Consider the following 144,179-nt stretch of genomic DNA (forward strand, 5'->3'; position numbering starts at 1 on the left):
CAAACCTGAATATAATTGAAAATCTGTGGTGTGAATTAAAGAGAGCTGTCCATGCTTGGAAGCCATCAAACCTGAATTAACTAGAGATGTTTTGTAAAGAGGAATGGTTCAAAATACCTTCAACCAGAATCCAGACTCTCATTGGAACCTACAGGAAGTTTTTAGAGGCTGTAATTTCTGCAAAAGGAGGATCTACTAAATATTGATTTCATTTCTTTGTTGTGGTGCCCAAATGTAAGCACCTGCCTAATTTTGTTTAAACAATTATTGCACACTTTCTGTAAATCCAATAAAGTTAATTTCACTTCTCAAATATCACTGTGTGTGTCTCCTATATGATATATTTAACTGACATTTTTTATCGTAACAACCAACGATTTATACAGAAAAAAATCATGACAATTAACAAGGTTGCTCAAACTTTTGCATCCCACTGTATATATATATTTGTAGTAACTTTGCTTGTTACTGACATTTGTTGGAAAGGGGTTATACTGAACCAGTTAGCTATAGGAGGAGAGAGGAGTCAGGGATTGTTTTATAGGCCACACTTTGCTACAGGGAGTGGGTGTTCTGGCTTTGCTTTCTTTGGAGAGTGGGGGGAGGTGATGGAGGCGTACCATGCTGGACATACTTGATATTGGGGATGGGTGGCTGGATGGGACACCTTTGCTAAGAGGTGAATAGGGGATGTTAAGTTGGAATCACGTGGCCCAGGGCCTCTGATCTCTTTTATCAGCTCAACATGGTGCAGCAAGAAGGAAGAAAAGCAGGAGGGAGAAGTACATCAGGCAATATAGTTACATAGCAGTACTCCATTCTCCCTTAGTTTGGAGCTTGGTGTCACCCCCTCTGCTTGTGACACCTGGTGCAGTCCACACCTATCACACCCCCCTAGTGGCACCCCCCCTAGGGACGTCACTGTTGACAGCAGATCAATAGCAGATAGAAGATAAGCTAGTTTGAGAATGTAATTAGTACATACAAGGATATCCGCATCTCTAAAGTTACATTCCACAATGTACAGCTCACTTGCTGACACTGGAGAGCCATGACACAGCAAATCCTGTGTTAATTATAAACATCAATGATGCAAATCAATGGTTCTGTTTTGACAATAGTGTATGCAAAAGATCAGTTCTCTTCTGTTTAAATGACTGTGTGTGAATTGAAACAGGAAAAACTAGAACACTCACTTGCTACATATTAACCACTTAAGGACTGCAGTCATAAAACCCCTTAACCACTTAACGACCAGCTAACGCCCATAGGCGTCAGCAGGTCTTAAGTAGTTTACCATGGAAACGGCCGCTCGATCGAGCGGCCTTTTCATGTCAGTTCAGGGAGGGTGTCTTCGTGAACAGCCGGAGAGCCGCCGATCGCGGCTCGCCGGCAAAATGTAAACATGCGGGGAAGAAATCCCTGCTGTTTACATCATACAGCGCTGCTGCGCAGCAGCGCCGTAAGGCAGATCGGCATTCCCCGGCCTCTGATTGGCCAGGGATCGCCGGCATCTGATAGGCGGTAGCCTATCCTTCAATGCGCAGCAAGGAATTCCGTCCTGCACATTACGTAGGAAGAGGGAGAGGGAGGTAAGGAGCGTGAGGGCGGAAATGGCTGCAGAGGGGGGCTTTGAGGAGCCCCCCCCCCCCCCCGCAAAACGCAGATGGCCGGCGGCGGTCAGACCCCCCCGGCAGGACATCCCCCTAGTGGGGAAAAAAGGGGGGAAGTCTGGTCGCCCTGGCTTCAAAGTGATCTGTGCTGTGGGCTGGAGAGCCCACACAGCACAGATCGGACCAGCATAGGCTGGTCCTTAAGGACCAGACACTTTTTTTCCATTCAGACCACTGCACCTTTGACGGTTTATTGCTCGGTCATACAACCTACTATCTAAATGAATTTTACCTCCTTTTCTTGTCACTAATACAGATTTCTTTTGGTGCTATTTGATTGCTGCTGTGATTTTTAGTTTTTATTATATTTATCAAAAAAGACATGAATTTTGTCAAAAAAATTATTTTTTTTTTAACTTTCTGTGCTGACATTTTTCAAATAAAGTAAAATTTCTATATACATTTTTGTCCAAATTTATTGTGCTACATGTCTTTGATAAAAAAAAATCCAATAAGTGTATATTTATTGGTTTGGGTAAAAGTTATAGCGTTTACAAACTATGGTGCAAAAAGTGAATTTTCCCATTTTGAAGCATCTCTGACTTTTCTGAGCACCTGTCATATTTCATGAGGTGCTAGAATTCCAGGATAGTATAAATACCCCCCAAATGACCCCATTTTGGAAAGAAGACAGCCCAAAGTATTCACTAAGAGGCATAGTGAGTACCTAGAAGATTTTATTTTTTGTCACAAGTTAGTGGAAAATGACACTTTGTGACAAAAAAAACTAGTGACAAAAAAAAAAGAAATCTGCCACGGACTCACCATGCCCCTCTCTGAATACTTTGGGATGTCTACTTTCCAAAATGGGGTCATTTGTGGGGTGTGTTTACTGTCCTGGCATTTTGGGGGGTGCTAAATTGTAAGCAACCCTGTAAAGCCTAACGGTGCTCATAGGACTTTGGGCCTCTTAGCGCACCTAGGCTGCAAAAAAGTGTCACACATGTGGTATCGCCATACTCAGAGAAAATAGTGTAATGTGTTTTGCGCTGTATTTTTACACATACCCATGCTGGGTATGTGATTGGGTGGGTGATTGGATGCCCGCAAGGGGCAGATGAGGGTCTGATCTGAGGAAATATGGAGAATTGCCCATGAGGAGATGGACGAGTACAAAACTTGTCAGATGTTTCAGATTTTTATTTCTCACTGTAAGCGGCAGCAAGATAGGAGAAAAGCTGCTTTGACCTAGGGGATTTGAAATATAACAGTGTGGCCATTTACTGGTCATAGGATAGGGTGAGTTTTGCCCTAGAGTGGGGTGATGTGACAATAACAGGACTGTGGAGTCGGAGTTGAGGAGTTGGAGCAATTTTGGGTACCTGGAGTTGGAGTCGGTGGTTTCATAAACTGAGGAGTCGGAGTCGGATGATTTTTGTACCAAATCCACAACCCTGGTGATTATTAGACTAAGTAGTCGAGGAGTTGGAGATGGAGCCATTTTGGGTGCCTGGAGTCGGAGTTGGAGTCGGAGTCAGTGGTTTCATAAATTGAGTCGGAGTTGGATGATTTTTGTACCGACTACACAGCCCTGGACAATAAGGTTGATTCACTATTCATAATGTGCTGAAACAGCACGAGTTATATCCCCTTCTGTGTGCTAATAAAGTAGCGCAACTTAATGACACTGCTGAGCGCGCTAGTAGCAGCGTACCATGCATACCTGCTTTCTTTAGCCTTGCGGAAGTGACATATTAACGCGATACTTCACTAGTGCGACCGCTACCAGGTTAATTAATATGATTAGTGAATCAAACCTCAATGCCTCCAGGAACTGGAGTTAATTTGTGGAAAAAGAAGAGACTTTTGAGTCTGAAACGCCAGACTGTTCTACATATTCATTTTTAATTACTTGATGACTTGTAATTACAATTAATTACAAGTCACTTGTGTATCATTGTTGCATTTCTGCATGAATTTTTAGAGAGATATAATTTCACTTTAATACTAAACTGTTACCAGTTGATATGATATTGTTTAGTTATGGAAGTTCAGTAAATAAATCAATGTATAGCTCAAAAGATGAGCCATGGCCGTTTTACTCCAAAGTTGGTGTTGTGTCTTTCTTTTTTCATTTTCAGGTTTAATGTGTAGAGTACAGTCTAATGTAACTTCTCTGTAAAGTATGTCCTCTCTCTAATAATAATGGTGGATATACATTATCATCCTATTAGACTCATTCAGGGCAGTTTCTAGGCTAAATTGCACCCAGGACAAGGGTGTAAAAATTGTGCTCTGCCCCCCCCCCCCTCCCCCAGTGGACAGGTCACACAGCCACAGGTCACAAGTAGATCTGCCTACTTATTAGTGACTAGCTGCTCACCCAGGAGGAAGCAGGAATCAGGAAAACACACAGGCGAAGAGAGCAGACTGCTCCATGGGCGCTGCGCACTGACAGCCTGCAGTACCGCTACAGGACATCAGGTGTCATAACGGGGTGGTAATGTGATGATGACTTGATTTGTAACGAAGGCAGTCTAGGAGGAGTCAAGGAAGGTGATCGCACTGGGAATCTTCTTTCTTCTTCCATTTGGCTGCACCGTACATCACCAGCTCCCTAGCGGTTATGTCCTTCTGCCTGCGCCCCCCTTCTTCTACTACTTACCAGTCTGCGACCAGGGCGGTCGCCATATCTGCACTGCCCAAGAAACAGCCCTGGACTCATTTATTGGTTTTATTTATTTTTACATGAACGAAGATTGACTCAGGCATTTCTGCACGCCACTGATGTGTAACCCAGAGATTTCCAGATACCCAGTTGCCTCATAGAATTCAGATGACTAGTAGTTGTGTAACCGGTCGTTACATGTGACCTTCTGTGTTAAAAAAATATTACTGAACTCCGCCACCTTTGTGTAACCAGTCGTTACATGTGACCTTTTGTGTTAAAAAAATATCACTGAACTCCACGAGCTTTAACACTTCAGCTATGTTGTCAGTGTTAGATGAAAGAGGAAATATACCATTATGAAGAAACATTTTCAAACACTTCTTAAAATGCAGTGTCATACAAAGCAATTTGCAAGCCTATGTGCAAAAAAGCTTTGCATGCAAAAGATGGTAAGCCAACTCCTTCATGGAGCAACTTCCTTTTTCCATGTGTTACTTCCCATGTGCAACCTCCCTCTTCTATTTTTCAGCCTCCTTTCCAGAAGCAGAGAGTGAGACCTCTCCCCCATGGGCAGCAGCCGCCCTAAGTCTTGGCCTTTGTGGCCTTACCAGCAATTTTACCTGAAGGCAGGGGCAAATCCAGGATTTCCAAGGGGGGGATTCATGGTGCAATTCTCCTGTGACAGCCTCTCTAGCTGTGGGAAAATTCCATGGCACAAGTGTGAAACTGGCCTCAAGGACACTGCACTGTAGGGCTGATTTAGGAAGCTGATTTCAAGTAAAACTAGAGCAAAAGAATAGTGATTGCATAGAAAATTAGGTTTTCACATTTTTTTTTTTAACAAAACATGAATTCTGATAAAATAGTTTAGTAATTTATTGGACCCTATAAAGTAATATGAATTTTTAAAGGGGTAGGAATATGTGTGTATTTCTGTGTGTCTCAGAAGAAGCCTGGCACACACCTTCCATTTTGATCGTCCATTCCAATGATGGACCACCTCCATGTACTATGCGGGCCAACAGATTTTGAAAACTATAAACAGATTGTGTAGGTAAGCTCTCATACTACGTAGAAGTGGTGACATTGGCCAATGTTTTGCCAACCAAAGCTGGGTGTGTGTACCAGGCTTTAATTATCGAATGTATGAGTATATAGTTATAGTAAAAGCATTAAAAGTTTTCAAGGCATTTAATAGGAAACAGTGATGCTGATCCAGATTCCAGATACCTGAACTATCCAGATATCAGAACTTTTTCTGGTATCCGAACTCTGATACGGATTCCAGATACCTGGATAAATCCGGAATGCACTATCCGAGCTAACTCAGATACCGATTAGGTATTCGGAAATCAGTACAGATACCTAGTTCGGGTACCCGCATCCGGATAGCGTAACCACGAAGATGACGTCCATGACGTCATTGAGCCAATCAGAGGGCTCCCAGCCGAAGCCCTGGCAACCAATCACAGAGGGGAACCCTAGCCAGCCCCTCCAGTATATAAGGCGGGCGCCATGATGAGAATCTTGTCCTTGCTTGTGACTGCTCACTGAGAGACATCTCCAGTACTGTTGGCTAAGCAAATGCTGTATTACTGAGTTAATGAGTATTAAACTGAGTTACTGAGTATTTTATTGGTTTTTAGTTAGCTAGCTTGTATTTTTATTTTAGTCAGTGTGACAGTCAGACTCAGTGCTGCAGCTGCTAGGCTAGGTTAGGGCCTGCTGTGTGCACAGGCTAGGCCTGCTGCCAGCCTTAGCTACAGTATAGCTTGTAGGTTATTAGGGATTAGATTACTGTACTACTACTAGTCTTATATTGTGTGTAGTTAGTTGTTAGAGAGCGTACTACTACTGTGTTAGCTTCATTTACTACAGATAGTTACTGGCTGCAGTGCTGCTGTTAGTCAGTCAGTGTGTGACAGATAGACAGTTAGGGCTGGAACCCACAGGAGCGCTTTTGGCAGCGTTTTGGCAGCACTGCGATACGCTAGCAGTTTGCCAAAACGCTGGGCTAATGTTAATGGATGGGGCAACTTCCACAGGAGCGTTTGCGTTTCTCAGAAACGCAAACGCAGGACCTGCAGCATTTTGGGAGCGTTAGCGCTTCAATGTAAAGTATTGAACCGCTAGCGGAAATGCTCAGCAAAACCTAAACTGAGCGGTTTTGCTAGCGTTTTGCGGTTCAGCACACTGTAACAAAATGAAAAATAATTCACAGGACCAATCAGGATAAAAACGCAAAACGCTACGCACCCGCTGGGAAAAAAAATACAATGTTGCAAAACATGACCAAAAACGCACATGAATCCGCTTGCAAACCGCTCAGACAAAACGCTAGCGGTTGCGTTTTGCGTTTGCTGATTTCAGTGGGTTCCAGGCCTGAGTGTGTGCTTCTGTCACTCCGTCAGTTGAAGTTCTACTAGTACTACTACAACTAGTCTACTACTACCAGTTATATATAGTTAATTTGTATTGAGTTAGCTTACTTTAAATGCAGTGCTGTTACAGTGTGACCGATATACAGACAGTTAGGGTGTCAGTGTGCGCTACTCTGCTGTCACTCCATTAGTTGAAGTTCTACTACTGCTACTATCTACTAGTACTACTGATTTGAATAAAGTACAAGTACCCCACTTCATTTGGACACATATAAAGTTGTACTATGTCTGCTGGCACTGGCAGCCGGGGGACGGGCCGCATGAAAAGCAAGGGCAAGAAGAGAGAGAGCAGCATTGTCGCCACCGTCGGCAATTCTGCCACATCACTTTCCATTTCGCTGCTAGCCACTGGCCGTGGACGCACTAGGCGCCCAGCTGTTAGGGGGAGTCACACTGCAGAGGTACAGCAGCATGTAGCGGCCATTTTCCAGCAGGGTCATCGGCGCACGTCGGAGATGAAAGACACCGAGCCTGTGATGGAGCTGATGGTGGATGAGCAGGCCACCACCAGCTCTACAACAGAGATCTCTACCCACCACACAGAACAAATCTTCTGCTTCCAGCCTGCCACTGTCACCAGCTATTACGCTACTACAATAGCTGTATTTTGTTGAAAAAAAAAACTGTTTAATTTTTTGAGATGTCTGGGCTGAAAACTGTGATGTCCCAGTTGTGCATTGGACACAATGTGGGCTGCACGACTGCTGTCTGGAACCTCCTGATGTTAATTTACAGCCATTTTGGTTCGAATCCAGATATCTGGATTTATCCAGATTTTTTTACTATCTGGATTCGGAACAACCCAGATATCAAAAAGAGGTATCTGAGCACCACACACGCACAAACTTGAATACATATCGTCCTGGCTTGCTGAATGCACACTGAGAGACATGCTCCAGTGCTGGTGGCCTACAAAGGTCTGTACACAGTTATAAACCTAAAGCTGTTCATTGATTAACCCCTTCACTACTCTATAGTTAAATTGTTAATTAGCTTGATTGATGTCTCATAGTGTGACAGTTAGAGTGTGTGCTGCTGGGCCAAGGGCTGTACACAGTGATAAGCTGTTCAGTGATTAACCCCTTCACTATCACTACACTATAGTTAAATCTTTCATTAGCTTGATTGATGTCATAGTGTGACATTTAGAGTGTTTGCTGCAGTGCTGCTGCAGCTGCTACGTGTTTGTGTGTGTGCTGTGCACACACCAGGCCAGCTGCTGCCTGCCACGTGCAAAGTGCCACGTGCAAACACGTGCAAAGTGCCACGTGCAAAGTGTCAAGTGCAAAGTGTCAAGTGCAAAGTGTCAAGTGCAAACACGTGCAAAGTGCCACGTGCAAACACGTGCAAAGTGCAAAATACCATGTGCAAAGTGCCATGTGCAAAGTGCAAACACGTGCAAAGTGCAAAGTGCCACGTGCAAACACGTGCAAAGTGCATACACGTGCAAAGTGCCACAGGCCATGTGCAAAGTGCCATGTGCAAAGTGCCTTGTGCCACTTTGCACGTGGCACTTTGCACATGTTTGCACGTGGCACTTGGCACGTTTTTGCACGTGGCACTTTGCACATGGCACTTTGCACGTGGCACTTTGCACCTTGCACTTGGCACTTTGCACGTGGCACTTTTCACTTTGCACATGTTTGCACGTGGCACTTTGCATGTGTTTGCACTTTGCACATGGCACTTTGCACGTGTTTGCACGTGGCACTTTGCCTGTGTTTGCACGTGGCACTTTCCACTTTGCACTTGCCACTTTGCACGTGTTTGCACTTGGCACTTTGCACATGGCATTTTGGACTTTGGACATAATGTGGGCTGCACGACCGCTGTCTGGAACCTAGGCCTGATGTTAATTTACAGCCATTTTTTTTTGGGGGGGGGGGGGGGGGGGGGAGTTAAATCCCCAGATCATCAATTAGTGTTCCCCTTCGCAAAATAATGATGATACATGCCTCACTGACCCTAAAAACCCTTTTTAAAGCAATGTAAAGGACACTTCCGGCTTTTCTATACAGATATCCGAATCCGGCCAGATTGGAGTCAGATATCCGACCCGGATTCAGATTGGAAAATTTTTGATCCAGATATCCGACCCGGATCAGATAGAGGGGTATCCGGATCCAAATTAGTTCCAGATAGAGATGAGCGTAATGACGTAATTACGATTTTGCGAAATTTCGCGTAATTAGTGTAATTACGATTATGGCCGTAAGTACATAATCGTAATGAAGAAGGATCTCGCAAAATTTCACGTAAGCGTAATTTTTCGCGTAATTTTCGCATTACAGTGGGTATTACGAAATTAATGCGTATGGTCATGCTCCCAAGCGGAAAAGTTGACGCATGGATCAATGTTAGGTAGCCGCCGACTTTAAGGGTTAATAGCAAAGCCCCCTTAAATGCTAAGAGCCTCAAATTTGGAGAATATATTAAGGAGATCAGGAGGAATAAGAGGAAAAAACATTTTTTCAAAAAGACATTATAGTTTTTGAGAAAATCGATGTTAAAGTTTCAAAGTAAAAATGTATACATTTAAAAACCCGCCGACTTTAACGGTTAATAGCAAAGCCTGCTTAAAGTTTAGGAACACCAAATTCCTAGGGTATATTAAGGGGATCAGTGGGAATAAGAGGAAAAAAGACCTTATAGTTTTTGAGAAAATCGATTTTTAAGTTTCAAAGGCAAAAATGTCTTTTAAATGCGGAAAATGTCAGTTTTTTTTGCACAGGTAACAATAGTGTATTATTTTCATAGATTCCCCCAAGTGGGAAGAGTTTTACTTACTTCGTTCTGAGTGTGGGAAATTAAAAAAAAAAACGACGTGGGGTCCCCCCTCCCAGACCTCTTTAACCCCTTGTCCCCCATGCAGGCTGGGATAGCCAGAATGCGGAGCACCGGCCGCGTGGGGCTCCGCACCCTGACTATACCAGCCCGCATGGTCCATGGATTGGGGGGTCTCGGAAGGGGAGGGGCAGCCAAGCTTTCCCCTCCCCCTCCGAGCCCTTGTCCAATCCAAGGACAAGGGGCTCTTCTCCACCTCCGATGGGCGGTGGAGGTGGAGGCCGCGATTTCCTGGGGGGGGGGGGGGTTTCATGGTGGAATCTGGGAGTCCCCTTTAAAAAGGGGTCCCTGAGAAGCCCACCCCCCCTCCCAGGAGAAATGATCTGATTTGAAGGAACCCCATTGGTCTGCTAAGGACCAATGGGGCTCCTTGGAGCCCAAATACAAAGATGCTTAGAGAGCTCTGAGCTATATAGCTCAGAGCTCTGTCGGGTCTGTGCGGCGGCTGAGCGGCGAGTGACGTCGGGTGCGGCGTAGTTACAATGCAACAAAGTTGTTACATTGTAATAACTTTGTTACATTGTAACTGATAGAACATTTCCGAGGATATTGCGTGGGATCATTTATTTAAAGGGACAGGTAAGTATTAATGGTTAATTAAGAATATTAAAGGACTTTTTTCGTGGTTATGTTTTTTGTTCAATTAAAATACTTTTTCTAAGTGTTTGTGTGTTTATTTACTTTTAACTCTTAAAGGAAATGGGTAAGGGGTACAAGTACCTCTATACTCATTTCTCCTGGGAGGGGGGGTGGGCATCTGGTTGACCCCTTTTTAAAGGGGACTCCCAGATTCCACCATGAAACCCCCCCCCAGGAAATCGCGGCCTCCACCTCCACCGCCCATCGGAGGTGGAGAAGAGCCCCTTGTCCTTGGATTGGACAAGGGCTCGGAGGGGGAGGGGAAAGCTTGGCTGCCCCTCCCCTTCCGAGACCCCCCAATCCATGGACCATGCGGGCTGGTATAGTCAGGGTGCGGAGCCCCACGCGGCCGGTGCTCCGCATTCTGGCTATCCCAGCCTGCATGGGGGACAAGGGGTTAAAGAGGTCTGGGAGGGGGGACCGATTCGGTGTTTCAACCATTGGCAATTATGTTGGACCGGGTGTTTCGTCCCAAGGTAGCCAGTATGCCCTCTTTTTTATTGGACACAACTTCTTTTCTGGCCAAAATTGCCTTGATTGGGGACATCCACAGGCCCATTTTCTTGTGCACTATGGATGTATCAAGTTTATATACATCTATCCCTCATGAGGCGGGTCTCGAGGTGATTAGAGAGATATTGGATTCTATGTCTCTTTCAATCCCTTTGAGGAAATTTCTGCTGGATGTTCTGGAGATTGTCCTTACTCGTAATTATTTTTCGTTTGAAGGAACATTTTACCAACAATGCCAAGGTACAGCAATGGGGAGCAATATGGCTCCTGGATATGCAAACCTCTTTATGGGGAATTTTGAACAACAATTTGTATATACTCACCCGCTATATATGTCAGAGGTCTTAGTGTATCTTAGGTATATTGACGACATCTTTTTTATTTGGCAAGGATCTGAAGAACAGTTACAACTGTTTACACGAGATTTGAACCAGGCACTCCCTACCATCAAGTTTACCCTTGAGTACAGCCCCACAGAGATCCATTTTCTGGATGTCTTGATATCCCTGAAAGATGGCATTCTACAGACTGGACCCTTTAGGAAAGCGACCGACAAGAATACATACCTTGCTGCAAATAGCTATCATCCACGACGTTTAAAGGCAGGTCTTCCATACAGTCAATTTGTAAGAATTCGCAGGATCTCATCACAGGATGAGGTATTCTATCGGGAGGCAGGGGCGATGTATGAAAACTTTAAACAAAGGGGTTATGGGGATGATGTCCTCAGGAGTGCTCTGGATAGGGCATCTCAATTGGATAGATCTGATTTATTGGCATTTAGACCTAAAGATGATGCATCTAAGATACCTATGGTACTTACCTTCTCTCCGTTATCCCAACAGGCAGCCACGATTGTGCACCGCCATTGGCATATTTTGAATAGTGACCCCACACTGGGCAACACCTTCCGTGATCCTCCTACTTGTGCCTATCGTAGAGCTAGGAACTTCCGGGACTCCTTGGTGCATGCACAGAATACTCCTCAACCACGTGCCACAGGTAATTGGCTTACGCAATCTGCAAAACCACAGGGAATGTATCCTTGTGGTCACTGTATGCAATGCAATTTTGTGAGCCGTGGGGAGTATTTCTCGCATCCCCGTAGGGGTACCCGGATTTATTTGAAAGCTTTTGCCAACTGCTCCACAAAAGGTGTTGTCTATTTGATTACCTGCCCCTGTGGTCTGGCCTATGTTGGACAGACGTCACGAGAAATTAGACGTAGAATCTCTGAACATCGGAGTAACATACGCTGTGTCAATGTGGATGAACCTTTGGTTAGACATTTTTGGGAAGCTGGGCATCAGGTTTCTCAACTGCGATTTAGAGTCATAGAAATTGTCCATCCCTCTCGTAGGGGGGGTAATTTTGAACAAAAACTGCTTCAGCGTGAGATGTTTTGGATTTATAAACTATGCACTAAACATCCCAATGGTTTGAATGAGGATGTGGATCTAAGATGTTTTTTGTAGTTTGCTGTATCATACTGTCATGGTGGTGTTGTTACCACTTTAAGATTAATTGAATCTGCTAATTCTTTTGATTCTGTGAATCAATATTTGTTTTGACTTTTCTTGATTAAATTAATATGTGCTTTCTTTTCATATTTGTCTACAGGCAATGTTATGGTCCTCACACCGATCTGCTATCAGATTACTTGTACAGCAAGTCACTAGGATCATTGGATGTTATATATCATGAAGCTTTTTCTTATGTCTGCCGCCATATAGATCCTGATAATATGCTGTTTCATTGGTCCCCATGACAACGACAGCGTGTGGGCTAGATACGTCGCTCTGTTAGCTACGCTGCCCACCGCTGCTATGGAGACGCTTTGGACTAAGCATGTGACGCGATTGCGCGGCGGCGTAAGCCGCCTGACGTCATCGCGTCACTGGGCCGGCCCCGGTGTGACGACTTGCCTCCGCCCCTTGCCTCTTTACACTGCCCCTGTATTTAAAGTGTGCGGGACGCCATGGCGGTCAGGACGCTGCCTCTCACCCGCTCTGCTGCTGTTGCTTATTCCGCTGCGCACCCATTGAGGAAGGAATCCAATTCCGAAACGCCGACGTCTGGGTAAACAAGTTGAGGGTGACAGCACCTCATCTCACACTGTTTGTGGAACTGTTTTATGCGCATCTTAAGATTGGGACTCTGTTCCTGGACTCTATCATAGGGGATTTGATCCTCTCTAGTACCCATTTATGCTATATGTTATAAGCTGATGATATACATTGGACTGTGTTCTTATATAGTCACATGTTTGCTACTTGCATATTTCCCTAGCTAATAATGGGCTACTCTATGCACCATATGTATCTTATGTACTGTATGTAAACATTTTTGTATGCACTTTTCATTGGTACTGAGGTTTCAGACCAGTTAATGATATTTCTCTCATATTGATTATCAATACACTTTTCTAAGCATTTGAACTGGCTTGGTGTGCGTGTTTTTAGTGTATCAATGGATGTTTATTTCTTAACACAGCACCCCGCTGTAATTTGAGCTATTTGTGCAAATATTATCTTTATTATAGGTGTGCAATACCTAATCTATTGTGTATGGTCTGGGAGGGGGGACCCCACGTCGTTTTTTTTTTTAATTTCCCACACTCAGAACGAAGTAAGTAAAACTCTTCCCACTTGGGGGAATCTATGAAATAATACACTATTGTTACCTGTGCAAAAAAACTGACATTTTCCGCATTTAAAAGACATTTTTGCCCTTGAAACTTAAAAATCGATTTTCTCAAAAACTATAAGGTCTTTTTGAAAAAAAATTTTTTCCTCTTATTCCCACTGATCCCCTTAATATACCCTGGGAATTTGGTGTTCCTAAACCTTAAGCAGGCTTTGCTATTAACCGTTAAAGTCGGCGGGTTTTTAAATGTATACATTTTTACTTTGAAACTTTAACATCGATTTTCTCAAAAACTATAAGGTCTTTTTGAAAAAAAAATTTTTTCCTCTTATTCCTCCTGATCTCCTTAATATATTCTCCAAATTTGAGGCTCTTAGCATTTAAGGGGGCTTTGCTATTAACCTTTAAAGTCGGCCGCTTTTTTATATTTTACGGAGCGTTACGGTTTAACGCGAAATTACGGTAGCGTTTAATGCGAAATTACGGCATGAACGAAACGCGAAATTACGCGTTGATAATTACGCTTACGGTATTTTCAATTACGATTTTAATGGCAATTACGCTACCGTAATTTAGCATCGTAATCGCAAATTTCGCATGCGTAATTATAGTAATGCGAAATTACGAAAATTTCGGCTCAACTCTAGTTCCAGATAGTGAAAAATGGTATCTGAGCAGCACTGCTCCTGTAACCCTCTCTTTCTTACACCATCTGCGACACTTCCAGCTTTCACACTCACTCGGTCACCAGCTCCTCCAGCATAAACTCCAAGTGGACTGAATGGGATGACACTCAGGCCTTCTGTGTTTTGAAGCTTTATTGAGGTGGAGTGCACTTGGCTGGAGCCTGTAAGACAATAGGGAAACACTGCCACTATCTGGGATACTGCCAGGCCACCAGCCCGGGAACAGTAAATTCGGGCGCCTGAGGCAAGTGGACAAATCGGGCGCCGCCATTCACTCCCATAATAAATATCGTTTAATGGGCGCCCGACAGGAAAAAAGGGCGCCGGAGAAAAATAACGTTTTATAAGCGGCGCCCGGAGACTTTTACTGTTTTATAACTGCTTCTCATGATTACACATTATTTTATGATTTATAATTTTTTAAACATTATTTTTAAACGAAAAACAGTACAATCTTTTTTAAAACATTATTTTTAAACGAATAACAGCACAATATTTTTTTCACACGTTATTAATGCTTATCACAGGGGGGTCTTAGGTTTAGGCACCACCAGGGGGGTCTTAGGTTTAGGCATCAACAGGGGGGTCTTAGGTTTAGGCACCACCAGGGGAGTCTTAGGTTTAGGCACCACCAGGGGAGTCTTAGGTTTAGGCACCACCAGGGGAGTCTTAGGTTTAGGCACCATCAGGGGAGTCTTAGGTTTAGGCACCACCAGGGGGGTCTTAGGTTTAGGCACCAACACGGGGGTCTAGGGGTTAGGGGTAGGTACAGGGAGGGTTACTTACTATTTTTTTTTAAACGTTATTATACGTTTCACTTTTTAAACGGAAGATTAACGTTTTCACAATTGCCAATTTCATGCACATTATTTAATGATTTATAACTTTATAAAACATTATTTTTAAACGAAATATAGTACATTATATTTTTAAACGTTATCCATGTTTATCGTTTAAAACCCGGCGCCCTTTTTTCCCAGCGCCCCTTTTTAACGTACGCCACCAGCCCACCTCTTCCACAGTCAATCTTTGCACTCATAAAATATCATAAAACAGTGATCGTATAGTGCATTTTCCATAGAACAATAATATGAACATAACAGCAACATACCTGTAAGACAACGGGGAAACACTGCCACTATCTGGGATACTGCCAGGCCACCAGCCCACCTATATCATAACAGGCAGTTATTATATTACATTCCCACATACATTTTACAGGATATATATAACAAAGCATACATGAAAATGAACAATAGAAAACATTTTACAGAGATATTGCAGCAGGTTGATGTGAAACACTGCATGTCTCATACAGCAGCCATCTCAGGAAGAGCACATGGCTCTATAACTTACATCATCTACTCAGCCTAGCATGTACTGCAGGGCCTACAGGCTGCTAAAAAGCACACATATAACTCTTTACATTCTACAGAACTAGTATGGATATAGATCATAACTTTTTACAGCAGATAGATTAACTTTAGCTCCAGAGAATATAGACAGAGATCCTACATCTTCCACAGTCAATCTTTGCACTAGTGTTGTCCGGATCATGAACGATTCGGATCTTTGATCCGAATCTATTTTATGAGTCGATCATCCGAATCATCAAAATGAACGATTCGGATCGCAAAAGGGGCGGGGTCAGGAACGACACGCCCCCTCTCAGCGGGCAGTGGGGTCCTGGAAGCAGAGCTGAGATGGATCGCTCTGTTGGATGGGAGGCAGCCTTGCAGGGAGACAGGTAGATGAGAGAGAGGGGACATGGGTGCCACTGCCAGATATGTGTAGAGCACACATACTGGCTATAACGTGCTGCGTGCTCATTACAGGCTGTCTGTTCCGTAGTGCTGCACAGTGATCACATGGGAAGCTTTTGGCTCAGCACAGCTCAGTAACTTTGCAGACACTGTGATTGAATGGCAATATAATCCTCCTGCACTCGGCACTAAACAGCTGCACTTATCTTCTGGGAATGCTTTCTTTCACTGTGCGACCTTTTCTTTCAAAGTGTACAGATGAACATATAGGTAAAATATATGTAAAGCATATGACTTCAGCATGTGGGTATTACGTGCAAACATTTCTGCTCTCTGCTCGTCCCTCCTCCCTTCTCTGTCCACTCCCTGCCCTCTGTCCATCTTCTCCCCTTCTCTGTGTGTCCACCCCCCTCCCCTTCTCCTGTCCACAGACCTGTCCTGCTGTTCATTTCACCCCCGAATGCTTCCTGTAGTAAAATGATCCGAGATTCGGATCAAAGATCCGGATCTCTTCAATGATCCGATTCGAATCATCCGGATCATTGAAAAGATCCGAACTTCCCATCTCTACTTTGCACTGAGGAGACCAAACCAACAGGTGGAATACACAGGGGGCTTTCTGGAAGAGTCCATTGCTAAGATTCAGCCTGTTAACACTTTCCTCAGTTTTAGCTAATGACACATTTAAAGAGGTTTATTTTGCCTGTCCTGACACTCTGTTAACAGCTTTTGAACAAATTAAACTATATTTAACAAATGTACATTTCTGCAGCTCCTGTATGTTAGTATGACCCTCTTGCAAACCTGCAGACTGGATATTTGGTGAAACTTCATGTGCCTAAAAATCACTGTGCTACACTCCTGCGCACCAAAATATGGCCACATGAACGCACTTGCTTAATAGTGAATCTTTACTCAGTAAAAGTTATTAAAAAAAGTGAAAATTAATGTGAAATGAATGGCAGAAGGTGCAGTACACTCACTAGCAGAAAAACTTCCATGCAGATGCAGGTACTTATGCCACTGATGAAGCGTGCAATTAGCATGACCCATGTTGCTTAGGTAATGCCCACATTGCTACACGCTTACGCTGCTTACATTGACAATGAAGGCATTACTTATGTAACACGTTTCACACTATGAAACGAAAAAGTTATTCCTGTCTGCATCAATAATGACACAGCTGAAATGTTAACATTGCCAGGAACCTGAACTGGTTGAAGAATATGCCCATCTTAGCTAATGGGATGTAAAATAAGCTGAATACCTATAGATACACATAAAATTCATGTAGAATCTCGCTAATTTGACACTAATATTGCATGGTGACAGAGTATTGATAGGCAGCTGTGTTAACAGGGTTGGTGTCACCCTGGCCCATATGCAATTCACTTTTTCTCCTGTGTTTTCTCCTCAGTGAGATTTTCAAAGTTGTCAATAAAATACCCTTTAACCTGCTGGGCGGTCTGGACGAGCTCAGCTCGTCCAGTACCGCCGGAGCCTGCCGCTCAGGCCCTGCTGGGCCGATTTGGCTCAAATAAAAAGCAGCACACGCAGCCGGCACTTTGCCAGCCGCGTGTGCTGCCTGATCGCCGCCGCTCTGCGGCGATCCGCCGCGAGCAGCGGCGAAAGAGGGTCCCCCCAGCCGCCTAAGCCCAGCGTAGCCGGAACAAAAAGTTCCGGCCAGCGCTAAGGGCTGGATCGGAGGCGGCTGACGTCAGGACGTCGGCTGACGTCGATGACGTCACTCCGCTCGTCGCTATGGCGACGATGTAAGCAAAACAAGGAAGGCCGCTCATTGCGGCCTTCCTTGTTTATTCTGGGCGCCGGAGGCGATCGGAAGAACGCCTCCGGAGCGCCCTCTAGTGGGCTTTCATGCAGCCAACTTTCAGTTGGCTGCATGAAATAGTTTTTTTTTTATTAAAAAAAAACCCTCCCGCAGCCTGCCTGGCGATCTTAATAGAACGCCAGGCAGGTTAGATCACCTGCAAGCAAGGAAATACTTTAAATAGTTTTAATAGTGCATTTTCTCATGCCTTTTGGTATTTTTTCAATTACAAACTGCTGAAAAGTTATTCTAAATAGAAGATAAAAATTACAGAATATAAAATAAATTATAACATGCGCTAAAAAGCAGAATTATTTCACTATTTATTCAAATATTATAAAAATCTTAAAAGGAAGATAAAAATTATTTCCTAGGAGAAGAAGTGAATTGCATATGGGCCCCAGAAACTCATGGTGTAACCCCTCTTTTACTTCATGAACCTCCAACCTCACCAGGCTAAACAAATATATATATATATATATATATATATATATATATATATATATATATATATGTAGTTTTGTATATATATATATATATATACATATAGTATATGTATATAGTATATGCCATGGGATGCGAAAGTTTGGGCAACCATGTAAATCGTCATGATTTTCTTGTATAAATCATTGGTTGTTACGATAAAAAATGTCAGTTAAATATATCATATAGGTGACACACACAGTGATATCTGAGAAGTGAAATGAAGTTTATTGCATTTACAGAAAGTGCACAGTAATTGTTTAAATAAAATTAGGCAGGTGCATACATTTAGGCACTGTTGTCATTTTATTGATTCCAAAACCTTTATAACTAATTATTGGAACTCAAATTAGCTTGGTAAGCTCAGTGACCCCTGCCCTGACCTACATACACAGGTGAATCCAATTTTGAGAAAGAGTATTTAAGGAGGTCAATTGTAAGTTTCCCTCCTCTTTTTTAATTTTCTCCGAAGAGTAGCAACATGGGGGTCTCAAAACAAATCTGAAATGATATGAAGACAAATATTGTTCACCATCATGGTTTAGGGGAAGGATACAGAAAGCTATCTCAGAGATTTCAGCTGTTTCCACAGTTAGGAACATATTGAGGAAATGGAAGACCACAGGCTCAGTTCAAGTTTAGACTCGAAGTGGTAGACCAAGAAAAATCTCAGATAAACAGAAGCTACGAATGGTGAGTCAACCCACAGACTGCAGATGGAGTCACTGTGCATCATTCAACCATCGGCGCACTTTACACAAGGAGATGCTGTATGCGAGAGTGATGCAGAAGAAGCCTTTTCTACGCCCACAGCACAAACAGAGCCGCTTGAGGTATGCTAAAGCACATTTCGACAAGCCAGCTTAATTTTTAAATAAGGTGCTGTGGACTGATGAAACTAAAATTGAGCTATTTGGGCATAAACAAGGGCGTTATGCATGGAGGAAAAACAACACAGCATTTCAAGAAAAACACCTGCTACCTTTTTTCAAACTTATCTGACGCTCCTGCCAGCGGCTCCTCTAGCGCTTCTGGGCAGCAGCGGAAGCCGCTTACTTCATCCTCCTCTGGCGGGATCCCTGGCTCCCCTGTGGATGTGAGTCAGCGCAGAGATTCCGGCTGTGTATCTGGGCGGGCACGCGCAGTTCAGAACAGCCTTTATAGGCTGAGGAGGCGGGTGTGAATTGTGTCAGCTGACGTAGTGGTCAGCTGATACTGACTCCCGCAGGAGCACTGCTGATTTGCTGGAGGTCCCAGGGGTGTGGTTATGCACCTCACCTCGGTACTTAAGTCCTGACTTTTTAGTTGTCCAGTGTCCGTTATAGCTATTAGTTCACTGAGCGCTGGAATTTGCCTTATTGTTGAGCCTAGTCTAGCTAGTTTTCAGAGCTATATATATATATATATATATATATATATATATATATACAGACACTGCCGAATTATACTGTATGTACTCTAGTTAGATCAGTATTGTATATTGTATATTGTATATTCTTCTGCTATTCTACTTGTGTATAACCCGGCGTGCCCCTCACTTTGATTCTGCCTCATCCTTCCTGTACTACAGTCATCTGATACTCGGTTTTGACCTCGGCTTGTTAACGGCTTTGTCTTTGCCTCAACCTTCCTGTACTGCAGTCATCTGATATCCGGTTTTGACCTCGGCCTGTTAACGACTCTGTTTCTGCCTTACTCTTGGTACCTCAGTTTCTGATAAGTGTATGACCTTTAGCTATCCCAGACGTCTCAATATATGTGTATGTTTATGCTAAGTATCTAGTACCCAGGCATTACATACCTACAGTAAAATATGGTGGTGGTTCCATCATGCTGTGGGGCTGTGGGGCTAGTGCAGGGACTGGGAATCTTGTCAAAGTTGAGGAACGCATGGATTCCACTCAGTATCAGCAGATTCTGAAGACCAATGTCCAGGAATCAGTGACAAAGCTGAAGCTGCGCTGGGGCTGGATCTTTCAACAAGGCAACAACCCTAAACACTGCTCAAAATCCACTAAGGCATTCATGCAGAGGAACAAGTACAATGTTCTGGAATGGCCATCTCAGTCCCCAAACCTAAATATAATTGAAAATCTGTGGTGTGAATTAAAGAGAGCTGTCCGTGCTTGGAAGCCATCAAACCTGAATTAACTAGAGATGTTTTGTAAAGAGGAATGGTCCAAAATACCTTCAACCAGAATCCAGACTCTCATTGGAACCTACAGGAAGTTTTTAGAGGCTATAATTTCTGCAAAAGGAGGACCTACTAAATATTGATTTAATTTCTTTGTTGTGGTGCCCAAATGTAAGCACCTGCCGAATTTTGTTTAAACAATTATTGCACACTTTCTGTAAATCCAATAAAGTTAATTTCACTTCTCAAATATCACTGTGTGTGTCTCCTATATGATATATTTAACTGACATTTTTTATCGTAACAACCAACGATTTATACAGAAAAAAATCATGACAATTAACAAGGTTGCCCAAACTTTTGCATCCCACTGTATATATATTTGTAGTAACTTTTCTTGTTACTGACATTTGTTGGAAAGGGGTTATACTGAACCTGTTAGCTATAGGAGAAGAGAGGAGTCAGGGATTGTTTTACAGGCCACACTTTGCTACAGGGAGTGGGTGTTCCGGCTTTGCTTTCTTTGGAGAGTGGGGGGAGGTGATGGAGGCGTACCATGCTGGACACACTTGATATTGGGGATGGGTGGCTGGATGGGACACCTTTGCTAAGAGGTGAATAGGGGATGTTAAGTTGGAATCACGTGGCCCAGGGCCTCTGATCTCTTTTATCAGCTCAACATGGTGCAGCAAGAAGGAAGAAAAGCAGGAGGGAGAAGTACATCAGGCAATATAGTTACATAGCAGTACTCCATTCTCCCTTAGTTTGGAGCTTGGTGTCACCCCCTCTGCTTGTGACACCTGGTGCAGTCCACACCTATCACACCCCCCTAGTGGCACCCCCCTAGGGACATCACTGTTGACAGCAGATCAATAGCAGATAGAAGACAAGCTAGTTTGCGAATGTAATTAGTACATACAAGGATATCCGCATCTCTAAAGTTACATTCCACAATGTACAGCTCACTTGCTGACACTGGAGAGCCATGACACAGCAAATCCTGTGTTAATTATAAACATCAATGATGCAAATCAATGGCTCTGTTTTGACAATAGTGTATGCAAAAGATCAGTTCTCTTCTGTTTAAATGAATGTGTGTGAATTGAAACAGGAAAAACTAGAACACTGACTTGCTACATATTAAAGCACACCTGAACAGGATTAAAAATGTGGTAGTAATACAGGTGCAGGGTGTTCCTCTCACATGGGAAGTGGGGTCCCTTCTTACTGTAAAGAGAGGGAAGCACTGGCGTAGCTAAGAAGCTGTGGGCCCCGGTGCAAGTTTTACATGGGGCCCCCCAAGTACTCTTTAAAAGACAATTGATACGGCGCACCAAAACCTGCCAAGGACAACCACAGTGTTTGAGGTACAAGAAGGGGATGGGGAACAGTTTGTTAATGATTATTATAATTGAAAGCATCTACACAAGTAATTATTACCAGCACAGGACCAATAAAGAGCTAATACTGTGGTTGAAGGAGGGCCCCATGGGGCCCCTCTGACCCAAGGGCCCCTATGCAGTCGCTACCTCTGCACCCCCTATTGCTACGCCACTGGAGGGAAGATCGGGAGCCCAATGGTGCAGTATCATTAGCGCACTCTGACAACAGGGTATTGTGGGCAGTGGATACTCACAAAGATGGGTTGCAGTCCTGCAACCACCATATGCGCATGCAGGAAATAACCGTCCCCGCTCGGTGTCCCAGAACGATCTAGAAGCGGGCGGTCACTCTCCTCCTGTGGTACTCTGTACTGATGGACCGGGTTACTGTGCACTAGAGGTCAAACACCTCTACTGCACAGTGGATTTTACAAAGGCGCCCGCACACCACACGGCTCATTTCAAGGTTATCCGTTTTTGAATTGATCTGAGGAAGCATGCTAATAAGTCCCGTAAAACGTGTTGTCTACAGTATAACTGTTTTTTTAAATAAAGACTCCCTGTTATTCCATCTGTGTGAGTCTTCAATAGAGGTAAGACACCTCTTAATTCATATATAGTAAAAAAAAAAGTTTTACTACGCTTGCACTAGTGTCGTGACAGGGGTGCGGGGGGTGCGACCCGCACCAGGTGGAATGACCCCAGCCACCATAGAGGGGGTACGCTCCATGGAGGGGATAGCCGCAGCCGCGGGGAGGGCAGCCCTCCCTCTCCCAGGGCTGCCCTCCATGCTCCCCCCTCCAGACTTCATAGAGCAATGCGCAGGGGAGCCTGTGCCAAACGACTCACCTCCCTGCGTTCCCATTGCCGCTCAGTCGCCGCTGGTCCTCTGCTCTCTGCATACGCTGATACACACACTGCTTCCGGCTAAACAGGAAGCATTGTGTGTATCAACGTATGCAGAGAGCAGAGGACCAGCAGCGACTGAGCGGTGATGGGAACGCAGGGAGATGAGTCGTTTAGCACAGGCTCCCCTGCGCATTGCTCTATGAAGTCTGGAGGGGGGAGCACGGAGGCCAGCCCTGGGAGAGGGAGGGAGAGGTCGGGCTGCCCTCCCCGCGGCTGCGGCTCTCCCCTCCCTTAGAGGGGGGGGGGGGGAACCTACCTAATACTGGGGGGCAGTTACCTATCTAACCTATACTGGGGGAACCTACCTAATCTAACCTATACTGGGGGGCAGTTACCTATCTGACCTATACTGGGGGGCAGCTACCTATCTAACCTATACTGGGGGGCTCCTACCTATCTAACCTATACTGGGGGAACCTACCTAATCTAACCTAACTAAGAGTTCTCCACATGCGTGGTTGAATCTTTTGAGAATGGCAAATATGCATGCCCTCCCACTACAGGAGCGTGGGCAGACAGGACTGTGCATGCGCGCAATCCCATGAATTTTAGAGCTACATTACGAGTTCTGCAGGCTGGTATAGCTCAGGGTGCAAAACCCCAAGCCTGCCTGCATGGGTGACAAGAGGTTAAAGAAGTTTGGGAGGTAGGGCCCAACACTGTCCATTTTCTTAACTTTTACTAATGATAATGATTACATTTAAGGGAAAAATATTAGAAAAACAGACAGCGTGGGGTCCCCGCTCCCAAAACATCTTCAACCCAGTCACCCATGCAGGCTGGGATAGTCAGAATGCAGAGCCCTGGCCGTGCGGGGCTTCTTCAACCTGAGCTATACCAGCCTGCAGAACTTGGAATGTAGCTCCAATATTAACGTGACTGTGCGGCCAAGCCTCCTCTTCTCCCCGAGTCCTGGTCCAATCTATGCAGCAGCAGAGGTGGGGGCATCGCATGCCCTGGGGGGGGGGGGGTGCATGGTGGAATCTGTGGATCATCTTCAACAAGGGCACCTCCAGATGACCGCCCCCTCCCCAGGTGAAATGAGTATAGGGGTACTGAAGTATCCCTTACCCATTTCCACAAAGAGTTAATTGAAATAAAATCACAACAACGAAACTAGAGTGAAAGCACCGCCAGCATTCAAAAGTGACCAAAACAGCAGTTGAGCTTGCCAGCATGGGACTTTTCCGCCACAACAATGCCAATCCATATAGCCCAATCCACACAGCCTAGGAACTCAAAAGGTACCCTACACGCTTCCCTCTTTTTAAACAACCCTTGATCATGTTGATGGGCAAGTGGCACATCCCAACCTTCATTACCCAGAAGGAGAATGGGTAAGTCCTGAAGTGACTTATGGGGAGAACTGGATGTTTCCTTTAATAAGTGGGATTCTAGATATCAACTCCTCTGAGTGGAATATGTATTTCATGTATAAAAGTATTAAGAGAAAAAGGGATACATTACTAAGCGTAACATATTGCAGAAAATTGTGCAATGTAAAAAAAACCCACCACTACAAAAGCCCTTTAATGGATACCAGAGCCAAAGCACATGTGAGAAACGGGGGAAGCAGGCATGCACACTGATTTCCCCATGCCCTCCCCATTCTTTTTTCTGCCCTTCCACTGATTCTAAATGCCCTCCGGCACCCTCTTCCAGGTCACCAGAGTCTGACATCACTACGCCTGCGCTGGCCCCCGCTGCGCATGTCCTACAGCGCGCAGCCGGGAGCACTCTGCGCATGCCCTCATTTGTGCCTTGGCTCTGGTAACCTTTAAAGTGTATCTGAGACCTAAAGTAAGTAAAAAAATATACATACCTCCTCCAGCCCTGTTCAGGATCATCGGTCCCTTGCCGTCCTCCTCCGCCTCCTTGTTTCTTCGCAATTTGGCTGAGTAATTTGGCCAGTTGAGGCCAGTCAGAGCAGGTGCAGTCCGCCTGCACATGCTCCCTTGTCACGCTCCCATTTCTGGGAGCGTTCTATGCCTAGGCAGTAGTACTGTGCAGGCGCAGAAAGCTCCTGGTGAAGGGAGCATTATAGGGGGCGCCCCATCCGGCTGAATTACTGGGTGAAATTGCAGAGAATCTAGGAAATGGCGTAGGACGGCGAAGGACTGATGAGCCGGGCTGGAGAAAGCCCCAAGTATGTATATTTTTTTCATTTATTTTAGATCTCAGGTTTACTTTAAAAACCACTTCACATCTAGACCTTGTTCCCCACTTATGGACCAGAGCAGTTTTGACATTTTAGCTATGTCCCTATTTAATCAGCAATATCTTTATCCATACATAAGACACCCGAAATTAAATCTGTTGCGTTCTTTTCTTTTTCGAGACAAACTAGACTTTCATTGGATGGCATTTTTTTCCACAAAGAATTTTGTTTTCTATGCATTTTAATAGGAACAATAGAAAAAAAAATAGAAAAAAAATATTATTTCTCAATTTTACCAATTTCAGTTTACTACTTTTCTTCTCCAACTTTTCCTTAATGGTTAGAACTCCTAATTTAACCTCCCTGGTGGTAATCCCAAACTGAGCTCGGGCTCAGTTTCAGGAGCTCGGAGCAGTAAGCCTGAGCTCAGTTCGGGCTTGCCAAAACCGAGGCTCCTATTGGCTGCCTGGGTCCCGCGCGCGATCAGCAATACTCAGCGGGACCCAGGCAGGAATTTTCACATTTTAGTGCTTCTTCCTTTCATTCCCCAATAATTTTATCACTACTTATCACAACAAAATGATCTATATACCTTGTTTTTTTCACCACCAATTAGGCTTTCTTTGGGTGGCACTTTTTGCTAATAATTATTGTATCCTAAATGCATGTCAATAGGAAAAACAAGAAAAAAATTGAACGAATGCATTATCTCTCAGTTTTTCAGCTAATATAGTATTAAAATAAACATTTTACTGTGGATAAAAGCCATAATGGGTAATAATGGGTTAATAGGCTAGGCTCAGGTTTAAAAACTAACTAGGGATTTAAAAAAACACTTTTTATTTTATTGGGACCATGTCACTTTAAATATTTTTTTCTATTTTTTACAACTTTTTTCCCACTAACTTTATTGAATGATTGTTGCTATTTTATGTACACCATCAAATAGCACTTCCACATGGCAGGGTTGCTCGAATGTCCGCGTACACGAGTACGAGTAGTGACGCGTACGAGTCCGAGCTGTCACGAAACGACTCATCACCGCGGCTCGTTTGAATCGCTAGTTACGTTTCGAAAGACGAGTCCATTCGAATAGCATGAATCACGAGTCGTCATGACGACTCGTGACTCGTACACTATATTGCGGATGCTTATGCTGGCATGCGTAAAAATGTACACATGAAACAAACGTATTCTTAGAACTTTTAATCATGTCTACTTGAGATTTCTGCTGTATGAATGATTCAATTTGCAATACATTAGTGGAGGTGTCCATCATCACCAACACAGACTAGGTTAAGAAGACCACAGCACAAATTTGATCCGTGGCACTTTTTAGGGTACCAGGACCTTATAAATATGTCCATAAAAATTAGTGGAGGTGTCCATCATCAGCAACACAGAGTTGGGTAAGAAGAACACAGCACAAAGTTGAACCGTGGCACTTTTGAGGGTATCACGACATAATAAGGTAATAGGTGGAGTACCTAAGTGGCACTCTTGTGTCGGTGGTAGAACCACATTCCAAAGAAGCATCAACAGCAGCAGGAGGAGGTATATAGTCTGGTAATGCCACAGGCAGACTGGTAGGTGAAGGTAATAGGTGGAGTACCTAAGTGGCACTCTTGTGTCGGTGGTAGAACCACATTCCAAAGGAGCATCAACAGCAGCAGGAGGAGGTATATAGTCTGGTAATGCCACAGGCAGACTGGCAGGTGAAGGTAATAGGTGGAGTACCTAAGTGGCACTCTTGTGTCGGTGGTAGAACCACATTCCAAAGAAGCATCAACAGCAGCAGGAGGAGGTATATAGTCTGGTAATGCCACAGGCAGACTGGCAGGTGAAGGTAATAGGTGGAGTACCTAAGTGGCACTCTTGTGTCGGTGGTAGAACCACATTCCAAAGGAGCATCAACAGCAGCAGGAGGAGGTATATAGTCTGGTAATGCCACAGGCAGACTGGCAGGTGAAGGTAATAGGTGGAGTACCTAAGTGGCACTCTTGTGTCGGTGGTAGAACCACATTCCAAAGAAGCATCAACAGCAGCAGGAGGAGGTATAAAGTCTGGTAATGCCACAGGCAGACTGGCAGGTGAAGGTAATAGGTGGAGTACCTAAGTGGCACTCTTGTGTCGGTGGTAGAACCACATTCCAAAGGAGCATCAACAGCAGCAGGAGGAGGTATATAGTCTGGTAATGCCACAGGCAGACTGGCAGGTGAAGGTAATAGGTGGAGTACCTAAGTGGCACTCTTGTGTCGGTGGTAGAACCACATTCCAAAGGAGCATCAACAGCAGCAGGAGAAGGTATATAGTCTGGTAATGCCACAGGCAGACTGGCAGGTGAAGGTAATAGGTGGAGTACCTAAGTGGCACTCTTGTGTCGGTGGTAGAACCACATTCCAAAGGAGCATCAACAGCAGCAGGAGGAGGTATATTGTCTGGTAATGCCACAGGCAGACTGGCAGGTGAAGGTAATAGGTGGAGTACCTAAGTGGCACTCTTGTGTCGTTGGTAGAACCACATTCCAAAGGAGCATCAACAGCAGCAGGAGGAGGTATATAGTCTGGTAATGCCACAGGCAGACTGGCAAGTGAAGGTCATAGGTGGAGTACCTAAGTGGCACTCTTGTGTCGGTGGTAGAACCACATTCCAAAGGAGCATCAACAGCAGCAGGAGGAGGTATATAGTCTGGTAATGCCACAGGCAGACTGGCAGGTGAAGGTAATAGGTGGAGTACCTAAGTGGCACTCTTGTGTCGGTGGTAGAACCACATTCCCATTCACTGGTGGTGAGACTGGCAGCAGCAGCAGTTAAAATATATACAGTAGTGGTAATATATACAGATGAGTGTGGCACCCAGGCTGTGGTGCTACCACACTTAGGAGCAGAATCCGGTGAGGAAGGTAAGTAGTCTGGTGGTGAGACTGGCAGCAGCAACAGTTAAAATATATACAGTGGTGGTAATATATACAGATGAGTGTGGCACCCAGGCTGTGGTGCTACCACACTTAGGAGCAGAATCCGGTGATGAAGGTAAGTAGTCTGGTGGTGAGACTGGCAGCAGAGGTACAAATATATACAGTAGCAATATATACAGAAGACGAGTGTGGCACCCTGGTACTACCACAGTGAGCAGCAGAATCCGGTGATGAAGGTATAGAGTCTGGTGGTGAGACTGGCAGCAGAGATAAAATATATACAGTGGCAATATATACAGATGACGAGTGTGACACCCTAGTGGAGGTGCTACCACACTTTGAAGCACCAGCAGCAGGAGTTAGTGGTGGTGTTGAAGGGTGAACAGGTGAACCCAGCCAGTTCATTTCTTACTCCTCCTATCGCCAACAGCAGGGGCCAGAAAATCATCACCCACCCAAGCATGGTTCATCTTAATGAACGTTAGTCTGTCCACCGACTGTGTGGACAGACGAGAACGTTTCTCAGTCACCACTCCACCTGCAGCACTGAAGCTCCTCTCTGAAAGTACGCTTGAAGGAGGGCAGGACAGGAGTTCCAGGGCGTACTGTGCCAGCTCAGTCCAAATACCCAACATCTTCACCCAGTACTCCATGGGGTCCACAGGGGCCTCAGTGTCCAGCCCGCTGAAGGACCCCATATAGTCAGACACCATTCGGGTGAAGCGTTGGTGCTGACTGGTGGAGGATGCTGCTGCTGATGCTCCACGCACCTCCTCTGTAGGCAACTCCACACTGTACATTTGCCTTTTCAGGCTGCACAGGTCCCCTGGCCGCCTGCTGCTGCTGCTGGGTGCAGGCGCCTGCTGCTGGGTTTGCTGGACAGGTGCAGGGGGGGGGGGGGGGAGTGCAAGGCTGGGGGAAGGCTTCCTCCAGTCTGCGAACAAGGGCCTGCTGTAATGCCCTTGTTTGTTGTTCTTGGTCTCCCCCCTGCATGAACTGGCCCAGCTTGCCTTTCAGTCGTGGGTCCAGCATCAGGGTGATCCAGATGTCCTCCCTCTTACGAAGCTGAACCACCCTGGGGTCTCTGCGCAGGCAGCGCAGCATGTGGGCAGCCATGGGGAAGAAGTTAGCCACAGCAGCCACGTCTGCATCAAAATGGCCAGCTACAACATGCCTGTCCTCCTCCTCTGCCCGTTGTGCCTCTTCCCGCCTGTTCCACCCACGCTCCAATTCTGCTGCGCTTCCTTCCTCCCCCTCATCTGCAGCAAGGTCAGGGACCTCCACCTCCTCCTCTTCCTCCTCACCCTCAGATGTTGACATTTCCTGCTGCAGATCCAGCTGGCCCAGGGCTGCCTCCCCCTGTTCCAGCAGGTCAAAAACTGCCCTGTCCAGCAGGCAGACGAGGGGCACCCACTCGCACAGTGAGGTCTGTTCTCGGCTCACCTCCTCAGTCCCCTGGAGGAATGGAGCCAGAACAAGGGCCACCTGCTGCATCAGACCCCACTGTGCGTTTGTGATGACTTGCAGTGCTGAGGATCCGGAGCACAGCAAGTCACCGATGTACCGATTCACGGCCCTCCGGTGTTTGAGGAGCCGCTCCAACATGCACAGTGTGGAGTTCCACCGAGTCGGTACATCGTTGAGCATGCGGTGTGGTGGCAGGCCCTCTTCCTGCTGCAGAATGGCCAGGCGTGCTGAGGCTGCTGGAGAGCGGCGGAAATGGCGGACTGTGTTCCTTGCCACCTCCAGCAGATCGCCCATCCCCTGGTAGGTGCGCAGGAACCTCTGCACCACCAGGTTCAGGACATGGGCCAAACAGGGGATGTGGTCCAGGTTCCCCTGCTTGATGGCGGCAATCATGTTGGCCCCATTATCGGACACCACCAATCCGACCCTGAGGCCTCGGTTGCTCAACCATCTGCTCTCCTGCTCCCTGAGGGCTTTAAGGTCCACGCTGGCCGTGAGCTTCGCAGCACCCATGGCTCTCATCTCCAGCAGCGCTTGGCAAAAGCGGGGCTTCACTCTGCTGTTGTGGAGGCGGGGCCGTTTTGCCAATGTGCACGAGGAAGGAGATGGATCAGAGGAGCCTGCTGCTTCTCCCCTGATCCCGCGTGGTGGCACCACCCACAGTGCTGCTGCTGTGCCCGATGCTGCTGCTGCTGCTGCTGACCCTTCCCCCACTTCCGCCAAGCTCACCCAGTGAGCCGTTAAGAGGACAGGTAGCGGTCTGTCCCAAAACGGCTCGTCCAGGAGTCCATGGTGATATGGACCCGCTCGCCCACGGCATGATCGAGCGAGCGGGCCACATTGTTCACCACAGACTGGTGCAGTGCTGGGATGGCCGTGCAGGAGAAGAAGTGGCGGCTGGGGATGGGCCACTCCGGGGCTGCGCATTGGAGCAGAGCGCGCATATCACTCCCCGGCTGCACAATAGAATAAGGCAGCAGCTGCGAGCACATTGCACGGGCCAGCAACCCGTTCAGCTGCCTGATGCGACGGTGGCTGGGAGGAAGCGCCTTGGTCACACCAGGGAATGTCTCGCTCAGCAGGCTCTGGCGTTTGCCTGCTGCCTGGGAAGCTGAGGAGAGAGCTGTGGAGGGAGCAGATGATGCCTCAGAGCTTTGGCTGCCTTGGAGCTCGGTGGTGGGGAGAGCTCTTGACACAGCACTGGAGGGAGCAGTGCGTGGACGCACTCCTGCTGTTGCTGCTGCTGCTGCTGTTGTTGAAGGCTGACCACGCGCAGCATCCCTCACAGTCAAAAACTGTTCATACAGAGCCCTGTGATCACTCCTCAGATGGGCCTGGAGGCCGAGGTACCCAACCTCGACGGATTGCGACCACGACTTTTTACCACTTTGCAGTGCTTGCACACTGCCAAGGTCTCGTCAACAGTGGAAACAGTAAAGTCGTTCCATATAGGGGAAGTAAATTGCCCCTTACGGCCGGAAGGGGGTGCCTGCTGCTGCTGCTGCTGTCGCCTCCCACTGCTTTGCAACTGAATTGTGGTGCTGCTGGTTGTGTTGTTGGGGATTGTGGGGGTGGTGGTGGCCGTTGAAGCAGCGGGCTGTGCCTGCTCCAAACTACCACGCCTGTCTGACTCTGGCATGCTGCTGCAAGGCTGCACGACCACAACCTCCTCCTCCTCCTCTTCCTCGCTGCCTTGGGGGGAGAAGCTGGGCACAAATAGTGGGTCCGACACTGGATCATCATCATCATCATCATCATAATCCAGGTCGGAATTTTCATGCCCAAAAAGCTCCTCCTGTGACCCTCCAACCACCTCTTCTCTCCCCACATACCCTGCCTCAGGCTCATCCCAAAAGCCCTCCTGATCAACGGGACCCACCATCCCCTCAATTTCATCCACTACTGCTCTCAGAGTACTGGCTGATGCTGGGCTTGACGTCAGCGAGCTGACGTCCATTTCAGGATCGCTGCTGGCCGCTGGGGTGGACATGGCATCAAGCAGTGGCGGGCGTCTGCTGGTTGCCGGGGTGCTGGTCACTGTTGTGGTCCGTCTGGAACCACTGGTGGACTGCTGCATCGCCATCAACTCCACAATAGCCGGTGCCTGGCCCTCCTGTATGGCACGGCAAGTCTGGCCAAAAATGGGCGCTATGCGCTGCACCTCTGCGGCCTCCCCCTCAGCCAAACGCAACCTGCTGCTGGCGGAAGCGATGGCACTGCCCCTCCTCCCTCTGCTGCGATGACTGCTGCTGCCCCTGCTTCCAGACATGATCTCACGCAAAGAAAAAAAAAAAGGTAAAGGGGTGGGGGGAAACACACTTCCCTTTATTTACTGGTGGGGGGGGGGGGGGGGGGGCACTGAAGTGATGACAGTGACCGACAAAATGTCTGACACTGACGGACGACAAATAACAGACTAACACTCACTCACCACAGTAATACTAACTCACTACAGTAACACTCACTAACTAACACTTACTCACTACAGTAACACTAACTCACTACAGTAGCACTCACTCACTAACTAACACTCACTAACTAACACTAACTCACTACAGTAACACTCACTAACTAACACTCACTCACTCACTAACTAACACTAACTCACTAGTCACTACAGTAACAATCACTCACTAACTAACAGTCACTCACTACTCAGTACTCACTAATAATCTAAAGCTACCTAGCTAGGCCCTATCCTACACTAAGCACAATACAATCACAATACAATCACTGAGACACTAACTGACTGACTGCAATGACAAATAACTATACTAGCTAGCTAAATATCTATTACAGCAATCAGTTAGTGTACAGTAATGCAGTAAAAACGATCTGTTTTTGACACAGACAGTGATGCCCATGGGCGTCGCTAGCCCTGTTTTAGGGGGGCACGTGCCCCCAATCTTTCCTGGGGTGCCACGGTTCTCCGCCCGGCCGCCCCCTCTGTCAAGACTCAGCGGCTCCCTCCAGCCGCCGCGTCACTGACAGTCTCAGACCTCAGGATCAGGCGGCGAGCCGGCGACCAATCGTGCGGGCGCTAGGACCCAGCGCCCGCACTGATATGCGGAAGTGACATCACTTCCGCATATCGAGCGGGTGCGTCCAGCGCCCGCTGGTACATCTGGTCGGGTCGCCGCTGATCCTGAGGTCTGCTGAGAGGTAGGGGGGGAGCGGCGGCGGCTAGAGGGGGGGCCTCCCTGTCACTCACTCACTCACTCACTCACTAAAGGGGCTCCCTGGCACGCACTCACTCCCTAAAGGGGCTCCCTGGCACGCACTCACTCCCTAAAGGGGCTCCCTGTCACTCACTCACTGCCTAAAGGGGCTCCCTGTCACTCACTCACTGCCTAAAGGGGCTCCCTGTCACTCACTCACTCCCTAAAGGGGCTACCTGTCACTCACTCACTCCCTAAAGGGGCTCCCTGTCACTCACTCACTCCCTAAAGGGGCTCCCCTGGCACTCACTCACTCCCTAAAGGGGCTCCCCTGGCACTCACTCACTCCCTAAAGGGGCTCCCTGGCACTCACTCACTCCCTAAAGGGGCTCCCTGGCACGCACTCACTCCCTAAAGGGGCTCCCTGGCACTCACTCCCTAAAGGGGCTCCCTGTCACTCAGTCACTCCCTAAAGAGGCTCCCTGGCACGCACCCACTCCCTAAAGGGGCTCCCTGGCACGCACTCACTCCCTAAAGGGGCTCCCTGTCACTCACTCACTCCCTAAAGGGGCTCCCTGTCACTCACTCACTCCCTAAAGCGGCTCCCTGGCATGCACCCACTCCCTAAAGGGGCTCCCTGGCACGCACCCACTCCCTAAAGGGGCTCCCTGGCACGCACCCACTCCCTAAAGGGGCTCCCTGGCACGCACTCACTCCCTAAAGGGGCTCCCTGTCACTCACTCACTCCCTAAAGGGGCTCCCTGGCACGCACCCACTCCCTAAAGGGGCTCCCTGGCACGCACTCACTCCCTAAAGGGGCTCCCTGTCACTCACTCCCTAAAGGGGCTCCCTGTCACTCACTCCCTAAAGGGGCTCCCTGTCACTCACTCCCTAAAGGGGCTCCCTGTCACTCACTCCCTAAAGGGGCTCCCTGGCACGCACTCCCTAAAGGGGCTCCCTGGCACGCACTCACTCCCTAAAGGGGCTCCCTGGCACGCACTCACTCACTAAAGGGGCTCCCTGGCACTCACTCACTTCCTAAAGGGGCTCCCTGGCACTCACTCACTCCCTAAAGGGGCTCCCTGTCACTCACTCACTCCCTAAAGGGGCTCCCCTGGCACTCACTCCCTAAAGGGGCTCCCCTGGCACTCACTCACTCCCTAAAGGGGCTCCCTGGCACTCACTCACTCCCTAAAGGGGCTCCCTGGCACGCACTCACTCCCTAAAAGGGCTCCCTGGCACTCACTCACTCCCTAAAAGGGCTCCCTGTCACTCACTCACTCCCTAAAGGGGCTCCCTGTCACGCACTCACTCCCTAAAGGGGCTCCCTGTCACTCACTCACTCCCTAAAGGGGCTCCCTGTCACTCACTCACTCCCTAAAGGGGCTCCCTGTCACTCACTCACTCCCTAAAGGGGCTCCCTGGCATGCACCCACTCCCTAAAGGGGCTCCCTGGCACGCACCCACTCCCTAAAGGGGCTCCCTGGCACGCACCCACTCCCTAAAGGGGCTCCCTGTCACTCACTCACTCCCTAAAGGGGCTCCCTGGCACGCACCCACTCCCTAAAGGGGATCCCTGGCACGCACTCACTCCCTAAAGGGGCTCCCTGTCACTCACTCCCTAAAGGGGCTCCCTGTCACTCACTCCCTAAAGGGGCTCCCTGTCACTCACTCCCTAAAGGGGCTCCCTGGCACGCACTCACTCACTAAAGGGGCTCCCTGGCACTCACTCACTTCCTAAAGGGGCTCCCTGGCACTCACTCACTCCCTAAAGGGCCTCCCTGTCACTCACTCACTCCCTAAAGGGGCTCCCTGTCACTCACTCACTGCCTAAAGGGGCTCCCTGTCACTCACTCACTGCCTAAAGGGGCTCCCTGGCACTCACTCACTGCCTAAAGGGGCTCCCTGGCACTCACTCACTGCCTAAAGGGGCTTCCTGTCACTCACTCACTGCCTAAAGGGGCTCCCTGGCACTCACTCACTACCTAAAGGTGCTCCCTGTCACTCACTATCGGGGTCCCTGTCACTCACTACCTAACTGGAGGCGCCTGTCACTCACTAGCTAACCTGGGGGTCCCTGTCACTCACTACCTAACTTGGGGGGGCTACCATATTAAGGGGGCATTCTGCCTATTTATGTGAAATGCTGTCTATTTATGTGCCTCATGACTGCTGAATGTGTCTTGTTGGGAGCCTTATGATTTGTTGGGGGCCTCATGATTGCTGAATTTGTCTTGTTGGGGGCCTCATGATTTGTTGGGGGCCTCATGATTGCTGAATTTGTCTTGTTGGGGGCCTCATGATTGCTGAATTTGTCTTGTTGGGGGCCTCATGATTTGTTGGAGGCCTCATGATTGCTGAATTTGTCTTGTTGGGGGCCTCCTGATTTGTTGGGGGCCTCATGATTGCTGAATATGTCTTGTTGGGGGTCACATGATTGCTAACTGCGAGACTATGGGAAAAGCTGAATCCTTATCATATGAGACAATAGCATTAAACCTACTTTTTTAGCGTTTTAAAACAGAAAATAAAACTGGGAGGTTCTAAAAAATTGAATACATTTTTCAGGAGTAGGTTGGATGAAATTGTTTATCTTCACAGTTTATTTTCAACTTGGATTTTCCATAATGTTCATGTATGAGTTAAAACGTTTGTACAGTATTTAGTTTAAATTGCTGTTGCGATAGATACTGGTAAGTGACTTTTGGGTTGCAGTTTGGGCACTCGGCCTCCAAAAGGTTCGCCACCACTGTCCTAATCTGATGTCCCACCATTGCTAGGTTCCAGGGCCGGATTACCGACCAGGCAACAAAAGCAGTCGCTTGGGGCCCCATTCAGAGTCAAAGGGGCCCCATCAGCACATAAACCAGCCCTTGCCATCCTGTCAGCGGTGGTAGTTTTCGATATTTTCGCGATCGAAATCGCGGCCACAGGACGACTTTTCTCCAAAGTCAGCGGTGGCTGGATGGTATAATGGTTAAAGGGACACTGAGCAGTGCAGTAACTATGGAAAGATGCATATCATTTTAAAGCTCTCTTTCTCCTCTTTCCAATGATATATAAACGGCTGCTCTATGCTTTTTAGTTTTCGATATTTTCGTGATCGAAATCACAGCCACAGGACGACTTTTCTCCAAAGTTGGCAGCTCGATTCAGCACAATGCAATGAAATATAAGGAACCCAGGGGGATATAATTACAAACATCATGCTGGTAGGTGTAAGGATGTAATGAATTAGTTGTGGGTATGCTTAAAGGCATATCCACAGGCACTGCTTGGAGTCCCTTTAAGGGCTCTGCCGCTGACACAGGAGACCAGGGTTCAAATCTCGGCTTAGCCTGTTCAGTAAGCCAGCACCTATTCAGTAGGAGACCGTAGGCAAGTCTCTCTAACACTCCTACTGCCTATAGGGCGCGTCCTAGTGGCTGCAGCTCTGGCGCTTTAAGTCCACCAGGAGAAAAGCGCGATATAAATGTTATTTGTCTTGTCTTGTCAAATGATGCCGTGCGCTGCTGATTGTCTTCAGAACCAGGCTCTCCTCCTAGGTCCCCCTCCTGCTACTGTGCGCTCTGCCGCTGCCCACTCCTCCCTCCCTTCCCACAGAGAACCACAGCTGCAGCAAGAATGATAGCAGCAGATGGCAAACGCTCACTCACCTATCCATGATCCAAGCGATAGAGATCCCCTCATCTGAAACCCATCTGTCTCTTCTACAGTGCAGCCGCTCGCTCTGAACTTCCTGATTCTCAGATCAGACAGGAAGTAGGAAGTAGTAATAGTAGTAGTAACAGAGCGGCAGCACTCTAGAGGAGACAGATGGGCTCTGGATGACGGGACCTCTATTGCTTGGATTGCAATAGGTGAATGTGAGTCATCTGGTGCTGTCATTCTCCCCCACTGCGGCTGCCTTCTCTGCTGGACTATAGTATTCACTGGGATGGAGGCTGCACGGTGGCTGTCTAGTTTGGGAGGAAATTGGTTGTTTGGTGGTGGGAGTGGTTATGTAATTCTGTCTGGGGAACGGCTTCCGGTTTGGCGGTGTCCAGAGCTTTCTGCTATTGCCAGGCTGGAGATGCAGGGGGAAAGTGCTGCTGCTGTGATATCTGGCGCCCACTTCACAGGGGTGCCCCAGCCTCTGAGTGCAAATGTCCAAGCCATTCATCTCTCACTCTGCATTTTGCCTCTGCTATTCCCTGCATTGCGCACCCACAGAGGAAAGCGTGCTGTTGCCCGTAGCAACCAGTAGCTCGGCTGCCCGGTGTGTGCGGCATATTGCTGTGCAGCTGCATCTTCTGATTCTATTACGACATGATGGGGGGCCCAAATCAGTTACTTTGCTTAGGGCCCCATTTAACCTTAATCCGGCTCTGCTAGGTTCATGTAAATTTGTCTCCACCCGTTACCACACCTATATTCTGGTCCATGGCCCACCCATTTTTTGGTGCGGCGCGATAAGCACGCCGCACAACGTGATCATCATATTTTTGGCACGCTAGCTGCAGTGTGCTGAATTCTGCTGCCTACAGTATGTACAGTATACGCTGTTCTCTAGTGCTTGCACTGTGTGCTGATTTACCTCCAGTGTGTACAGTGTAAGGTGTTACTCTGTGCCTTTATTGATTGTAAACCAGCTGTATTGTATGCTGATCCCTGCTACTTTCAGTATGTACAGTATTAGCTGTAAAGCCTGGTACACACATACAATTTTGATTAGCCAATTTTAGCTCTGTTCATAAAATTCATTGTCTGTTGGCCCACTTACTGCACGGGGGTGGGAAATTGGGGGTCAGTGATTGACCAATCAAAATTGTATGTGCGTATACATCTTTGATCTATGCCTATACTGATTGTAAATGATCGAAATAAAGGACAGGGGGTAGGCCTGAAAGATAAATCAAATTTAAATCGAAATCGCGATCACCAAGATCACAATTTCGGAATCGTCAAAGCGGCAATTATCGCGATCACGTCATTTCCACATGGGAGAAGTTTGAAGAAGTGTGCTTTGGCAAAACTCCAGGTTACTGTATGTCACATGACATACAGGAAGTATTCCGTGCATTAGAAGCTATGTCCAGAACTGATGCAGCTTGGGAGACAGAGGAGGCACAGAGAGACACAGAGAGAAAGAGCGGACACGGAGACACAAAGGGGGCAAGAGAAAGACCCAGAGGAGGCATTAAGAGGCAAAGGGGGCACAAAGAGAGACAGAGGAGGGAACAAACAGGCAAAGAGGGGGAACAAAGCTTGATTTGAAGGAAATCGTGAATCGAATCGAAATCGCAATTTCAGACAGAAATCGCTCAATTCAATTTTTTCCTAAAATCGTTCAGGCCTAACAGGGGGCTCCGTCCAATATTTCGATGGGCAGGCCCGTTATCCGTAGCTTACACCGCTGCTAAGTTCATGTACATTTGGCCCCACCCATGGCCACGCCCACTCACCGCATGGCCACGCCCATTTTTTGCCGCATGTACCTCCCCGCCTGGTGCCCACAGGTGCCACTGATCTCCAAGGACCCTAGAAACGCCCTTTGCTAACTTACTGAACTACAGCACTGGAGATGCTCTCAGTACTGTAGGAGTCTAGCAAAGACAAGCTGACAAAATGGCTGCTGCCTTATATACAGGAGGGGAGGGCACAGGCTCCCCTCCTCTCATTGGTTCTAGTCAGAGGCCTGGGGCCCTCTGATTGGCCCATCGCGTAACGAACGCGTCACGAACGCGTCACGACTCATGCGTACGAGTTTACGAGTCGTGACGCGTACCCGTCACGAGTGCATGCGAATCATGCACTCGTAAAACTTTGCCGTCACGAGTCCCGAGTACGAGTGCGTAACCGCGTAAAAATGGTCAGAAAACACAGTACTCGTGACACTCGTAACTCGTGACAGCAACTCTACCACATGGATTCCAGATCAAAATTTCACTGTTACCTCCACTGTCACCTTCTGGTATAGCTCCTCCCTCCTCCTCCTATGGGAGGAGCCATACCCGAAAGCTGGATCACGTGGAGGAGAGAAGAGCGTAGTTAGAGTGACCAGACGTCCCGGATTGCCCAGGACACGTCCCGGATTCGGGGTCCGCTGTCCCAGGCTTAATGAGGTCCCGGGAAACGTCCCGCTTTCAGCAGCGGGACGTCCCGGCCTCGGGACTCTGGCCACTCTCTCCTCAATGAACTGGCAGCGGCGTCTATAGACGCCGTGCCAGTTCATTGCCTGCAGCCCCGCTCCAGCCTCCTCTTCCGGGTGTGTCTGTTTCCGACACCGGCAGGCGAGCAGGGCTACAGCAAGATGGCTGCCGAAGTCCTGTACTGGAGACCTATTTGTGTCTCCAGTACAGGGCTTCAGGCGCCATCTTGCCGTAGCCCTGTCAGCGCGGGAGAGAAGAGCAGGAGGAACAAGACGGTCCCGGGACGGAGCAGCGCGCCAGAGGCCGGACACTTCTGCCAGGTGAGTAAATGCTTTCTTTTCCAGGTGAAATGTTTGCCCGCATTAGGTTTCTTTTCCAGGTGAAATGTTTGCCCGCATTGTTTCTTTTCTAGCTAAATGTTTGCCCGCATTGCGTTTCTTTTCTAGCGAAATGTTTGCCCGCATTGTTTCTTTTCTAGCGAAATGTTTGCCCGCATTGTTTCTTTTCTGGTGAAATGTTTGCCCGCAGTGCGTTTCTTTTCTAGCGAAATGTTTGCCCGCATTGCGTTTCTTTTCTGGTGAAATGTTTGCCCGCATTGCGTTTCTTTTCTAGTGAAATGTTTGCCCGCATTGTTTCTTTTCTAGCGAAATGTTTGCCCGCAGTGCGTTTCTTTTCTAGCGAAATGTTTGCACGCATTGCGTTTCTTTTCTGGTGAAATGTTTGCCCGCATTGTTTCTTTTCTAGCGAAATGTTTGCCCGCATTGCGTTTCTTTTCTGGTGAAATGTTTGCCCGCATTGTTTCTTTTCTAGCGAAATGTTTGCCCGCAGTGCGTTTCTTTTCTAGCGAAATGTTTGCCCGCATTGCGTTTCTTTTCTGGTGAAATGTTTGCCCGCATTGTTTCTTTTCTAGCGAAATGTTTGCCCGCAGTGCGTTTCTTTTCTAGCGAAATGTTTGCCCGCATTGCGTTTCTTTTCTGGTGAAATGTTTGCCCGCATTGTTTCTTTTCTAGCGAAATGTTTGCCCGCAGTGCGTTTCTTTTCTAGCGAAATGTTTGCCCGCATTGCGTTTCTTTTCTGGTGAAATGTTTGCCCGCATTGTTTCTTTTCTAGCGAAATGTTTGCCCGCAGTGCGTTTCTTTTCTAGCGAAATGTTTGCCCGCATTGCGTTTCTTTTCTGGTGAAATGTTTGCCCGCATTGTTTCTTTTCTAGCGAAATGTTTGCCCGCAGTGCGTTTCTTTTCTGGTGAAATGTTTGCCCGCATTGTTTCTTTTCTAGCGAAATTTTTGCCCGCAGTGCGTTTCTTTTCTAGCGAAATGTTTGCCCACAGTGCGTTTCTTTTCTGGTGAAATGTTTGCCCGCATTGCGTTTATTTTGTACCGACATGTTGCCCGCATTGCGTTTATTTTGTACTGACATGTTGCCTATTGCGTTTATTTTCTGGTGTCCGGGGTAACTGTTACTACATTTATTATTTAATGGTCATAGATGGCTATGTTTGCTGCTTTGTGGTTACGGTATACTATTAGCATCACACAGTTTCTGCACACCCATGATGCAAAGTCTCGTTTGTCCACATCATGGCGTAAACACTGCTTTCTTATGCCTCGCTGTTACATCATTACGTTAGCTCCGCCCATACAATGTCATGGCCACGCCCATTTTTTCGACGCGGCGCAACCCCCCCCCCCCCAGTCTTCGCCGCTGCGCGCTCAGTCCTCCCCACTTTTCGACGCGGCACGCACGCGCGCCGCCCCCCCCCCCCCACGCCCCCCTCCCCGGCCCAGGTTGGACCCACAAAAATATGGTCACTCTAGCGTAGTGCCAGTGGCGGCGAGAATCGTGCCCTGGCTAACATTACATACAGTGGTCAGCCCGGGAGACCACACGAGGTGGAGCCCGTTTCTTACAAACTCCGCAGGCTATGACTAACCTCTGGGACATGTGAGTGCAATGCTTTAATAAAGCTACCTTTGATTTTAAGTACGCTGCACAATGAAGGTCTTTTTTATTGATATTGATATATTCCTGGATCAATGTACTTGTGGTGACTAATAGAGTTGGGCCGAACGGTTCGCCGGCGAACGTGGTTCGCGCGAACTTAGGTGGTTCGCGTGCGGGTACCGCACGCGAACGTTTTGCGGAAGAAGTTCGGTTCGCCCCATAATGCACCTGAGGGTCAACTTTGACCCTCTACATCACAGTCAGCAGGCCCAGTGTAGCCAATTAGGCTACACTAGCCCCTGGAGCCCCACCCCCCTTATATAAGGCAGGCAGCGGCGGCCATTACGGCCACTCGTGTGCCTGCATTAGTGAGAGTAGGGCGAGCTGCTGCAGTCTCTCATATAGGGAAAGATTAGTTAGGCTTAACTTCTTCCTGGCTGCATACCTGTTCTGTTCAGTGAGCCCTCAGCCCACTGCATACCTGTACTGTGATCCTGCCACTGCATACCTGTTCTGTGAACCCACCCACCACCACTGCATACCTGTTCAGTGATCCTGCCACTGCATACCTGTTCTGTGAACCCACCCACCACTGCATACCTGTTCAGTGATCCTGCTGCCACTGCATACCTGTTCTGTGAACCCACCCACCACTGCATACCTGTTCAGTGATCCTGCCACTGCATACTTGTTCTGTGAACCCACCCACCACCACTGCATACCTGTTCAGTGATCCTGCCACTGCATACTTGTTCTGTGAACCCACCCACCACCACTGCATACCTGTTCAGTGATCCTGCCACTGCATACCTGTTCTGTGAACCCACCACTGCATACCTGTTCTGTGAACCCACCCACCACTGCATACCTGTTCAGTGATCCTGCTGCCACTGCATACCTGTTCTCTGAACCCGCCACTGCATACCTGTTCTGTTCAGTGGACCCGCCACTGTATACCTGTTTAGTGAACCCGCCACTGCATACCTGTTCTGTTCAGTGGAGTTTGGTGTGTCAGTGTGAAGCAGTACCTTAATTACACTACCTGATTGATGTATACACATGCAAGATGTTTTAAAGCACTTTAGGCCTGTCATTTAGCATTCAATGTGATTTCTGCCCTTAAAACGCTGCTTTTCGTCAAATCCAGATTTTTCCCGGGGACTTTTGGCGTGTATCCCACTCCGCCATGCCCCCCTCCAGGTGATAGACCCCTTGAAACATCTTTTCCATCACTTTTGTGGCCAGCATAATTATTTTTTTTTTTCAAAGTTCGCATCCCCATTGAAGTCTATTGCGGTTCGCGAACTTTAACGCGAACCGAACCTTCCGCGGAAGTTCGCGAACCCGGTTCGCGAACCTAAAATCGGAGGTTCGGCCCAACTCTAGTGACTAAGAGCAAGGTACTCCAAGGAGAGGATACGTGTGGAGAAAATTGCCCCGAGGAGTGGGGAACCTGGTAATGCACCAAAACTGCTGAATGGCCACTGTAACCCTGGCCAACCACTGTTGGTGAGTGTACACTTCACAGGGTGATGCTGGAGATGACAGTGAGATTTTTGATCTGGAATAATCCATGTGGAACCGCTATCTGATGGTGTACATATATTGAATGGCAGAAGTGACTCAGTTTTGAAGCAGAAGCACACCTGGATTAGAGACTCTTTTGCATTTATGTGGTTTGCGATTACAGGTAAGTGTGGATAATATTGATCATATTGATCTGGGACTCAACTATAGCTATCATATTGATATAATTTGGAGGAGTTCAAGCGCTGTATTTTTAGTGAAAAAGATTGTTGCTACTAGCTAGCAATAATCATTCACAGGACTGTTCACGTGCACATGCAGGGGCGTGCATGATCACATGTACGCACGTGCGGTGGCAGCCGAATGATTTTTTTTATAACACATTTTATTAGTTCAATGAGAGGCAAGGTACAAATAAAAATGCATTAGCAGACACATGTCGAATACAAGCCAAATAGAAATAAACAGTCACCCTGAACACTAGAAAAAAACGTCAGGGTAACCTAAATGAATAATGAGCATACAAAAATGGAACAGATTTTTTAACATTTCCTCCCACCAAGAACCCCCTAGCCCCCTCTCCACCCACTACCTCCCCCCGTGTCTCTGCGTGGTAAGAATTCCAATATAAAAATAGAACCTCAAATTTTTTATTTTTTTTTTCATTGAAACTACCACTACTCAGGTGGTGTAGTTACTTTTCACTTACCCAAGGAGCCCAAAATATCTTCAGTGCAATACCACAATGTATATTTGAAATATTCCATAAGAAGATTTATTTCTTGTTGTGAGAAAAATGTGGTAATAAAGTTTTCCCAAAGTTAGAAAAAGTTCTTTGTCTTTTGTTCTTTCGCCTGAAGAACCAGGGTTTTCTCTACAGCAAATAATCTAAACATTTCCTTCTTGACATCTGACATTAGGAGGACTCAGATTCAACCACCAGTTAAAGATAGATTTGCGTGCAATAATGATCAGGATGTGAAAGAGCAACGAAGGTTTTTCCCGAGTATCTACATATCCCAACTTTGAATAGTTAAACGGACACAAATCTCTGGTCTTAGCCATAGCCATTTGCATATGACACATATCATTTGCCATTTCAAAAACAGCACCCCAAAACAACTCAATTCTTGGGCACAACCAGACACAGTGGTAAAGATCTGCATTGGGTAACTGGCATTTGGGTACATAATACAGTATGCTGGGGGCATTTACATGTTATATTAAAAGCATATGTTCCTTATGTGCAAACAATAAGCTTGACTAATAGACTTAGTTTATAGTTGTACACCTTTACTTTTAGTCCTATTTTTGCTTAGGGGTTCAAGGGCTAAATTAAAAAGTGAGGGTGAAAGTGGCCACCCTGCCTTGACGAGTACCCTTCAATAAGGTGATAGGCTTGGAGAGGAATCCCTGAGAGTACACTTTCGCTTGCTTTTATGCCATTCATGAAAGGATCATAAAAACCTGGATCTTGTCCCTTTTTATGAAGAAGTTTAATATATTTCAGTATTTTATTGTACATTTCAGCTTATGGTTTAGCAATTTCCAATTTGAGTATGTTGAACAGTTCACTGGTCATGCCATCAGACCCTGAAGATTTCATATTTTTGATGTTTGAAATCGCAGATCGAACCTCCTTATCTATAATATCTGCATGTAATAATGTGAGTTCCTCCTCTGTCAAAGTGGATAGGGACATTCTATCAACAAAATCTTTCAAATCAGTTCTACCCCCTAGTGTCTGAGAATAAACTGATTTAAAATAATAGGCAAATATATCAGCTACATGTTTGGGGCTAGTTACCATGTCACCCTGGGAGTTTTTTAGGCTAATAGGTCTGTTAAGCCGTGTGGTATAAGTTTTGGCCATATTTGCCAGTAAACGTCCTGCTTTCTCCCCATATTTGTAAAAGTTAGCAACCGAATGACGTTTACGAGCTTCTTCTCTCTGGAATTACTGAATTTTAACATTTAATACAGAATTCATGGTATGTACCGTATTTTTCGGACCATAAGACACTCCGAATCATAGGACGCACCTAGATTTAGAGGACTAAAACCAAGGAAAAATATTTTACTTGGGTAGAGGAACTTTTTATTATTTAAGGGGGCACTGTCATTTTTATATTTTTTAGTTTTCGTTATCATGAATGAGTGCTGCTATTAGAAGCACTCATTCATTGGGAAATGAGTGCACGAGCAGGACCAACGGGAGCGTGCATGTGCACATCTGGGAGCTTTTGGTGGCGTTTTAACTTCAGGACCTGAATTTCACATCCTGGAATGCATAGGAGGGAATTTTAGGACATAAAATTACCGTTCTGAAATTTTAACAGGTTAAAAGTTTTTTGTAACAATTCAGCTTGCTGTATTTTTTAATTTCACATACGTATTTTTCGGACCATAAGATGCTCCGAACCATAAGATGCACCTAGATTTAGAGGAGAAAAAACAGGGGAAAAGTATATACTAAATCAGGTGCGTCCATAGTGCAGGGGTGTCTTGTGGATCTTCTCCCCCAATTATTATGTCCCTTTTGTACCTCATGGCCCCCTTGGGTCCCCCTGTGCCCCCTTGTTCAATTTGTGTCCTCCTGGTGTCGTCCTCTGTCCCTCCTGTGTCCTCCTCTGTGTCCTCTTTTATCCCCCTGTTTGATCCTCTGTCTCCCTGTGTCCTCTTCTGTCCCTCTGTGTACTCCTCTGTCCTTATGTGTCCTCCTCCTGGGTCCTCTTCTGTCCCTCTGTGTACTCCTCTGTCCTTATGTATCCTCCTCCTCCTGAATCCTCTTCTGTCCCTCTGTACCCTCCTCATGTGTCCTCCTCTGACCCTATGTGTCCTCCTTTGTCACTCTGTATCTTCCTCTGTCCCTCTTCTACCCCTTTGTGTCCTCCTCCTGTGTCCTTACGAGCTTCTCAGGCTGAGGGGGCATCGGGTAGGCTGCCATCTCCATACAAGTGCTGGAGAAGAGAGGCTCCCTGCTGGTCAGCGGTTTCTTGGATGCAGCAAAACAGGCTGACAGCATCGAGTAGGCTGCTTTAGGAGAGCCGGAGGAGAGAGTTTCCCACATATCTGCAGCTGAGCGGTGTGCAGCACTGCCAATCACAGCTGGTCGCTTTATTACTGACCCCGACTATCTCTAGGGTGCGGTAACACAGCACCGCCCACTGTCGTATTCAGACAGAGGTTCCGGATGTATGGAACACCCCCTTGAGACTCCTGTACCTTTAAAAATAATTCCCTTAAATCGCTGAAGTGGACAAGCTGGTAAATATACAGAGGCTTGCCTGCAGGGTCTGTGGGAAAAACTCAGCTCTTTCCCTATTGTAAAGACTGCATGTAGACAGCTACATAAGGTATGTCACAGGTTGAAAAGTTTTTGACAGTCCCTAAACTCCAGGAGGGCTGCCTGCAGCTTGTGTGAGAGGCTGACCATCCCTTACATCCTCCACTTCCCTATGGACGGTATACCTATATCCTTCCCCTATTCCCACAACCCCCCCCCCCCCCCACCATGTTGTTAATGTTTTGTTTTTGCTTTGGCAATGTTAAATGTATTTGGTCCTGCCAATAAAGCTTTTTTGGATTTGGCTGGCAGGGACAGGAGACACAGTACATGCAAGTAGCCTCTGTGTGATGTGGGACTGCAATACAGATACGCTATCTGCTCTATCTCAGTCTCTCCACTCCACCTGGGGGGCTATCTCCCCCCAGGTCCCCTTTCATTCATTGATTTAGGGCTGGTGTCTGGCGTATTCAGGTTTGTTGTTGTAAGGCAATGCAAAATACTAGGCTAGCTGATAAAAGTGCAATTAAAGGGCAGGCAAGCTGGTAAATATACACAGCATGATACAGAGCTTGCCTGGAGGGTCCATGGGCAAAAATCTGTCTGGTCTCTCCCCTATGTTATAATGACTGCATGTGTGGATAAGGTGTTAAACAAGGTGAACATTTTTTGACAGTCCCTAGACTCCAGGAGGGCTGCTTTCTGACTTGTGTGAGAGAATGGGACACGAGTCCTATTACAGGCAAGTAGCCTCTGTGTGATGTGGCACTGCAATACAGATAATACTCCATCTCAGGCTATTCTCAATTTCTCTCTGGGCTAGTGCACGCCAAAATCACAATAGCAATCGCTAGCAATTAGTGAGTGTGATTTTCAGAGCGATTTCTGAATGAATCGCTCAAAAAAATGCTACATGCAGTATACCTGCGATTTTAAAAAAATAACAACGCTGCTGTGGGAACACCCACATAGGGTAACATTAGCCAAGCGCTTTTCAAATCAATGTTGATTTGAAAAACGCTCAGAAGCCCTCTTGGTGTGCACCAGCCCTCCTTCATTCACCTTTGTTTCCCTCTTCCCCTAGTGCTGGCTGGCTGTGTCTTCTTGTCATACAGGAAAGCTTAATAAAAGTGCAATCCTGGTGAGGCAAATTATTATTATTTAGTATTTATATAGCGCCGCCATCTTCCGCAGATGCACATATCCCTGCATCATATGGGTATCGCTTGCGCTATGTGACATATTCCACTGAATTGTCCAAACTAAGTCTATCTCCCGTTCCTCTCTTGGGGAGTTGTTCCAGCGCTGTCCCCCGTTCAAATTTGCTGCTACCAGAAGCCCTCAGGCAGCTCCGTAATACGCCAGCGCACTTTTGTGCATGGGCAGTATGGAGCCACCTGTATTCGAAAGCACTTGGGGACATAAGTGCTTCTGGATCTTTCAGGAATCCCCCCCTTAAAAATCTTGCGTTTGCCCCTGCCGCCATTGGGCCAATCACTAATCTGAGTTCACTGAAATCAGTTCAGTGATTGGCCCAATGATGGCGCTGTGTTCCAGTCCTCGATACAAACGGGGCCAGTAACAAAGCAGGCAGCCATGATTGGCAGGGCTGCACACCACTCAGCTGCAGACATTTGGGACCCTCTCTCCTCCGAGTCTTCGATCGCAGCCTGCCTGATGCCTTCAAACTGTTTTGCTGCATCTAAGAAACCGCTGACCAGCAGGAAGCCTCTCTCCTCCAGCACTCTATGGAGATCACAGCTTGCCCGATGCCCTCACAGTAGCATGCCCAATGCTGCTGAACAGCAGCGAGCCTCTGTCCTCCAGCACTATTATGAAGATGGCAGCCTGCCCGTTGCCTCGTCAGCAGCCTGCTTTATTCCGCTGACCTGCAGGGAGTCTCTCTCTTGGAGATCGCCGCCTGCCCGATGACCCCTCAGACTGGCAGTATGTTTATTTGCAATCACTCGGAGGGGGGAGGCAAAATTGCAGTATGCGCACCATAAGACGCACTGACTTTTTCTCCCCATTTTAGGAAAAATATGGTAATCTTGCATTGAAATTCGCAATTACAATGCAAAATCATAATGCAAAATTTCCAGCAAATTTGTCATTAATGTAGCTCATACCTATAATTAGGGGGATCTGTAATTTTGCAATTACAGTGGAACATAACTTTGTTCCGAAAACATGTTTGAAATCCAAAGCACTCTTATATCAAAGCGAATTTCCCCATAAGGATTAATGGAAAACCAGTTGATTCATTTCACAATCCAAAAACAGTTATAGTAAAATAGTATTAAATAAAAATGTAAATAAGACTTTCACTATAACTAACAGAATCATTGCCATCTGTTGGCTCGCCCGATCTTTTTTTTTTTGTGTGGCTTTAACACGCAACTTATCCAATGACAGTTACTTTTGAGGAAATGTGACTCAGATTAAGTACAGTTAAGTACAATCCTGCAGTGCCAAAGGGAGAAGAATTATCGTCTCAGTTGTGACAACGTGACGCATGTATACTTTTTTTGCTTGTATATCAAATGTTGCTTGCATATCAAGTCAAAATTTCACAAAAGTGTTTGCTTGTATTGAAAAGCGCTCTTAAAGGGAACCTAAACTGAGAGAGATATGGATTTTTCCTTTTAAACAATACCGGTTGCCTGGCAGTCCTGCTGATTTCTTTGGCTGAGTAGTGGCTGAATCACACACCTGAAACAACCATGCAGCTAATCCAGTCTGACTTCAGTCAGAGCACCTGATCTGCATGCTTGTTGAGGGGCTGTGGCTGAAAGTAGCATCAGCAGGAGAGTCAGGCAACCGGTATTTTTTTAAAAGGAAAAATCCATATCCTTCTCAGTTTAGGTTCCCTTTAAACCAAGTTACTCTCAATCTAAGGTTTTACTGCACTCGTCGTAATTACGCATAATTTCAGAATTTATATTGGAGTCAACACCGCCCACTTTAGCAGTTAATAGCAAAGCCTGCATACATGTTATCATTACTGTTAGTGGGAAGTCAAAAAATATTTTCAAAAAGATCTTGTCGTTTTTGATGAAATTGATTTTAAAAATTCAAAGGACGGTTTTAATAATGCCAGATGATATAATAATGGGATATGCTCCAAGACTACTTTTTAGATCATTGATTTCCTATCAGCATATTAGTAGCAGTAGAGTATTGTACCATTTTAGCCATCAGCAAAAGCAAGAAGTTTTGGATCTGCTAAGTTAACCAATAAATGGTATCATCCTGATCCAAAACGTCTTTCATTGATTGCCTATGCCAGGAAACTTATTGTAATGCAATAGAAGGACCATTTGCCTTCCAAGGCTTTTAAGTCGCTTAAATTGGTACATATACATCTCACCATCACAATTGGTGTGTATTAAAAAGGAACTGTATGGGTAAATTTGAAAAAAAAGAGGTCTAGATGGATAAAGGTTTTTATTTTTTTATTTTTTTTTATTTAGACCTGTTATAAGAAGAGTTTTATGTATTTTGATATGTGGCACAAGGGTGGTGGCTGAAAGAGGGATTGAAGAGGAGACCATAACATTAGGAACAGGAGGGGGAGGGTGAATGATTGTATGTATGTGTTTTTCTCTATTGCATATTAAGAAAAAAAAATCTTAGAAAAAAGATTACCGGAGGGGTTGGTTTTGCCAAAAATCGATCAAAACTATCTGTTGGGCTGGGTGGAAAATCTCAATCGATCAAGGGAGGCGGAGAATCATAAATCTATTGAAAATATATGTGCACTATGTGGAAGGATTCACTCCCTCTCTGATGAGATTCAGAGCAGAGAGGGATCGATCTGTTTGCATCATTGGGTGGGAATCTACGCATGTATGACCATGTTTAGGGCTTGATCTAATATGACATCTCTAGAGATCTCCAAGAATCTCCATTTGGGATATCGTTAGTAATCCTAGAATCCTGGAATTATATATTCTTTTACATTTTGGGCAATTTAGTGATAAAAGAGATAAAAGAATAAAACCCTGAAGATGGTGGTGACGACGACAACAACAATGATGACGGAAATAAGTTGAAGATGAGAATTAGGTGCAATATTTGTTGTGCTTTAATGTTAGGATCTGGGATGGTCAATGAGATGCAAATCCAAATTAATGAAGAATTGTGCTAATTTTGTATGCAAATATATGCAGCTTGAAAGTGGTCTAATCATTCCCTGCTCAAATTTGGGATTTGATTGGTACATTTTCAAGATGCATACATTTACGCAGAAAATTTGCATAATCCTGCAACAACTCATAATCCTGCAACAACTCAAAATTATTTGCCACTAACGTTTTTTTTCTTTTTAGCCCCTTTACCTCCAAATGCTGACACTAATTAGTCAACCTAAAATATGCCAAAAATGAGCCCTAACCCAATATTAATAATGACCTCTTGATAATCCTAACTAAGGTTAGATAAGGATTAGTTAGGATTATCAAGAGGTTCATTATTAATATTCGGTTAGGGCTCATTTTATTAGTTAGGATTATCAAGAGGTTCATTATTAATATTGGGTTAGGGCTAGAGTTGGGCCGAACGGTTCGCCGGCGAACCTGGTTCGCGCGAACCTAGGTGGTTCGCGTGCGGGTACCGCACGCGAACTTTATTGCGGAAAAGTTCGCCCCATTGCGGTTCGCCCCATAATGCACTGAGGGTCAACTTTGACCCTCTACATCACAGTCAGCAGGCCCAGTGTAGCCAATTAGGCTACACTAGCCCCTGGAGCCCCACCCCCCCTTATATAGGCAGGCAGCGGCGGCCGTGGCCACTCGTGTGCCTGCATTAGTTAGAGTAGGGCGAGCTACTGCAGTCTCTCATAGGGAAAGATTAGTTAGCCTTAGCTTGTCCCTGGCTGCATACCTGTTCATTGATCCTGCCACTGCATACCTGTTCATTGATCCTGCCACTGCATACCTGTTCATTGATCCTGCCACTGCATACCTGTTCAGTGATCCTGCCACTGCATACCTGTTCATTGATCCTGCCACTGCATACCTGTTCATTGATCCTGCCACTGCATACCTGTTCATTGATCCTGCCACTGCATACCTGTTCATTGATCCTGCCACTGCATACCTGTTCATTGATCCTGCCACTGCATACCTGTTCATTGATCCTGCCACTGCATACCTGTTCAGTGATCCTGCCACTGCATACCTGTTCATTGATCCTGCCACTGCATACCTGTTCATTGATCCTGCCACTGCATACCTGTTCATTGATCCTGCCACTGCATACCTGTTCAGTGATCCTGCCACTGCATACCTGTTCATTGATCCTGCCACTGCATACCTGTTCATTGATCCTGCCACTGCATACCTGTTCATTGATCCTGCCACTGCATACCTGTTCAGTGATCCTGCCACTGCATACCTGTTCATTGATCCTGCCACTGCATACCTGTTCTGTGAACCCACCACTGCATACCTGTTCTGTTCAGTGGACCCGCCACTGTATACCTGTTTAGTGAACCCGCCACTGCATACCTGTTCTGTTCAGTGGACCCGCCACTGTATACCTGTTCAGTGGACCCGCCACTGCATACCTGTTCTGTTCAGTGAACCCGCCACTGCATACCTGTTCTGTTCAGTGGACCCGCCACTGTATACCTGTTTAGTGAACCCGCCACTGCATACCTGTTCTGTTCAGTGGACCCGCCACTGTATACCTGTTCAGTGGACCCGCCACTGCATACCTGTTCTGTTCAGTGAACCCGCCACTGCATACCTGTTCTGTTCAGTGGAGTTTGGTGTGTCAGTGTGAAGCAGTACCTTAATTACACTCCCTGATTGATGTATACACATGCAAGATGTTTTAAAGCACTTTAGGCCTGTCATTTAGCATTCAATGTGATTTCTGCCCTTAAAACGCTGCTTTGCGTCAAATCCAGATTTTTCCCGGTGACTTTTGGCGTGTATCCCACTCCGCCATGCCCCCCTCCAGGTGTTAGACCCCTTGAAACATCTTTTCCATCACTTTTGTGGCCAGCATAATTTTTTTTTTTTTCAAAGTTCGCATCCCCATTGAAGTCTATTGCGGTTCGCGAACTTTAACGCGAACCGAACCTTCCGCGAAAGTTCGCGAACCCGGTTCGCGAACCTAAAATCGGAGGTTCGGCCCAACTCTAGTTAGGGCTCATTTTATTAGTTAGGATTCTCAAGAGGGTCATTATTAATATTGGGTTAGGGCTCATTTTTGGCATATTTTAGCTTCACAAATTAGTGTCAGCATTTGGAGGTAAGGGGGCTAAAAAGAAAAAAAATGTTACACTTTACAAAAAACAACCTACACAAAAACGTTTTTCAATTAGGTCTACCCTAAAAGAATACTTAGCTATGCCTTTTATAGCATAAGTGAACTAGCTGATTAAGGGCTTGTTCACATTATGAGCATTTACAGTTTTTTTTTAAGTGCTGGCGATTTCAGAAATCGCCCTAAAAGCACGTGTGCAATGATTCCCTATAAGAGTGATCACATGTAAGCGGTTGGATTCCGATCCAGTTACAAAAGCGCTGCCTGTACCAATTTCTGCTATATTGGAAGGTATAGGGAAATTACAAAAGCGATTTGTATAGCGATTTCCCCATCCACAGCGATGGAAGTGAAAAAATAATTACTCTGCAAAAGCGCTTAGAAAATTGCTTATGAAGCATAGGGAAATCGCAGAAAATTGCTCAGCGCTTGAAATAGCGCTGGTGATTTATAATGTGAGCATAGCCTTACAAAGTCTTTAGAAAATTGAACTTGCAGAAATAAGAATCAATAACCAAAAGTAATGAATTAGAGGGGTGAAACTGTATGCAAGTCATTCTAGGCAGGTACAGCATCAAGCACACATAAATGAATGCCTAAACTCCTCCCTCTTGCACAGCATCTGTGAGGGAACAGAGAAGAAGCAAAACGCTACCATAGCCTTTCACTGTTGCTAAGAAGCCCTTTCTACTTCTGTAATTACAGGTAAGTCCTATTAGTCTTTAGCACAGACACTGCGAACCAACCACAGGGGATATTTTCGTTCATAGATAAAACAGCTAGAGTTTACAGCATACACAGTATACGGTAATACATAACAGGATTCTTGTCAAAGTACAGCTATACTTCCAGAGTAAATAACATCACAAAATCTCTTAAATGTACTTACGGTTTCTCAGTAAAACTATACTTTGATCCTTAAATGCAGTCTTTTCAGATGTACTATACTATGCATGCAGGTGTTTGAGATATATATACAATGCATATTTTGGTAAACTGAGTGTGTTTATATGATATATGCACAAATATTCACATAAGACTAAATTTGACATTAGTATTTTACAGTACTATCATTTTCCTCTGTACTTTAATTCCTCTGTTTGTTAATTAGATTAACTTTTGTTTTGTGTGCGGTTTCAAATGGTTTCTATCGAGGAACGACTATAGTGTTCTCTAGAGGTGCGGTGCAAGTCTCAGCTTGTGTGAGCAATACTAGCAGCATAGAATATGAAGACTTGTACTCTAAGGATTCAAAGCAAACAGTTGCTAGGTAGTCTGTGTATGGTATTTATAACCATTGAAAGAAAGCTAAATCCTTTGAAATGTATGTCATATGACTCAAGTCAAACAGTTTAGGAAAGCACACTGTAATTGTATACATATACACACATACGTAAATCTATCTGTCTATCCACTGTACCTGTCCACAGAGACCCATTCCCTTTAATTGTAACCTCTCTTTTAAAGCGGATCCGAGATGAAAAACTAAATATAACAAGTAACTTGTCTATATATCTTATCTAAAGTTTAGATAGTTTACACAGCAAATCTATCTTCAAACAGCTTCAACAGTATATTAATATTTTTTCCTGTGATACAATTATTATTATTATTATTTATTTATTGTATTTATAAAGCGCCAACATCTTACGCAGCGCTGCACAATAGATAAATGGGTTAACATACAGGTAGAACATACGGAAACTCACAACAAAACAAGATCATGCAAATGATTTGATAACAATACAGTATCATAGGTCAAAATAGAGACTGTTCGAGTCTACAAGAGGGGTGGTTGCGAGTAAGATTGCATAATCAAGCTGGATACGTTAGGGAGGAGGGCCCTGCCGGAGGCTTACAATCTAAAGGGTGGGGTGGAGACAATAGGTGCGTCTTTTGAGAGGGGGTCTAACAGAACATATTATGGTGCTGGTGTAGGGGGGTATGCGAGCGTGAAGAGGTGAGTCTTGAGAGCTTGTTTGAAGGAATTAAAGGTGGGGGTGAGTCTGACGGCTGGTGGGAGAGAGTTCCAGAGAGTAGGGGCGGCCCTGGTGAAGTCCTGCAATCGTGCGTGTGACTGAGTTATGCGTGGTGCGACTAGGCGCAGGTCATTGGAGGATCGGAGGGGGCGGGCTGGTATGTGCCTGTGGACCAGATCAGAGATGTAGGTTGGGCAGGTCTTGTGCACTGATTTGTAGGCAAAGCAAAGGATTTTGAAATTGATCCTAAAGCAATGGGAGCAGACATGTTTTCTGCTTGTCACTATTACACAATTACACACACAGGCAAGCTTATCTGTATCTAGGCATGCTAATCTGCCTATCTGCATATTCTGTGAAAACTCCACTCTTATCTCCTCCATTACAAAGGCAACTGATCTGTATCTGCACTGAAGCTCTCAGATTGTGAAAACTCTGCCTCTGAAATCTATAGCTAGTAACACCTTTTTCACCTGCCCAGACTGATATCCCACAATCCCTTGCAAGCGCCAAGGCACTCTGGAGAAGCTGTGGGTGTGGCTTGTTTAGTTTATAGGAAATTAGGGTATTAAAACAAAACAAAAAAGGTATTTGGCTTGAGGAATGCCCTATAAACTATATGTAAGGAACACAATTATGCAATGAGTAAAAGTTCATCTCGGATCCACTTTAAATTGCATGATTTCAATAGGGGATTCTGTCTGATTGGATGACTATGTGATTGATCAACCTGCAGACCAGGGTTGCTCTCCAAATTCGCGAATTCGAATAGTACCCGTGATCACGGGTAGATTTTCATGCTTGCCGAATTCTAATCCGAATTCGAATAGTGAACGTGCTCCCGAATTCGAAGTCAAAATTACCCGAATAGTGCTCTTGAATTCAGCCGTGATCACGCAGGTTTTAACCCGTGAATTCGGCTTCGGTATCCAGGTGATGACGTCATTGGGCCAATCAGAAGGCCCCCAGCCGAGGAACTAGCAACCAATCAGAGGAGGGGAGCCTGGCCCTCCCCTCCTCTATATAAGGTGGCGGCCATGTTGCGGATCCCGTCCTTGCTGTGTGACTGAGCGGTACTGAGAGCATCTCCAGTGCTGCTGCGTGTCTGAGCAAGTGCTTTCCTATTGTTAAACCTAGCGATTTACCTCCAATACACATTCTCTACCCATATAATATATTGCTGTATAGTTATAGTGATTTGAGTGTTATAGTTCAGTCAGCTAGTGTAGTGTATACTGTATACTGTGCTAGGCTAGTGTTAGGTCTGTGTGCAGGCTAGGCCTGCTAGCCTAGGTAGCCTTAGCCTACCACTAGCTTAGGTAGGTTAGGGATTATACTTAGTTAGTAGTACTATTTTACTTAATTTCTACTATTAGTCTGTGAGTTTATTAGCTTCAGTACTGTGTTAGTTACTGTACAGGCCAGCATCTGTTGTGATCTGTGACTGCCTGTCATCTCTGCCTGACCCTATTGATTGTGTCCGTAAGTGACAGACTTTGATTGTCACTCTCGGTCACACGAGTTACTTATCGACTACTAGTCTACTACACTACTACTACTACGTATTATAGTTAGTTGTTATTTACCTACGTACTACTTTACTTAATTTCTACTGTTGTTAGTCGTTGAGTTTATTAGCTTCAGTACTGTATTAATTACTGTACAGGCCAGCATCTGTTGTGATCTGTGACTGCCTGTCACATCTCTGCCTGACCCTATTTATTGCGTCCGTGTGTGACAGACTTTGATTGCCACTGTCGGTCACACGAGTTAGTTATCGACTACTGTAGACTACACTACTAGAACTTTTTTTGGGGGTCACTCACCCACCAAACCAGACTCTTTATTAAAGTTTACACCCTTTCCACATATATATATATATATATTTGCTTTTCTTGCTGTATTTGTATAATTGTACGATGACTGGCAGAGGTAGAGGCACCAGCAGGAAAGGCAGCGCCATTGCCAAAGCCACTGCCGACAGGTCTGTGACTGGTCTGCCGCCAGCCACTGATCGCAGAGTTGTGGAGGAGGGAGCAGGGGCGCAGCAGCAGCAGGTTGCGCCCATCTTTGCCTTGGGTTGTCGTCCCCGGCCCATTGCGGAGAGTCAGGCACAGGCTGTGGTGGAAATGATGGTGGAGCAGCAAGCTACAGTTTCCAGCCAGACCTCCAGTGCCAGCGACACCAGTGCCACCACCAGCACTCCGGTCCGCAGCAGCAGCCGCCCTCCACCTCCGCTTGAGGTCACGTCGACCACAGCGGACAGCCTGCCCTCACTGAGTACGCTCTTGACACCCGGGACCGTGAGCAACTTGATGGATGTGGTTGCACAGCTTGAGGAAGAGATGTTGGGAGGGATGCAAGGAGGAGGAGTTTGAGGTGGAGGAGGTTCTTGTTGGCAGCGCACAACAGGTGGAATTTCAGGAGGAAGAGGAGGGGCCTGGTGCAAGGGATGTTGAGGCAGAGGAGTTGATTGAGGGCTCAGAGGAGATGTTTGGGGATGAGGTGGGGGACCGTCCCTATGTGCCACCACCAGCACAGTTGGGTGAAGGCAGCACGTCATCGGAGGAGGAGGCGTCTCCGGCACAGAGGCGCGGCTGCAGCAAGGCAACCAGCACAGGGCGTGGAAGGCAGGATCCACAGCCTGCTGCTTCAGCCGCTACCACCACCACCCGCACCAAAGCTCCTCCCCCAAAAAAGAAGCCCTCCAAAGCCAAAAAAGCTCCCCAGCCCTCAAGCGGGGCAAGTGAAAATCCCCAATCTGGCGGTACTCCACTGTATGCGAAGATGACAAGACCCGTGCCATTTGCCACAGTTGCGGTGTCCGCTTGAGCAGAGGTCGCGATCTCAACAAGTTGGGTACCTCGTGCCTGCAGACCCACTTGGAGACAAAACATTTTGAGGAGTACAGTGACTATATGAAGGCGAAGGACAGTGGCGCAGGCAGTGGTCAGAGCCAGACAGCCACTGCACATATCTCAGCAACAGCAGCATCCCACCTGCTCATCCAGCATCAGCAGCAGGAGCGCAGAAAGTCACTGCCCCTCCCCCCCGGGCAGCCAGTCCTCAGTGGCCTCATCTGCTCCCTCCACAGTGGCCTCCTCATCCTCCTGTGTAGGCAAACGCCGCCAGACCCTGCTCAGCGAGTCCTTTCCGGGTGCTGAACGGGTTGCTTGCCCAGGCCATGTGCTCCCAGCTCCTGCCATACTCCTTTGTGCAGGAGGGGAGTGACATGAGAATGCTCCTGCAGTATGGGATCCCGGAGTGGCAAATCCTCAGCCGCCACTACTTCTCCCGCTAGGCGATCCCAGCACTGCATTGGTTTGCTATGGCGAACATGGGCCCCTCGCTTGATCATGCGGTGAGTGAGCGGATCCACATAACCATGGACTCCAGAAGCAGCTGTTTTGGGACAGACCGCTACCTGTCCTTCACGGCCTGGTGGAATGCGCCAGCGAGGAAGCAGCAGGTCCATCCTCGGGCGCAGCAGCAACGGCACCAGTTGTCCACTATGTGGTGCCACCACGCGGGGTCAGGGGAAAAGCAGCAGCTCTTGCCACCAAGCGACCCCGCATCAACAGCAGCGTTAAGGCCCGCCACGGCCAAGCGCTGCTGCAGATGGTCAGCCTGGGGAAAAATAGCCTGACAGCAGGGAGCAGGAGAACACGTGGCTGACCCCCAGAGGCCTGAGAGTCGGATTGGTGGTGTCCGACAATGCTGCAAACCTGCTGGCTGCCATCAGCAGGGGAGACTTGAGCCACGTCCCCTGCTTGGCCCATGTCCTGAACCTGGTGGTGCAGAAGTTCATGCGCACCTATCAGTGGATGGATGAACTGTTGGAAGCGGCTCGGAAAATTGTTCGCAGTTTCCGGCGCTCAGTCGCTGCAGCAGCAAACCTGGCCGACGTTCAGCAGCACAAGGGCCTGCCACGACACCTGCTAGTCATCGATGTGGCAACTCGCTGGAATTCCACCCTGGTGATTTTGGAGCAGCTGGTTGAGCAGAAGAGGGCTGTCCACTGCTACATCATTGAGGCCACTGTCGCCGGTACCACCAAACTCCAGCTCATCTCCAACGCGCAGTGGGGGCAGATGCAGCAGGTCTGCTTGGTGTTGGCTCCCTTCCTGCAGGGAACCAACCTGGTGAGCGAGGAACAGGCATCCCTCTGCCAGTGGGTGCCCTTTGTTTGTCTGCTGGACAGGACACTGTGTGATTTAATGGATGTGGGAGAGGAGGCCCTGAAGCAGCTGGAACAGCAGCAGCCTGTGCAGTCCACTTCTGCACAGGAATTTGAGTTGTAGGAGGAGGAGAAGTTGGAGGTGCTGGATGTTGCTGTTGAGGGGAAACAGCGGAATGCAGCAGCAGTGGTGAGAGGGTGGAGAGAGGAGGAAGAGGCTCGGGGGCCAGAGGAGGAGGAGGACAGCAAACTTGAGGCCACTGACCCTGATGTCTCTGCAGGAAGGACAACCCTGTGCACCATGACAAGGCACATGCTGCGGTGCCTGCGCACAGACCCCAGGATTAAGCAGATGCAAGCGAGGGAGGACGCCTGCATCAGCATGATCCTGGACCCACGGCTGAGGGGGAGGGTGGCTCAGTTCCTGCCTGCTGGAGACTGTGAGCAGCGAACAAGGGAGTTGCAGGAGATCCTTGTTCGGCGATTGGAGGAAGCCTTCCCCCAGCCTTCCACCCCCTCTGTCCCTGTCCAGCCAGCCAAGCAGCCGGTGCCTGCAGCCAGCAGCAGACGCATCAGGTGCCTAGGAGACCTGCGGGACTTGACAAAGGCACTCTACCTGACGGTAGAGCAGCCGAGAGAGGAGGTGCGTGCAGCAGCATCCTCCTCTCAAAGTCACAGGCAGTGCCTGACCCGGATGGTGGATGACTACATGGGGTCCATCAGCGGGCTTGACACCGGCGACGAGGAGCCTGTGGACCCCTTGGAGTACTGGGTCGAGCGCATGCAGATGTGGAGTGAGCTGGCGCAGTACGCCCTGGAAGTCCTGTCTTGCCCCCTTTCCAGCGTGCTGTCAGAGAGGTGCTTCATTGCGGCCGGTGGCGTGGTCACTGAGAAGCGCTCTCGTCTGTCCACAGAGTCTGTGGACAGACTCCCATTCCTGAAGATTAACCAGGCCTGGATTGAAGGCACGTTCCAGACACCTGTTGTCAGCGACAGGAAGACATGAGATGCCTGGGAATTATTTTTGAACAACATCAACCTTCAGTCCCCTGCAAAATTGGCCTGGTTTTTCTTTAGGTGCTGTGGTACCACCGCTAGGTGCAATGGCCTAGGCTGCCTGCTACCATGTATGTCCTTCTGCTGCTGCATTAAACCTCCTGTCTGTGTTCTCACCACCACCAGGGTCCACTCCATTATGCGCTGTTGGCTGCCACTAGCTATTTAACACACCCTCAAAATAGCTACTATTTCTGTTCTTGTGTTAAAAAAAAAATTATTCCGGGGTTGAAAACTGTGCTGTCCCAGTTGTGTATTGGACACATTGGCCTCTATTCATAAAGCATTCCTGAATGCTTACCGCTGGATACAGCTGATTTTACCGACCATTTAGCAAAGTGTTCATTCACAAAAGTTGTTTCCGCATGAAAATCTGACATTCCTAGGCAGTGCGGGAAATTACCGCCTAGTGCGGAGATTATCACTAGTGTTGGGCGAACACCTAGATGTTCGGGTTCGCAAACGTTCGCCGAACATCGCTGCGATGTTCGGGTGTTCGCGACGAACTCCGAACATAATGGAAGTCAATGGGGACCCGAACTTTCGTGCTTTGTAAAGCTTCCTTACATGCTACATACCCCAAATTTGCAGGGTATGTGCACCTTGGGAGTGGGTACAAGAGGAAAAAAAATATTTGAAAAAGAGCTTATAGTTTTTGAGAAAATTGATTGTAAAGTTTCAAAGGAAAAACTGTCTTTTAAATGTGGAAAATGTCATGTTTCTTTGCACAGGTAACATGCTTTTTGTCGCCATGCAGTCATAAATGTAATACAGAGAAGAGGTTCCAGGAAAAGGGACCGGTAACGCTAACCCAGCATAAGCAGCAGAACACGTGATGGAACAGGAGGAGGCGCAGGAGGAGAAGGCCACGCTTTTTGAGACACAACATCCCAGGCCTTGCATGAGGACAAATAGCGTGCGGATATAGCAATGCTTTTTGCCGCCATGCAGTCATAAATGTAATAAAGATGAGAGGCTCAATAAACAGGGACCGGAAACGCTAACCCAGCAGCAGCAGCACACGTGAGGGAACAGGAGGAGCCGCAGGAGGAGAAGGCCACGCTTTTTGAGACACAACATCCCAGGCCTTGCATGAAGACAAATAGCGTGCGGATATAGCAATGCTTTTTGCCGCCATGCAGTCATAAATGTAATAAAGATGAGAGGTTCAATAAACAGGGACCGGAAACGCTAACCCAGCAGCAGCAGCACACGTAATGGAACAGGAGGAGGCGCAGGAGGAGAAGGCCACGCTTTTTGAGACACAGCATCCCAGGCCTTGCATGAGGACAAATAGCGTGCGGATATAGCAATGCTTTTTGCCGCCATGCAGTCATAAATGTAATAAAGATGAGAGGTTTAATTAACAGGGACCGGAAACGATAACCCAGCAGCAGCAGCAGCAGCACACGTGATGGAACAGGAGGAGGCGCAGGAGGAGAATGCCACGCTTTTTGAGACACAGCATCCCAGGCCTTGCATGAGGACAAATAGCGTGCGGATATAGCAATGCTTTTTGCCGCCATGCAGTCATAAATGTAATAAAGATGAGAGGTTCAATAAACAGGGACCGGAAACGCTAACCCAGCAGCAGCAGCACACGTGAGGGAACAGGAGGAGCCGCAGGAGGAGAATGCCACGCTTTTTGAGACACAACATCCCAGGCCTTGCATGAGGACAAATAGCGTGCGGATATAGCAATGCTTTTTGCCGCCATGCAGTCATAAATGTAATAAAGATGAGAGGTTCAATAAACAGGGACCAGAAACGCTAACCCATCACAGATGGTCATTGTTCATGTTACTTGGTTGGGGTCCAGGAGTGTTGCGTAGTCGTTTCCAATCCAGGATTGATTCATTTTAATTTGAGTCAGACGGTCTTCATTTTCTGTGGAGAGGCGGATACGCCGATCTGTGACGATGCCTCCGGCAGCACTGAAACAGCGTTCCGACATAACGCTGGCTGCCGGGCAAGCCAGCACCTCTATTGCGTACATTGCCAGTTCGTGCCAGGTGTCTAGCTTCGATACCCAATAGTTGAAGGGTGCAGATGGATTGTTCAACACAGCTACGCCATCTGACATGTAGTCCTTGACCATCTTCTCCAGGCGATCGGTGTTGGAGGTGGATCTGCACGCTTGCTGTTCTGTGGGCTGCTGCTGCATGGGTGTCATAAAATTTTCCTACTCCAAGGACACTGCCGATACCATTCCCTTTTGGGCACTAGCTGCGGCTTGTGTTGTTTGCTGCCCTCCTGGTCGTCCTGGGTTTGCGGAAGTCAGTCTGTCGGCGTACAACTGGCTAGAGGAGGGGGAGGATGTCAATCTCCTCTCTAAAGTCTCCACAAGGGCCTGCTGATATTCTTCCATTTTGACCTGTCTGACTCTTTCTTCAAGCAGTTTTGGAACATTGTGTTTGTACCGTGGATCCAGAAGGGTATAAACCCAGTAATTGGTGTTGTCCAGAATGCGCACAATGCGTGGGTCGCGTTCAATGCAGTCTAGCATGAATTGAGCCATGTGTGCCAGAGTCCTGCCAGAATCCTCATCATCCTCTTGTGAGCGTTGTGATAGTTGTTGTGATGCATCATAGTCGTCACCTTCTTCCTGGTCTGCTTCTGCTGACCATTCGCGCTGAATTGTGGAAGTCCAACGTGCACCGCTCTGGCCCTCGTCAGTGGTGGCATGAAATTCCTGCTCCAACTCCAGCTGTTCCTCCTCCTCTTCTTCGTCATAGCTGCTGGGGCCAGCGTTTCCTGATGCGGATGGCCTGATGTTGGTACCATCACGCTGATCGTTTTCTCCTTCAGATTCCTCCAGTTGCATCATGACAGCTGTTTCCTTGATTTTCAACATTGACCTCTTCAGTAAACACAGCAGTGGTATGGTAATGCTGACTGAAGAGTTGTCACTGCTCACAAGCAACGTGGATTGCTCAAAATTTTGGAGGACTTAGCAGAGGTCCAACATGTTGGCCCAATCGGATCCACAGAAGCTTGGCAGCTGTCCGGATGCGCCTCGGTACTGCGCCGTCATGTACTGGACCACTGCACTCTTCTGCTCGCAAAAGCGGGCTAGCATGTACAGCGTAGAATTCCAGCGCGTAGGGACATCACACAGCAAACGATGGTGGGGGAGATTGAAGCGCTCCTGCATCTTGGCGAGTGCCCCCAAAGCAGTACTGGAATTTCTGCAATGTTTGGCCACTCGTCGCACCTTCAACAGAAGATCGGCCACGCCTGGGTATGTCCTCAGGAACCGCTGAACTACTAGGCTCATCACGTGCGCCAGGCAAGGGATGTGTGTCAGCTTAGCCAACCTTAAAGCGCGAATGAGATTACTCCCATTATCACACACAACCATGCCCGGTTTCAGGTCCAGCGGTGCCAGCCACAAATCCGTCTGTTCCTTTATTTCCCTCCAAATTTCCTCCCCTGTGTGCTGCTTATACCCAAGGCAGATCAGCTTCAGCAACGCTTGCTGACGCATGCCAACAGCTGTGCTGCACTGCTTCCACGATCCTACTGCTGCTGGGTTAGCGTCTCCGGATGAGGTACAGCTTTGAGATGCATTGGAGGAGAAGGAGTCAGAGAGGTAGGTGCTGCTGTTGTTATCCAGTGGGAGGGACGGCGGTGCAGCTGTTTGCGGCGTGGGCAACACCCGCGCCGTAGCAGGTGAGGAATCGCTGCCATGCTCCACAAGGTTTACCCAGTGCGCGGTAAGGGAGATGTATCGACCCTGGCCGAACGCACTCGTCCAGGTGTCAGTGGTGAGGTGAACTTCGCAGGCAACGGCATTCTTCAAGCTTCGGGTTATTTTGCTGACCACGTGCTCATGAAACTCAGGCACTGCAGAGCGCGCAAAGTGGTAGCGGCTGGGAACCACGTAACGTGGGATGGCCACTGACATCATGCCCTTGAAGCTGTTTGTCTCCACCACTCGATATGGCAGCATTTCGCAGGCCAGAAGCTTGGCTATGCTGGCTGTTACTGCCACGGCCCGGGGGTCATTTGCTGGCAATTTCCTCTTGCGATCAAACATCTCCGAGACAGACAACTGAATCGTAGGGCTGCACACTGAAGGGCTGTTGGTTGTTGTGTTTGATGAACACTGGGAGACCTCAAGAGCACTACTCCGGAAAGTGACAGTGTCAGCGTCTGATGTTTGTGAATGTTGTGAACCACGCAATGGCTGGGCTACTGCTGCTGCTGAGGTGGGTCTGGTGGTGAGTCTGGTGACCCCAAGGGAGGCAGTGTTGCTGGTACCCTGTCCTGCCGCGTTTGCCCACAGAGTGGGATGTTTGGATAGCATGTGGCGGCTCATGCTGGTGGTGGAGAGGTTGTTAATACTTTTCCCCCTGCTCAGGCGGGTCTTGCACACCTTGCAAATCGCCATAGTACCATCCTCAGTGCAGTCTTCAAAGAAAGCCCAGACTTTGGAGCACCTGCCTTTCTGGTGATTTCTGTTTGCGCCTCTTTTGCCTCTCACTTGAACTTCCACGCTTGTGGTGCCTGAAATTGCGAGCCGCCTACCTTGTGGCACAAGGCGAACTCGTGCAGCAGTGGGTTCTTCAACAGACTCATCTGTGCTGCTGCTACGACGGCGATGTTCTCGTTCACAAACAAAATCTGGGTCTCTGTCCACATTGTCCATACCCTCCTCTTCCATCTCCTGAAACTCGTCATATGTCATTGTGGGGGGCCCCCGCCGTGGAGTAGAGCTCCCCAAAACAACCTCTGCGCAGCTCACTCCAACGTCGTCTTCCAGATCTTGTCGGCCGACCTCCTGCAATTGCAACCCCTCCTGCCCAACTTGCTCTGGGATTTGGGTTTCCGAGTCCTCCTCGGACTCGCCTTGTATTTCAGTGCGCGGTGCATTTCCCACAGTTAATGGTTGTGAATCCGGGCACAACATTTCTGGCTGTTCCTCCATTGACCTTTGAAAGGTGGAAGTTTGTTGGGCTGGGAATAGCTCCTGCGAATACCCCATTGTGTCCTGAGGTAATTCATCGGACTGGTTATCTGGCAGTTGTGTGCGTGGTGTCGCTGCCGGTTGTTTCAGCTTTGTGCCCACTGGCTCCTTGTAACTGGCTGAGGACTCGGACCTCGTGCGTGATGTGCTGGTGCTGCTTAACCCACTGCTGGATGCTTGAGAGCCCATCCAAGTAATTATCTGGTCCTGTTCTTTTGGATTTGTGAGGGTTGTTGTCCTGGACAACATGGGCGGTATTGAGTGGATTTTCTTGGGTGCTCCCCTGTGGCCTGTACGTGAACCGTCAGGGGAAACACCTCTTCCCTTGCCCCTCCCTCTTTCACCGGATTTCTTCCTCATTTCACTTATCCTTAAAGTACACGCTGACTGGCAGCAGTACAGTGGCAGTACAGAAATGCTATACAGTGGTGGGTGAGCGGTGTACCACTATTCCCAGCAGCGACACAGAGCACAATGCTATACAGTCGCGGGTGAGCGGTGTACCACTATTCCCAGCAGCGACACAGAGCACAATGCTATACAGTGGCGGGTGAGCGGTGTACTACTATTCCCAGCAGACACAGAGTGGCAGTAAACAGAATGCTATATAGTGTGGCTGAGCGAGGTACACAGAGTGGCAGTAAACAGAATGCTATATAGTGTGGCTGAGCGAGCGGTGTACTACTATTCCCAGCAGACACAGAACAGTAAACAGAATGCTATATAGTGTGGCTGAGCGGTGTACCACTATTCCCAGCAGCGACACAGAGCACAATGCTATACAGTGGTGGGTGAGCGGTGTACCACTATTCCCAGCAGCGACACAGAGCACAATGCTATACAGTGGCGGGTGAGCGGTGTACTACTATTCCCAGCAGACACAGAGTGGCAGTAAACAGAATGCTATATAGTGTGGCTGAGCGAGGTACACAGAGTGGCAGTAAACAGAATGCTATATAGTGTGGCTGAGCGATCGGTGTACTACTATTCCCAGCAGACACAGAACAGTAAACAGAATGCTATATAGTGTGGCTGAGTGGTGTACCACTATTCCCAGCAGCGACACAGAGCACAATGCTATACAGTGGCGGGTGAGCGGTGTACCACTATTCCCAGCAGCGACACAGAGCACAATGCTATACAGTGCCGGGTGAGCGGTGTACTACTATTCCCAGCAGACACAGAGTGGCAGTAAACAGAATGCTATATAGTGTGGCTGAGCGAGGTACACAGAGTGGCAGTAAACAGAATGCTATATAGTGTGGCTGAGCGAGGTACACAGAGTGGCAGTAAACAGAATGCTATATAGTGTGGCTGAGCGAGCGGTGTACTACTATTCCCAGCAGACAGAGTGGCAGTAAACAGAATTCTATATAGTGTGGCTGAGCGAGGTACACAGAGTGGCAGTAAACAGAATGCTATATAGTTGTTAGGCTTGGTGGGCTTATTCTCCACAGTCAGCATGCAACACATAAGCTGACGTGAAGGAGGTACACACACCAGCACAAGGAATCAGGATATCCCCAGTTTAGTGGAGGAGAGGACTGACTCCAATAGGAGATTGTGGTGCACAGAGTCGGTGCAGATCCGAACAGCCACAAACAATACTTTTGTGATAACGTCTCAGCGCAAAGTAGCGCTGAGCGCATAAACCAGGACTGAGGAGATCAGGACAGGTAGACAGAATGAACGCTTGCTAAACTGGCCACTACTCAGTGACAGCAAGCGTCCACAACAAGACAGACTGGAATGAGGCAGCCAATGCGTTGCAGCGATGGCGTGCCTCACAAAGACAGGACAGGATAGTCAGGAAATAGGAGGATCAAGATAGATGAACGTAACACAGATAAATATACAATAAGTATGTTTTCCTAGCGTATTACAATTACAGCTATCAATGAAACTATTTGTAACGTCTGACTAACATATGTATATATCGGCAATGAACCGATATATGACATAAGCAGGAACACTGACTAGGACTGGAGCAATACAGGGAACAGGACTCAGAAGGATTCGCTATCTCTTCGCAGAGATGAACGCAATCCACAAACAGAACCAGGAGCAGGATACTAACTCAGCACGGGTGATCACGATACGCGCAAACTACCAAAACGTGCTGGAAAGCTGACTAACTGAACACAGGAAATAAACAGTTCGTGTATGTATATATCAGCGACACTGATGTATCAACGTAACACGAATACAAGGAAAATAACAAAATGTGCAAGTATGCGTATATATTGGCGATGAACCAATATATGACACAAGACAAGCAGAGTAACAACTTCTAGAACAAGAGCAGAACTAGGAGGACTCGCTGACCCCTTCGCAGGAGTCAGCGCAGTCCACACGGACTAGGAACGAGGTGGGGCACGAGCAGAGTAACAGACAGAATCTGAGACTATGGTAGCCCATGAAGCATTGCAGGAAGCAGTTCTTTATACTGAGGTCATCCAATGGGAGCAGACCTGCAGATTCCCACACAAGTGAATGGTAATTAATCACAGGCTGACAGCAGGAAAAGGCAGACAATGATATGCAGCCTGCAGGAAAAGGGATTGCCACCCCATTGCAGCAGACAATGTTTGTTTACACAAAAGCATATTAAACTGTCATTAACTTCAGAGCGACTGTAGATAGAGTCAGCAACTAGTTTGGGTGCAAACCAAACTATGCAAGCAAATGCATGTAATGACATCAAAAACTGCTTGTCTTCAGTCAAACTGCAGCCAACAATACATGCTGCAGACATGATCATAACATTCCCAGCAGCGACACAATGACTGGGGGGGCCCTGGCTAGCGTGGCTGGAGCGCGAACTACCCTGCCTGCCTACCCAAAGCTAAACCCACAGACAAATGGCGGAGATATGACGTGGTTCGGGTATTTATTTACCCGAACCACGTGACAGTTCGGCCAATCAGAGCGCGTTCGGGTCCGAACCACGTGACCCGTTCGGCCAATCACAGCGCTAGCCAAACGTTCTGGGAACGTTCGGCCATGCGCTCTTAGTTCGGCCATGTGGCCGAACGGTTTGGCCGAACACCATCAGGTGTTCGGCCGAACTCGAACATCACCCGAACAGGGTTATGTTCTGCAGAACCCGAACAGTGGCGAACATTGTTCGCCCAACACTAATTATCACTGAAGGTTAATTCATTAAGCTTAGAGCAGGCGGAATGTGAGCGGAGAAACCCGGCTGTTTAGATAAGGCGATAAGCCAGCGATAACAGGCAAGCTAATAGAGAGACAGACCTCCCAGGCAGCTGCAGTGAGAGGAGAGCAGACAAGGCATTCCGGAATACCAAGGCTGTGTTTTTTTAACTTCTTGGGTACCTGTTTTCAGATAAATTTCACATATCGGAAAGCCTGCATGTGTAACATTTCTGGAACTTCTTCTAAGCTGCAGCAATTAAATAGGTTGTTTAGGAAGACTAATAGACAGATTCAGTGCAGATTCAGGACGAGAGGCAGAAAAATGCACATCTAAAGGGATGCTGGGGCTGCCTCCTTTATACTAATGCTGTCTCTGCAGGAGAAAATGTATCAACTCAGCCAGCAAATGTAACACTTCAGCAGCACTGCCAGTTTAGTGCGGGAATTGCCAGACCTATTATCGCAAGTGTAAACTTTTTTATGAATTAGCACACAAAAGTCTAAAATACAGATGCAGTGTTTTCCCTCCAAGATTTTTTTTACCGCAAATGTTTTATGAATAGAGCCTAGTGTTGGGCGAACTCCTAGATGTTCGGGTTCGCAAACGTTCGCCGAACATCGCCGCGATGTTCGGGTGTTCGCGCCGAACTCCGAACATAATGGAAGTCAATGGGGACCCGAACTTTCGTGCTTTGTAAAGCTTCCTTACATGCTACATACCCCAAATTTGCAGGGTATGTGCACCTTGGGAGTGGGTACAGGAGGGAAAAAAATATTTGAAAAAGAGCTTATAGTTTTTGAGAAAATTGATTGTAAAGTTTCAAAGGAAAAACTGTCTTTTAAATGCGGAAAATGTCATGTTTCTTTGCACAGGTAACATGCTTTTTGTCGCCATGCAGTCATAAATGTAATACAGAGAAGAGGTTCCAGGAAAAGGGACCGGTAACCGTAACGCTAACCCAGCAGCAGCACACGTGATGGAACAGGAGGAGGGCGGCGCAGGAGGAGAAGGCCACGCTTTGAGACACAACTCAGGCCTTGCATGAGGACAAGAAGCGTGCGGATAGCAATGCTTTTTGCCGCCATGCAGTCATAAATGTAATAAAGATGAGAGGTTCAATAAACAGGGACCGGAAACGCTAACCCAGCAGCAGCAGCACACGTGATGGAACAGGAGGAGGCGCAGGAGGAGAATGCCACGCTTTTTGAGACACAGCATCCCAGGCCTTGCATGAGGACAAATAGCGTGCGGATATAGCAATGCTTTTTGCCGCCATGCAGTCATAAATGTAATAAAGATGAGAGGTTCAATAAACAGGGACCGGAAATGCTAACCCAGCAGCAGCAGCACACGTGATGGAACAGGAGGAGGCGCAGAAGGAGAATGCCACGCTTTTTGAGACACAGCATCCCAGGCCTTGCATGAGGACAAATAGCGTGCGGATATAGCAATGCTTTTTGCCGCCATGCAGTCATAAATGTAATAAAGATGAGAGGTTCAATAAACAGGGACCGGAAACGCTAACCCAGCAGCAGCAGCAGCAGCACACGTGATGGAACAGGAGGAGGCGCAGGAGGAGAATGCCACGCTTTTTGAGACACAGCATCCCAGGCCTTGCATGAGGACAAATAGCGTGCGGATATAGCAATGCTTTTTGCCGCCATGCAGTCATAAATGTAATAAAGATGAGAGGTTCAATAAACAGGGACCGGAAACGCTAACCCAGCAGCAGCAGCAGCAGCACACGTGATGGAACAGGAGGAGGCGCAGGAGGAGAATGCCACGCTTTTTGAGACACAGCATCCCAGGCCTTGCATGAGGACAAATAGAGTGGCAGTAAACAGAATGCTATATAGTGTGGCTGAGCGAGCGGTGTACTACTATTCCCAGCAGACACAGAACAGTAAACAGAATGCTATATAGTGTGGCTGAGCGAGGTACACAAAGTGGCAGTAAACACAATGCTATATAGTGTGGCTGAGCGAGCGGTGTACTACTATTCCCAGCAGCGACACAATGACTGGGGGGACCCTGGCTAGCGTGGCTGGAGCGCGAACTACCCTGCCTGCCTACCCAAAGCTAAACCCACAGACAAATGGCGGAGATATGACGTGGTTCGGGTATTTATTTACCCGAACCACGTGACAGTTCGGCCAATCAGAGCGCGTTCGGGTCCGAACCACGTGACCCGTTCGGCCAATCACAGCGCTAGCCGAACGTTCGGGGAACGTTCGGCCATGTGCTCTTAGTTCGGCCATGTGGCCGAACGGTTTGGCCGAACACCATCAGGTGTTCGGCCGAACTCGAACATCACCCGAACAGGGTGATGTTCTGCAGAACCCGAACAGTGGCGAACACTTTTCGCCCAACACTAGTAGAGCCCAATGTGAGCTTCACCACTGCTGTTCGGAACCTCCTGCTGTATGGTGTTTTTACAGCCGTGGTACCAACGCTAAGTGCCACGGCCTACTACATTGCCTGCTGCCACATGTCACTCCTCCTCCTCCCAGGCCTTGCATGAGGACAAATAGAGTGGCAGTAAACAGAATGCTATATAGTGTGGCTGAGCGAGCGGTGTACTACTATTCCCAGCAGACACAGAACAGTAAACAGAATGCTATATAGTGTGGCTGAGCGAGGTACACAGAGTGGCAGTAAACACAATGCTATATAGTGTGGCTGAGCGAGCGGTGTACTACTATTCCCAGCAGCGACACAATGACTGGGGGGACCCTGGCTAGCGTGGCTGGAGCGCGAACTACCCTGCCTGCCTACCCAAAGCTAAACTCACAGACAAATGGCGGAGATATGACGTGGTTCGGGTATTTATTTACCCGAACCACGTGACAGTTCAGCCAATCAGAGCGCGTTCGGGTCCGAACCACGTGACCCGTTCGGCCAATCACAGCGCTAGCCGAACGTTCGGGGAACGTTCGGCCATGTGCTCTTAGTTCGGCCATGTGGCCGAACGGTTTGGCCGAACACCATCAGGTGTTCGGCCGAACTCGAACATCACCCGAACAGGGTGATGTTCTGCAGAACCCGAACAGTGGCGAACACTGTTCGCCCAACACTAATAGAGCCCAATGTGAGCTTCACCACTGCTGTTCGGAACCTCCTGCTGTATGGTGTTTTTACAGCCGTGGTACCAACGCTAAGTGCCACGGCCTACTACATTGCCTGCTGCCACATGTCACTCCTCCTCCTCCTGCTGCTGTATTTAACCTCCTGCTGTCTGTGTTCCCACTGCTAGGGTCCACAGACTTATGCGCTGCTGTCATGCGCCATAGCTATTACGCCACTAAATAGCTACATTTCTAATGAAAAAAAATGTTATGAAGTTTCTGGGTTGAAAACTGTGCTATCCCAGTTGTGTATTGGACACAATGTGGGCTTCACGACTGCTGTCTGGAACCTCCTGCTGTATGGTGTTTATTACAGCCGTGGTACCAACGCTAAGTGCCACGGCCTACTACATTGCCTGCTGCCACTAGTCACTCCTCCTCCAGCTGCTGTATTTAACCTCCTGCTGTCTGTGTTCCCACCGCTAGGGTCCACAGACTTATGTGCTGCTGTCAGGCGCCATAGCTATTACGCTAATACAATAGCTACATTTAAATAAAAAAAATACTGAGGTGTCTGGGTTGAAAACTGTGCTGTCCCAGTTGTGTATTGGACACAATGTGGGCTTCACGACTTCTGTTCGGAACCTCCTGCTGTATGGTGTTTATTATTACAGCCGTGGTACCAACGCTAGGTACCATGGCCCGTTACATTGCCTGCTGCCACACGTCACTACTCCTCCTGCTGCCACATTTCACCTCCTGCTGTCTGTGATCCCACCGCCAGGGTCTGCAGAATTATGCACTGCTGCCATGCGCCACTAGCTATTATTACGCCACAAATTTAGCTATGCTGTTGAACAAATTTAACAACAGTTCAGTTCTGTAAGGGAAAAAACATGAAGAAGAAGAAGAAGAATTTTCCATCCTTTTTTTTTTTTTTTTTCTTTCAATTACACCTATTTAATAGTGATTTCCCTTTAAAAAAAATTAGCTTTAAGGCCATTCGAATTTGAATTTGAATTCTACTGGTCGTGATCACGGCCGAACCCAAATTTAACCCGGACCCGAATTTGAATGTACTCTAATCGAATTTGGGTACATTCGAGCCTCACTGCTGCAGAGTCCAATCGGATTCATTTTTCAGGGGGGCATGTCTAGAAATGAACCCTGCCCCTCCCCTCAGCCCACACTCACAGTATAAAAGAGCTGATAGGGTGACTTGCTCTTTTGGCTGCTACCATATAGCCATTATGCTGTAATCATGAACTGATATTGTATAATGGGCAGCACGGTGGCATAGTGGTTAGTAGTCTCGCCTTGCAACGCTGGGTCCCCGGTTTGAATCCCAGCCAGGTCAACGTCTGCAAGGAGTTTGTATGTTCTCCCCGTGTCTGTGTGGGTTTCCTCCATGCACTCTGGTTTCCTCCTACATCCCAAAAACATACAGATAAGTTAATTGGCTTCCCCCTAAATTGGCCCTAGACTATGATACATGCGCTAGTCTCTCCTCTGAGGGACAGTTAGTGGCAATACAATATACTATTTACAGCGCTGCATAATATATCGGCGCTATATAAATACTTAAAATAAATAATAATAAATATAACAATGTATATATGCACCTTAGCACGTGTTTTTTTTTTTAGCACTCTTGCACGATAGCACTTTCCCTTGAAAAAGCTTCCTGTAAGGAAGTGAAACATGTTGGGTTGTTGGTGGGGTAGTGTTTATGTACTTTTATTGCATTGCCAAAGGGTTTTGAGGTTTAGTCCTCTTTTACTACATACTTACCATAGTACCCTTAGCTCTGCTTTTGTCAGTCTCTGTGTTGAAGCAGCCAATGCTGTTTTTAATATATATCTTATTAAAAGTTATATTTTAGTCCTCATTGTAGGATTTATTTTTTTGTGTGTGTAAATTCCAAGTCAGGCCCTTGTTGTTGAGACCCATTCCCTTCTCACAGAATGTAAAGCAGAAATAATTATGTACCCAGGAGATACCAGCCATAATTCAATTGTTCAGTTGTCATGATCAGCTGCTGTTTGATTTTGTTGTAAGGCCCAGACATATCTCCGTCTAAGAAAAACTGAACTCAAGTTCATTCTACCATTTTTAATCAATATATACCGGTATGTTTGTAAATGTGCATTTATATGTGGTGCATAGGAATATATGCATAGCGCTCTATTCCTTCAAAAATAACACATTTTTAAAAAGTACTTTGTTTGCTGGGTCCTGTAGTTCCTTTTCCAGTTTTTCCAGTCAAAATTTCTGTTTTATTGGATTATCTCCCTGCCCCTGCTTGCTTAGTGTGTAAAAAGCATTTAAATCTTCCCCATTCTCTCCAGTGTATTAATAAGCAGGTAACATTTAAGAGCAGTAAAAAATGGTTTCATTAGGACCTGTACACACTGCTGCATTTGCGCTGCATTTTTAAAATTGCATGTGATTTTTAAATAACAAGGTCTTTGGAAAAATCATGATAATCGTGATGACCTGTACACACTGGTACGATGCGTTTTTAGAAAAATGGAATCTCAGTGACTGCATGCAATTTTCATTGCATTTTTTTAGGTAAACAATCAGGGAACCAGGAAAAGATGGCCTCAAAAAAGTCGCAAGCGCACAAAAATCGCAAGTCGAAATTTGATTAAAAAACACAATTAGGGAACCAGGAAACGATAGCCTCAAAAAAGTTGCAAGCGCACAAATCGCAAGTAGAAATTTGATTAAAAAACACAATCGCATCACACTACATTTGCGATTCGCTAGCGATTTTCAGTTTGTACAGGCCCTTACTTCAGATGGGGAATGGTAAGAAGTAAACATGGCTTTTGTAAATACACCAGTGAGGGTGTTGGAAGAGTTAAATGCTTTGTTACACCTGGAGTAGGGAAGGGCTGGCAAAGAGGATGATAAATTATGTCGAACTGCAGTGTAGGCTGCAAAGAGTTAATGCCTTAGGCCCGGTTCACATTAGCGGTGGCTATCCGGAATAGCCGTGCCGGAGCCGCACCGCATGCTGGCCGGACGAAACGGACGCACGGCATAGCAATGTAAATCTATGCCAGGGTTCACATGTGTCCGTTTCGTCCGGACCGGAGCCGGACCGGATCCGGACTCCGGTGTCCGTTCCAACATGCGCTATTTTTTGGTCCGGCTCCTCCGGCAGCCGTATCCGGGGCGGAGCCGGACTGCACCATCCGGCCAATGGAAACCAATGAGAACCGGAGAGCGCACAACACACTGGCAAAAAATCCGGATGTTCTACCCCACTTCCTATGCGGATTTTTGCGGCGATATTGGCTGGGGACACATGGGCAAGCATTTTGGAGTGGAGCAGCACAGCTGGATCCGGATCCGGAGATGTTGGCAGCATGTCGGAGGTGGAGGTGAGTGCTAAACAGCAGAGGGCCTGATTCCACAGGTCCCCCTTCTGCTGACCTCCCAGACCCCAACATTTTTTTTTGTTTTTATACAGGTTGTTATACTCTTTAAGAATCCGGATCCGGACCGCAACCGTGTTCATACCGCACGGAAACCGTATGCAACCGGACCGGATCCGGACAGGAACCGTACGGTTCAGGTCCGATCCGGCTCCGGTGCGGTCCGGACATCCGGTGCGGTTTTTGCAAAACCGCAAGTGTGAACCGGCCCTTAGCAGAAGATTGAGGAAGTGGGTGGGATTGGTTGAAGACTCTTTTGGGAGCAAGAGCTCCTCACTAGTTGGGAAATGCTCCTCTTGCAGTCTCCATTCCAGATCCTAGATAACATGACTTTATAAAGGGAACTTCACTGATATGGTAATGTATGAAAATTGTGAGAGTGAGTGAAATCTGAAAAGGTGTACTTGGGCTTTAACCGAAGCTTGGGATCAAAACCATATAGATACCTTAAAAGAGGGAAGCCTCAAGATCCCATCAAGGCTTCCCTCGCTGCTGTAAAGCCCACCGTCGCAGAGCGCGGCCCCCTTCACATCGGGGCCATGCAGCTCTTCTTCTGGAAGCAGAAGCATGCGCAATAGCAAAGAGCCTGCAGCTCTGGCTTCCTGTGCAGTAATACTTTAAAAAAAAAAACATTAAAGTGTATCTGAAATGACATATATGACATGAAATAAACTTGAACACATAAGGCATTATTCACAAAGCTTTACCACATTCGGTAATGCTGAAAACAGCTGATTTTACTGATTACCTTCCCAAATTACATTTCACCAAACCTATTGTATTACACAGGATGACTTTTTTTGCTGAATGGAGCTGCTGACTTTGAGAAAAAGTCGCCCTGTGTAATACAATGTAACTATGGAAAGATGGATATCATTTTAAAGCTCTCTTTCTCCTCTTTCTGGCGACACCTAAATCGTCGCCCTACGCCTTTTAGTTTTCTCTATTTTCGCGATCGAAATCACGGCTGCAGCAATTTCAAACACGAAAATAGCGAAAACTAAAAGGCGTAGGGTGGCGGTTTGTATATCATTGGAAAGAGGAGAAAGAGAGCTTTAAAATGATTTGCATCTTTCCATAGTTTCTGCACTGCTCGGAGTCCCTTTAAAGAGGAACTCCATTGAAAATAATGTCATAAAGTGCTACATTTTTACAATAATTATGTATAAATGATTTAGTCAGTGTTTGCCCATTGTAAAATCTTTCCTCTCCCTGAATTACAGTCTGACATTTATCACATGGTGAGATTTTACTGCTGGTAGGTGATGTCAGTGGAAGGAGATGGTGCTTGCTTTTTTTGCAGTTGTAAACAGCTCTAAACAGCTGCTGTTTCCCACAATGCAGCAATGCTCCCACAGTGTGATGTCAGAACCATGGTCCTGACATCACACCGTGGGAGGGGTTCCACCACAATATCACAATATTACAGAGCTCCCTGATGATCCGTTTGTGAAAAGGAAAAGATTTCTCATGGAAAAGGGGGTATCAGCTACTGATTGGGATGGATGGAGTTCAATTCTTGGTTATGGTTTCTCTTTAAAGCTTATATAGCAATATCTATATATCTAATTGGCAGTTGTAATGCATGGCATGAATGCAGCTGCATACACGGTGGCAGCTCTGCGGTGGCGGGCGGCCATGCTTGGTTAGTCTTGTAAAAAAAAAATATGTCACTCCATTAACTCCTTTTCTGGACGATAGGCGCTGGGAAAGTGGCAGCCCCAGGACCGCCTAACGCTGAAAGGCGTCAAGAGCGGTGGGCAGAGATTAGCGAAATCGTATGCGCAAATGCATGCGCCTCTCTGCTTCACCACTTAAGTACCAGGCCATTTTTACCTGATCTGTGCTGCGTGGGCTCTCCAGCCCACAGCACAGATCAGGATAGAGCCAGGACGACCAGACTTCCCCCCCCCCTTTTTTTTCCCCACTAGGGGGATGTCCTGCTGGGGGGTCTGATCGCCGCCGGCTATTTTCGCCTTGCAGGGGGGGGGCTCCTCAAAGCCCCCCTCCACAGCGATTTTCGGCCTCCCTGTCCTTCCCTCCCTCCCCTCTTTCCCCTGGGCGGCGCAGGATGGAGATCCATCCTCCACCGCCTCTAATAGGCTTCCGCCTATCAGTCTGCGGCAATCCCCGGCCAATTAGAGGCCGGGGATCGCCAATCTCCTTTACGGCGCGGCGTGTTTACATTTAGGCTGCGAGCCGCGATCAGATGTTCGCAGGCTGTTCACAGAGATTGCGGCCATTTCCATGTAAAACCACTTAACAACACCAAGGTCCTCTGATCGGCTGCTCTGCTCCGTCATCAGTCTACCAGTGGTGATCTCCATATTCAGTTCTTTAACAGGAAATGTTCACAGATCGATATCTTATCTTGTTTTCATTTAGCTCTGGAAAAGAAAGTGATTTAACTCCTTTCAGATCATTGAAATCTACACCCTGTTTGGAGGCAGTTATTCCTAAATTTTAACTCACTGCCGCCGTGCACTCTCGCTGCTCTCTCGCTGCTCTCATCGCTCCAGCTGATTGTGTTGCTATCTCCCTGCCGCAGCTCTCTCAACCTGCAGAGCTCCATGAGCCAGTCAGAACCCGGCTCACAGAGCTCTGCCGTCATAGAGACGGCAGAGTTGGTGGCCTGAGGTGACGGGTGTGCTGTGTGAATGGTGGTAGCGGCGACTCAGTGCTGCGATTTGTCGATAAGCGCCGGTTTCTGGTACCAGCAGTCTCTGGTCCTTAGGGAGCCAGACACCTCTTGTACTGTAGGGGTTAACTGCAGAAAAACAATTAACTTAGTAAGCAAAATATATCAAAAAAATTATGTATTCTGACTGAGGACAAAAGTTAGGACACCCTATCTCCTAATAACTAGTGTTACATGGTAGAGTTAATGATGGATCCTACAATCTTAAGTCCTGCTAGAGCAGGGGTCAGGAACCTTTTTGGCTGAGAGAGCCATAAACGCCACATATTTTAAAATATATGTCCGTGAGAGCCACATAATATATCTCAAACTGGGACAGTAGGGCTCCCGTCTTTGTTGCTATGGTGATGTATATACAGTTGATCTGCCGGGCAGCGAAAGTGTCAGACACGTCTTCAGGTTCTCTTGGGTTTCAGCAACATCAGCAATTTCCCCAAGAGCCAGACAGGAAAAATACCAACTAACAGCTTGAACAATTAGCTAGCTGACTTGGGGGTTGATTCACTTTGTAGGAAAGATCCCCACACTTTGGCCCAATAGGCTATCTGTCAAGTGACAGGCAGCCTACTGGGCCAATTAAAGAGTGGGGATCTCCTTCTACAAAGTCACTTGACCTGACAGGATCCAGGGTGGGACAATTGGAGCAGCTGTTCGTGGTGGGGTAGCGCACGTAAGTTAGTAGTGCATGCTACAGCAGTAGCGTGATCTACTTTGAAAATTTTACTTGCGCTGCCACACTAAGCTGTGCTGCTTGAGCAGTGTAGCTTAGTGAATCAACCCCTACTGATTTGTATGTGAGCCAGATGTAGCCATAAAAAGAGCCACATCTGGCTCCCGAGCCATAGGTTCCCTACCCCAGAGCAAAGGATACCCAAACCATGACACTTTCACCTCAATATTTTACAGTTGGAGAAAAGTTATTTTCCTAGAACGTTGTATTTGGTTTACACAAAACATCTCCTCTGTAATGGTGTCCAGATAATTACATTTTAGACTCATGTGTCCAAAGAATATTATTCCAGAAGTCCTAGTCTTTGTCTCCTCTGGCAAACTCCATTCTGGCTTTGATGTTTTTCTTAGAGAGCGAAGGCTTCCTTCTAGCACCCCTCCCATGCAATCTATGTTGGTAGAGGCATGTACTTTTCCATCAACAGTAGCAAGAGCCTGTTCTAGATCCATTGATGACATTTTAGGGGTTTTGGAGACTTTTTTTTAGCATCTTCCGGTCTGTTTTCAGGGTAAACTTGCTTGGTAAGCCAGGCATGGACATGTTACCAGTTGTCTTGAAAGTCCACCACTTGTATATTATTTTCCAGACAATTAGTTTGAGATCTTTTTAAATCACTTTCCAGACTTACAAGCTGCTACACATGGGCGTCCGCACATACGGCAAAACCGGGCATCTGCCCAAGCCTGGCCGCCCGCTGCCCCCCCCCGGCCGCGTGCCCGTGCTGCCAGCAGGAGGGGAACAGCCCAGAGAAGAGAGAGAGCTATGGGCACAGTGGGGAAGGGCGGACGTCTCCCCCCCCCCCCTTCCCTCACCTTAGGGGGCTCTCTCTCCCTCGCTGTCCCCTCCGGAATGAAGTGTGCAGCGGCTGGCAGCGGGCGAAACTTACCTCGTCTCTTTCCTGCGCCGGAAGTTCTGGTGCCGCACTCTGGTCTGGATCAGACCAGAGTAGCGGCTAATCCATCCGGCGCGTGCGGCGAGAGGAGGTAAGTTCCGCCCGCTGCCAGCCGCTGCACACTTCATTCTGGACTCCGGAGGGGAGAGCGAGAGAGGGAGGGAGAGCCCCCTAAGGTGAGTGCCCATAGCTCTCCCTCTTCTCTGCGCTGCTCCCCTCCTCCTGCACACATGGCCACTTTTTCTGGGGACATATCCCCCTGGCTACATATACTGGGACATATCCCCCTGGCTACATATACTGGGACATATACCCCTGCCTACATATACTGGGACATATACCCCTGCCTACATATACTGGGACATATACCCCTGCCTACATATACTGGGACATATACCCCTGCCTACATATACTGGGACATATACCCCTGGCTACATATACTGGGACATATACCCTTGCCTACATATACTGGGACATATACCCCTGCCTACATATACTGGGACATACACCCCCTGCCTACATATACTGGGACATATACACCTGCCTACATATACTGGGACATATCCCCCTGGCTACATATACTGGGACATATACCCCCTGCCTACATATACTGGGACATATACCCCTGCCTACATATACTGGGACATATCCCCCTGGCTACATATACTGGGACATATACCCCCTGCCTACATATACTGGGACATATACCCCTGCCTAAATATACTGGGACATATACCCCTGCCTAAATATACTGGGACATATCCCCCTGGCTACATATACTGGGACATATCCCCCTGGCTACATATACTGGGACATATACCCCCTGCCTACATATACTGGGACATATCCCCCTGGCTACATATACTGGGACATATCCCCCTGGCTACATATACTGGGACATATCCCCCTGGCTACATATACTGGGACATATACCCCCTGCCTACATATACTGGGACATATACCCCTGCCTACATATACTGGGACATATACCCCTGCCTACATATACTGGGACATATACCCCTGCCTACATATACTGGGACATATACCCCTGGCTACATATACTGGGACATATACCCCCTGCCTACATATACTGGGACATATACCCCTGCCTACATATACTGGGACATATACCCCTGCCTACATATACTGGGACATATCCCCCCTGCCTACATATACTTGGACATATACCCCCTGCCTACATATACTGGGACATATCCCCCTGGCTACATATACTGGGACATATACCCCCTGCCTACATATACTGGGACATATACCCCCTGCCTACATATACTAGGACATATCCCCCTGGTTACATATACTGGGACATATACCCCTGCCTACATATACTGGGACATATACCACCTGCCTACATATACTGGGACATATACCTCTGCCTACATATACTGGGACATCGATCAAGAAGAAAGAGGGTTGCCGGCACTACAATATCTGTAACCGTATCACTGGGATTGAGGAAGAAGAGATGCTCTAAAGGCCACCTTGTTATTGTGATGCATACTGCGTGCTCATGACAGATGAATCAAATACATACATTGGATCAGCATCAATAGAAAAAACGGTTGAGTCAGGCACTGCAGTGATTGCTGTTTTAATGGTGTTTCAGATTGAAGTAAATCACCATAGTTGTATCAAAAATTGTGACATTTAAAAGGTAGGTGCAAAACATCATCATCATTGGAAATTTCATCAAGTATAAAAATCTTGTGCATTCAAACAGTTGCAAGAGGAGGATGTCCTACCATGTCAAAAGGTGGCGGTGGTGGGTGCAGGGCAAAAACGGTAGCCTAACGGCCGTTTCGCACGGCGGTGCTTCTTCCGAGGCTGATCCACGTTTGTACACATGAATACACAGGCTTTTTATTTCCTGTGTCATGAACTGGGGGCGGGTACGCTATGACGTACGCATTTCCGGCCGCATGCGTAAAAACGTTCGCGTTAACCAGGCGTTTATGCGTACGAAGAAAAACGCGTTACCATACGCGTAAAAAACGCGCGTCAAATGCGGACCATGCAAAACAGCATGGAACGCATGCGGACGCGTAATTCCGTACGCATGCAATCTAAAAAAGAGGCGTATTCACCATCTTGAGGGAGCAAATTTCTCCAAATTGCAAGGTTAGTCGCTAGAAAATGAAGGAGCCGTTTGAGGCTAACTGTGTAGTGTAGTGACTCAAACGTGCATGTGGAACGTGAGATTGCATAAAAACACCGAAAATGCGAGAGGGGAGGGAAAAGGGAGAAAAAGATTACTGGTCAGCGGGAGCAATTAATACAAGGATCATCCATCCTTGTTGCAAGACCTGTTTGTGGAAAGTAGCAACATAAAAAGTCAAATATCAAAAATTACATATTTGTTCAAATGGTAATCTCAATACATAGATAGCTGCAACTATGGGTCTAAAAAACATGCCAAGTCATTATGATCATTGAAACCCAATGGACCTAGGGCTTCACTTTTGATAATCAATAACGATTCTTTTCTTAGTAGGAGTCGAGAACGATCTCCTCCCCGTTTGGGAATCATAACTTGTGCCAAACCACAAAATTTTAGTACATTTGGGTTGCTTTCATGTAATTTTCTGACATGTTCTATCATTCTCGTGGCGCCTTTTCCGTTATCAACGGAACGCCAATGTTCTTGTATTCTCTCTTTTAGGGGGCGAGTGGTCTTACCAATATAAAATCGGCCACAAGGGCACCACAGAGCATAGACTACAAATTTAGTATTACAAGTGATTAAGTCACGCACTGTCCACTGCAAGGCACCTACACGATAGGACGTGCCGGTGCACATAAATTGGCAGTGGGAGCAGAATTGGCATCTGTGGTTGCCCTTGGGCCGACACCTTTGTAACCAGTTCTCAAGGGAATTAGGCGTGCATTCACTTTTGGTGACATGATCACCAATTGTGGGCGCACGCCTGAACGCTACTAAGGGGGATGGAGGTAGCAAAGATTTGAGAATGGGATCTTTAACTAAGATGGACCAATTCTTTTTGATAACGTTTCTAACTGTACTAGCCATCTGTGTATAATTAAACGTAAAGGCGATTTTATCATCGCATTTGGAGCTTCGATCCTTGAACAGGAGGTCATCTCGATTTTTGTGTAAGGCTTCACAGAAGGCAATATCTAGATCCCTCTCGGAATACCCTCTACTGCAAAGTCGCTTCTTCAGAGCATTTCCCTGGGCCATAAAATCCTCCAGTTCTGAATTGTTTCTCCTCAGACGGAGGAATTGGCCGTAAGGCAATGATTTAGTGACATGGTCGGGGTGAAAACTATCCCTTCGCAGGAGTGAATTAGTTGCCGTGGGCTTGCGGTGACCTCTCGCCTTTAGGCGAGAGCCGCAAACCCACAGCTCCAAATCAAGGAAGGCGATTTTGTCGGGACCTATTTCAAACGTAAAGGCCATATTGACCTCGTTCAGATTGAGATAATCTACAAATCGAGTGAACTCCGAGGGGGACCCAGACCAGAACACCAGGACGTCGTCCACGTACCTGGACCATCTCCTGATACAGCCTCTATAAGGATTACGTTTACTATAGACGTAATCCTCCTCCCAGGCCGCTAGAAATATATTCGCGTATGCGCATGCGACCGGCGTTCCCATTGCGGTCCCTGACACTTGCGTGTACCACACGCCGTCAAATTTAAACGCATTATGAGTGAGAACAAAACGCAAACAGTCGCATACAAAAATGACATGATCATGATCGGACCAAACCCGGTTTAAAAACCGTTCGACTGCCTCTATGCCGGCGTTGTGGGGTATGCGGCTATAGAGGCTTTCAACGTCGATAGACATCAATGAGTCACCTGGTGACCATTCATAATTTTCGATCCCCTGAAGGACCTCTAAAGTGTCTGACATATGTGAAGGCACTAACTGTAAAAGAGGTCTCAGGAGATGGTCCAGGTAACGAGAAAGTCTCTCGGTGACAGAACCGATACCTGAGACGATCGGACGTCCTGGTGGTCTGGTCCGTGATTTGTGGATTTTGGGGAGACAATACCATACTGGTTTTCGTGGAAATTCAGGAAGCAAATTAGTTGCTAAACTTGGGGTCAAAAAACCCCCTTCAACCCCTTGCCTCAAAAGTGACCTTAATGCCCCTTGATATTTGAAAGTGGGGTCAAAACTGATTGATGTGTAGACTCGGGGGTCCCGCAGTTGCCGCATCGCCTCCTCCCTATATTGGGTGGCCGACATGACAACTACAGAACCACCTTTGTCCGACTTTTTTATCACCAGATCGGAACGGCTTTTTAGCCATTTTAGGGCTCTAATTTCGGGCTCAGTAATGTTTGGGGGCAATTTAGGATAGCAAAGTGCTTTCATTTCATTCTCTACTATGGTCTGAAAGTGATCTAGGCTTGATCCAGTTTGTACCGTAAAGGGCTTGGTAGATTTACAAGCCCTATACGGTTGTTTCAATTTAGGTAGGAGGCTGAGCTGATTGGGGGGGGGGAGGAATGGATAGGGGAACAGAGGTAAAGGAACATTGGATGGGCGGGGAAAGGGGAGGGGGAGAGGGTGGGTGGGATGGTGGGGAGGTAAAAAAAGGAAAGGAGGGGGTGGGATCGGTGGGAGGGCAATCAGACATCAAGTCATTAAGTTCCTCCTCTATTCTTGTATCAAGTTCCATCTCTTGTAGAATTGTAAGAATATCTTGATCTTCTTTTGACCATGTAAACTGGGTACTGAACCCCAAAGGGCTGATATTGACAGCTTGGCTCTGGGTTTTCTTGCTGTTAGGCGTCTGAGTCCCTAGCTTCTGAAAAATGTGTTTGATATTCACTTGTCGTATGTTTTTATATAGATCCACTTTGAATTGCGCAAAATCAAATTCTTGAACGAGTGAAAAATTAAGTCCCCTCTGAAGTAAGGGTATACATCCGTCTTCCAGTTCCACATCTGAGAGGTTAATAACTTCCAAGTTAGATGGAGTTTCTGTAGTTACCGTCTCGGGTGACGGCGCCTGTTTTGATCCCTCCATGTCACTCTTTTCCTTTTTGGCTTTCTTTTTACCTCTTCCCCTCCTGATGCGCCTTCTAAAGGGGCCCCCGGTGTGTCTTTTGGTGGTCCCTTAGGGGTGGTGGGAACTTTCTGGACTGGTACTTCCTCGCCACTCGAATCTGAGTCGGTAGTCCAGTACCCAATTGGTGGTTTGCGGGGTGGAGTTTGCCCTCTAGGAAACGGTTTCCTTCGAAAAGTAGCTTGCCAGGCGAAATATTTACCCAGAGCAAAGTCCTCCTTGTCCCTGAGAAATTTTCGTAATTTTCTTTCTTTGATGTTATTTTGCAAAGAAGTTAATTTTTTATCTATTTTCCCAATGGTTCCGGAAAACTTGTCAGGATTCACCAATGTTCTATATTGCTGTTTGATCATGTCAATTTGTTTAGTAACATGGGCATGTTCCTGTTGCGTTCTTTCTAGAACAATTCCTTGAAGTACTGCAGCATGAGTTAAATATGCCTTCCGCCATTTTTCCACAAAGGCGGGGTCGTCTTGATACTCAGATGGTTCCTCATATTTGCGGAAACCTCTTGCAGAGATTTGATCGTGTTTATATTGCTTTAAGGTCTCCACTGTCCAGAATAACTTGACCTCCCTCTCGCATAGTCGGTCTAGTCTGGTTTCCAATACCCGTGCACCCACCGCTTTATTAGTTTTAGATGCTACTGACAGATTCTTGAAAAAGTTTGTCAGGTCTGTCCTTCCTGAAGCGACTGTATTGTCGTCTTCCTCAGTGATATCCTCCTGGATTTCTACTTCCTCATCTGTGTCGATGGGATCTCCTCGGCTGGACATACTTGTGTGCTCTGGCAGTCAGTACAAAAGTGAAGCCCTAGGTCCATTGGGTTTCAATGATCATAATGACTTGGCATGTTTTTTAGACCCATAGTTGCAGCTATCTATGTATTGAGATTACCATTTGAACAAATATGTAATTTTTGATATTTGACTTTTTATGTTGCTACTTTCCACAAACAGGTCTTGCAACAAGGATGGATGATCCTTGTATTAACCAGCCTGGCGGTATGGACGAGCTCAGCTCTACTATAATATTAATATTACACTAATATTGCATGGTGACAGAGTATTGATAGGCAGCTGTGTTAACAGGGTTGGTGTCACCCTGGCCCATATGCAATTCACTTTTTCTCCTGTGTTTTCTCCTCAGTGAGATTTTCAAAGTTGTCAATAAAATACCCTTTAACCTGCTGGGCGGTCTGGACGAGCTCAGCTCGTCCAGTACCGCCGGAGCCTGCCGCTCAGGCCCTGCTGGGCCGATTCGCATGAAATAAAGTGCAGCACACGCAGCCGGCACTTTGCCAGCCGCGTGTGCTGCCCGATCGCCGCCGCTCTGCGGCGATTCGCCGCGAGCAGCGGCGAAAGAGGGTCCCCCCAGCCGCCCGAGCCCTGCGCAGCCGGAACAAATAGTTCCGGCCAGCGCTAAGGGCTGGATCGGAGGCGGCAGACGTCAGGACGTCGGCTGACGTCGATGACGTCACTCCGCTCGTCGCTATGGCGACGATCTAAGCAAAACAAGGAAGGCCGCTCATTGCGGCCTTCCTTGTTTATTCTGGGCGCCGGAGGCGATCGGAAGAACGCCTCCGGAGCGCCATCTAGTGGGCTTTCATGCAGCCAACTTTCAGTTGGCTGCATGAAATAGTTTTTTTTTTATTTAAAAAAAACCCTCCCGCAGCCTCCCTGGCGATCTTATCAGAACGCCAGGGTGGTTAATTGCTCCCGCTGACCAGTAATCTTTTTCTCCCTTTTCCCTCTCCTCTCGCATTTTCGGTGTTTTTATGCAATCTCACGTTCCACATGCACGTTTGAGTCACTACACTACACAGTTAGCCTCAAACGGCTCCTTCATTTTCTAGCGACTAACCTTGCAATTTGGAGAAATTTGCTCCCTCAAGATGGTGAATACGCCTCTTTTTTAGATTGCATGCGTACGGAATTACGCGTCCGCATGCGTTCCATGCTGTTTTGCATGGTCCGCATTTGACGCGCGTTTTTTACGCGTATGGTAACGCGTTTTTCTTCGTACGCATAAACGCCTGGTTAACGCGAACGTTTTTACGCATGCGGCCGGAAATGCGTACGTCATAGCGTACCCGCCCCCAGTTCATGACACAGGAAATAAAAAGCCTGTGTATTCATGTGTACAAACGTGGATCAGCCTCGGAAGAAGCACCGCCGTGCGAAACGGCCGTTAGGCTACCGTTTTTGCCCTGCACCCACCACCGCCACCTTTTGACATGGTAGGACATCCTCCTCTTGCAACTGTTTGAATGCACAAGATTTTTATACTTGATGAAATTTCCAATGATGATGATGTTTTGCACCTACCTTTTAAATGTCACAATTTTTGATACAACTATGGTGATTTACTTCAATCTGAAACACCATTAAAACAGCAATCACTGCAGTGCCTGACTCAACCGTTTTTTCTATTGATGCTGATATACTGGGACATATACCCCTGCCTACATATACTGGGACATATACCCCTGCCTACATATACTGGGACATATACCCCTGGCTACTTTTTCTGGGGACATATACCCCTGCCTACATATACTGGGACATATCCCCCTGGCTACATATACTGGGACATATACCCCCTGCCTACATATACTGGGACATATACCCCCTGCCTACATATACTGGGACATATACCCCCTGCTTACATACACTGGGACATATCACCCTGGCTACATATACTGGGACATATCCCCCTGGCTACATATACTGGGACATATACCCCTGCCTACATATACTGGGACATATACCCCTGCCTACATATACTGCGGACATATACCCCTGCCTACATATACTGGGCACATATACCCCTGCCTACATATACTGGGCACATATACCCCTGGCTACCTGTTCTGGGGACATCTCTACCCCTGGCTACCAGTTCTGGGGACATCTATACCGCTGGCCACCTATTCTGGAGACACCTATAGACCTGGGGCTACCTATTTTTGGGGAACCACTGCTGTCAGATTGAGTGTATTTTGGGGAACTGCTGCCAGGTGAGAGGTGTCTACATATTAAGGGGGCATTCTGCCTATTTATGTGAAAAGCTGTCTATTTATGTGCCTCATGACTGCTGAATTTGTCTTGTTGCTGGCCTCAGGGTTACTGACTTTGTCTTGTTGGGGGCCTCATGATTTGTTGGGGGCCTCAAGATTGCTGAATTTGTCTTGTTGGGGGCCTCATGATTGCTGAATTTGTCTTGTTGGGGGCCTCATGATTGCTGAATTTGTCTTGTTGGGGGCCTCATGATTGCTGAATTTGTCTTGATGGGGGGGGGGGGGGGGCTCATGATTGCTGAATTTGTCTTGTTGGGGGTCACATGATTGCTAACTGCGAGACTATGGAAAAAGCTGAATCATCATCATATGAGACAATAGCATTAAACCTACTTTTTCCACTTTTTAAAACAGAAAATGAAACTGGGAGGTTCTAAAAAAAATGAATAATTTTTTTCAGGAGTACAATGGATGAAATTGTTTATCTTCACAGTTTATTTTCAACTTAATTTTCCATAATGTTCATGTATGAGTTAAAACGTTTGTATTTAGTTTAAATTGCTGTTGGCACTTTGTGATAGTAAAGTGACTTTGCAGTTTGGACACTCGACCTCCAAAAGGTTCGCCACCACTGTCCTAATCTAGTGTCCCACCATTGCTTAGTTCATGTAAACTTGTCTCCACCCACGACCACACCCACATTCTGGTTCATGACCACACCCATTTCTCGGCGCGGCGCGCTAAGCGCGCCGCATGACGTGGCTCCACCAACCCAAATTTGCGTCGCGGCGCGCACTTTTTGCTCCCCACTTTTTGCCCCCCTGGAAAATTTTCTGCGGACGCCCATGCTGCTACAATCTTCTTTTTGAAGGCCTCAGACAGCTCTTTTGATCACACCATAGTGCTCACTCTAACTTCAACAGTCTGGAGGACACCTAACTAAATGATTGAGGTTTAAATAGGGCAAACCTGCTTTAAAATGCTGGCTTGTTCTAATTGTGTGCACCTGATGTGATACACCTGTGTGTGATTTGAGCTATTTAACCTCTTGCCGACCGCGTCACGCTGATGGGCGTGGCCGCGGCAGCAGCCCCGGGACCGCGTAACGCCGATCGGCATAAAGTCCTGGGGCCAGCTAATGCAGGAGATCGCGCGCAGGAGATCGCGCATCTCCTGTCTGGGGGGCGGAGCTCTGCCCCGCCTTCAGTCTCCGAGCGTCTCGGGAGACTGTTAGACGGCGTTATCGCCGTCTATATACATGTACAGCGCTGCGATCGGCTGCATCGCTGTACTGGGGACAGCCGTGTGACACGGCTGTCCCCCTGGGGGACAAGAGAGCGATCGGCTCTCATAGGCAGAAGCCTATGACAGCCGATCGCCATGATTGGCCGGCTGGAGGGAGGGAGGAAGGGAGGGATAAAATTTAAAGGAATAGCAATTTTTATTAAAAAAAAAAACAACTAAAAGATTTGTAAAAAAAAAAAATCACAGGGGGAGCGATCAGACCCCACCAACAGAGAGCTCTGTTGGTGGGGAGAAAAGGGAGGGATAATCACTTGTGTGCTGTGTTGTGCGGCCCTGCAGCTTGGCCTTAAAGCTGCAGTGGCCAATTTCACTAAAAATGGCCTGGTCACTAGGGGGGTTTAGCACTGCAGTCATCAAGAGGTTAAGTGGAAATTAATATGGGGGTGTCCTCACTTAGGACACACCATAAGGATGTAATTTCAGTGGAGTTGATGAAATAATTCCTGCTTGCATAGATATTTCATACAAATTGAGTGCTGCTTGGAATGAACCAATGAAATACACTTTCTTTCCAATTTCATTAACCCTGATCCCATTGAGACTCCCTACTGATTATGGATTGTGGTGTTCAGTGGCCCTGAGAGTTTATAGTTCTCTACGCATTGCTATTTCAGGAAGGATGCAAAGGTCTCTGAGTAAATCAGATCTTCTCCCAGTGGGCCTAATTCACGTAGCGCCAATAGCATAGCAACACTCACGTTACCCATGTACAGTGAGTCACGCTAATTGCGCAAGGGGCGGTACTCTGTTGGCATTATTACCAGAGATATTACCATGAGCTGCTTGAGCCCAGCAGTTTTACCCGTGCTGCTTGAATCAGGTCCCTGAGAGGAGGGACCCTTTTACTGCTTGGTAGTTAGGGCTTGGGATTTATAACAAAATTGCTTTGTAACTAAGCTAAAGTAGCAACAGGACATGATACAAGCATATTCTGATTAGTTTTTAATCTTCTAAGATTATGAAATGCGGGAGTAAATTTTAGTTTGTTGAATCCTGCAGATGAACTTTGAGATGTATTTTCTGGTTAAGCCTGTTACATTAATCCCTATGTAACAAGAGAAGTGTTGCTGAAATTCTGTTTACTAGAAGGCAACTCCTTTAATCACTAGTGTGGTGATATATGTGGTGGTGATGATGTGTATGGTAATATGCAGAACATGGGTACCGTTTTTTTATTAGTATCTAAGGTAGCCTCCATCTTGTGTGTCTGCTTCAAATGTGTGGGGCTATGAAATATTGTAGTGTCGCCTGGAAATAGTACATTTGCATATGAAGGTGAACTCTTGTGAACAATAGAGCAGGAACTGCTAAAGTGACTTGCTAGCTTAGGGCAAGGAAATGGCTCATTAGGCCACTAGCGGTCATGTCCTCACCTTTGATCTACTGTGAAATACTGTCTCAGATGTGTACTATTGTCACTTGGCTCAAAGAAGCTGCTAATGTGATTGTCGGTATGTCAATGAAACTACATTTGCATTCAGTTCCTCTGGATACAGGTAATTAGGTAACAACCCTCTATTCTGTCCTGGATTTTGCATTGCTTTGAACTTTGTGTATATGTAAACAAGCCAAAATACAATCCAGACTAAATGACCCTGGACAGTTGGAAGCTAACACAGGAACATTTGAAGCTTACATATGACAGCCTGCTGGAAGTGTGTGAAGTGTTTTGAAGTCTGTGTATAAACAGGAAAAGCTTTGAAGTTGCATAACCAGCAAGCCAGTCACACCTGAGGAAATTGGACTATTCCTGGATCTGGACATTTGCGTGGCCCCGGGCCACGAATCTGGCTATAAATCCTCAGCTAGGAAGACTTAGAGTTGTAGTTCTTTGGATATGGCAACACGCTAGGACTATCCTGGTTCCTGACCAGAACTGCATTCTCCTCGCAACAATGCTCAGATCGATAAGCTGGTAACGTTTATCCCATTTTATTTTATGAAAACTGTCTTGTGTATCTTTGTAACTTTTATTTTGTAATTTTTACTTTGTTTTTTTGTAAATCTTGTGTATATATTATTTTCTGCATTGTTCCACTTTTTTCTGGAACATTAAATCGTTAGTTAATAAGTTTGACTTCTGCTGTACTAAGCCAATGCTCATAGCCTAGAGAGACTGCAGTGTAATTTACGTTACAAATTCAGTGCCTGATTGTGCCTTGCTACTGTACGATTGTAGCGTGTGTGTGTGTGTGTGTGTGTGTGTGTGTGTGTGTGTGTGTGTGTGTGCGTGCGTGTGCGTGTGTGTCTGGCATTCCCGTATTCGGCCTAAAGCGCAAAGCTGACCCGAATACGAAAGCGTGGACTGCGTACAGATCACTCGACAGCAGAGTGGGAATCATGGAAGTGTCTAGCAGTATCTAGTGGTGGCAGTGAGAAGTGCTTTGAGGAGCGACAGCCTTGTTGTAGCTTGAATAACGCTGCTTCCCTCTCAATCTGGTCAAACTCACAGTCGGGAACCGTATCTGCAGGCTTGCCGCAGGGCCGGTTCCTGACAACTAGATGACGTAAGTTTCGAGCCATGTATAATACTTTCAGTTGTCTGCAAAGTTGTGAACAAAATGTTAAAACTTTGGCCCTTATTCAATTCAATTTCTCCAAAGTTTTCTCCTAGGAGATAATTCAACTTTTGTTTAAAATAACTTCTCAGCACTCTGCAGCTAAAAAAAGTACCAAAAAGTAGGTGAAAAAGTACTGTCAAAATTATTCAGAGAATTTTCTTGCTTGGGGTTGGGTTAAAAGGTATTTTATTGATCAGGTGAATCGACTAGGAGAAAAAGTGAATCAGATTGGGCACCTTTCTTCAGTAATTATGATTGGTAATGATAAATGAGTATGTAGGTAAATGTTTTATTATTATTCTTGGTACGTCACAAACACTGCAGGACTAAAGTTGAGGTAAAGGTGCCCACTAATGGTACAAGCAATCAGATAAATATGATCGAAAATAGGGGGTGCAGTATGTATGCAGTAGGTGTGAACTGAACTAGGTGTCGCCAGCAGAGGGGTGACACCAAACTAAGTGAGAGTGGAACAAGACTATGTAAATACTGCCCAGGCTAGTTTGTCTGATGTACTTCTCCCACCTGCTCTTCTCACTTCTGGCTGCTCCGTGCTGAGCTGATAATGGAGTTCAGAGTCCACCAGGGGCATTTTGTGATCACCTTAACATCCCCCTATTCACCCTTCAGTAAACAGTGTTCCACCATGGCCCCTGCTGTGTAATAGCAGCAGCAGAGTGCACTCACCTGTCCAGCCAGTAAGCTCCTTGCTGTCTCTATCCTGTCTTCATCCTCACTGGGGCCATTTTCCATGACCTGGCAGTATGTGCGTACTCAAATACTGGGTCACAGAGAGGGAGTGGGAGTAGGGGGGTTAGACAGCTCGGGGGCACTTGCCCTGCTGCGATGCTTCAGAAGATGCCCCTGCACCCTTAGATTTCACCTGGTTTACAAAAAACATTCTAGTTTTCCTCCTCTAAACCTATGTGCATCTTATGAAGCGAAAAATAAAGTAAATAAGCTCCATGCACTTTTAGACTTCAGGCTCTGCTGTTCTTTCCTGTTTATTTATTGCTTATGTCAAGGTTTCTTTGTTACACAAAATGACTAATTCATATTCCTCCATATATGTATATGGTATATACTGTATCTGTGTGTATTACATTTTTCAGATTACCAGGAAATGGATATCTCATCAACTTATGGCTTTGTCCTTCTGATCACTTGTTGTTTATTTGGCTTAATCAATGCCTACGGAAATGGAAGAGTTGAGTCGGCTTGCTCTACAATGCTTCCCCAACATGGCGCCAATGCACAGACATCAACTGCTCCCTACACCCTGGTCCTTTCTAAAACTACCTACAGTGCTAATGAACAAATCACAGGTAACATTGTTAAAATGAAAGTTAAACATTCATGGAATGTGTTGGAGTGCCAATGATTAACATTAATAACTAAACATGCTTCTTAAACCAAACCTGCTATATGAAAAATGGTAAAACACTGATATTTATTTGAAAGACACCTTCTCATTTAACACAAATTTTACCACCTGAACTGTGCTCAAAACTGAAGTCTTCTACTTACTTACTTTTCCAGCCCACCATAGTACGTGCGGTCTCTTGGTGTCCTCTGGGTCCCCTCCGTTTTACCACTGGCGGTTCAATAAGATGTGCGACTGAAAGTTCAGTTGCCCCAACTGCAATTGCACTTCCAAGACTGAGATTATTCTGCGCAAGTGTGGTTCTCAAAAAAATGAATCGCGCATGCAGGATAGAGAAGGTTGCACAGATGGGACTGTGCATGCTCAGTTGGCGCAACTGGAGTTCCAGTCGCACATCTTACGGAACCGCCAGCTTGAGAAGTGAGGGGACCCCTTGGACTACAGGGGGCTGGAAGAGGACCCAGGTAAGTAAAAGTCTATGGTCTGAAACACAGTGCAGGTGTGCTTTAAGCGACATCTCGTGTCTGCAGCCCTCTGATTGGCACGTTCTCCTATTTCCCACTCCATACCTCTGCATTGTTCCTTCTTCACCCTCCATAGAATTAGAACATGTCACTGCAGGCTAGTGACAAGTCTGTACAGCATCAGGCTCCAACCTGTCACCTGAGGGATCAAGTTCCGATTCCTGCGGGTGACATAAATTGAAAGTGTGTACAAGGCTTGTCTTTCTTAACAATTTACACAGCACGTGGTTTGCAGATAACAAGATAAAAAAATCTGTAATGCTGGGAATACACCATGCTTTTTTTCCAGCAGATAGATGGTTCGATAGATCATTTCCGGCATGTCCGATCTCCCCTTCGGTCGTTTTACAGCTTGATTTCTCATAGAAGCGAATGGAAGAAGATAAGAGAAATGAGCAGAAGATATGAGAATTGAGTGGAGAATCGAGCGGAAAAAATGCATTGTGTATGCCAGCATAACAAACATCCAGCCTCTACAGATTAGAACAGTGGTAGCAAATCCAAGGCTAACTAAGATGATTCAGTCAAGACTAAAAGAAGATGTACTATGTCTATATAAATTAATACAATTGTCCAATAAATTACTTTACAGGTTTTTATATTGTTTCAATTTTCAGTGACTTTAAAAGGAAGTTCTCAGTTTGAAGGCGTTTTCATGCAGGCTCGTTCAGGAAGTTCAGCAACTCCTCTGGGAACCTTTACGGTCACTGGGAGTGATTTACAGACCCTGACTTGTACCTCTGCTGCGGTAAGTATGAAGAATCATAGTAAATTTTTTCAACTTTAAAAATGCGAATTCCTTCATTTTCAGTTAAAAGTTTAAAATGCAAATTCCCAAGTCATTTCTACTGTTTGCCACCTGCATAAGGTAAATCTAGTATACAGGTAGTCCCCGGTTAACGAACGAGGTAGGGACTGTAGGTTTGTTCTTAACCTGAACCTGTTCTTAAGTCAGAACAATTTGCCATCTCTGTCCCCTGTACTTTCTCTGTGCCTCCAGTGTCCCCCTTTGTGTCACCTCTGCCCCCTGTAGCTGCTTATATAAGTTTAAAAGCGATTTTTTTTTTTGAATTTTTTTAAAATCAATTTTCTCAAAAAAACAATTTGGACCAAAGTCCAAATTGAAAAAAAAAAGTTGACTTGTTCCCACAGAATCACAGGATCTAGGCCATTAGTATCGATGGGTCGTTTGTAAATCAGGGACTACCTTTATTTGAAGAAATACTGCAGTCACATAGCATTCAAATACCCTGTGCTGTGTGTTTTATGACCTCAAGAAAGCTTCTTTCAGGGAGAGTCCTTCATCCTCTATAATTCCCCACAATCTCTTGTCTTTGCCTCCCCCCCCCCCCCCCCCATCAACTGCTGCAGTTTTTACTTAGTCATATGCTAGATACACACGAGATAAAAAATCTTTGGAAAATAAAAGATCAAAGACCAAATTTACCACCCTCCATGTAGTACGAGAGCATACCTACACAGTCTATTCTCAAGCGGAGTACACCCATCAGGTAAATATCTTTGCAAACGGATTTCCTTGTTCTACTTCTCAGACAGCACACCTCTCTTGCCTTGCTGGCCATGCCAGGTCTAGTCCGTGTGGCTGGTACGGACTTAACGAAATCCAAAAAGAAGTGATGACCACCACTGGCCTTGTCTTAAAGAGAATCTGTATTGTTAAAATCGCACAAAAGTAAACATACTAGTGCGTTAGGGGGCATCTCCTATTACCCTCTGACACCATTTCGCCGCTCCTCGCCGCATTAAAAGTGGTTAAAAACAGTTTTAAAAAGTTTGTTTATAAACAAACAAAATGGCCACCAAAACAGGAAGTAGGTTGATGTACAGTATGTCCACACATAGAAAATACATCCATACACAAGCAGGCTGTATACAGCCTACCTTTTGAATCTCAAGAGATCATTTGTGTGTTTCTTTCCCCCTGTTCTCATGCACTGAAGTTTCAGGCTGCTTGTTTCTTCCTGCAAACAGCTTTGCCCTTGTCTGTAATTCTTCAGTATGTGAAAGCCCAGTCAGCTCAGAGGAAGATTTATCCAGCTTGTAAAAGATAAGAGAGAAGCTGCTCTAATCTAAATAATACACAGGCAGTGTGCAGAGAGAGGCCTGGAAGGGGAAGTTCATAGCAGAACCACAACACTGAAGAACTTGGCAGCCTTCCAGACACAGGCCAACAAGTCTGACAGGGGAAAGATACATTGATTTATTACAGAGACAGTGATAGTATAAAGTGTTGCAGTAAGCCAGAACACATTAGAATAGCTTTTTGAACTTGTAGGATGATAAAAAACAGGATGCAATTTTTGTTACGGAGTCTCTTTAAAAAGCAGGATTTTATTCATTTGCACATCCGTGAACAAAATATAGCTGTAAACATCTGAAGACCTCAAGGATGTAGTTATAGCTCCAAGTGCTATCACTTGACAAAGAACAGTGTATCAGTTCGAAACAGCGTCCGTTTTGTGGGCAGATCTGGCTACAATGAGGACATAACCTACTTCGGGACGGTGTCCTCGATTGCTTATATGCAGCAAAGAGCTTTATATACTTGGAGCTATAACTACATCCTTGAGGTCTTCGGATGTTTACAGCCATGTTTTGTTCACGGATGTGCAAGTGAATTAAATCCTTCTTTTTAAGACAAGGCCAGTGCTGGTCATAACTTCTTTTTGGATATCTTTACAAACGGAGGAATTTATCTGTCACATAGGTTTGAAATTGTCAGGGAGGTTTGAAAGACTGATCTTTCTAAAGATGCAGTACACACGCAAAAGATCAGTTCCTGCAAAATCATCTGGAGATCTCATACAACCTTGTTTAATGGACAATCATCTGCAGACCAGATTCACCAGATCGGATCTGAAAGATTGACAGATAAATATCTTTCAACAGTATATCCCAAACAGCAGCAATGGCCTCAAAACACCGCACCAGTCTGAGTAATGGTAATCACAAACTTTATTATATCACTTTGCATGTCACTAAAAACATCTAAAAACCATAATATGTAATGGCGGGGAAGGGCTATCAATATAAACCACCCTAAATTAGATCACACCATCATGGACCATGCATAATAATAGACACCTGGAGGACTCATATAAAGTGCTATAACAGTTGTGCAAAACATATTAAATACATAGGCCTCGATTCATCAACACTTAGCAAATTTGTTAACAACAGTTTGGTAAAATACCAAATTTGTTAACTTCATTTCAGGATTCATCAAAGTTATCTACAGCTGTTAGCGAACATTCGGTAACGATTCGCTAAAACGGAATAAAGTGCAATTCATGAAAAAGAAAGTGGGCGTGGTTTAGCGTTACATTTAGGATTAGTTATCTCCTTCACTGCTCTGTCGTTATTCCTGTCAGATCATTGCTGACAGAGAAGATGGAGCCATTTGAAGTGGTTATGTATCAGCTGAGAGTGATTCAAAGGCGCAGAAGGGCAAGAATAAGGTCTGCAACCATATAAATTTGTAAGAGAATAGATTTATTTGCTATAACACGACATCTGCATTTCTCTTGAATCATCTTATAAGAGAACACAGGCAGTGTCAGGGTTAACTAATTTGCTAGCTGCACTATAATTTTTTTTAGAAAAGGCTCCTATCAAATTGTGGGATTGTCCCAACCACTTTCAGAATCCTGGTCCAGGTGTAAAGCCCTATTCAGAATGTTGCTACGTAGTGCTCAAAGGACTGCCTTTTACCCACAATTCCATGGGAATCTTATGGCCTTGTGTTAAAGTACCACTGTAAAATGGAAATATGGACACGTTACCGAATGGTTACCGAATTGTTATCGAATTCACACCGAATGAGGAAAAACCTTGATGAATACAACTAGAAATCGCTAAACTTCGAATTCGGTAATTTAACAAACTGGAAAAAGTTATCTCAAAGAGAATGATGAATCGAGGCCAATAGTATGAAAAATACCAAATTCAGCTCCAAGTAGGAGTACACTAAGAAAGCACTGTAGCAGGTAGTAAAAGTGCTAAATGGAAGATAAGACTTTCAAAAAAGTGCAACAGAGCTTAAATACAATAAATAAGTGTATGAGATTCATATAGAACACAGTGAATAGTGTGCAAAACGCAATAGGGATATCAGCAAAGTGATAGCGCTGTACAATAAGAAAAGGCCACAGCATCCAAGAAAGTGTGTGAAAGATTGCCCAGAGTGAGCAGTGTCAGAGAACAGAATAAAGGAGCCACCGCACATGTGAAAGAGTCCTACCCAGGGAAGGATGGTTAGCCACATATCCCCGCTGTCTCGATTCACCAAAGAGCTAAAGAACTCCCTCCACTGCTGCTGTTTTATACACACAGAATTTGCGCCAGGATGGGACCAGAGTGGGCGAGGTCGCATGACGTAGCATGGCCATGCTACTCGCCGCCATCGCACTGGGTTGCTATGTAACCCAGCTGCAGCTCCCAGACCTACTGATTAGGCGAAAAAGATAAATATTTTTTCATCTGGATCTTTTGAGGTCTATTGTGAACTTTTTTACAAAGATTATCTGCAGATTTATCTTTGATCTTTCACTTTTCAAAGATTTAGGTCATGTGTACCTAGCTTTAGTAATCAAAATCTGTTGGCCCACATACTACATGGAGGTGGTAAAATTTGGTCTTTGATCTTTCATTTCCCAAAGACTTTTGTCTCATGTGCGTACTTTGCTTTAGGTGTTTATGTACTGTAAATCACCCCAAACAATCATACTCACTCAGGGGATCAGAACATGCTGAAGATAAACTAAATGGCAATTCTTTCTTTTTACATTTTTAGAGTATACATGCAAAGACCAAGTTGTGCAGCATATAAAGCTTGTTAGGAGCACCTGATAACTTCCAGAGAGAGACAAAAACACAGAGACATCTGGGGCCCTGTGCAATGCCTGAACTTGCCAGCTTTGAGGGCTGTCCAAATTCAATTTTATCAGCCAGCCAGGCATTAAAGAATTTTCTTGGATGATTTAATCGTCCAACCAGTTATTTTCCCCTATGCAAATGCTGGTATTGCAAGCCAACATAGGCAACAACTTTTCACCAGCTCAGGGCAAGTGAAAAGTTCATATCACCTCTGTCCTGCTGGCTTATTTAGGCATCTGGGAGCCTCTTTAGTGGAGACCCCAGATGCCCATGCTTTCAATACCTATTTAGTGTAAAAAAAAAAAACAGGAGTGTAAACTGACCAGTGGCTTTTAACGGCAGGAGGCTTTGCTGGAGCTCCCTGAACAGATAGCCGTAGAGCCGGCATGAAGAAGGAGCTGTGCGAGTCGACGTGTGTCCCAGCAGCACATGGCAGAAGCGAGACGGGAGGTCCCAGCAGCAAACAGGGCCAAATTTGTGAGCAGGCCAAATAGACCCGTGAAAGAAAAACAGGAACACAAAAGAGGAGGAGCGCTCCGTAGTGTGATAACATTTAATCAGTCAAAAATGCGCAATACAAACGCACCTATTATGAAGGGATTCATGTTGAGATATACCGTATACACTCGAGTACAAGCCGACTTTTTGGGACAAAAAAAAGTTGCCCAAAAGTGGGGGTGTCGGCTTATACGCTAGTCACTGTCACATTGTATAAGTGGCTGTATGTACTGTTCCCCCCCCCCCCCCCATCACGTGTGCCACTGCAGGGGTCATGGAGATGTCAGACGAGGTAAAGAGCAATCCCCAGCGAGATCCACAAAGAGGAGAGTGAAGGAAGCCTGCTCCACTGTGAGCAACATTGCAAATGCCGGGAGCAATTCATACCACTCTGCTAGGACGAGAAAGAGAGACACAGTCATCACTCTAAAACTGCCTGGTACATACCACGCAGCTCTGTCGAGGGAGGGTAGAAAGTACGCACACAGCCACTCCACATTTCTGCTTATCTCCAGAGAGGCACACAGGGGTGACAGTGTGCCCGGAGCACTCAGATACTGCTCAGTCCTATCGGGGGAGGGGAAGAGGTGACGGTTCACACACAGCAACAATTTTTCTTATCTCCAGGGAGGCACTTAGGGGTGACAGTATGCCAGGAGCTCTGCTCTGCTCTGCCGGGGTAGGGAGGGGGACCGATGGAACATCCACTGCACCTGTACTGCCCTTGATCAATGTGAAGGCGCCATCCTGTCTGATCAATACTACCGATCAATTTTAGGTAACATTTGATGGATTGAACATGTTGATGCAACAGATTTTTGCCCAGATCTGCCAGGAATTTACTACTTTCTGCCACATGTAACACTGCTCATCAACCTATGCCTAACACTAACTTCTCAATCATTTTTGCCAGTTTTTTTTTTTTTGGGGGGGGGGGTAAAAGTTGGGGGGGTCGGCTTATACTCGAGTATGTACAGTATATGCTTGTTTTTATCATCTTTGTAGTAAGCACATTTTTAACTGATTAAAGAAAACCTGAGAGGGATAAAATAAAAAAAAATATTTATACATACCTGGGGCTTCCTCCAGCCGCCTTCAGGCTAATCAGTTCCTGGCCATTCTCCTCCACCACCACCTGGATCTCTCACTATGGGTCGCGGTATTTCAGCCAGTCGGGGAGCAATGTGAATGCACGGCCTGGCAGCACGCGCTGTCACACACCTGTCGCCAGGAGCATTCTGCACCTGTGCAGTACTGCTGCACAGGTGCAGAATGCTCCCAGCCGCTGGAACGCGATGGGTTAGCGTGCACAGCCAGACTGCACCTGCACCCACTGGCCGAATTTCCGGGAACAATTTTCGCTGCTGACCTCTAGATCAGTGGCTGCCCACAGCAGGGATGTGAGAGGAGAGCGATGTGACGTGTATTTCAAATACAGGATGTGACATCACTCCTCACTTCCTGTGTTTGAAGTATACAGCTTGTCACCGCACATCGCTCTCCTCTCTTTTCCCTGCTGCGAGCCACCACTGATCTAGAGATCTGTAGTATGCAGGCAGCCAGCGGACATAAAGGGACAGCACTGCAGAGGGAGACCCGCTCCGTGTGACGAGTGGATGGGTCACAGCCAGCGTGGATTGGTATGTGCAATGGTAAGTATGCAGGAATCTCTCGGAAAATTAACTCAGTGATGGAAGGGGGGGGGGACATTTGGCTACCTAAACTAATGTGAAGGGGAGCATCTGGACACCTATGCTATGGGGGAACATCTGGCTAACTATACTCTACTTTTAGGAAGCATTTAATCTGCACCTTTGATTTGCAGAGTGCAGTGAGTCATACATCTTCCAACTTAAAATCAAGTGTCACAACGACATGGGTCGCTCCAAACATTAATTCAGATGTACAGATAAGGTAAGATTCTATTTAAATGCTTGGTAGTGTACTTTTAACTAAATGTGCTTAAAATAATTGAAATGACTCCCTGATCCATAAAGCAATAAACTTACATTATTTATTTTACATCCTTTTTCAAATGGAGGCAAGTCAACCCCAGTATGTACAATATAACCAGTTGGGACTGGTTCATATATTAATGGCGATTGGCAAAGCACAAGTGCGGTTTTACCCTATGATGATGTGCCCACATGTGCTATGGCATGTAACTGCCATAGCACATGCAACTGCCATAGCACCAACTCTAACAGTGCACACACATGTGTACACACATGATCCAAATAGGATTGGACTGTACCATTTCTTTGTAGTATGAGAGCTTACCTACATAATCTGTCCCTAGTATTCAAAATCTGTTGCCTCTCATACTACTATACATGGAGGAGATAAAACTGGCCCATCAAAATTTGACCTGTCACTGAGAATACTTAAAGGATTCCCAAGCTGAATATTGAAGGCGCAAATTAGCCATACATAGGCGAGGGCATGTATGCTGAACCTTTGACCCAGAGGTAGTATCTCTGCATATGCGCAATCTGTCAGTTCTGAATGCCGTGTCTGCGGTCTCTGTTCTCACATGGCAGCATGTGACAGGAGCGTCCACACCGATGTGTATGCTAGAACAAATACTGCAGTCACAGCATTAAGATCTGACATATGGTGCATGAGCACAGCTACTACCTCCAGGTCAAAGGTCAGCAACTTACTAAAGTTACTCCTGCTACTACAGCGAAACAAAGCCTCTTAGGAGTAATCTGAATCAAGGGTAAGGCTCAGCATACATGCCCACACCTAGGTATGGCCTCATTTTTGCGTACTTAGACCTCAATTACCTAAGCTCATCTCCTGTCTTTAATAATGTTTCTGAGCTATTTCTAGTGTTATCACCATGGTAATAAGGCATGTAGTATTCACTAAACCATTTACCTCAGGCAAACCTTAAGTTAACTCTTCTGTCTTTAAGTTAAGGTGAGATCTCTAAAGTTAACTATCCAATCCTTAAAATTACTACAGAATTCTAAAGTTAAAGACAGGCCCTATATACTGCATGTGAAAATAACTACAGAGGTGATAACTTAAGGGCTGAAGTGATAAGATAACTCTCTCACTGTGAAAACTTATCTCTACACCTTAATAAGACAAGCTTCTTTAGTGAATCAACACTGAAAATACCAATCAATGTATGGTGGTAAGTATTCTCTTGCCTTATTATCACCAGCATGATCTTAGTGAATTGAGACCTCAAGTACGCCGCTGGTGAGCTGGGCACAGGGTGAGCCGACTGACAGCTCACCATGCTGCCTCTCAAATCCGAGTCATTTCAACTCAGAAGGAGACGTAATGCGGGTTCTGCCAATAGCCAGAACCCCGCATTACCCAAACATGCCCCACGCACTAAAGCATTATTGCTATCATAGAGCCTAGTTTTGGCACTCAGAGCCTTGTGCCAAAATACCTGCTTCATCATTTTCTCCCTCACTATTCAGCTCAGTATCCATTAATAATAATTTTGAAACTAGGGTTGTATAATCAGCGCTATTAACCCATTTTTTTAACATGTCTTCCGCTAATAAAAATATTTTAAATAACAAAATTAGACCTGTGTATGCACCCGAATTTCCTAACCTTTTAGCAATCCTCAATATCACCAAGGTGAGGGTTGCAGTCTTTTGCCATCTAATAGACCATGCTTGTAAAATACTCAGTCAGAATTTTCCAGGTCACTTATGCTCTTCACACACAATGTTCTTCATGATAGCGGTATTGCCTACCCAGTTTCCCGTTCCCACATACCTCACATCATTCTTGAATTCACGCGGACTACCTGGCATTGGATAAAATTTTCGGCCAAAGCAGCCCATTTATTTAACCAAAACATAGTTAAATATATATACTTTAATACAAAAATAACTCTCAACATCAAAACATATATTAACTCTGAGCACTGAGGTAAGGGGTCCGGAGGCACCACCTGAAAAAACATGAGACCCAAAAGTGGCGATGCAGCCTTGCTCCGGCCCCCGCCGCGTTCTCCGGCTCAGGGACAACTGCACACCCCCTTAAACGACATTTCCGCTGAACCGTCTCTTCTCGTAGGATTATCCCGCGACAATCCTCCACTGAATAGCACCGACCTCCGGAACCCCTTTTTCCTCCACCACAAGCGGGTGTGAAACCTCATACCCGCGAGGCCCCCAACCTCAGGGCTCGCTGGATCCCGTCCTCTATGCCTGAGGCCCATAAATCGGTCCCTATGTCCGTAAGATGCACACCATCCCTTTTTAAGAACAAATGGGTCTCCTCCTCTAACTCAAAATGCCTAATTGCCAAACCCCCATTCTTGATAAAATATTTTGCCACTTCTTTATTCAACTTCACTCTAGCCCTATTAATTTTTATAACTGATCTGGCCAACTTCCATGAAGCCCTAGCCACCACATCAGACCAGACTAAGATCACGTCTGGAAACAACGATTTGATCCGCATAAAATCAAACTTGACATCTTTTACAATCGCCCGTGTGGATCTGGAAGCTAAGTCATTCCCCCCAACATGGAGTACTAATATATCCGGGGCCCTGTCCAATTTCGAATACCTATGCAATTCCGGCATGACCCTGGACCACACCATGCCTGGGAAACCGAGCCAACGAATACAGACCTGCTCCCTAGGGAAGCCGAGCTGCCGACCTTCAGGCCTTACATCGGCTCTCTTTGCTCCCCTGTGGACATAGGAGTGCCCGAAGATCCACACCAAGATCCGTGAACCTGCAACATACAAACAAAAATCTAACAGCATGGGCTCCCATTGTACCTAAAATTTTAACAAACTAAATGTGGTCTAACATATGATTTATAACGGGAGGAGTTCCAGCGGCCTATTTTCCGTATAATGTCTTCACTAAGTCCCCACCTGGAAGCCTCGGTGGCGGCACCTATTCTAAATGAGTGGGAGGCAAACTCGTCTACCGGGAGCCCGAGACGACCCAAGCATTTTCTAAAAATAGAGATGAATTGAAATCTGGATAAGGAGGTACCGTCTCTGTGAGCCAAAAATTGTGGAGCCCCCAAAGGCCTTGCGGCCCCAAAGGCTTCCACAGCTCTGCAAGGGCAAAGCTGACAGTTCGTCCGAAAAAGGGAGATGGACCTTCCTTTCCCTGCTCGATCCGTTTTTGAGTGCCGCAGACGAATAACGACTGAATCGTTACGGACACTAACGTCCGTGGCGAGGATGCCTCCCACTTTTGACCTACTACTACTAACCAGCTCACCAATTCTGAATGCCCCAAAGAAGGCTAAAATGAACCCTGTCCTGAACAAACTTACCTCGTACTCCGACGAACAGACCCCTTCCAACACCCGCACCAACTTCTCTAACAGCTCAAAAGACACCGGTCGCCTTGAGTCCCTAAACACCACCCCTGCCCTAAAACCCTTCACCGCCTGCCGGACTCTAAAGTCCTTTGTAGCATCCTGCAAACCTCTAATCTTAAACCAAAAAGCTAACGCAGAAAGCTTTTTGGACATAGTTGATGCCGAAACACCTTCCGAAAAACATTTTCCCACGAAATACAGCAGCAAACCAAGCCTGTCGTCATGCGATCGACAGCCGCCCACTTGGGTCATCAAAGCGTCCCACGTGCCCCATACACACGTGTACGCTGCCCATGACGATGCAGACAGGGATTGCTTGATCAAATCAGAGACTGTCCGAAAGGAATTTTCCACACTGACGATGGGCAGTCCGCCCCACTCTCGTCCGCCGAAGGAGCAGCCGCCCCGGAACCTGGCCCACTGGAATTGAGAGAGGGCGTCAGCGATAACATTGTCAACCCCAGGCAAATGCACAGCAATAATATGCGTATTTAAACGCAAACAATCCAACACTAACTGCCTCATCAAACTAATTACTGGTGGGGATGATGCCGAAAAATTATTAATTGCCATCACCACCCCCATGTTGTCACAGTTGATCCTGATGGTTCTGTTGGCCAATGTCTGTCCCCATAACCGAAACGCCACCACGACCGGAAATAATTCTAACAGAACCAGGTTTGATGTAAAACCTGCAACCATCCAGGACTCGTCCCAGGCGAAAGCACACCAGCATCCTGCCAGAAATGCCCCAAACCCGATCGAACCCGACGCATCCGTGAACAGTTGCAGGTCATTGTTACTCACCGTCTGTTGAATCCTCAAAGGTTTCCTGTTAAATTCCTCCAAAAATCTGGCCCACACCTGAAGGTCACCCTTTAATTCTGCCGACAAACGAATGCGGTGGTGCGGCGACGACTTTCCCGCTGTTGCCAGTGACAATCTCCTGAAAAATATACGCCCCATGGGCATAATTCTGCAGGCGAAATTCAATTTCCCGAGCAACGATTGTAACTCCCGTAACGTAATTTTTTTGGCTTTCAACGCAGCTTTAATCACGGCCGCCAGGTCCTCAACCTTGTCTTGAGGCAACCGGCATTCCATGGCCACCGTATCAATGGTGATGCCAAGAAATTTCAAAGACGTCACTGGGCCCTCCGTTTTGTCCTCCGCCAGAGGTACACCGAACCGCTCGCACACGTGTCTCATGGTGGCGAGGGCATAAGCACAATCCCTTGAATCTGCTGCACCCATGAACAAAAAATCATCCAAATAATGAATGATTGATTGCACACTTGACACCTCCCTCACCACCCATTCCAGGAAACCACTGAACTTCTCAAAATATGAACAAGAAATTGCACATCCCATTGGCAGACATCGGTCTACAAAGTATTCACCCTTCCAATAACATCCAAGTAAATGAAAGCTATTGGGATGCACTGGAAGCAGCCGAAAGGCAGCCTCAATGTCTGTTTTAGCCAGCCATGCGCCTCCCCCCAAACGCTTCACCCATCTCAAAGCCACATCAAATGAAGTATATACCACGGATGTATCCTGCGCAGAGAGGCCATCGTTAACCGATGATCCCCTCGGATAGGACAAGTGATGAATGAGCCTGAAGGAACCTGGTTCCTTCTTTGGTACAACGCCCAGCGGAGACACTATCAGGTTTTCCAGTGGACGATATGAGAAAGGGCCCGCGATACGGCCCGCTGCCAATTCCTTGTTCAGTTTTTGAGACACAACTCCAGGAAACTCGTGGGCCGACTTCAAATTCCTAACCGGACCCTCTGATGACAAAGCGCAACTGCTGGGAATAACAAAACCACTCTGAAAACCTGTCCTTAAAAATTCTGCCACCTCACCCTGCGGATACCTACCGAGGAACTGCTCCATCTCTTCCACTCTCACTGGCGTCGTCCCTCTTGTTTGCAGGCTCAGCTGTCTTACCCTTTTTTTGCCTATAGCACCTGGAAGCTGGATGCGTGCCGCCGCAGGCTGAACATTCGTGCTTGAACCGGCACGATTGTCCGAAACGACAAGACCCGTCGTTAAATTGCCAGCACACTCCTTTTCCCTTGCTGGCCAGCTGTCCTGCTGAACTGGAACCGCTGGCCTGCCCGTGAAAGGGCTGTGTCACTCTAGTCGGGATCATGAGGTGCATCCACAATTCGATGTCCTTATGATCCCACCGTAGATCCGGGCGAACCGCCATACTTTGGCGAAACTGCTCGTCATATCTGAGCCAAGCGTTTCCGCCGTATGAACGATACGCATCCCCAATCGCGTCCATGTACCCGAATAACGCCGAGCAGCACTCTGGCTGCCGCTCCCCGATTACGCTTGCCAATATACTGAACGCCTGAAACCAATTCTGAAACGTTCTCGGAATCAGCCTGTACCGCCGTTCCTCCTCCCTCTTTTTTTCGTCCGGCTTACCCTTGTCTAAGTTAAATTTTTCCAAAGGCAACAGGGAAGATATCTCGATATATTCCCCTTTCCAAATACGTTCTTTGACTTCCTGTTTTAAGTGTAACCCCAACTTACCCATAAAACAAACGTACAGCTCTCTGTTTGAAGCGTCCGAAAGGCGAACCAACTCCCTTCCCCCGGACGCCCCCTCAGTTTCATTACCAGATGTCTGTACCCCCACCCCCGGTTGCCCTGACGACCCCGCCTCAGCGGGTGCAACTGGCTCTGAGATAACAACGGTACCAGACGGAGCCGCACCCAGGAAGGCAGATGCAATCGGGGGGGGCCGGGGGTGAATTCGCCACCTGGGGAGGAGCAGACCAAGCTCCCACCGGTGGTACTGCCAAACTCGACATGGCCCTCAAACCTGCCCACAGAAAATCCAACGCTGAGGGGACCTGGGATGGTATCCCTGCCCCCCCACCCTGCCCTCCCCCAACAGACCCAAACAACAAATTGCTAAAAGGATTGGCATTATTGGCCTCACCTGGCTGCACCGGACGGGCGTCCTGGTCAGCCGTCGATCCGGATCCGCTGCCGCCATCTGTCTCTTCACCTTGCGAGGAATCGCCCTCTGACTGCTGCACGATGTCCTGAGCCTGGGTGCTGGGCTGCCCACCCTGGTCCTGGCGGCGCTGTTCCTGGCTGCTCCCACCTCTCTGGCTGCTGGTCTGGGTAGAAGCTCCTGCACTCCCCTTCTTGGTCCTCTGTCCAGACCTGGACTGCCTCTGCTGCTGCGTGCGGGCCGCCGCCGTGCCCTGGGAAGAAGCGGCGCCCGTTGCAGTACTGACCACCTGCTTGGCTTGCTTGGCCCTCCGCGAGGAGCGGCCATGCGCCGCTTTCGTTCTGCCATCCGCCGGCGGCGGCGCTGGGGAAGGAGACACCTGTCGCGCACCGCCAGTAGATCCTTTCTTTCCTTGCGAGCTCCTCCCGGCAGACCCCCCTGCGCTAGCATTTGCACGCTTGGCCGGGGGCGCCGGAGGGTCCGCCTGTGGACTCGCGTTGCTGCGCTGGGACCTTGGCCTCGCATCAGGGCTGAGCCGCTCCGGCGGCCTGGATTTACGCTTCGCCTGCACGGCCTCTGCCCGCTCTCCCTCTGGCTGCGCAGACGTGCTGGGGGCCATGGCGGCAAGCTGCACTTGCACCCACGTAGGTCCCCTAGCCACTGCTTCCTCCCGGATCCTTGAAACTAAATCCTCGAGTCCATCCATCCTTCGCACTCGAGGAGCAGCCAGCCAGCTTGATTCCTATCCTGCCGTCTGCTAAAAACTCCGCCTACCCCCGTCTATCTCCTACCCACGGTCAGCCCCTTCCTGCTCCTAAGCCCGGGAAGCTTCGCTCCTCCCTGCTCTATCCACTAACCACCCCTTCTTCTCCTGCCACCTGGACGGCACCCTATCATGCTGGGCCCTCCACATTCCACCCTGCTCCAGCTCCGGGCCCTTTTCTTTCTAGTCAACTCCAATCTGCCCAGTGTACCCAAATGTGCCTTTCCGTTGGGTCCACGGCTAGACTACTGTGTTGACTTTGGCAATGATTCACTATGCATCGGCAAGATTTTCATGTGCAGGTAATGCATGGCACTTTTACCGGTACTACTGCCTGAAGCTCACCATCCGTTAACCCATTTCGCGTCACATGCGTTACTGGGATAACGAGTGTTATACCACGTGTTACCATAGCAACATGTGCATTAACTTGATAGATGCATGTGGCACAAATGGGTTAAAGGGTAGTGCTTTCTCAGCATTAGTACCGGTGGTAACATTTTTGTGCACTCAGGACCTTTATCCCACACTGCTCAGCTTCACAAACATGCTAAGCGTGGTCCAGGATATCATAATAACACTGGAGATGGATGAACATCACAAAAGAACATTTGCAAACCTGCGAAAAAATTAGCAAGTCTATTGACTTTAACAGCAGGTAAACTTAACCGTTTCAGCCCCACAGTGTCAAAAACCTCATGCATCCCAGCAACGTTCACCTCCCATTCATTCGCCAATAACTTTATTGCTACTTATTACAATTAATTGATCTGTATCTTGTTTTTTCCGCCACTAATTAGGCTTTCTTTGGGTAGTACATTTTGCTAAGAATTATTTTTTTCTAAATCCATTTTAACAGGAAGATTAAGAAAGAAATGAAAAAAAATCATTATTTCTCAGTTTTTGGCCATTATAGTTTGAAATTAATATATGCTACCGTAATTAAAACTCATGTATTTTATTTGCCCATTTGTCCCGTTTACTACACCATGTAAATGATGTCCCTATCACGATTTATGGCGCCGATATTTTATTTAGAAGTAAAGGTGCATTTTTTCAATTTGCGTCCATCACTATTTATAAGCTTATAATTTAAAATAATATAATAACATACTCTCTTGACATGCATATTTAAAAAGTTCAGATCCTTGGGTAACTATTTATGTTGTTTTTGTTTTGTTTTTTATTGCATTTTTTTTTTTTTTTTTATAAAAAAATGTATTTGGGTAATTTTTGGTGTGGGAGGGAACCAGCTAATTTTACATGTAAAATAACATAATTGTTTAATAAAATATGTATGAGGGTGCAGTTTACAGTCAAAGTCCTGGATGCGAGATCGTTCGAATGGGTGATGTTTCCTGGGAGCAGAAATACAGCGCTCTCTGAATAGAAAGCTTCAGTATTTCTCCAGGGGACTTAGATCGGTGAATGGGAATTATATTCCCAATCACTGATCGGGGGGCTAGCGGCGGGTGGCGAGAGCGCGTGCGGGAGCGCGACCGATTGCGCGCACCACGCGGCGGCAGCAGCAGAGCCTATCTGGATGAGAAAGTTTGTCCAGATAGGCCAAACTGGTTAAAACCTTCAGGCTTCATTCACATTGAGTTCCACTTACGTTAGTGTTTGCATTGGGGGTTTTTTAGTTGCGATTTTTTTTTCGATTCCCAGTGCTTGGGTGGGCATCCCATTTTTGTGAAAAGCACTTTTCTAAGCGCTTTTCCCCAGCGTTTTTTTATTTCACTCCCTGATGCAGGTTAGGAAGAGAACTCTTTGACCCAGAAAAGAATAAATACAATGTATTTATTATTTAAAACGCGAACGCAATCAGCCCACAAAGCGATTTTGTGAGCATTTAGCACTCTTCCTATATCTTCCATTTTAGGTTCGCCTAAAAAATGGTACAGACCCCTCTTTGCCGACCGCAAAGGGGGCGCAACAAACCTTTTTATAGAGATTCATCACACAAGCATTTTGGAGGCGATTTTGAAAATCACTTCCGCTTGAAAAAAGGGCAAAAAATGCCCCCCTAGTGTGGACGAGCCCTCAGGGCATGTTTGCAGCCAAAATGTCTTTAAAAAAGGTGTACAAAAATCTAGACAGTGACATGGCAGAGCGGAATTAACCACTTAACGACCGCCTAACGCCCATAGGCGTCGGTGGGTCGTTAGCAGTATAGCATGGAAACGGCCGATCGAGCGGCCTTTCCATGCCAGTTCACGGAGACTGCCTTCGTAAACAGTGTGCGAGCCGCCGATCGCGGCTCGCACGCATAATGTAAACATGCGGGGAAGGAATCCCCACTGTTTACATCACACGGCGCTGCTGCGCAGCAGTGCCGTGACGTAGATCGGCGATCCCCGGCCTCTGATTGGCCGGGGATCGCCGGCATCTGATAGGCAGAAGCCTATTCTATCAGGCGCAGGACGGATATCCGTCCTGCGCCGCACAGAGGACATGGGAGAGGGAGGTAAGCAGAGGGAGCCCGGAAAACGCTGCGGAGGGGGGCTTTGAGGAGCCCCCCCACAAATCAATAGTAGCCGGCGGCGATCAGACCCCCCCTGCAGGACATCCCCCTAGTGGGGAAAAAAGGGGGGGGGAAGTCTGATCGCCCTGCCTTTTACCTGATCGGTGCTGCGGGCTGTAGAGCCCACGCAGCACCGATCATTCCAAAAGAGAACCCGAGGTGTGTTTAAAGAATGTTATCTGCATACAGAGGCTGGATCTGCCTATACAGCCCAGCCTCTGTTGCTATCCCAAACCCCACTAAGGTCCCCTGCACTCTGCAATCCCTCATAAATCACAGCCATGCTGTGAGGCTGTGTTTACATCTGTAGTGTCAGTCTCAGCTGCTCCCCCGCCTCCTGCAGAGCTCCGGTCCCTGCCCCCGTCCCTTCCCTCCAATCAGCAGGGAGGGAAGGGATGCAGGCAGGGACTGGAGTTCTGCAGGAGGCGGGGAGAGCAGCAGACTGACACTATAGAGATAAACACAGCCTGCTCTGACAAGCTGTTTGTCAGTAGCGTGGCTGTGATTTATGAGGGATTGCAGAGTGCAGGGGGACCTAAGAGGGGTTTGGGATAGCAACAGAGGCTGGGCTGTATAGGCAGATCCAGCCTCTGTATGCAGATAATATTCTTCAAACCCACCTCGGGTTCTCTTTAAGTGGTTAATGGCAAAATAGTTGCCAAAAAAATACATATTTTACGTAAATGCTATTTTTTTTAAAGAATTGTCAATGGCCGCTGAATTAAGCAGTTAATAGTGAAGCCCACTCACATGCTAGAATCAACACATTTGCAGAGTATGTTAAGGAAAACCGTGGGTACAAGGGGGAAAATACTTTATAGTTTTTGAGAAAATTTATTTTTAAGTTAGGAAAAAGTTATAATAGGAAAAAAAGTTTTGATATTTTTTAAATGCGGTTAACTGTCAGACGATGCTTTAACCTATCAGTAGTGTAGATTTACATATATCAAAACAAATAGCAGTGAAGAGCAGTGTATTTCATGCCAGTTTTCCAGGTGGTCAATATGTAGTGCGTAATGACCACCTGGAAACCTGGCAACGCTTTGGCCAGGGATCGCAGCTGCAATATGGCTGTATAAGGATCCCTGCCAAATTTAGCTATGATTTACGCATTAAAAATTTTAATTAAAAAAAAGACATGGGGGCGCTTTAACCCCTTGTCACCCAAGCAGGCTGGGATAGCCAGACTGGAGCCTGTACCGCGTTGGGCACTGCAGGCTGAACTATGCCATCACCACATGGTCCATGGTACGGGGGGGGGGGGGGCTCTGAAGAGAGGGGCAGCCAAGCCTCCCCCTCTTTCCCAGATCCCTTGTCCAATCCATGGACGAGGGACCCTTTCCCATTTCCAGTGCCCAGGAGAAGGTTGGGGCATTGACACCCTGGGGGGTCAATGGTGGCATCAGGGAGTCCCCTTTAAGAAGAGGACCCCCAGATGCCTGCTTCCTCCTGAGGTGAAATGATTGTAACCATTACCAATTTCCCCAAAGAGTTAAAAATTAAATAAAAACGCAACCATGAGAAAAGTCCTTAATATTCTTAATTAATCAAAATGCTTACCTTTAATTCATATTCCCACGACAGTATCCTTGAAAATGATCCAATGAATTTACCTTGATTGAAGATCTCTGCGCACCCGCTGTGACACACTCTGCTTGATGCTCCCCCACACAGCACTAGCTATACTACGTATGGCTGTGACTGAAAGCATGTTTAAAAGTGCCGCCAGGGCTTCCCATTGGACCATTAACAGACCAATGGGAACCTGGAGGTTGTAAAGCATGGGTTTATCCATGTTATTTTTTGCCACTAACCTACAAACATACATAACGTATAAAATGATGGGTGAACAAGAAGATAACACATGAGCAGGATCAAATGCTGCTCCCAATATTTGCTTGCATTAACCTTATTTTATCCATTACATAGTTTATGGCATAAACTAAGACTTTACATATGTAGATTTGTGTAAAATAACGTGTGTAAATCCGTATATAACAGCATAACACTGCTTTTTAATAGCCATCTATACTACTTAAAGGAGTACTATCAAACATAACCACTTTCTGTCTGTAGCATAAATCAAAATTGCAACAGCAGTCTGTGCGAAAACAGCATATCTTTCTGCTGTGCAGTGTAGTTTTTTTTTAAAAATTTACCTTATAGATGGCATCTGACACACTGACGGCGACGGGGAATGGGGCAGCTCATTACGTGAGAGGAAATTCCTTTTTTACAGTGCGGCAGTGCATTATCCTACTTTCATGTTCCTCCACATCAGAGTGCACTATACAGCGCGTGAGCCGCCGAAGCCTGCAATGAGGAGCGAGAGACAACCACTCTCGCTCCTATTCTGCCCAGCCAATCCGCCCCAGAGGGAGACTTCCGTGTGTCGGGCTGCCTATGCTACGCAACGGCAAGCATAAGCTGGAGGAGGGCGCGTCACTGCTCCTGAATGCATCAGAAGCAGGAGCCGAAGGGAAGGATCATGACGCGCCCTCCTCCAGCTTATGCTTGCCGTTGCGTAGCATAGGCAGCCCGACACACAGCAGATTGGCTGGGCAGAATAGGAGCGCCCATTCCCCGTCGCCGTCAGTGTGTCAGATGCTGTCTATAAGGTATATTAAATATAAAAAGCAACACTGCACAGCAGAAAGATATGCTGTTTTCGCACAGACTGCTGTTGTAATTTTGATTTATGCTACAGACAGACATTGGTAAAGTTTGATAGTACTCCTTTAACTATTTATTTTCTTGGATTAATTTTGTTTTTCCATTAAGGGCTACTGTGGTGCAATCAGAAAAGGTCTTCTGGACTAATGTTTTAAGCTGTACACTTACCTACAATGCTACATCTGCAAGTGGAACTGGTACAAGTTGCAGCAGTCCTGGTAATAATTCTGTTCAATTTTCTGTAAGTATTAGACATTTACGTACTTTGCAGCTTTCCCTGTATAACCTGTGTTGTTGGTTCTTATAAAATCATCTAGCATAAACAAACCGAATGGGAGTACAGGTAATATTTATTCACAAACTATGTCCCAACAAGGACCTAACCTATATGTACAAAATAAGTGACATGAGGAGTCACTGGTCAATCAGCTGGATTGTAGTCTTGTAAACCAGTGATCAACAGGTCTCCAAAAAACATATATACAAGTATGGGGAGAGACTTGACACAAGTGTCATAACTGTCAGTCTCACTTAAGTACTGATACACATATATATGCACGAAAGAAATAAAAATACGTTGCTGTGAGGTGCGAGGTCTTTGCTGATCCCCCCCAGTGCTGGCAATCAGTCAGAGGATACTGGGGTGTAACTAGTCCCACCACGGCAAAGTACTGTTAAAAGTAATTGCAAAAGCACATGGCAAATTAGGAGTATGGTAACATAACTGTGATGGAGGCTAAGTGTGAGACTGCCATCAATCACAGAGAGACCTGTATGCTCCTACACAGTAGTATTATAGCCATGAAACAAATGCCTTCACAGAAGGTATAGAGCTGGGGTAGAATGGGTGATATATACAATTTACAGTGCTAGTGTCATTCAACTAGGACTAGTTTCACTCTATAAAACAAGAGCTTCGTCAGGAAATAGAACACACAGTGTACAAATCATAAAAAGTATCCCCCCACCACAAGAAGTCCCACAGCAATATAGCCCAAGACAGAGCTCTGTCTTGGCTATATTGCTGTGGGACTTCTTGATGGCAGTCTCACACTTAGCCTCCATATGTCAAGTCTCTCCCCATACTTGTATATATGTTTTTTGGAGACCTGTTGATCACTGGTTTACAAGACTACAATCCAGCTGATTGACCAGTGACTCCTCATGTCACTTATTTTGTACATAGGTTAGGTCCTTGTTGGGACATTCTTATAAAATCATGTCTGGTTGATAGAAAAACTATAATAATCTAGCTCCTTGGTGCACAGCAATGTAGAATGCAGGAGAAATAGATATTAATCAGCACTTCATGGCTAACGGCTCTTGGCTATTACACTAAGAATAACAAAAAAGTTTTATTTTACAGCAACAGTTGTTGCTAAATACACATTCTAACACTGATACATTAGATATGGTATTGATTTCAGTGACCAAGTGTTTTTGGGCCTCTGCTGGCTGCAGACAAAACATTATGATCTCCAAACACATAATACTGTATTTTTTGGACTATAAGACTCACTTTTTCTCCCCCAAAAGTGGGGAAAAAGTCACTGCGTCTTATAGTTCAAATGCAGGGAGTTCCTGACTTGTGAACGCCTGCCAATACAAACCTCCAACCTGTCGCAATGGCAGGGACTCCCTGTACTGTGCCCATACAGAGGAGGATACAGGGACAAATGGAGGACACAGAACAACACAAAGGGGCATAGAGAAGGACACAAGGGGGACAAAAAGGGGCATAGAGAAGAACATAAGGAGGACAGAGGAGGATACAAGGGGGACAGAGGAGGACACAGGGAGACACAAGAGGTACAAGGGGGCATGAGGTATAATGCAGCATTATCCACAAGATTCCCTTTCACCATGAATGTACGAGGCTTAGTATATATTTTTTCCCCTGGTTTTGTCCTCTAAACCTTGGTGCGTCTTATGGTCAGGAGCATCTTATAGTCTGAAAAATACGGTAGATTTTACTTATCCAAAATCATATGGTATATTTTGTCAAGTCATTTTTGTGATCATTTTGGGAGACCATGAAGAGAGTGTACAGGTGTCCTCTGATGAACCAGAATAGTAATTTCAGCCCAGTGAACAATTTGGACATAGGAGGCGATAAGTATAGCCAAAGCAGCAAATCGGCATAGATAGCCGAGGCGTGGTTAAGTTACTGGGTTGGTACACAAGCAAAAATAGAAAAATCGGCACTAGATGCAGTCCTGGCAGGTCAGGGGATGCAGGTGCATGAAGCAAGTTGTGCCTCCAGTAGATAAATTATCAGTTGAAAAGGAAAAAAGAGCTTCTGGGCACCAAAATGCATAGTATGTGCTGCCTCTGAAGAAGCAGGTTATCCTGCGAAACGGCTGTTAGGCTGATTTCCATTGCATGTATGTTTTGAAGGTGTTGGGAGGATAAATTAAAGGTGACGTCTTTATGCATTTTGGTGCACAGAAGCTCTTTTTTCCTTTTCAACTGTTAAGTTACTGGGTGTAAGTGTTAGCCATAGGTGGGGTTAGCGTTAGGCATAGGTAGGTGTAAGTTGGTGTAGGCTTAGTGGTAGGTTAGTGTTCGGAGTAGATAGAGGGATAGTTAGTGTGAGAGAAAGGTCAGGCAAAGCAATAATAGAATATCGGTAAAATTACCACAACATGTTTGTTTTAAACAAGTTTACATGCCAAAGTACATAAAAGAAATACAGAAACTATATGTACATTTACTGCTATAATTTGTTGTACCTTCCATATGCAAAATACAAATTGACAGTCATGTATCACAACTTTTCAATCTAATTCATTTCCTTTCCCTTCATCCTAGGCTTCCATCCTGGTTGTGACACTCCTGGCTACAATGCTTACATGGCTTTTAAGACAGTGAAAGAAGATCTTATTGATTAAGGCAATGAGAAATTTGCTAAAAACAAAAAAAATATATATACAAGAAAGATGTTAAATTCTGACTTTTTAATGCAATGTGGTTTCTAAAATATTTTTCATATAATTTTAGTTGTGATTTATGATAGTAGTACATAGTTACATAATTAGCTTGGATGAAAAAAGACATTTGTCCATCAAGTCCAACCAGAAAAAATAAATAAAATATCATCCTGAACCTGTATGCTTAGTGTGCAAGCACACAATCATATAAGAAATGTAGATATATGGAAATGATGTACAATATTTACCCATGATGACGCTTTTCACAATAGAAACCCTATTCAAGTCATTTGTTTGTGCATTGTTGTACTGTATACATTTGTAATAAAATATCTATAATATTTTGTGGTACATCAAATGTGTTAACAACTAAAAGTCTGCTGAAACCTTTGTGTACTGTGCAGTGCAGATGGGAGGAGATACGATAGCACAGTACATGATGGCACTGCTTTCAACTGGTGGTTTAAAGGAAACTAGTGATAGCAGAACTGTTCGCTAGTGGTGCTCATCTGACCTAGGATATCCGAGGTACTCGGATATCCTAGCTCTTTTTTCACTATTCGAGCTCGAATACCGAACTCTAATAGTATTAGCTATCCGGGATATACTATTCGAGCACACTCGGATAGCAAGCAGCTATCCGGAGATATCCTAGCTATCCGAGCTCGGATAGCGTCACGAGCTCGGATAGCGTCACGACAGACATCACCTCGAGTCCTCACCAGCGAATCAGAGGGCTCCCAGCCCTCTGACTGCAGCCAATCACAGAGGGGGAGCCTGGCCAAGCCCCCCTCTATAAATAGCGGACGCCATCTTGCCTCACTCGTCCTGCTTGCGACTTACTGACTGATAGTACTGAGAGACTGCTCCAGTGCTTTTTGTCTGTGTGCAAGTGCATTCCTATTGTTCTAAACCAAGCGTTTTTACACTCCAACACTTGATCTTCAACTGCACTGCTTTGTATTGTAGATAGATTGTATTTTAGGCAGTTTAGTTTGTGTGATTACTAAGTAGGGACTAGGGAGGGAGACAGTCTGTCACTGGTGCTGCTGCAGGCCTGCAGCCAGCAGCTAGGCCCTGTGCCTAGGCAAGGCAGCCTGCCCTGCTCTGTGCTCTAGTCTCTAGTTACCTTACCTGCAGACGCGTAGCTTGGGGGGGTCGGGGTAGGACAAGTGCCCCGGGGCGCTGGGTCCCCAAGGGCGCCCAGCTGCTGTCATACCTCCGCATCAAAAACATAGGCAGCATCGGCGCTCTGCATTTATCGGGAGTCGGGACGGCTAGATCTAGCAGCTTCAGGATTCCATCAAGGACCCATCTCTACTGCAGGCTGTCTCCTCAGCGCCTGTTATCTAGTGTTTAAAAAAGCTCTGTATATTTCAGTTAGGCGCTGAGTAGACAGCCTGCAGAGCAGTGTGGGGTCTTCAACTTTGAAGTATGGAACCCCGGGAATATGCAGAGCGCTGGTGATGAGATTCATGGGAACACTGCAGCTGGGAAAGGGGAGCAGAGATGGAGGGTGACAAGTTGCTGCTGCTCCTGTGAAAGGAATGAGCTACGGTATGATGTATCGCAGGCTGGTCAGGAATCCCTCCTCTTTTCTTCATGCAGCACAGTGGTGCTTCCAGCCTGGACTCTGCATTCCATGTCTGCTCTCATGGTAAGGGGGGGAGGGGGTACTTAACCCCTTCAGTAACTTGGCTGACTTTTTCTGTGTGTGTGTGTGTGTGTGTGTGTGTGTGTGTGTGTGTGTGTGTGTGTGTGTGTGTGTGTGTGTGTGTGTGTGTGTGTGTGTGTGTGTGTGTGTGTGTGTGTGTGTGTGTGTGTGAGATTTGCTGATAGAATGATGATGTGGTGTGTGTGTGTGTGTGCGATTTGCTGATAGAATGATGATGATGATGTGTGTTAGTGATTTGATGATGTGTGTGTGTGTGTGTGTGTGTGTGTGTGTGTGTGTGTGTGTGTGTGTGTGTGTGAGAGAGAGATTTGCTGATAGAACGATGGTTTGTGTGTGTGTGTGATTTGCTGATAGAACAATGATTTGTGTGTGTGTGTGATTTGCGAATAGAACAATGATTTGTGTGTGTGTGTGATTTGCTAATAGAACAATGATTTGTGTGTGTGTGTGATTTGCTAATAGAACAATGATTTGTGTGTGTGTGTGATTTGCGAATAGAACAATGATTTGTGTGTGTGTGTGATTTGCTAATAGAACAATGATTTGTGTGTGTGTGTGATTTGCTAATAGAACAATGATTTGTGTGTGTGTGATTTGCTGATAGAATGATTTGTGTGTGTGATTTGCTGATAGAATGATTTGTGTGTGTGATTTGCTGATAGAATGATTTGTGTGTGTGATTTGCTGATAGAATGATTTGTGTGTGTGATTTGCTGATAGAATGATTTGTGTGTGTGATTTGCTGATAGAATGATTTGTGTGTGTGATTTGCTGATAGAATGATTTGTGTGTGTGATTTGCTGATAGAATGATTTGTGTGTGTGATTTGCTGATAGAAGAATGATCTGTGTGTGTGATTTGCTGATAGAAGAATGATTTGTGTGTGTGATTTGCTGATAGAACAATGATTTCTGTGGGGTTTTTTTGTAACCGTATACATTTTCTGTGCGTATGTGTTTTTTTGTGTGTGTGTGTGTGTGTGTGTGTGTGTGTGTGTGTGTGTGTGTGTGTGTGTGTGTGTGTGTGAGAGAGAGATTTGCTGATAGAACGATGGTTTGTGTGTGTGTGTGATTTGCTGATAGAACAATGATTTGTGTGTGTGTGTGATTTGCTAATAGAACAATGATTTGTGTGTGTGTGTGATTTGCTAATAGAACAATGATTTGTGTGTGTGTGTGATTTGCGAATAGAACAATGATTTGTGTGTGTGTGTGATTTGCTAATAGAACAATGATTTGTGTGTGTGTGTGATTTGCTGATAGAATGATTTGTGTGTGTGATTTGCTGATAGAATGATTTGTGTGTGTGATTTGCTGATAGAATGATTTGTGTGTGTGATTTGCTGATAGAATGATTTGTGTGTGTGATTTGCTGATAGAATGATTTGTGTGTGTGATTTGCTGATAGAATGATTTGTGTGTGTGATTTGCTGATAGAATGATTTGTGTGTGTGATTTGCTGATAGAAGAATGATCTGTGTGTGTGATTTGCTGATAGAAGAATGATTTGTGTGTGTGATTTGCTGATAGAACAATGATTTCTGTGGGGTTTTTTTGTAACCGTATACATTTTCTGTGCGTATGTGTTTTTTTTTTTTAAATAGCGCCACCAACATCTCTCACAGCGCTCACTTAAAGGACAACTGAAGTGAGAGGGATATGGAGGCTGCCATATTTATTTCCATCTAAGCAATGCCAGTTGCCAGGCCCTCCTGCTTATCCTCTGCCTCCAATACTATTAGCCATAGCCCCTGAACAAGCATGCAGCAGATCAGGCGTTTCTGACATTATTGTCAGCGCTGACAAGATTAGCTGCATGCTTGTTTCTGGTGTGATTCAGACACTACTGGGGCCAAATAGATCAGCAGGGCAGCCAGGCAACTAGTATTGATTAAAAGGAAATATTGCAGCCTCCGTATACCTCTTACTTCAGTTCCCCTTTAACTGTCTCTTAGAAGGGCTCACAATTTAATACCTACTATAGTAATGTGTCCATTGTAGTCTTGGGCTAATTCAATTAACTTATCGTTAAAGTGCTAGTATCTCCTGTGTGTGATGCACTACAAGTGTCAGTATATCCTGTGTGTGGTGCACTACAAGTGTCAGTATATCCTGTGTGTGGTGCACTACAAGTGCCTGCATAGCTTGTATGTGATGCACTACATGTCAGCACAGACTGTGTGTGAGGCACTACAACTATCTATACTGGGCAATATACTAGCTATACTGGGGCACTACCTACCTATACTGTAACTGGGCACTACCTACCTATACTGTAACTGGGCACTATACTACCCATACTGGGGCACTACCTACCCATACTGGGCACTATACTAGCTATACTGGGGCACTACCTACCTATACTGTAACTGGGCACTATACTACCCATACTGGGGCACTACCTACCCATACTGGGCACTATACTAGCTATACTAGGTACTATACTAGCTATACTGGGGCACTACCTACCCATACTGGGCACTATACTAGCTATACTGGGCACTATACTAGCTATACTGGGGCACTACCTACCTATACTGTAACTGGGCACTATACTACCCATACTGGGGCACTACCTACCCATACTGGGCACTATACTAGCTATACTGGGGCACTACCTACCTGTACTGTAACTGGGCACTATACTACCCATACTGGGGCACTACCTACCCATACTGGGCACTATACTAGCTATACTGGGCACTATACTAGCTATACTGGGGCACTACCTACCTATACTGTAACTGGGCACTATACTACCCATACTGGGGCACTACCTACCCATACTGGGCACTATACTAGCTATACTGGGCACTATACTAGCTATACTAGGGCACTACCTACCCATACTGGGCACTATATTAGCTACGGGCACTACCTAGCTGTACTGGGCACTATACTAGCTATACTGGGCACTATACTAGCTATACTGGGGCACTACCTACCTATACTGGGCACTACTGCTAACTTCCTGTACATTTGGCTCCACCCATAACCAGGCCCACATTTATTATGTGGCCATGCCCCTTTTTTGGTACGGCGCAGCCTTCACCTTAGGGGGCGCATTAATAGTCTTTGTCCCCGGGCGCTGAAAGCCCTAGCTACGCCTCTGCTTACCTGTGCTCTCACCTGTCCTACTCTACTCCTGTACTACTACTACTTCTGTGTTAGATAGATTTGCACTATTTTGTAGTTAGCAAGGCCCAGCTTTACTGCTATACCTGTCCTGCTGTATCTGCTCTCTGTAATCTAGTCACACCTGTTCTATTATTTAGCTAGATTCTTCTATTGTTTAGTTAGTAGTAGTATAGTGTATAGTGTACTGTACTCTAGTCTGTGTATAGGGACCGTCCGTCACCGCGTTAACCAGGGTCTTTGTGTGCGCAGTGCACATCTGCGCTGTCCGCACCCTCTCTTTAGTGCTACACCCGTCCTATTGTTTATATATTACTTCTATTGTGTATTCGCTGAATTGTACTGTAGTCTGTGTATAGGGACACAGTCAGTCAGCGTCAGCTAGGGTCTTTGTGTGCGCAGTGCGCACTTTCTTGTTAGCGCTACACCGATCTCTGCTGTAGAGTACACCTGTCCGTCACCTCACACACCCACCACCACCAGTCCCACCCCATTAAAGTACCCCACTTGTCCCACCCGCCTTTACATACATACGTTTTTTTTTCATTTGTATAATCTTAAAAATATACAATGTCTGGCACTGGCAGCCGCGGTTTGGGCAGGGGCAGCAAGGGCATCGCCAAGAGAGGAGGTCGTGGGCGTGGCAGCCGTGCCACCACCACCATGCGCAGTTCTGCGTCTGCACCAGTGGCTATTCCGCCATTAGCCACTGGCCGTGGACGCCTTGGCCGCCCAACAGCTGGGAGTCACGCTGCAGAGACACAGCAGCAGCAGCAGCAGCGTGTGGCGCAGATGTTCCTCCCACCGCCAGGTCGTAGCCGTCCTATTGAGGAGAAGCATGCAGACGCTGTGGTGGAACTGATGGTGGATGAGCAAGCCACCATTAGCTCTGGAACCAAGTCCTCCACCCCTGCCACCACTCCTGTTCGCAAGAGCAGCAGCAGCCGCCCAGCACTGCCTGGGGGGGAGGAGGAGGAGTGCAGTTCTCCAGCCCCAGCGGGCAACACCAGCACCCTGTCACTCAGCAGCACCTTCATGTTATCCCCAAGTACAGCGCGGCTATGGAGTGCTGTTGCGGCAGAATTGGAGGAGGAAGGAATGCTGATGGGCACTTTGGGGGATGATGCTTTGGACAGTCAGACAGTGGTGACTGTCCATCCGCCCATGCATGCAAAAGGACAGTTTGGGGGATCCCAGCAGGACATGTTTGCGGAGGGGGAGGATGATGATGACAGGGTTAAGGACAAAGACAGGGTGCCAGGTCCTGGGAGTGGGGATGTCATCAGCTCTGAGGAGGAGGATGCGTCTGTGGGCCTTGCTAGAAGGATCAGCATCGCAGGCATGGGCAGGATCACAAGTGGGCGTGGTATGCAGGCCACACAGTGTGCTGATCAGGAGACGAGCTCTGCCAGTGCCACCACCAGTCGCACCAAGAACCCCCCCCCAACCACCACAGGGAGACCAGCGGCAGCAGCACCTTCCAGCCGAAGGGGCAACTTCACCTTCCCAATATGGAATTTTTTCACCCTGCCATATTATGCCAAGTATGCCACCTGCAACCAGTGCCGCAAGCAGCTCAGCAGAGGGAAGGAGCCCTCTGCGTTTGGCACCACCTCTCTGGTCAACCATCTTGCAGGGAAACACTTTCACGAGCATGAGAAGTTTGTGAAGTTGAAGGAAGCTGGCAGTGGCAGACCCGCCACCACTGTGAAGCCGTCGGCAGCAGCCACCCGCCCTCCTCCACCTCCTCCAGCAGCACCAGCAGGATTGCGTCAGCAACGCACTGCTCCTCCTCCCTCTGCAATTCCTGCCGCTGACACTGAGGCCTGTTCTGGCAGCCAGTCCTCAGTGGCCTCCTCTGCTCCCTCCACTGATTCCCGTGCCAGCAAAAGGCGTCGCCAGACCTTGCTCAGCGACACCTTCCAGGGGGTGGTCAGGGTTCTGCCTCCCAGAAGCCATCGCGTGCATCAGCTGAACGGCTTGCTGGCACGGGCCATGTGCTCGCAACTCCTGCCTTATTCCCTTGTGCAGGAGGGGAGCGACATGCGTGCGCTCCTGATGTGTGCAGCTCCCGATTGGCCAATGCCCAGCCGACATTTTTTCTCACGCACAGCCATCCCTGCACTTCACCGCTCTGTGATGGCCAATGTCGGGAGAGGGCTGGATCACGCGGTGGGTCAATGGGTCCACGTCACCATGGACTCGTGGAGCAGCCGGTTTTGGACAGGCCACTATCTGTCCTTCACCGCGCATTGGGTCAGCTTGGTGGAAGGGGGTGAGGAGGGGGGAGCAGCATCGGGCACTGTCAGAGCAGCAGCACCAACAACGCAGTGGGTGGTGCCACCATGCAGGGTCAGCGGAAAAGCAGCAGGTTCCTCTGATCCGCTTCCATCCTCCGGCACACCAGCCCAAACCCCCCTCCTCAGCAGCAGCGTGAAGCCCCACCACTGCCAAGCGCTGCTGGAATTGGTCAGCCTGGGGAAGACCAAACTGACGGCGAACCACGTCCTGGCCAAACTCCGAGAGCAGGGGAGGAATTGGCTGACCCCCAGAGGCCTCAGAGTCGGAGAGGTGGTGTCCGACAATGGGGCAAACCTGGTTTCTGCCATCAGCAGGGGAGACCTGACCCACATCCCCTGCCTGGCGCACGTCCTGAACCTGGTAGTTCAAAAGTTCCTGCGGACCTACCAGGGGATGGACCGACTCCTTGAGGCGGCAAGGAAGGTTGTGCGTCACTTCCGGCACTTGCCTGCAGCCGAGCCTGGAAGAGGTGCAGAAGGAGCTGCACCTGCCACAGCACCGGCTCATGCTCGATTTTCCAACTCGCTGGAACTCCGCCCTGGCGATGTTGGAGTGTCTGGTTGAACAGAGGCAGGCTGTCAGCCAGTACCTTGCACGAGCAACAGTTGCCTCCCTCACTGCAACTGGGCGTGCCACCACCAACCTCCCGTCCATCTCCACGGAGGACTGGGGGCACATGCAGCAGGTGTGCTCAGTCCTGGCACCCTTCCTGCTGGCCACCAACATGGTGAGCAGGGACCATGCAATGGTGTGCGAGTGGGTCCCCTTGGTATGTGTGCTGGACAGGGCCCTGTATGCACTGGTGGAAGAGGGGCGCGGCAGCCTTGGACCAACAGGAGCTGCAGGCAGCTTCACAGGCCAACTCTGAGAAGGAGGGCTTTGAGTTGGTGGAGGTCCCTGACCTTGCTGCTGATGAGGGGGAGCAGCAGAGCGCAGCTGGACTGGTGCGGGGGTGGAGAGAGGATGAGGTGGAGGGGGCAGAGGAAGAGGAGGACAGCACTGTAGGCTCTGGGGCTGCCGATGATGTGCCAGCAGACGTGGCCAGACTCTTCCCAATGGCAGCGCACATGCAGAGGTGCCTGCGCAAGCACCCAAGGGTCATCCAGATGAAGAAGAGGGAGGACATCTGGATCTGCATGATGCTGGACCCACGTCTGAAGGGAAAGCTCAGCCAGTTCCTGCCTGCTGGAGGAGACCGTGCGCCAAAAATGAGGGATTTGCAGCTGTCCCTTGTTGAGCGCTTGCAGGAAGCCTTCCCTGAGCCATCCACCCCCACTGTCCAGCCAGCACAGAGGCAGCAGCAGGTGCCTGCATCCACCAGCAGCAAGCGCACACACACCACAGACCTGCTGTCTCTGACCAACGAGCTCTACATGAGTGTAGAGCTGCCAAGGACTAGAGAGGAGGTGCCTGCAGCAGCATCCTTCTCCTCCAGTCACAGACAGCGCTTGACCCGCATGGTGGCTGACTACATGGGGTCCTTCAGCGGGCTTGACAGCGTGGCCCCTGTTGATCCCATGGAGTATTGGGTCAAGCACCTGCCGATCTGGAGCGAGCTTGCGCAGTACGTCCTGGAAGTGCTCTCCTGCCCCCCTTCCAGCGTACTGTCAGAGCGTTGCTTCAGTGCAGCCGGTGGAGTCATCACTGAGAAGCGATCTCGTCTGTCTCACAAGTCTGTGGACGGACTGACGTTTCTCAAAATGAACCAGGCTTGGGTGGAAGGCGAATTCCTGGCCCCTGTTGTCGGCGAGAGGGGGACATGAAGTGGCGCACACACACATTACACCTGCTGCTGCTGCTGTATTTCTTCCTGCTGTCTGTGTGTCTCCACTGCCAGGGAACACATTACAAGGTGCTGCTGCCCATGCGCCACCAGCTATTTCGCTCAACAATAGCTGCCTGCATTATTTTGAAAAAAAAAAACAAATTGTAATTATTTTAGAGGTGTCCGGGTTGAAAACTGTGCTGTCCCAATTGTGTATTGGACACAATGTGGGCTTCACGACCGCTGTCTGGAACCTCATGCTGTTTATTTACGGCCCTGGAACCACCGCTAGGACCCAGGGCCTAATATGTCTCGCTGCCTGCCCTCCTGCCTGCTGCCAGTCTGCCACACACACATCCTCCTCACGCTGCCTGCTGCTGTATTTCCTTTTGCTGTCTGTATGTTTCCACTGCCAGGGAACACATTACAAGGTGCTGCTGCCCATGCGCCACCAGCTATTGCGCTCAAAAATAGCTGCCTGCATTATTTTGAAAAAAATAAATAAATTATTTTAGAGGTGTCCGGGTTGTATGTCTCGCTGCCTGCCCTCCTGCCTGCTGCCAAATGCCAGTCTGCCACACACTTATCCTCCTCACGCTGCCTGCTGTTATATTTCCTCCTGCTGTCTGTGTGTCTCCCCTGCCAGGGAACACATTACAAGGTGCTGCTGCCCATGCGCCACCAGCTATTACGCTCAACAATAGCTGCATTATTTTGAAAAAAAAAATTGTAATTAATTTAGAGGTGTCCGGGTTAAAAACTGTGCTGTCCCAATTGTGTATTGTACACAATGTGGGCTTCACGACCGCTGTCTGGAACCTCATGCTGTTTATTTACGGCCCTGGAACCACCGCTAGGACCCAGGGCCTAATATGTCTCGCTGCCTGCCCTCCTGCCTGCTGCCTGCTGCCACACACACATCCTCCTCACGCTGCCTGCTGCTGTATTTCCTTTTGCTGTCTGTATGTTTCCAATGCCAGGGAACACATTACAAGGTGCTGCTGCCCATGCGCCACCAGCTATTGCGCTCAAAAATAGCTGCCTGCATTATTTTGAAAAAAATAAATAAATTATTTTAGAGGTGTCCGGGTTGTATGTCTCGCTGCCTGCCCTCCTGCCTGCTGCCAAATGCCAGTCTGCCACACACTTATCCTCCTCACGCTGCCTGCTGTTATATTTCCTCCTGCTGTCTGTGTCTTCTCTCCACTGCCAGGGAACACATTACAAGGTGCTGCTGCCCATGCGCCACCAGCTATTACGCTCAACAATAGCTGCCTCCTGCCTGCATCAATTTGAAAAAAAAATTGTACTTAATTTAGAGGTATCCAAGACACATAATATAATGATAGAGAAGAAGATGATATAGAAGAAGAAGGAGAAGGAGAAGATATAGAAGAAGAAGATATAGAAGATATAGAAGAAGATATAGAAGATATAGAAGAAGATATAGAAGATATAGAAGAAGATATAGAAGATCTAGAAGAAGAAGAAGAAGATCTAGAAGAAGAAGAAGAAGATCTAGAAGAAGAAGAAGAAGATCTAGAAGAAGAAGAAGAAGAAGAAGAAGAAGAAGAAGAAGATCTAGAAGAAGAAGAAGAAGATCTAGAAGAAGAAGAAGAAGATCTAGAAGAAGAAGAAGAAGATCTAGAAGAAGAAGAAGAAGATCTAGAAGAAGAAGAAGAAGATCTAGAAGAAGAAGAAGAAGATCTAGAAGAAGAAGATCTAGAAGAAGAAGAAGAAGATCTAGAAGAAGAAGAAGAAGATCTAGAAGAAGAAGAAGAAGATCTAGAAGAAGAAGAAGAAGAAGAAGAAGATCTAGAAGAAGAAGAAGAAGAAGAAGAAGAAGATCTAGAAGAAGAAGAAGAAGAAGAAGAAGAAGATCTAGAAGAAGAAGAAGATCTAGAAGAAGAAGAAGATCTAGAAGAAGAAGAAGAAGAAGATCTAGAAGAAGAAGAAGAAGAAGATCTAGAAGAAGAAGAAGAAGATCTAGAAGAAGAAGAAGAAGAAGAAGAAGAAGAAGAAGAAGAAGAAGAAGAAGAAGAAGATCTAGAAGAAGATCTAGAAGAAGAAGAAGATATAGAAGAAGATCTAGAAGAAGAAGATCTAGAAGAAGAAGATATAGAAGAAGAAGATCTAGAAGAAGATCTAGAAGAAGAAGAAGATCTAGAAGAAGAAGATCTAGAAGAAGATCTAGAAGAAGAAGAAGATCTAGAAGAAGATCTAGAAGAAGAAGAAGATCTAGAAGAAGAAGAAGATGATCTAGAAGAAGATCTAGAAGAAGAAGAAGATGATCTAGAAGAAGATCTAGAAGAAGAAGAAGATGATCTAGAAGAAGATCTAGAAGAAGAAGAAGATGATCTAGAAGAAGAAGAAGAAGAAGATGATCTAGAAGAAGATCTAGAAGAAGAAGAAGATGATCTAGAAGAAGAAGAAGAAGAAGAAGAAGAAGAAGAAGAAGAAGAAGAAGAAGAAGAAGAAGAAGAAGAAGAAGAAGAAGAAGAAGAAGAAGATCTAGAAGAAGATCTAGAAGAAGAAGATATAGAAGAAGATCTAGAAGAAGAAGAAGATATAGAAGAAGATCTAGAAGAAGAAGATATAGAAGAAGATCTAGAAGAAGAAGAAGATCTAGAAGAAGAAGATATAGAAGAAGATCTAGAAGAAGAAGAAGATATAGAAGAAGAAGATCTAGAAGAAGAAGAAGAAGATATAGAAGAAGAAGATATAGAAGAAGATCTAGAAGAAGAAGAAGATCTAGAAGAAGATCTAGAAGAAGAAGAAGAAGATATAGAAGAAGATCTAGAAGAAGAAGAAGAAGATATAGAAGAGGAAGAAGATATAGAAGAAGAAGAAGATATAGAAGAAGAAGATGAAGACGACATAAATGAAGACTTCCAACAACCATTTTGGACACACCTTCTCATGCCAACACTTTTCGTGAAGTTAATTTACTATTTTTGATACCCTTTTTATAACTACTACATCACCACATAATCACTTGATGTTTTTCTTCATAAAAAAGGTGGTTTCATGCATCATTGACCTCCAATACAAGTTTTACAAGCTATTTAAGGCCAGCTCGAATATTTTACTCGAATACAGACTCGGATAGTGACGACGGATATCCGAGGTCGAATCGGATATTCGATTAATCCGAATATCAAACTTCGAGTGAATTCGGATAGTTTACTATCCGAATTCGACCAAACTCGAATAGGATAATGAGGTATCCGAGCAACACTGCTGTTCGCCGTGGCGAACAGTTGCCTATTGCCAGCTCGATACTTTCCCATAGCACCATTCTTTGAACTTTCACCCTGAAGTTAGGTGGGACAGGACAGCCAATCCGGCCTGATCGCCACCCGGGCCACTCCCCCTCCCCACCCCATTGGCCACCATTTTACACTCTGCCTTAGTCAGTGCACGGAGAGGAGCTGCTGCTGCTGATACAGGGACAGTGTAAGATAGGCTGTACTGTGATATATTGTGCTGTGTAGCTGCTTCCTATGTGCACAGTTACTCACAGTGCACCAACTAGAGAGACCACCGATAGTCCTTTTGAGGACTTTTCCTGACCACATAGGCTGCATTTACTGTATATTGTGTTGTGTAGCTGCTTCCTAGGTGCACAGTGCACCAGCTTAGGACCCCCTATAATAGTTGTGTACTGACATTGACCCTGCTGTGTGCTGTACTGATATTTTGTTATTGTAGTGTGTATTATAGCAACACAACACTTGTATACAGTTATACAATGTAGTGTATGGCTGGCTGTAGTCCGCTGTCACTGTGCATGTGAGATAGACCTCCACACAGCATCACCCGTGTCACCTAACTGTGCATTACTTTCAGTCAGATCAAACTGAAATTTGGGCATGGGAGGCGACAAGTATAGCCAAAGCAGTGTGTGGTAAAAATAATAATAATTTACAGTGTCCCGCACATTTTTTTCTCACTTACCGATTGTTGATTAGCATATGTAGTTACAACACCACACCTTACTATGCAACTGTGCATTACCTTCAGTCATATCAGACAGTTAGTGTGTGTTGAAAATAAATAGATCATTTACAGTGTCCAATATATTTTTGTTCTCACTTACTGGGTGCAAAAAAAAGGGTGCCAGGAATAAAGGACCCGGCTGGAAAACAAATTTGTGCCTGGGGATAATGAAATCTCAATAACTATAACATTGTTAACAAAGTTGGTTAACTATAAATACCGTTTTAATACAGATGGGAGAAGAAAACGAAAATATATTAATGTTAAAAATCATTACATAATTAAACAATGCAGCTTAACCTAACCCTACGCTCTCACAGAACCCTCCCCTGGTGGTGCCTAACCCTAACCACCCCCCGGTGGTGCCTAACCCTAACGATGAGTCCAAGGAGAAGGATGGCTATGGTGGTGAGGCAGGGCAAAAGGAGCAGGCTTCCCGGGAGGCTGCTCACCTTTCAGGTGACGCTGGTCTTGTCTGGAGGGAACAAACTGTGATGGAGGATGTTGCACTAGATGAGAAACAGGAGCTGGAGTCCTCTGCCTCAAACCTCATTAGAATGGGGCAGTTCATGCTGGCGTGTCTGAGGAAGGACCCCCCATATCAAATCCATGGTGGACACTGACCTGTACTTAGTGTTAACTTTATTAGACCCTGGGGTCAGTGGCGTAGCTAGGGTATTTGACACCCGGGGCGGATAATTTACTAACACCCCCCCCCCCAAAACCGGTGGGTGTGGCCATGACATCACATGGGTGGAGATAACTGTAATGTAACTATGTTACAGTAAGGCAATGGCCTTATATAGGCAGCCAGATAGGTAGGTAGGTAGGTGCCCCCAATACAGGTTAAATAAGTAGGTGCCCCCAGCATAGGTTAGATAGGTAGGTGCCTCCAGTATAGATTACATAGGTAGCTGCCCCCCAGTATAGGTTTGATAGGTAGGTGCCTCCAGTATAGGTTAGATAAGTAGCTGCCCCAGTATAGGTTAGATAGGTAGCTGCCCCCCAGTATAGGTTAGACAAGTAGCTGCCCCCAGTATAGGTCAGATAGGTAGCTGCCCCCCAGTATAGGTCAGATAGGTAGCTGGCTGCCCCCCAGTATAGGTCAGATAGGTACCTGCCCCCAGTATAGGTTAGATAGGTAGCTACCCCCAGTAAAGGTTAGACAGGTAGCTGCCCCCCAGTATATGTCAGATATGCAGCTGCCCCCCAGTATAGATTAGGTAGGTACCTGCCCCCAGTATAGGTTAGATAGGTAGCTGCCCCCCCGTATAGGTTAGATAGGTAGCTGCCCCCCATAAAGGTTAGACAGGTAGCTGCCCCCAGTATATGTCAGATATGTAGCTGCCCCCCAGTATAGATTAGAAAGGTACCTGCCCCCAGTAAAGGTTAGATAGGTAGCTGCGCCCGTATAGGTTAGATAGGTACCTGCCCCCCAGTATAGATTAGATAGGTAGCTGCCCCCATATAGGTTAGATAGGTACCTGCCCCCCAGTATAGATTAGATAGGTAGCGGCCCCCCATATAGGTTAGATAGGTAACTGCCCCCATATAGGTTAGATAGGTAGCTGCCCCCAGTATTGGTTAGATAGGTAGCTGCCCCCCAGTATAGGTTAGATAGGTAGCTGTTCCCCAGTATAGGTTAGATAGGTAGCTGCCCCCCATATAAGTTAGATAGGTAGCTGCCCCCCAGTATAGATTAGATAGGTACCTGTCCCCAGTATAGGTCAGATAGGTATCTGCCCCCAGTATAGGTTAGATAGGTAGCTACCTCCAGTAAAGGTTAGACAGGTAGCTGCCCCCCAGTATATGTCAGATATGCAGCTGCCCCCCAGTATATATTAGGTAGGTACCTGCCCCCAGTATAGGTTAGATAGGTAGCTGCCCCCCGTAAAAGTTAGATAGGTAGCTGCCCCCCAGTAAAGGTTAGACAGGTAGCTGCCCCCCAGTATATGTCAGATATGTAGCTGCCCCCCAGTATAGATTAGATAGGTACCTGCCCCCAGTATAGGTTAGATAGGTACCTGCCCCCCAGTATAGATTAGATAGGTAGCTGCCCCCATATAGGTTAGATAGGTACCTGCCCCCAGTATAGATTAGATAGGTAGCTGCCCCCCATATAGGTTAGATAGGTAGCTGCCCCCCATATAGGTTAGATAGGTAGCTGCTCCAAGTATAGGTTAGATAGGTAGCTGCCCCCCAGTATAGGTTAGATAGGTAGCTGCCCCCCATATAAGTTAGATAGGTAGCTGCCCCCCAGTATAGATTAGATAGGTACCTGCCCCCAGTATAGGTTAGATAGGTACCTGCCCCCAGTATAGGTTAGATCGGTAGCTGCCCCCCATATAAGTTAGATAGGTACCTGCCCCCCAGTATAGGTTAGATAGGTACCTGCCCCCAGTATAGGTTAGATTGGTAGCTGCCCCCCAGTATAGGTTAGATAGGTAGCTGCCCCCCATATAAGTTAGATAGGTAGCTGCCCCCCAGTATAGATTAGATAGGTACCTGCCCCCAGTATAGGTTAGATAGGTACCTGCCCCCAGTATAGGTTAGATCGGTAGCTGCCCCCCATATAAGTTAGATAGGTACCTGCCCCCCAGTATAGGTTAGATAGGTACCTGCCCCCAGTATAGGTTAGATTGGTAGCTGCCCCCCCAGTATAGATTAGATAGGCAGCTGCCCCCCAGTATAGATTAGATAGGCAGCTGCCTCCCAGTATAGATTAGATAGGTAGCTGCCCGCCAGTATAGGTTAGATAGGTAGCTGCCCCCCAGTATAGGTTAGATAGGTAGCTGCCCCCGTATAGGTTAGATAGGTAGCTGCCCCCCAGTATAGGTTAGATAGTTAGCTGCCCCCCAGTATAGATTAGAGAGGTATCTGCCCCCGAGTACAGGTTAGAAAGGTAGCTCCCCCCCCCCAGTATAGGTTAGATAGGTAGATAGGTGCCCCACATAATGGTCAGCCGCGGGGAGGACAGCCCGACCTCTCCCTCCCTTACACTGCCCGGGCCGCCCTCCGTGCTCCCCCCTCCGAATACAAAGTTAGCGCAGCCAGGGAAGCGCTGTGAGTAGCCAGGGAGGGAAGCACTGTGAATGGTCACTTACCTCCCTGGTTCCAATCGCCGCCGGTCTCCTCCCGCTCTGCATAGACGCAGATACACACGCTGCTTCCAGCTAAACAGGAAGCAGCGTGTGTATCTGCGTCTATGCAGAGCAGGAGGAGACTGGCGGCGATTGGAACCAGGGAGGTGAGTGACCATTCACAGTGCTTCCCTGGCTATTCACAGCGCTTCCCTGGCTGCGCTGACTTTGTATTCGGAGGGGGGAAGCACGGAGGGCGGCCCGGGCAGTGGAAGGGAGGAAGAGGTCGGGCTGCCTTCCCCGCGGCTGACTCCCCCCTCCATTATAGCACCCCCCTCCCTCAGGCTCAGGCCGGCTGGAGTCACCCCACCTGGTGCGGGTCTCACTTCCCGCACCTGCCTCACGACGCTAGTGCCTGGGGTACAAGCAGAACATGGCGTACATGCTACCAGACTCATTGAGGGTGGCCAAAATGCTGCACTTCCACACCAAGCTGAGATAGATGCTGTATTCTGCTTTTCAGGGTGGTAGTAGCACAGGAACAACCATTTTCAGCCACATCAGTGCCAGGAACACCCCCCCCATCCACAAGACAGAGCAGGGCAATTTCATGCTGAAGTTGCTGTGGCAATCATGTCGTTCTTTTGCACAAAGCCTCAGCAGGATACCTCTGTATCCACCCTTAGGGAATGCCTCAACCAACAGGTATCTGCCCTTGGGTAAACAATTGCCGTGGATAGTCTCAGGAGCGAGGAACCTCTGGACTTCTGGGTGTATATGTTTGACCTGTGACCAGAGCAGAGCTGTCACAATTTGCCATGGAGCTGTTGGCTTGCCCCACCTCAAGTGTCCTGTCAGACATTCAACGCAGCTGGAGGCATTATGGTAGACAAGCAAAGTCGGAAGCAGGAGATTTGGGCGCATGAGACAAGTGGACAAAAAGGGCGCCCCATTCAGTCCCATTCTAAATATCGTTTAATGGGCGCCAAACAGGGAAAAAAAGGCGCCGGAGATTATTAACGTTTTACAAACGGCGTCCGGAGATTTTTTAATGTTTTATAACTGTGCTTGTGATGATTTAACTTTACAAAATGAGCCCGTGACTAATAACGTTTATAAAGATACTAAACATATTTATCCTGTTTAATTAAAACATTATTTAACATTTTAACCCTTACTGTTTGTAAAACATTATTATTCACAAAATAAAGCGATCAGTATGTAACGTAAATTGTAATATATGTTTTACAATCACTATTTGTAAAACATTTCTAAAACATTATTATCCACCCAAAAAATTGTTTTAATTTTTTTATTTAAATTTTTCATGTATTAATGTTTGTAAAACATTATTATCCATAGGGGGTCTTAGGTTTAGGCACCACCAGGGGGGGTCTTAGGTTTAGGCACCACCAGGGGGTCTTAAGTTTAGGCACCCCCAGGGGGGGTCTTAAGTTTAGGCACCACCAGGGGGGGGGGGGTCTTAGGTTTAGGCACCACCAGGGGGTCTAGGGGTTAGGGATAGGTACAGGGAGGGCTTTGGGGTGGTTAGTTTTAGGCACCACCAGGGGGGTCTTAGGTTTAGGTACCACCAGAGGGGTCTTAGGTTTAGGCACCACCCGGGGGTCTAGGGGTTAGGGATAGGTACAGGGAGGGTTCTGTATGAGAGTAGGGTTAGGTATAGTTTTAGTACAATTTTAATTATACTAATCAACAGTTATAATGAATGTACTTATATTAATATCATTGTTATAAACAATATTTTCACATTTTATTATAATAATAAACGATAAATCAAGATTATCCATAACAATATTTAATTATAATGTTTAAACAAATATTACTGTTTTTTTAACAAATGTAATTATAAGTTTCAGTTTAGAAACAGGGAAGATTAACGTTTTAAGAATTGCCGATTTCATACACATTATTTAATGATTTATAAATTCTTAAAACCCTATTTGTAAACGAAATTCTACACAATATTTTTATAAACGATAATACTGCTTATCGTTTACACCACGCGCACTTTTTTGATGTACGCAGCAAAGTCACCTAGAACATAGCAGTGTTAATTATTTAACATTTATAAAAATGAATGATCACAGGGTTACAGCATACTGTAACCAGTCTTAATGTAATACAGTCCTATTTATTTGGATTTTTACCCATTATCACCGTGGTGCATGCCAGTTACTCCATGCCTCATGTCCACCCTGGCCACAGGCACAGCTTTCCTGCTCCGTCCGCCACCACCCAGTATGTCACTTGGTCCTACTTCAAATGGCTTTACTCCCCAAAAATGTACATATTATTATTTTTCTTATTACCCTGGCACATTTACTGGCCGGTTACTACAGGCCTCTGTCTCATAAAGAGGCTGAAAATATTTATTCAGCAGTTAATTGCCCAATAATCTGAACATTTGTATAGTGCTTTTTTCCTGTTGGACTCAAAGCACTTAAGAAGCCAACCTGCAGTGTTAGGGAGTCTTGCCTTGAACTCCTTACTGAATAGGTCCTGCAGTGCCCTTAACCAATACACTATCCCATGTCATAAAGAGGCTGAAAATCAAATATTTATTCGGCCAGTAACTTTTTAGTATTTCTGGTCTCACCTAGTGTGGCTAATATTTCAAATGTTTAGGCATGTAACTGCTCAGTTTTTCTTGCCGCACCTACTGTGGCTGTTATGTGTAGTACGGATAATAAATAGAACATTAGTAGCAACATTAAAAGAGTCTCATATTTTTAGTTATAAATCTTTTTTTATAACATTGCATCATACTGTCACAGTTGCTGTTTAGAATCCAGCCTTTTAATCTGTAAGGCTGGATCCACACTATAAGCGCTTTTCTGAGCGCTTTGTGACTGATTAGCACTTTCTGAGCACTTTTTAAAAATTTCTCCCATTCACTTTCATTAAAATCGCAAAAAAAAAATTAAATAAAAAAAATCGCTGCAATTTTTACCGTGATTGTAATGAAAGTGAATGGGAGAACGCTGTCGACAAGCTCAGAGAAGCTTATTTGCCTAGATATGTGGCGATAAAGCATATAAATTATATGCAGATATTCCCTACGCCATTTTATCAGTAACATGCAAGGAATACTAGTGAGGTAGCAGGTAGAGATCTGTAGATTCTGATGGCAGGTAGGTAGTAACTTATAGCTTCTATTGGCAGGAAGGTAGAGATCAGTACATATGGGTGCTTAATATTACTGGGTGCCATGTGGGTTTTAATAGTACTTAGTACCATGTGGGTAAATAGTACTAAGTGCCATGCTGGGCTGGGGTAAGGGCATAAGATGGTAAAGGGTGCCATGTGGGTGCTATGTGTGAACCATAGGTGGGTACTGGGTACTATTTGGTGTGGGCCATTGTTGGGTGCTGGGTGCCAGGTGATTCTAGGTGCAGATCATGGATAGGTACTGAGTACCATGTGGGTGCTAGGTGCAGGCCATGGGTGGGTACCGGATGCCATGGCCCATGTGGTGCCAGGTGAGGGCATTTATATTTACCATGTGCTAATATCACAAGAGAGTAGCGGAGAGCATAAACTCTTCCCCCACTTACCTTTCCAACTGCTCCTCTCCTCCTTCAGTCACTCAAATCTCAAGCAGCAGGTCATAGGCTCCTCCCTGCAACTGGCCAATCACATAGCTAGGAGGTGAGGAGGCAGAGGAAACACCGCCATGTGCTGACTGTCTGCTAATATCCCATTGCACGCAGCTTAAAGTGTCGATGCCACAGGAGATGAGTTCTCAACACCGAGATGTGCTGCAGTGCTTCCCTTAACAGAGATGGCACTCTAGGAACAGGTCTATAATGCCTGTCCATGGATATGCCACAAAAAAAGCAACAAAAGTTATACTATCATACTGTTTACAGACATAGGGCTTGATTCACTAACCGGCACTAAGTGTTAGCGCCGGTGTGAAAAGCCCTTTTTAGCCGCTAGTGTGCACAAAGCTACTTTGCGCGTGGCCCCGTGCACTGCATGCGCAGAGCGGGTGCACCGATATTAGTGCGCGGTGCGACAGTAACGTTTCACCGCAGGTCCTTAAAAGTCGCACCCGATGCGACGAAAATGACGCATAAGGTGCCCCCAAAGTGGCACATATTAGCGCTGCTTAACGGGCACCCGATGCGTCATTTTCGTCGCATCGGGTGCGACTTTTAAGGACCAGCAATGCGCACTATTGTCCGCGCTGCGTGCGCAGTGAGCAGGATTATTTCAACTGTGTGGACGCAAACTACCTAACGCCGTGGTTTGCGTACACTAACACTTAGGGCACACTAACCGGCTTAGCGCCAGTTAGTGAATCAAGCCCATAGTCTAGTAAGTATAATGTTCAAATGCACTGAAGAATGTCTGTCAAAAAGGCCTCTTCAAAGTAAATGTTAAGTAAATTCTATCAGTAAGCAGGTTTAGTATTGTGCAAGCTGCATTTTCTACATAGTTTAAAATGTTCTATATTTGGTTTTAAGAGCATGAACATTAGTAAGGTTACAGTATGACCAATGCGGTCAGGAATTCAATACTATGTTTTAAGTTACAGACAGCTGTCAAGCCTCTGTGCTGGGCTATTTGTGACTTATTTGGTACTCTGGGCAAGACAGCCTGTGTCACTTTTTCTTCACCCTCACCCCATCACACACATGCAGACACAATGGCCCATATGCAATTAACTTTTTCTCCTGAGTCATCTCCTATATGATAATTTTTCAACTTATTTTTAAAATACCCTTTTAGCACTTTGCAACTGAAAAAGGACAAAAAAGTAGTAGTAACAACGCACTATCAAAATGATTTTGAGTATTTTCTCTCTTGCTAGTAGTTTAAAAAGCATTTTATTTGTAAAAAGTTAAAATATTACCTAGGAGAAAACTCAGGTGGAAAAGTTTATTGCATATGGGCCCATATGATACTTATACAGGGCAACCACTTATTTACTGTAAAGTTGGATTTCTGTAGGAAAATTTTAAAATACAGTTGAAGTAGTTTGCCCTGTGCAGGGATGGTCCTCTGAAACTTTAACAAAGGTGTTGCAAAGATCTCGGTATATCCACCACACCTCTGGGCATGAAAGAAGATGCTATTGCATGGTGTATTTTGGACAGGGTCAAATACAGTATATGACATAACATAATATTATGTGAACCTGAAAGAGGAACTGTAGTGAAACAAGGTCGTAAATAGTTTAACCAGGTTCACCACTGAGGGGTTTTTCCCCTTATGGACCAGAGCAATTTTCACATTTCAGCGCTCCTCCCATTTATTTGCCAATAACTTTATCACTACATATCACAATTAAATGATCTATATCTTGTTTTTTTCACCACCAATGAGGCTTTCTTTGGGTGGTACTTTTGGCTAACAATTATTTTATTCTAAATGAATTTTAACAGGAAAAATAAGAAGAAAAAATGGAAAAAAATTGTATCTCTCAAATTCCCAATCTCCCAGTTTTCGGCCATTATAGTTTTAAAATAAAAATAAAATAAAACATTTTACTGTGCATAAAACAGACATTTTATTTGCCGATTTGTCCCAGTTATTACAGCATTTAAAATATGCCTCTAGTACAATGTTTGGCAACAATGTTTTATTTGGAAATAGAGGTGTTCATTTTGCGTCTGTCATTAATCACAAGCCCATATTTGCAAAAACAAAAACAAAAAAAACAGTAATATACCCTCATGGCATACATATTAAATAGTTGAGTCCCTAAGGTAACTAATTGTGTATTTTTTTGAAATGTCTTGATGAATAAATGTGTTAGGGTGTAATTTACTATTTGGCTACTAGACGTACTATTCCTCCTGTGTAAACTGTGTACACAGGAGCAAGTAATGCGTGTATGAGTTACTTTCACTTTAGTCAATGACAACCGGCATCTCATTGATGCTGGTGATCATTGGTCACAGGCACTTAGATTGTTGAAAGGGAACGGTGTGTCTGTGTAATTCAATCTGTGTACTAAAGAGCGGAGTCAGGAACACGTGCAGGACAACACGCAGCGGCGATGATGGCGACATACATATATCTAAGTCCCTGGAGCTAAGATGAAGTCTTCGGGGGTGTGGATATACTGTCTCAAAAACATTCAGTAGTTAAATGTTCTTTTACAATATTCATTTATAAATGATTTAGTCAGGGTTTGCCTATAGTAAAATCTTTACTCACCCTGATTTACATTCAGTAATCTATCACAGGTGGTGACACCTTTAGTCCGGTCGGGCGCAGGTCCGCAGAATGTTTGTTTCTGAGGATTCTGAAGCCAGTGGAAATAATGTCTGGTCTCCCAGAATGCTCTTGGAAGAGAATTCTGCATAGCTAAAAAGCCTAGGAACAAACATAGAAGACAGGTCATGCATATACATAGGACTCTTGGGCCCATATGCAATTAACTTTTTCTCCTGAGTTTTCTCCTAGAAGATAATTTTCAAATTCTCCTTAAAATAACTCTTGAGCATTTTACAATTGAACAAGTACCTAAAAGATGGTGAAAAAGTACTTTCAAAATTATTTTCCCTCTTTCAGTATAGGTAACCAGATGGTTCCTCCTTCCTTAAGTATAGGTAGCCAAGTGCCCCCCCCAACCCTTCAGTATAGGTAACCAGATGCCCCCTTCTTTAATATAGGTAGCCAGATGTCGCTCCCCTTCAGTGTAGATGGGCAGAAATCTGAGCAGAGAAGCAACTCACCTCACCCACTTGTGTCTCTGTTCCTTTACACCTTTCTTTCTTCAGTCAGCCACTTTGCTCCTGCGTCGTTCTCCAGCTGGCATCTACCATTATGTGACCTTTGCTGGCGGGTCATATGACTAGAGGCGCTGGCTGCTGGAGAGTAATGCAGATGCAAAGTAGCTAACTAGAGATTAACATGAAGATGTGGTGCTGGAGCAGCATAACTTTTCTGCTCTGCTCATGCCTCTTCTTAAGGGGGCCCGCCGTTTTTGTCTTTGAAGCACACTGCGGACACCCCTTTTTACAGTAATTTCCTCGGTGCCCAAGGCAATTGCCTTGGTTGCCTTGTGGGTAGTCCAGCACTGCTCATATCCTTCTGTTTCTTCATGCAATACAAGACACACCCAATGATACTGAGATCAGGGCTCTGTGCAAACCAAACTGTCACATCTAGGACACATTGGCCCATATGTGTAACGATTGGTGTCAGCACACAGAGAGAATCTGATTATTGGTGATCTGCAGTATCACCAAGAATACAGATGTATACCTGACTATTAATGATCTGCAGAATCACCAATAATACAAGTATGACTAACCTCTGGACACCTAATAATGTGTAAGTGTTTGGGTGAAACAGTAGAAGGCTATCTCCCGTGGAGCGGGAGATACAGACACTACTGCAGCCAGTGGACACCTGAGGAGCAGGTGACCTATGGCCGAGCAGGAGCTATCTCTAGAGATGAGATAGAGCAGCAGCCAGTGATTCCCTGATGGAATAGAAATCAGACTGTACTGCAGCCAATGGACTCCTGATGGGAAGAGACCACTGACTGAACTGCAGGAAGGCTTCTCTGAGGTACAGGAGGTCCTTGCAGCTAACTGACACCTGGTGGATTAGTGCCAAGGAAGTACAGACAGACTAATCACTCGGGGAACAAGTGACAGCCAGGAAGGTCAGACAGGCCAGGTCGGCAACACACGAGCATATAAGGTACAAAGACAGAAGACTGATTCGGTAACCGGATACAAGCAGGGTCAGTAACTGGTAGACAGATGGGCAGAGGTACCAAATCAGAAAGCAAGAGAGAGGTCAGCAAAGCAGAAGGTCATAACAGATATACATAAGCACAATTCTAATCTGAGGTGTGAGGTCCTTGGTCTCGACACCCGGGAACTGGTCTAAAGTATAACAGAATAATGACACAGCACTCCTAAGCTTGGGTGTGAGGTCCTTGGTCTCAATACCCTGGAACTGGTCTAGAGTATAACAGAGTATAAACAAAGGTAATCTGGCTAAGTGTGAATTCCCAGCTCCTGCTGGTTCTAACACACTGTAAGATCTGACTGAGGTCTGAGTGCTCACACGTAAGTATTCGCAACGGCAGACAACCAGCAACTGAAAGGCAAGATCTATATATACTCCAGCTCTGCTCAGCGCCGCCCCCAGCCGCTCAGCCAATCAGGAGTTCTGCTGGGATCAGCTGATCGTCCGGATCAGCTGATCCCTCTCCTGTTGGCATAAAGGTCCAGTCCTCTAGCGCGCGTGTAACTCTCCCTCCGTGTGCACTAAAAGGCCCAGACAAACCAGACACATGCGCTGTGCGGAAACCGCCGGTCTGAACGCGGAGACAGCCGCCCCGCCGCCAGACCGCATGGCGGCATCTCCGCCATTCATTACAATATGCAATTAACTTTTTCTGCTGAGTTTTCTCCTAGGAGATAATTTTTCATCTCCGATTTAAAATAACTTTTTAGCACTTTGCAATAGAAAAAGTACCAAAAAGTAGGTGAAAAATTGCTATCAAAATTATTTAGTGTATTAAATTGCTTGCTGATGGTTTAAAAGGCATTTTATTTACAAGTTGTGAAAATATCACCTAGGAGAAATCTCAGGTGAAAAAGTAAATTGCATATGGCCTATTGTCCTGCTGCAAAGCAAATTTGAAAGCAAACAGCTCCCTGTTGGTACTGCATGATGGATAACTATCTACGTATATAATATTTGTTTTAGCACTGAGGACACCATTAATTCTAACCAACTCTCTAACTCGATTTGCAGAAATGCTGCCCCAAACGTACAAGGAACCTCCACCATGATTTACTGTTGCCCACAGACACTCATTATTGTCCCATTCTCCAGCCATTTGGTGAACAAACTGCTTTCTACTAACGCCAAATATTTATCATTTTGATTCATCAGTTCACAGCACCTGCCGCCATTTATTTTTTCCACCCCAGTACTTTTGCCTTTGTGCATAGCCAACGCGCTTGGCCTTGTTTCTACATCTGAGCTATGGCTTGGCTTTTTTGCTTCAATTCTCATATGAAGACCCCATTTGGACAGACTTCAGGGTGTACCTGGGCACCAAAAGTTACTGTCAATTCTGAGCTGGTGGCTCTGCTGGACATTATCTAATTTTGAAGGGAAGTAAACATGATGTATCTTTCATCTGCTGCACAAAGTATTCTTGGCTAACCACTGTGTCTGCAGTTTTCATTGCCTATTTCTTTGGTTCTTCAAATGTGTCTCAAACCTCAGTCTGCTTTGAAAAAAAAGCTAAAGGTAGTGCCCTTAACTAGTACACTATCCAGCTACTGTTTAACTCCCTTGTGTCTTATTGCTGTGCTCAGTCTTGCTATGGTGTATGACTTATGATATGCAATTGTCTTTCATAAGCTTGCCTTGGTTGTAAAGTCCTACAGCGCTATTTTTGTTTCAGTTAATTACTGTGTTTCAACCACCTATATACGAAAATGTTGAGAGAAGGAGTGCAGGGTCTGTTTGAATTTTTAGCACAGGAGCCTATATAGTCTACTGTGTTATTGCTCAAAATAAAACTGAATTTAAAACAAAAGAAAAAAAAAAGGAGAGGTATACATTAGTGGATGGCACTCCCCTTAGAAAGAGTCATTCTGTGCAACGGTCCTAGTTATACACCAACCAGCCAATGTTGCTTTAAATCAACATCTTTGACTAGCCCAAGAATAAATTAATCTTCAATTTATTCACAGTCCATTAGTGAACAAAGGTAGAAAGTTTCAGTCTTACAAAGATCTAAAGTAAATATCGCTCAGAATATAATGTATAGCTCAAGCAGGCTGAGCTATACATTACATTCTGACCTATATTTACTTTAGGTCTTTGAAGACCGAAGTTTGCTACCTTTGTTCACTAATGGACTGTGAATAAAATGAATTAATATATTCTTGTGCTGGTCAAAAACGTTAATTTGATTACAAAAGGAGGTACTCACAAAACCAGGTTGCTAGAATAGCGTAGGCGGCAGGGGCATTGTTAGCCTCAAAGATCAGTGGCATGTGCCCCGGATCTATTCTGGGGTGCCCAGTATGTCCCCCAGGCAGAGTCAGGCAGCGGGCAGTAGTAATTGCCTCTGGTCTCCAGATTATGCAGACATCTTCTCTTCTGGGCTTCTCCCCTAGTGTCTGAGAATGAATCAGATGCCAGAGCTCCTGGTGTCTGATTCTTGGATGCTAAGAGGAAATTCGCCAGCTACAGAGGAGGTAATTCCTCCCACCGTGCTACTCTGCAAGGGCAGGGTCGGGGAAAGAAACAGTGATGACACACACAATGATGCATGCTTCCTATGGAGGCTCCAGGCACCACAGCTTCCACTATGTCACCACAACACCCACGTGCCCGATAGAGGCCCCACAGCACCTAGCATGACATCACACAGCACCCAGTATGCTCCATAGAGGCACCACCAGGGGCGTAGCAATAGGGGGTGCAGAGGTAGCGACTGCATCGGGGCCCTTGGGCCAGAGGGGCCCCGAAGGACCCTCCCTCAACTACAGTATTAGCTCTCTATTGGTCCTGTGCTCATAATAATCTCTTCTGTAGATACTAGGAATAGTGGTAATCATTAACAAATTGTTCCCCATTCCCTTCTTGCACCTCTGACACTGTATTTGCCATTGGCAGGATTGGTGCGCCATATCCATTGTTCTGTATAGAGTGCTTGGGGGGCCCCATTGTAAAACTTGCATCGGGGCCCACAGGTCTTTAGCTACGCCACTGGGCACCACAGCACCCATCATGGAACTACGCAGCACCCAGCATGGCACTACAGCACCCAGCATGGCAACATACCATCCAGCATGGCACTACGGCACCCAGCATACCCAATAGAGGCACCACAGCACCCAGCATGACCTTATTGATGCACTGCAGCTCCCATCATGCCCCAAATGAGGCACAACAGCTCCCAGAATATTGCCATGGACACACCACAGCTCCCAGCATACAACTGTGGTGCATCTTTGGGGGCATACTGGGAGCTGTGTTGCCTCAATGGCGTGCCTGCTGGGAACTGTGGTGCCATGCTGGATGCTGTGATGCCTTTATAGGGGCATGCAGGGAGCTGCAGTTATACTATGGGGCTTGTTGGGAGTTGTGGTGCCTCAATGGGAGACCTGTGGGAGCATGGGAGGGGGTCCACTAGAAGGTCAGGGAATGCTATGGAGGGATTTGCCAGATAACCTAGCAGCAGGCCAGCTCCCCAGGCAGCAAGCCAGAGCAGCCAGCACATAAGCCAGGTAACTCTGCCTAGTTATGTTTAAGTGACACTGTATTTATGTGAGATGCTGCATTTTTGTATTAATGGAGAGGAAACCCCCTGCATCCAACATTTTGCTGTGCAGGCCTACTTAGACCTTTGTTAAGTTCATGTAAATGTGGCTCCACCCAAGACCACACCTTCATTCTGATGCATGGCCACACCCATTTTTCATCTGGAGTGCCCAAAATTGCCTCGGATCTCTTAGGATCCTAGCAACGCCCCTGGTAGGTGGGGAGATGGCAATCCCCATGCTTGGGCTGCGTTATATACCAGTTGGTGGTCGGACAGCAAACGTTGTTAGGTGGCAAACATAAAAATAATCCTCTCAACCAAGGTGTGAAGACTACACTGTGCAGGAGGCCCCCTAGTCAGGGCCGGATTTGTACTTTTCACCGCCCAAGGCCAACTATACCGTCTGATTGGTTGTTATCTCTGTGTACCCCAATGAGAATTCTATTTTCTTTCCCTTATTGGATGTCAGTTGTCACAGACAATGACTATTTTAGTAATATGCGTATAGATTATAAGTTATGTTTTCCTTAAGAACTTTTATGGTATGTTTGTTATCTCATTAATGATGGAACTATTGTGTCACCGTGAGAGTTAGGCTGAAGTGTACCTGCAGGATAGAGCTTACAGGTCTTGCAGGGACGACACAAGTACAGGACAGGGAGTTTGAAGGTTAAATCTGTTCTTGTAGATATGGATGGCTGCATAGAATAGCTTTACTGCCCCTCACTGAGCCGCCCCTACATTTCTGGTGCCCTAGGCCATGGCCTATGTGGCCTTGCCAGAAATCCGGCCCTGCCCCTAGTAAATAAAGAAAACTAAAAACAGTTTAACCACTTGCCGACCGCCCACTGCACAGTGGCGGCCGGAAAGTGGATCCCGCAAGGACCACCGCATGCACAGAGGCAGCGGTCCTTGTACGGGCATGGGCGAAGCGATCGCGTCATCCGTGACGCGATCCTCCGCCGGGGATCGATGGCCGGGGATTTAGCCTCCAGCTCGCCGCCCACTTAGCAGCACCGGCGGGCGGAGGAATACAGAAATCCACCGATCATTACGTATAATAGGCTTTGTAATGTATACAAAGCCTATTATATAGGCTGCCTCCTGTCCTGGTGGTCCCAGTGTCCGAGGGACCACCAGGACAGGCTGCAGCCACCCTAGTCTGCACCCAAGCACGCTGATTCCCCCCCCCTTGCCCCCTGATCGCCCACAGCACCCCTCAGACCCCCCCCCGCCCACCCCCCAGACCCCTGTTTGCACCCAATCAACCCCCTAATCACCCATCAATCACTCCCTGTCACTATCTGTCGACACTATTTTTTTTTTAATTCCCTAAACTGCCCCTGCTCCCTCCTGATCACCCCCCCACCCCTCAGATTCTCCCCAGACCCCCCCCCCCCTTGTGTACTGTATGCCTCTATCCCCCCTGTAATACCCCACTGATCACCTGTCAATCACCTGTCAATCACCTGTCAATCACCCATCAATCACCCCCTGTCACTGCCACCCATCAATCAGCCCCTAACCTGCCCCTTGCGGGCAATCTGATCACCCACCCACACCAGTAGATCGCCTGCAGATCCGACGTCAGATCACCTCCCAAGTGCAGTGTTTACATCTGTTCTCTACCCTAAACACCCACTAATTACCCATCAATCACCCATCAATCACCCCCTATCACCACCTGTCACTGTTACCCATCAGATCAGACCCTAATCTGCCCCTTGCAGGCACCCAATCACCCGCCTACATGCTCAGATTGTCCTCAGACCCCCCCCCCCCCCTTATCAATTCGCCAGTGCATTTTTTACATCTGTTCTTCCCTGTAATAACCCACTGACCACCTGTCAATCATCCATCAATCACCCCCTGTCATTGCCACCCATCAATCAGCCCCTAACCTGCCCCTTGTGGGCAATCTGATCACCCACCCACACCAATAGATCGCCCGCAGATCCGACGTCAGATCACCTCCCAAGTGCATTGTTTACATCTGTTCTCTACCCTAAACACCCACTAATTACCCATCAATTACCCCCTGTCACTGCTACCCATCAGATTAGACCCCTATCTGCCCCTGGGGCACTCAATCACCCGCCCACACCCTCAGAACCCCCTCAGACCCCAGCCCTGATCACCTCGCCAGTGCATTGCTTGCATCTATTCCCCCCTCTAATCACACCTTAAGACACCCATCAATCACCTGCTGTCACCCCCTAGCACACCTACGCATCAAATCAGGCCCTAATTTGCCCCGTGTGGGCTCCTGATCACTCAGCCAAACCCTCAGACCCCCTTCCGATCACCTCCCCAGTGCATTGATTGCATCTATTTTCCCCTCTAACCACCCCCTGAGACACCCATCAATCACCTCCTGTCACCCCCCTAACACTCCGATCAGATCAGGCCCAATACAACCTGTCATCTAAAAGGCCACCCTGCTTATGACCGGTTCCACAAAATTCGCCCCCTCATAGACCACCTGTCATCAAAATTTTCAGATGCTTATAGCCCTGAACAGTCATTTTGAGCCATTTGGTTTCCAGACTACTCACGGTTTTGGGCCCGTAAAATGCCAGGGCGGTATAGGATCCCCACAAGTGACCCCATTTTAGAAAAAAGACACCCCAAGGTATTCTGTTAGGTGTATGACGAGTTCATAGAAGATTTTATTTGTTGTCAAAAGTTAGCGGAAATTGATTTGTATTGTTTTTTTGTCATTTTTCACTAACTTGTGACAAAAAATAAAATCTTCTATGAACTCGCCATACACCTAACGGAATACCTTGGGGTGTCTTCTTTCTAAAATGGGGTCACTTGTGGGATTCCTATACTGCCCTGGCATTTTAGGGGCCCTAAACCGTGAGGAGTAGTCTAGAAAACAAATGCCTCAAAATGACC

The 144,179-nt window shown here is 46.6% G+C and overlaps 2 protein-coding genes across 2 annotated transcripts; one reads left to right on the forward strand and one right to left on the reverse strand.

Moving 5' to 3' along the window:
• The first annotated feature begins 52,043 nt into the window (after positions 1-52,043).
• Positions 52,044-114,309, forward strand: LOC137522555 (putative ferric-chelate reductase 1). Its single transcript, XM_068242634.1, has 6 exons — positions 52,044-52,120; positions 90,648-90,860; positions 92,061-92,191; positions 98,663-98,751; positions 111,216-111,348; positions 113,919-114,309. Exons 2-6 carry the CDS (start codon positions 90,659-90,661, stop codon positions 113,976-113,978), a joined length of 615 nt encoding a protein of 204 aa, XP_068098735.1. The 5' UTR covers positions 52,044-52,120; positions 90,648-90,658; the 3' UTR covers positions 113,979-114,309.
• Positions 114,310-124,771: 10,462 nt separating this feature from the next.
• LOC137522556 (serine-arginine protein 55-like) lies at positions 124,772-125,416 on the reverse strand (the record flags this gene model as incomplete). Its single annotated transcript, XM_068242635.1, has 1 exon — positions 124,772-125,416. A coding segment is annotated over one exon (645 nt), but the record flags the coding sequence as incomplete, so codon positions are not given.
• Positions 125,417-144,179: the final 18,763 nt, after the last annotated feature.

Source organism: Hyperolius riggenbachi, chromosome 6 (genome assembly GCF_040937935.1).
Source record: "Hyperolius riggenbachi isolate aHypRig1 chromosome 6, aHypRig1.pri, whole genome shotgun sequence".
In the NCBI taxonomy this organism is placed as follows: domain Eukaryota; kingdom Metazoa; phylum Chordata; class Amphibia; order Anura; family Hyperoliidae; genus Hyperolius; species Hyperolius riggenbachi.

Excerpts from the sequence above, each read along its gene's own strand:
- LOC137522555 (XM_068242634.1), top strand. The coding sequence starts at position 90,659 with ATGGATATCTCATCAACTTATGGCTTTGTCCTTCTGATCACTTGTTGT. Across the intron at positions 90,861-92,060 it reads TGCTAATGAACAAATCACAG|TGACTTTAAAAGGAAGTTCT; the intron begins GTAACATTGTTA and ends TTCAATTTTCAG. Across the intron at positions 98,752-111,215 it reads AATTCAGATGTACAGATAAG|GGCTACTGTGGTGCAATCAG; the intron begins GTAAGATTCTAT and ends TTTTCCATTAAG.